The sequence below is a fragment of the Calliphora vicina genome, chromosome 3 (genome assembly GCF_958450345.1).
Source record: "Calliphora vicina chromosome 3, idCalVici1.1, whole genome shotgun sequence".
NCBI lineage: Eukaryota > Metazoa > Arthropoda > Insecta > Diptera > Calliphoridae > Calliphora > Calliphora vicina.
This window is the reverse complement of record NC_088782.1, coordinates 20,313,812-20,457,990: the sequence shown is the minus strand read 5'-3', so window position 1 is coordinate 20,457,990 and position 144,179 is coordinate 20,313,812. Positions and strand designations below refer to the sequence as shown.

At 30.4% G+C, this 144,179-nt stretch overlaps 9 protein-coding genes across 9 annotated transcripts in view; 7 read left to right on the top strand and 2 right to left on the bottom strand.

The window, feature by feature from the left end:
* Nucleotides 1-38,132, top strand: part of Cpr73D (Cuticular protein 73D) — a 40,666-nt gene extending 2,534 nt beyond the window's left edge. Inside the window, exons 2-4 of the mRNA XM_065504279.1 lie at nt 4,395-4,532; nt 36,569-36,750; nt 36,814-38,132. Coding sequence (XP_065360351.1) covers nt 4,395-4,532; nt 36,569-36,750; nt 36,814-38,132 — 1,639 coding nt within the window. The remainder of the gene's footprint in view (nt 1-4,394; nt 4,533-36,568; nt 36,751-36,813) is intronic.
* LOC135953705 (skin secretory protein xP2-like) lies at nt 16,070-23,178 on the bottom strand. The gene is made up of 4 exons (XM_065503683.1): nt 23,122-23,178; nt 21,821-22,325; nt 17,134-17,174; nt 16,070-16,872 (listed from the first exon to the last, which is right to left on the bottom strand). The coding sequence occupies exons 1-4, from the start codon at nt 23,176-23,178 to the stop codon at nt 16,174-16,176; spliced, it is 1,302 nt and encodes a 433-aa protein (XP_065359755.1). The 3' UTR covers nt 16,070-16,173.
* A 6,060-nt stretch (nt 38,133-44,192) lies between the features above and the next one.
* On the top strand, nt 44,193-45,471 carry LOC135954198 (uncharacterized). The gene has a single exon (XM_065504277.1). It carries the CDS (start codon nt 44,193-44,195, stop codon nt 45,267-45,269), a length of 1,077 nt encoding a protein of 358 aa, XP_065360349.1. The 3' UTR covers nt 45,270-45,471.
* A 20,712-nt stretch (nt 45,472-66,183) lies between these two features.
* On the top strand, nt 66,184-91,895 carry LOC135954195 (ras-interacting protein RIP3-like). Its single transcript, XM_065504273.1, has 3 exons — nt 66,184-66,234; nt 82,859-82,938; nt 89,790-91,895. The coding sequence occupies exons 1-3, from the start codon at nt 66,184-66,186 to the stop codon at nt 91,801-91,803; spliced, it is 2,145 nt and encodes a 714-aa protein (XP_065360345.1). The 3' UTR covers nt 91,804-91,895.
* Nucleotides 91,896-92,879: 984 nt separating this feature from the next.
* On the top strand, nt 92,880-94,445 carry LOC135954194 (uncharacterized). The gene is made up of 2 exons (XM_065504271.1): nt 92,880-92,887; nt 93,109-94,445. The coding sequence occupies exons 1-2, from the start codon at nt 92,880-92,882 to the stop codon at nt 94,283-94,285; spliced, it is 1,185 nt and encodes a 394-aa protein (XP_065360343.1). The 3' UTR covers nt 94,286-94,445.
* A 1,600-nt stretch (nt 94,446-96,045) lies between these two features.
* LOC135954192 (uncharacterized) lies at nt 96,046-97,506 on the top strand. The gene is made up of 2 exons (XM_065504269.1): nt 96,046-96,784; nt 96,818-97,506. Exons 1-2 carry the CDS (start codon nt 96,046-96,048, stop codon nt 97,303-97,305), a joined length of 1,227 nt encoding a protein of 408 aa, XP_065360341.1. The 3' UTR covers nt 97,306-97,506.
* A 13,725-nt stretch (nt 97,507-111,231) lies between these two features.
* On the top strand, nt 111,232-112,774 carry LOC135954190 (uncharacterized). Its single transcript, XM_065504268.1, has 2 exons — nt 111,232-112,339; nt 112,674-112,774. The coding sequence occupies exons 1-2, from the start codon at nt 111,232-111,234 to the stop codon at nt 112,772-112,774; spliced, it is 1,209 nt and encodes a 402-aa protein (XP_065360340.1).
* Nucleotides 112,775-116,638: 3,864 nt separating this feature from the next.
* On the bottom strand, nt 116,639-117,349 carry LOC135954185 (uncharacterized). Its single transcript, XM_065504259.1, has one exon. The coding sequence runs from the start codon at nt 117,347-117,349 to the stop codon at nt 116,639-116,641; it is 711 nt and encodes a 236-aa protein (XP_065360331.1).
* Nucleotides 117,350-134,562: 17,213 nt separating this feature from the next.
* On the top strand, nt 134,563-139,263 carry Cpr67B (Cuticular protein 67B). The gene is made up of 2 exons (XM_065503649.1): nt 134,563-134,682; nt 138,303-139,263. Exons 1-2 carry the CDS (start codon nt 134,650-134,652, stop codon nt 139,056-139,058), a joined length of 789 nt encoding a protein of 262 aa, XP_065359721.1. The 5' UTR covers nt 134,563-134,649; the 3' UTR covers nt 139,059-139,263.
* The last annotated feature ends 4,916 nt before the right edge of the window (nt 139,264-144,179 follow it).

Genomic DNA, 144,179 nt, shown 5'->3' with positions numbered 1-144,179 from the left:
CTGCTTCTTCTACTTCTTTTGACAAAACAACTTAATTCGCAAAAACTGATGAATTTATCGATAATTATTTCATTATTTATCCTTTGTATAATTCTTTGAGACAAATAATAAAGTTCTTCAAGGACAAATAATAAAATATTGATCAATAAATTCAACAGTTTTTGAGCTCTCCTGAAAAATTTCAAAATTCCACTTAAGTTATTTTGTTAAAAGTTCACAGATATATTCTGGAGCGTTATAGATAGTGGGGTCGCAAATGAAATATAGAAATTACAAATGGAATGACAAACTTATATATATCCTAGACACTCATGGTGAAGGCTAAAAAAATATAATTTTTAATTTATTTTTACAATTGTATGGTAATAACTGGAGTAAATTGTCATTCGTTTAAAAATTATACGAATAATCGTGGAAAAATTATATTTTTTATTCGAATAAATGTCTTTTTTAAATTTAGAGTAATAATGTATTTGATCGAATTTGAAAAAAACAAAATCCAATTTAAACAAAATAAAACACACACAAACCAGCTACCAAGTAGGGACTCGCCTATTAAAACTCATGTCTTGTATTAAGGATATGGTGAACGTTACGTTTGCTCTCCAGCCGTTACACAAAACATGATATTTGTAAGGTGAGTTTCCAATTGGAAGCAGGTTTCTGCGTGTCATACGATTCGTATTCGGCGTCTCCGAAAATACATTATTTTATAATTCTGAGAAATATAACTAACTGAAGAAAGAATTATTAAAAATGAATATAGATTTCAATTTAGTCAGCTCCATTTTGAACTTCAAATTTATGATCTTATATTCACTATAACGAATTTCTAGTTTTTTCGCAATGACTTTCGTTATCACTCAAAACTCAATATTTCAAATGAAAGTTAATTTAAAATAAAATCAATTAATATTAAAACATCTAAAAAAATTACGTCGCCATTTTGAACATATCATTTAAAATTTCATAAATTTTATCCCATGATAAAGAAAAAAATGTATTTAATGATGACTCCATATTAGTTCCTCGATCATATTTATTTCAATTTAAATTTTAGATTCGCAATCACCGACTTGTCGCTAAGTTTAGTTTTAAAAAATTTTTGGAAAATTACAATTTCTTCATCAAAAACTGCATGTTTAAATAACTGAACAGTATTCGGATTAACTTTTTCAGCCTCAATGATTCCAAGACGAAATTAAAGGAATTAGTGAAGTGGGTTCGAATTTAATTTTTATAAACTGTAGAAGATGGTAATTGTTTTATTCCGTATTTAATCAGAGTGCAAATTCTAATTTCAATGAATTTGTAAAAAAAATAATTCAAAAATTTGCTTATTCAGTGCATAAATAATTCGCGAATGAATTCAAAAATGAATAATTCATTACCAGCTGTAGTTTTGTTAAAATTTTTGTTTACATAAACTTTTTTTAATTTTAACTGATCGACTGAAAATGCAACACTACTGCTGTTAACAGCCATATGTCAGTTGACTCCTGTTAAAAATTTAACAGGCTGCGTCATTTAGTTTAGTTTAGCCATTGATAACAGACTACCTAGTGACTTGATTAGAAAATGGAAAAAAGTGAATTTCGTGTGATCATAAAGCATTATTAAGGCAAAGCTTGATAAACACTATGGGAACTCTGCACCATCAATTTCAATGGTAAAAAAAGGGGTTTACTGAATTTCGTTGTGGCCGTACAGGCACGAAAAAATGCCGAACGTTCTGGTCGCCAAGTTGAGGTTTCTACACCCGAAACTATTGAAAAAATTCACGATATGGTGTTGGCAGATCGGAGATTGAAAGGCATCTCACATGGCTCAGTGGTTTCAATTTTGAATGATCACATTGATATGAGAAAGCTTTCCGCAAAAAGTCCACCACAAACGCAATCGTGTTTTCATGGCAAAAATTCATGAATTGCTCCCTCATCCACAGTATTCTCCGGATTTAGGCCCGAGTGGATATTTCTTGTTTTCAAACCTGAATAAATGGCTCGGCGGAAAGAGATTTGACTAAAACGATGAAATCATATCACAAAAAAAACCTATTTTGATGATCTTATTTTTTGGAAGGGATACAAAATTGGAGAAACGTTGGACAAAGTGTATAGAGCTCAAAAGAGGCTATGTAGAAAAATAAAATGATTTTTTATCCAAAAACCTGTGTTTCATTCAAAAAGTCATGGATTTATTGCACCACCTTCATACATTTGGCCCGAAAATGTAAGGAATTGCAAAATGGTAAATTTTCAGTTTAATATCCGTAGTTGTTATCACATCTAATATTTTTAAGAAATTTTATGTACTAGAGAAACACTTTTACATACACGATTAATATTTTGTATTAAAGTTGGTAAAACATTAAAAACCTTATTCATAAACTATTTATAAATTAAATTATGAATCAAATTTTCTATGGAAATTTTGTTTTATTAACCCAGCAAAAACTTTACTTACTTAGTAAGCCAGCAAGTAATATTGGAGCCAAGGGATAACTACTTATTATTTGACTGAAACACTACTTACCTTTGTTCGGGATTATTAAAAAATTCATGGGTCAAGCTTACAAATGTACTTACAATCAGTTAAGATTGCCAACCTGTATAAAAATAAGTACTTATTCTAGTAAATAAAATAATGTGCTGGGTAACCACCACTCATTACAAAATAATGCATGAAATAACTAGTTGTCATTACAAAAATTCACTAAATTTTTGCTGGGTACCTTTGATAAATTTCCAAACTGTTTTGAATATGGAAGTAAATATTTCTTAAAATATTAAAAAAAAAACTTTAATTTTTAAAACAAATTTCAAAATTTGTTTAATATGAAAAAAAGTTTTAAAATACAGTTTCCTTTCCATGATTATTTTAGAATATGAGACATATTTTAGAAAGTTTTTTTGACAGATCTCTTTTTCACCATATGTATACTACCATTTATAGGTCGATTTTGCTAATTGCAATTATTTACATCACCTACTTAATAATTCAGTATTGAAGAAATTTCAAATGTTACACGCAGAGAAAGTTGTGTATGTTAACTAACCACTTCCAAATGTTTAAATGTTTTTTAACAATATTATAGTCACAGTAACTATACATATAATTGTGGTAACCATAATATAGTTAAATTAATATTCACATGATTGTTACAGTATATGTTTGTGTCAACCATTTTTGTGATGAAGGACTTACCATATTATGTTGCTCTCGGCCTATGGATATCATAATCTGAGAACAACATATTATGATATGATACTTCATCATAAATATGGTTGTCACAAACATATACTTGTTAACTGTAACCATATATATGATTGATACAATCATGTGAATAGTAATTTAACCATATTATGGTTAGCATATAATTCGTTACTGTGACTATAATATTGTTAAAAACTTGTAAAAATATTGAAATGGTGGGGAGGGTATAATGCGTTTGTGCAGATGTTTGTAACGCCCAAAAATATTAGTCTAACATCCACCCTAAAGTATACCGATCGACTTAGAATCACTTTCTGAGTCGATTAAACGATGTCCGTCCGTCCGTCTGGTCGGCTGGCTGGCTGTCCATGTAAACCTTGTGCGCAGAGTACAGGTCGCAATTTTGAAGATATTTCGATGAAATTTGGTACATATTATTTTTTCGGCTCAAGGACCAGCCTATTGAAACTGTGTGAAATCGGTCCATTATTTCACCTAGCCCCCATACAAATATCCTCCGAAATTGGACTTTATCGGTCATAAATGTTTAATTTATATATGTATCTCCACAAATTGCGCTCCAAATAAATTTTATATATACAAATTTCATGTCACCAAATTTTGTTACGATCGGTCCATAATTAGTCATAGCTCCCATATAGACCCGCTTCCGAAAATCACTTTAACGTGCATAAATCGCTTACAAATTTTGGTATACACACAAAATTCAACATAGTTAACTTTAATATAGACATAAATCACACGACCTAATTTCATGGTGATCGGTCCATAATTGGTCATAGCCCCCATATAAGGCCCACTTCCGAAAATCACTCAAAAATATAAATTATTGAAATTTTAAAAGAAAAATGTTTTTGCTCTTTTACTTAGTGTAGGGTATTATATGGTCGGGCTTGACCGACCATACTTCCTTACTTGTTTTTTTTATGCGTGTATGCCTACCAATTAAGAGTATAAATATTCTATTTGAAGATATTTTAATAAACTTTGAAGAGAAATATACCATTCACTAAATCCAAAACTCAAAGTTAATGTCCAGTTTTGTTCTAGTTTGCCCTTGTGTTTATAGTTTTTTTTTATATAAAATCTTAAACAATATGTAGTATATTTTATTAAAACAATAATTTAATTTTAAATTTTCATTATAAATTTTACAGACATCGAAATGATGACTTTGGTGGCTATTATCATAGTGCAAGTGGTACTCCAGACAACATAGTGCGAGGTCGTTATGGTTCGCGTAATCCAGCCACTGGCAAAGTGGAGGAAACAATCTATACAGCGGGACCACGTGGGTGAGTCAAATAAAAATACACAGAATACCAAGACTAAACAGACAGACTGTTGTATGTCTGTCGTACATACGCATCATAAGAAATTTAATGATTCAAACTAAATAAATTTTCAAGCACTTAAAAGAACAAACAGTAGCAAAACCATACAAAGTAACAAATCATTTTGTTTGTTTAAATTCCTACAGAAAATGCTCTCAGTCGACGTAGAAGTAGTAGTAAGATGCTTTATAAAGTTGTTATATTTATGTAGCCTATAGGATTTACTGAAGCATAAATAAAACAATTCTAACACTTTATCAAGATAACAGCTACTGTTTTTTCATTATTCTTATTTCATTATTATTATACCCTTCACCAACATAATGTGGAGGGTATTATGTATTAGAGCTTATGTTTGTAACGCCCAAAAATATTAGTTCAACATTCACCTTAAAGTATATCGATCGACTCAGAATACAAGGTCGAAGCCTATTGAAATTGGTTTAAATCGGTTCATTATTTCACCTAGCCCCCAGACAAATCGACACCCGAAATAGGAATTTTTTGTCATAAATGTCTGATTTATATAGATATCTACATAAATTTGTCCACAAATAAGCTTAATATAAAAATAAATCACGTTTAATTTGTTTTTGGTGGATCAATCCATAATTGACCATAGCTCCCACTTTAGCAAGCATAAATCTTTTAAAAAGATTGGTATTTAAATAATATTCAACACAATAAAGTTTCATATAAAAAGAAATCATGCCATCTAATTTCATGACGATCGGTCCATAATTGGCAATAGCTCCCATATAAGGCTCACTTCCAAAAATACTTAGGAAACAGATTATTGAAATTTTAAAAGAAATATACTCAATGTAGTGTATTATATGGTCGGGCTTGACCGTCTATACTTCCTTACTTGTTTTTTATTTGTTTGAGTTTCAATTGTTGTCTAGTTAAAAGGTTTATTGTTTGGTGCCTTAACTTTTTGTTCTGTTGTGTTAAAACGCTTGTTTCATTTTGTCTCTAATAAAGTTCAATTTCAAGCTAAATACTCTATAACAAATTGCTAAACACCTGATACTCGTTTAACAGATGCCGAGGAAAATTTGGAATGTTTGGTGAATTAGGTTTATTAAATATGGAATAAAATTTTATATTCGACTGTTTAACTGAAAAATAAAGTGCCGACTGATGATTTAAACACGTCAAAACACACACAATCCTGTTTCCAAGTGGGAGAATGTAAGAGCTAGAACAAATTTTGGCAGCTGCAGAGCAAATGTTAGGTTTTTTTTTTAACAGTTTTCAGATTTTCTTCAGAAGTCGGCTTAACATAAGTATATTTTTTCCATTATACATCGATAGAAAGACCTTTGGGATAAGTATATGTTAATATATTGTTTATATACAGAACTTAGTATCCGAGATATAGGCAAACATTTTTTAGACATTTAATGTAGGTACAGCCGATAAATAATTTGAATTTTTATAACATTCACCATGAGTTGTAAGGGTATATATTAGGGTGGGTAGATTTAGCAATCGATATTGTGCCATCGATTTTTCGATAGCTTTTGGCATGAGGAAAAAATTTTCCACTACGACATATCAAAAAAATCATTTTGGAGGCGCCCAAATTTGTTTACTCCTTCTCAACTTTTATTTTTAAGGTTATTTTAGTATTAAATTAGAGTTTGGGGTTTCCCGGATAATTTTATTTCCCGGGAAACGGGAATGAAAAATTTCATTTCCAGGGAATTTTTTTCAACTAGAAAAATAAGTAAAAAAGAAAAATTATTTCACAAAATTGTGTAATTTTATTTAAAAAAAATGAAAAACAGTACATTACAAATTCGCTGTCGATCAATATGTTAATTGCATTTGTAATGTAGTTTTTAGCTTCTTTCTTTTAATTTTTCTGTTATATTTTAAAATATATTTTAAAATAAAATTGAACCGCTCTTTTGCTACTTTGCTAGAGAATATACTCTACATTGTGAATAGAAATAATGTTATATGTTCGTCATAGAACTATTTTTTCTTAAAAAAATTGAGTTTTCAAAATGTATTCAGTAAGTCATTTGATGATTTTTTGTTTTAGTGGCAAAGTTTCCAGACACCAAGAAAACTCTTTCGCTTTAAACAGGTGGTGGCTTTATCGTTAATAAAGCATTATTAAGACAATCTAAATTTTTTCTCCGATTGCTGATTTTAAATGTTTAGGATTTTCTTTTTCAATATTGATTGAATAATCTAATTCGTTTTTAAAATTTTCCTCCATTTGTATTTCGGAAACATCATCATCATCGCTTTGAACTGATGAGGGAACATTGCGGTGAAATATGCGTATGTATGACCATTTTCTTTTTGTATTATAATTTAGCTTATTACACTGTGCAACAAGAAAATCTTTCCCGAATGAGACCAACGGGAAATGAAAGTAGATAATTAGTATACCAAAACCCCCAAAGGGTTTTTAAAAGTTAGCTCGTGTTTTAAAGTTATTCGCCTTTAAAGTTCAGCTTTTTTGAGTAAAAATTTTTCATATATATTTTATGAATAATCTATTGAAGTAAGTCAATATTTATATAAAGTAATTTTAGTTGAATGTTCTAGTCCTAATATACTTAAAATTCATTAATTTTAACACTTTTTGCAGATTTATTTTTTTATTTTTATAGTTTTTGGTACTTAGATACGCAATTTTTGGAGAATTGCTGAATATTGCTGTAAAAGTATTGAGTAGTGGGTATCGTATATCGAGTATTTGCCATATTGTTTGAGTACTCAATACTCAAAAGTAGTTACTCAATACTTTTAGACTTGTATTTTTACAATTTAATTTATTTAAATTTAACGGTTATGGTGCAAAAAATGCATCTCTACTATAAATACAACTCAAATCAATATTAGAAATGCAACTCTTAGCGTAAACAATTTTCAAATCAGAATAAAATATTATTAAAAAAAACTGGGATAATAGTTAAAAAGTTCAAAATATTTATTGATATAATCTTGTAAACATAAAATGTTTCTAAAAAGGAGTGATGTCTGCTAATACATTACCAAATTATGTTGTGAAGTTGATAGGAAATTTACATAAGTATATTAACTTTCGTAGAATTTTTAGATAACAGCTAAAGAGTATTCATGTCGGCTTAATACTTCTACTGTATCCTTAATGGGGTTTAAAACATCCACTAATATTTGGAACAAGCCATTCATCAAACAGAGATGTTATATTTAAATGTATTAAAGTAATTTTAATTAATTTCAAATTTCCCGCTTTTCCTAGGAAAAGTTTAAATTTCCCGGGAATTCCCGGCAATAATTTTAAGGGACCCCAAACACTATATGTAATAAAAAATCGGCTTATTTAATTTCTTTTTAAATATTACCTTTCCAAGGTGAAATTAGACGCTAAAAACGATAGCAGTTTTTTGTTTTTTCTTAATTTTTAAGGTTTTTTAGTAAATTTTTTAAATATATCCTATCCAAAGTAAAATTGTACGCTTAAAAAGAAGGAGTTGCAAATTAATTTTTGAGAAACTGATATCACCATCGCCTTTAATGTGACAATTTCTTTAGAAATGAGCTATTTGATACGGAATAAAATATATAAAAATTAGTTTGGTGCCTTAAAAATAACAAAAAAGAGTATAAAATCGAAAAAAAAAAAAATGTGTTTTTTGATGTTTTTCAAAAACTCGTCTTAAAATCCCAAAAAAATGATATCGCCGGGTTTTCACAGTAATATGTCTTAAGTTGCCCAAAAATGCATGTAACAAATTTTTGGAGCCATGTCTTTTTAAAAAATTTTACCTCTAGCAAAAAATGGGACAAGGATGGGCAGCTGGAAATGTTTGCATTAGGTAATGGAATAATCAGAGAACTTATTTTGAAAATATGGCAAATATAGAATTTGATAGTTTTTTTTTGTTTTCCATCAAAGTTGATAAATATGGAAAAATGGATAAGTGGTAAATATCGATTTACCTGGACAAATACAAAGCAAACATTACAATTTTCTTTATTTTTTTCTTAATAAATAGGTCGATCAATAGAATCAAAAATAATGATGATCCGTTACCTAGTTTTCGAGATACTGTATCTGAAAGCGGACCAAATTAGCTAAAAATGGTATTTTTGTTTTTTTTGAAAACTGAAAATCAGTCAATTTTTAAGGGCTATATCTGCTGAACCAATCTGATTGAAATATGAGTAGCATATTTGAAATCATTGGACATTTTCCTGTAAAATGGGTTTATTTAATATTTTTTAGGGGCATGTGATATTTTTGATTTTTGCAACCTGTCATTACTATAAATTTTAAAAGATTCCATCACATTAAAGTGTTTGATCGATCATCACAAAATTAAATTTTTTGAATATGATATCAATATCTCTAAGATATTTGTGCGTGTTATAAGATTTGGAGCTATAACCAATTCGGTAGTATGATTTCTGTATATCATCACCTAAAATGCAAAATAACGTAACATCATGTTTCATAAGTTTAAAGGAGAAGCAAAAAACGATATAAAATGAAAACTACTTGAGGTATTGAAACAAAATTTTCAAATCTGAATTACAAGGAAACTAGAAATACATTTATTTAATAAAAAACTAAATTTTTCAAAGCACACTTTATGCTATTTTTATGTTATTTTTAATTATTGTTTTCTAAATAACGTATCATCAATATAAATTTGTATGAAGGTAAAATAAGGTAAGGTAAAATACTATTTATAAATTAATTACTCAAAATGCAAACGTTATATTGTTTAAGAAAATCGTGGTTTAAAAACTTTTTTTTGGAAATAATTCGGTATCTTTGGAACTATTGGAGATATTGTTACGAAATTTCACATGGTTTGAGATAAGGTGTTTTCGATTTACGTTTGTTCAGCTTCCTAGCGCTAAAGGGGGCCAGTACGTAGCCCCTCAAATTTGGTCATCTCGACACGCATTACATGAAAAAACGTACAAACTGGTTTGTGGAACTTCTGAGGAGTAAATAAAGTCTTTTGATATAAGTATTTGATATTGTTGAAAACATTATGACTTGAGGATTGATATTTTAGTAAAATGAAATAATTTTATAAAATTTTGGGACTTCATTTACCTTAAAAACTAAAAAAAAAATCATATGGTGATTTTCCACGAATAAAAATATAAAATTTGAATTAATGTAAAATTTTACAAATTAAAAATATTATAACAAAATTTGGAACCAATATAGACACAAATGTCCTTAAATCAATGGAATTAGAAATTTTGAAATTTTTTATTTTCATATACCGAAATTCCTAAAACGAGGAAAATGTGTTCCAAAAAATAATTTTTTTTAAAAAAGTACCTACTGTGACGTTATTTACCGTGTGATCGTAAAAATACTTAGTAGGCGTTTAAGAAACATATGGGATGATACAAATATGGAGTTTTTTTGTGGATCGGTGCTTTGCCTTTTTGGAATTTTTTACTCAAACCGAATTTTTTTTTTAAATTGGCCAAGTTTGGATAGAACTAGGGAGTGGTATGTCCGCTTAAGAGAGCCAAATTTTTCTTTACACGCTTTTGCATTAAGTTATATTTCCGGATCATATAAAAATTCTATATAGTCCCGAAGAAATTTTTTTCTACAAAAGAAATAATATATGGTCTTTTTTGGGAAAAACGTAAAAAATACGGCCCTTTTTACAAGTTCCAACTTTGGATGGGTATAACATTTTATAGGGAAAGATAACTGTTAGCAAGGTTTTTTTATTTTATTTAGAATTTAATCGTCAATGTAGCTGATATTTTAAAAATAAATTTCTACCCTGCGTAGGCCCGCCATATCTAAAAAAACATAAAAAGATCGAGCAAAAGTAAAAAAATAAAAATAAATCAATAAACCTGAATATCTCTTCAACTAATAGAGATAACCTACACTTGTGAGGGTATTTTTGTAGACCTTCTCAAGGATTATTTATATTCAAAATTTCAGCTCATTCGGATCATAAATGGATTTTTGATTTTTGTAAAAAATTTGAGACCTGAGGTGACCAACTTTGAGGGGCTACGTCCTTGCCCCCATTACCACTAGGAAGCTAAACAAACATAAATCATCTCGAAAACACCTCAGCTCAAACCATATGAAATTTCGTAACAATATCTCCAATAGTTCCCAAGATACCGAATTATTTCCAAAAAAAAATGTTTCTAAACCACTGTGCACTGGATGATACGTTGTTTTCAATTTTGGTTATAACTTGGTTATTTTTTATAATAAAAGCTTAAAATGTTGTCCACATGTATGTAATATGATGTAGTGAATCGTAAACAATAATAACATAAATCTCGAATTTTTCATGATACGTTGTTTTGCATTTAAGGTGACTATATGAAAATTATCAGGGTTTAAGTTTGTTGTGATAAGAAAATTTATAAAATTTTTATGTTTATTAAACTAATTTTCCTATATAGAACTCATATGGATGCTAAAATCAATTATTGACCATTTCGCACAAAATTTTAAAATTTTATATCTTTTTATGAGTAATTCATTTGAGAATAATTTGAAGTGAAGTAATGTAAATAAAATTTTATTAAAATGTGTAATTTGCCTTTCCGCTTTCAACTTTAACCAAACAAGTTCCTCTCTGCAAATGTCCAATTAAGAATTATAGAAATATAACCCTGTTTTACTAGCTCTAGGTGTAAAGATATTCAAAAACAATAATTGCTTGTTAAATATCTTGTTTCCTTGTGCAATCTCCGGCTTTAATAAATACTTTTTCGGTTTAAATCAAACACAAATGTTTGCTTCTTTTTGTTATAAAGAAAAACAAAAAACCACTATAAAGTTTAAAAAAACTGATTATAAATGGATCTTAAGCGGCTGCTGATAGCGTAACAATTAAAAGGGGAAATTCTTGTAAAATATGAATTTGAAATTTAAGAATGATAAATAACGACTACTAAGATGATGATCAATGTGCTTTGAATTACAATAGATGAAATATTAGTAGCAACGAAGACAATAAAAAGCGCCACATTTGATTTGTATCTTAAAACACATACCGAATTAATTCAATGTTCTGTATATCCGTTGTTATCGTAATTTAAAGATAATCTTTTCATATTGCCATTGTATTCTAATCGTCTTGTCGAGTGTTGTATAGAAGTTGGTAGCAAATTTATTAAGTTTCTATTTTTTTTTTTGTAAGTAGTTATTATTGTTTTTTAATTTTTCAAAAGATTGTTAACACACTGATTAGGAAAAAAAAATAATTGTGTAAAATTGATAATTAATTAAATTAGGCGTAAAACTCACAAAACAATTTGTCTATTCTGTTTTTGTAAAGAATTTGATTTATAAACAAATGTTAATAAAATTATTCAAATTAAGAGAAAAAATTGGAAACATTGTAACAGAATTCTAATCTTAGAGTAAAAATGTTAAAAACTCAGTTTAAAGACATCTAAAAGCTATTTCGCTTTTAGCTTTAGCATTTGATATCAAACCTGATTCTCAAATCTAATTCATACCTAGATATAGGCATAATACAATAATTGTATAAGGTAGAATCACTAGGGAGAGTTTTCGTCAAACTTTGATTTTGAATTATTTTCATATTTTCTTTTATTTGACGTTACAAGAATTGTATAATTGAGAATTTATTTTCTACTAAGTGCACCTTATATTATTGTGTCATGGATATAGGTTTGAGTTTCAAATTATATTTGAGGTTTATTGAGACAAAATGTTTTACAATTATTTTAAAATTATTCTCAAACCTTAATATATGTTTAAATGCATAAGAAAATTTTTAAAAAATTATGTTTTCTTAATTACATTTATATTAACTGTTGTTCCCAAATCGTTTTCAAACTTGAAGACAAGTTTGAAGTCAAGCTCAATATGTATTTGAAAAAAAGGATGTCAAAATTTATTTTCAAATTAAACAGAGATTTGAGTTTCAAATTGAATTTGAGGTTTATTTGGGAAGACACATTTGACAAATGACATTTTCTCAACTCAAATCGTTTTCAAACCTGAAGAGAAGTTAGAATCAGGGATGGCAAATGGAATTTAAAAATTGTAGCAATCGGCATCAGAAATTGTACTTTTTCGACTGTAATTGTACCAAAACTAGGGTTCCTCCACGAAAATTTTTTTCCCGAAAATATTTTTTTTTTTAAATTCCAGTGAGAATTTTTTAAAGTTACAATGAACAAATAAACAGTTGTAATGAATAAATTTGTATCGATTCCATTACATCCATTCATTCTTTTGGTTCTAGCAACCGATATGCTGTTGATAATGAAGCATCGTGAAGCACCCATCTAACATTTTTTAGCCACAGTAGAAAAATTCTGTCATTAAGAACAACAGAAAATAATGGCAATAATAATGGCTTAAATTTGTTTATATAATTTTTGGTTTGAAAAGCGCTTAAAATTACGAGTGTGACAAGACTAGTCAAATGCCGCTATTTCTTCTTTATTTCAAAAACTCATAATAAGTATAATTTTATAAATTTTAGTGTTAATATATTGGTATAATTGATAGAGAACATAAATTCATAAACAGTTTTTAATATATTAACTGTGAAACAAATTTTCAAATTATACGAAATGAGTCATTGGTGTACCATTGTACTTTTTAAGATCAAATTGTACCAAAAAAAAGTACAATTGTACCAAAGCAGCTCATAATATATAGGAGCCTTTTGGTCCCACCAAATACAGAGAATTGCCTTAACGCCATTGATATTTGACTTTGATGTCGATTCTAGTTGGCCATGCTGCACATATGATCTCTTACGCTTCGGGTTATCTTAATGCGATTTACAATAGATGGCGTATCTTTTAAACGCGGTTTATGTTTTAAATAATTTATATGTAAATTTGAAGGGTACTTATTTGTCATTTATTCTCACTTAGTTATTGAACATTATAGTGAAAACAACTAAATTTGTTTTATTCTTTTTGTGCCAAAAGAGCGTCGTATGCGGGAAGTTTTGCATTACTTTGTTAATTTGAAAAAATTAAAATGTGCCGCTGAAGCACACCGATTTCTCACCAAAGCTTATGATGAATGTGCTCGATCGGTGTCAACGAACAAGAGAGTTTGGTTCAAGCGGCAATTTCAAAATGTTTGCGTGCTGCAGGATTCATCCAAAAGCAGAGAAATTAGGTGCCATACGAATTGTAGCCGAGAGACCTTGAAAGTCGATTTTGGATGTCCGAAATTATGTTTGAACGCTATAAAAGAATGTTTGCACTACGATATCATTTTCGATTACGATAAACCGAAGCATTAGAGATCGTACGTGAAGCTCGACCGGATCGACACTAAAGCAGGCGCGGATCCAGGTCAGCCATTCGGGAATTTGTGTTGGGGGGGGTTGTGTTGTGTTGGATGTGTTAAAATTAAAATTTGTTCTACATTTTTCTTTTTATTCCTTTTTTTATATGAAAACTTTTCGGTTTTGGGGAGGTAAATTTCCCTTTTCACCCCCTTTGGATCCGCGCCTGCACTAAAGCCATGGTGCTAAGCTTATTCTCTGTATTTTATGTGAGCAAAATTGTTCTATCTATTATGAGCTGCTGAAATCTGGCCAGACCATCACATGGAACTGATTCATTTGAAGCGAACATTGGCCGAAAATAAACAGAATATGCTGCCAGTCATGAAACCGTAATATTTCATTATGACAACAAATGGCCACATGTTGCAATATCTGTTAAAAACTATATATAATGAAGTGGTTGGGAAGTCTAGACCTTGCCCCGTCCGACTACTATCAATTTCGATCGTTGCAGAACGTTCTCTCTGGGATACACTTCACTTTGGAACAGAGTATCAGAAATTGGCTTGATTCATTCTTGGCCTGAAAAGCAGTTCTTTTGGGTCGAAATCCATATGATGCCAGAAAGATGACATTCAAAATAAAAGCAAAAATTTAAAAAAATCCCGCATTTTTAAGACATATAGACCGATTTTCCCGAATTGAAATAGTAACCGAAACGGGAAATGTCTTTCATATAAAAACTGTTTTTTTTGGCTCTCCTGAAAAGTTGTTAAAAATCATATTTGCCAGACTAAACATAATGCGAATGTTCTTTATAAATGTTTGCAAATCTGAATTAATAATAATTTATGGCAAAATGTTAATTCAATTATATTAAATTTTTTTTTTGAATAAATTTCCAAAGTTTAATAAAAGCTTGTTTAGAAACATTTCGCTATTTTAGTTTTATTTTTATTCAATTTAATTGAATACTAAACCCAGTAGAAAATTTTACGTTCTTGCTAAATCGTTTATATGCCTTGATGATCTATGTATGTCTGATTTTATTATATTAAAAACCAGATACAGTAGGTCAAATGTCAGCAGGTTGCCAATATGTAGTTATAAATTGTACAAATATCGAAATAGTTAGTATTTCAGCTCTTAAAAACTTACTGATTTTCATACTACTATATTTGACTAGTAACTTTATGACAATGACAAAATTATAACAAACTTTTTTTTGTATGAATTTGGTTTTTATACCCTTCACCTTCGTGAGAAGGGTATATATAAGTTTGTCATACCGTTTGTAATTTCTACATTTTTCATTTTTGACCCTATAAAGTATATATATTCTGGATCCTTATAGATAGCGGAGCCGATTAAGCCACGACCGTATGTTTGTTTGTTTGTTTGTTTGTTTGTTTGTTTGTTTGTTTGTTTGTTTGTTTGTTTGTTTGTTTGTTTGTTTGTTTGTTTGTTTGTTTGTTTGTTTGTTTGTTTGTTTGTTTGTTTGTTTGTTTGTTTGTTTGTTTGTTTGTTTGTTTGTTTGTTTGTTTGTTTGTTTGTTTGTCTATCTGTCCGTCTGTTGAAATCAATTTTCTGAAGACCCCAGATATCTTCGGGATCCAAATCTTCAATAATTCTGTCAGACATGCTTTCGAGAAGTTTGCTATTTAAAATCAGCTAAATCGGTCCATAAATATCGGAGATATGAGCAAAAAACCGGGACAACCTCGATTTTTGACCTATTTTTGACCTACATATATCTGGATTACTAAGTCATTAATATAGACAATATGGATATCTAATGATAGATATTTCAAAATCCATTGCAACGATGTAGATAAGGCTATAGTAAGTTGGACCTACAATGTGTCAATTTTTTTTTCATCAAAAATTTTTTTTGTTATACATTTTTTTTCCAAAAAAAAAAAATTTAAAAAAATTTGGAAAAAACTTTTTAAAAAAAATTAAAAAACAATTTAAAAAAAAAAAATTTAAAAACAATTCAAAAAAAAAATTAAATTTTGTTTACCTAAAAATATTTAAAAAAATTTATTTTAAAGTATAATTTGGTGAAGGGTATATAAGATTCGGCACAGCCGAATATAGCTCTCTTACTTGTTTTTTATAATTTTGTTACTGTTATTAAGGTCTGAATACGGGAATAAATATATGAGAAAGTCAGAGAGTGTCATCATGTTCTTCTATAGCGGCTCTATTGAAAAAGTCCTCTGGTTTCAAATAAAACATAATAAATTCGTTATTATTATTTTTTTTTTATTATTTAAATACTATATTTTGTTTTTTTTTTCTTGAATTTATAACAAATCAATGGTAACAGTTCTTTTCAAAAGAACAGTTTAGAAACGGTGACGGTAGACGACACGACGGACGGTCTTGTAACGGTAACCATCTTCAGCGAGTTCAGCAGAGGGTACAACTGGAGCTGGGGCTGCTGGGGGAATGTAAGTGTTTTGGGGAGCAACTGGGGCGGGGGCTTGTACATGGACGGGAGCTGGGGCGGCTTCATGGTGGTGAACTGGAGCGGGAGCTGGGGCATGTACTGCGGGAGGAATGTAAGTGTTTTGGGGAGCAACTGGTGCTGGAGCAGGTGCGTGGTATACTGGAGCAGGGGCGTGGTATACTGGAGCGGGAGCAGGGGCAGCATGGTGAACTGGAGCGGGAGCAGGGGCGGCATGGTGAACTGGGGCAGGTGCTGGGGCATGTACTACGGGAGGAATGTAAGTGTTTTGGGGAGCAACTGGTGCGGGAGCAGGTGCGTGGTATACTGGAGCAGGAGCGTGGTATACTGGAGCGGGAGCAGGGGCAGCATGGTGAACTGGAGCGGGAGCAGGGGCAGCATGGTGAACTGGGGCTGGAGCTGGAGCATGAACAGCTGGGGGAATGTAGGTGTTCTTGGGTGCTACAGGAACAGCAGCAACAGCTTCATGGTGTTCATGATGGTGTTCTACGGGAGCGGGAGCAGGATAGTTATAACCCAACTCAGAGACATCAGCCATAACGCAGGCTACCAAAGCCAAACTAAGAACGATGAATTTCTATAAAGCAAAATAAAGAACATTTGATTAGATTATTCCAGATCACTGATGTATATCACCATCAATTTGTATGGTTGAATACAAACACAAACTTACCATTTTGATTAGTTGTTGATTGTTTGATTGTTCAACAAAATGTGATATCGATTTGAGTTTTCAATATTGTTATTTATACTAAAATTCTTTGTATGGTTTAAAAAATTTGAAATCTTTATAACTAAATTAACGGAAGTTCTTTAGCATCTCTTGTCTCTCACTCACTCTCTTTATTTTCTTAATTTGTGTCTGGGTGCGTGTGTGTGCTAGTGAAGATTTTTGAAATCGTATATTTCAGAAAAACATATGTTTCTATTTTGCCACAATAATATTTATTATCCGGTTTCTTCAATAAATACAGAAAAGTTTTAAAATGAAGAAGAAAAAAACTAATCGCTGAGACTAAATTAAAAAACAATAAATTTTTTTACATAATCTTGTTTTTAAAAACATACTGATGATGCTGACTAAAACAACAGATTTCAATAATACATACACAAAATTTCAAATTTTATTTGCTTAATTTTAATTTGTATATTTTAACCATCATTAATTATCTGTAATCATTAATTCGTTAATGCGTTTAGTAGTTCTCTGGTTTAGATATTTTAGAACCAATTTTTAATGTGTGCCTACAATGCACACACCATTTCCATAATTTATAAGTGTTGATGAGATCAAGTTTTTTTTTTGTTTATTTTAATTTTAGAACTTTTGCATAATTTATCCAACTAATTAAAAGTTTCAACACAATAGATAGTCATTTTAAAACTTGTTATGTAAAAGAAACCAGAATCTCTGAAGTTCATTGATCAGGGGACGAATTTTGTGTACTCTTCTAAAATAATATTTATTAGATAAACATTTTAGTAGTAAATTCTTTAAAATGTTTAAAGTTACTTTTCAGGAACCGAAACCACCACTTTACTGACTTCTTTACAAGGATAACTACCGTCAACGATAGATATGTTTTCTAAACGCTTAATATCGCTTAAAAGGTCGCTATCGTAATATTCGAAAGCGTCCCCAAAATTTCGAATTATAGTTATAATATAAATGTATTTTTTGAAGCTTCGATCACTTAACAAATCCTAACGCAGTTATTTCCTAATAGATTTCAAATTCTTAAATATATATGAAGGGAAATATATAGAGCTTTCAATTAATATATCGCAATGGTTGCTCTAAACTGAGTCAACTCAAATTTTTTTAAATTTTCACTTTTTGCAAGAAATCGATGTACAGTTGTCATATCTACCCACTGTAAAAATCTTTTCTCTGCTCTTTCGTCAAAAAATATAGTCGTATCCGTCTCAAGCTTTCATTGTAATGTACTAAAAACAACTAAGAAAGTATGGTCGGTCAAGGCCGACCATATAATGTAAATGAGCAAAAACATTTTTTTCTTTTAAAATTTCAATAATTTATATTCGTGAGTGATTTTCGAAATGGGCCTTATATGGGAGCTATGACCAATTATGGACCGATCACCAAGAAATTAGGTCGTGTGATTTATATCTATATGAAAGTTATTTATGTTAAATTGTATGTGTATACCAACATTTTTAGGAGATTTCTGCACAATAAAGTGATTTTCGGAAGCGGGTTTTATATGAGAGCTATGACCAATTATATACCGATCATAATAATATTTGTTCATGAATTCCGTATATATAAAACTTATTTGGAGCAAAATCTGTGTAGATATCTATATAAATTAAACATTTATGATCGATAAAGTTCAATTTTGGGAGGAATATAAAAAACCGAGGTGGTGAAATAATAAACCGATTACAGTCATTTTCAATAGACTACATCCTTGGGTCGAAAAAATTATATGTACCAAATTTTATCGAAATATATTCAAAATTGCGACCTTTACTCATCGCAAAAGGTTTACATGGACAGCCAGACAGACGGGTATCTTTTAATCGACTCAGAAAGTGATTCCTAGTCGATCGGTATACTTTAAGGTGAGTGTATATACATTTGTAGACAAACTTGTAATAACCCAGCAGTTTCACAAGTAGTCAATGTATTCCTTAGAGACAGTAAATGTTACTAATGTCTGGTTACTAAGCTGACTTCAATTTGTATATTTTGGGTCAATTGACATGTAGTGCAGAGGAATATCAATTGGTTGCTTTATACTCTCCAGGTAATCTAGCCTGAAGTCAATGATCACTTAAATGTCACTAAGTAATCTAGATTGTAGTCACTTGAAACGATTATTTTGTATTGCACTTTAGAAAGTAGTTATTTTACCCACCAGATGTATTCTATTGGAGGAAGCAATTCCATATCATCGTACGTGACATTTGTACGCCTATAGAGTGGAATAGATTTTGTAAAAATAAGAGTATCTGAAAAATAATTTGGTCTTCATGTTCCATTCAGAGTACCCTCTATTTTATATTTTAAAATAATAAAAAGTTCTCTCCAAACATCATTGTCGAAAACATCGAGCGAAATAAGGGTATATCGTACGTGACATAAAACGGAAGTCATATTGTGGTACATGTAGAAATATGCGAAAATTTTCGAATTAATTTCTTACACTAAACGAAATATTTTTCCGTTACAATCATCCATCATATTTAAATAAAAACAATCTTTGGATGATTTTATAATAAATAAAATTTAATATCGTACGTGACTCCATTTTCAAATTTTTAAAAATTTTGTTAAACAAATTTCAGATTTTTTTGATCATCTCATTGGGATTTATTGAGATTATAATAGGGAATAAAAATGTGAAAAAATTATGAAAATATCTGTTATAGTTTTTCCGTACGTGCGATTTAAATTTTGAAATTTTCGAGAAAAACCAATTATTTGGCGAATGAGCTCTATTTCCTTACTCTTATGAATTTTAAGCAAAACTTATTCAGAATATTATAGTCCAGATAATTCTAAATATACTCATACTCAGTAAATACACTCAGTAAGTAAATAGAGCTCATTCGCCAAAAAATTGCCAAATAATTGATTTTTCTCGAAAATTTCAAAATTTAAACCGAACGTACGGAAAAACTATAACAGATATTTTCATAATTTTTTCACATTTTTATTCCCTATTATAATCTCAATAAATCCCAATGAGATGATCAAAAAAATCTGAAATTTGTTTAACAACATTTTTAAAAATTTGAAAATGGAGTTTTGAAACTGCCGTTAAAAAAATTTAATTTTTTTGGTCATACCTGCGAATAGGTTAACGGTATCCTACGAAGACAAAAACTCATATACAAGTAAATCTGGATACATTTTAAGTAAAAATGAGCTTTTATTTTAATATTTACCAAAATATGTTAATTTTGTTCGTACATTTCTTGTTCTAGTTACCTGAGACACGTTAATGGCCTGTCGAATTTTTAATAACTTTAACATTTTTTTACCAATTTCAGTTTTTTATGTCTCATTAGAACGACAATTACGTACACATTTCAATTCTTTTATATTAAATTGCAAAAGTAATTTTTTAATGGCAACATTTTTACAAAAACTGAAAAAAATGCATTTTTTCCCCTTGTAAACGCATCTGAAAACTTCAGAGGGCTTGCGGCACGTCTTAACCCCAACCGATTTACTTAAAATTTTTTCTGGATGATTTTTTTACTAATGTTCAGCAAACTGGGGGGTGAGAATGGCCATAATCCAACTTTCGTTTATTAAGGGCCACCCTAACATACATATTTACTTTTTTTCGTGAAATATTTAATTCAAATTATAATTTTTCCAAATAAATATGTATGTGTTTGTTTTAATATAACGTGCAAAACATCGCGAAAGCCAAATAAAAAGTGATGAGAGTAAATGCTTTATTTGACGTTGTAGGAGTAAATATTGACAACTCTCCCTAATAATTGTACCTGGTTGATTCTGCCATGCTAAATTCTAAAAGTCCTAATACACAAATTATGCAAAGAGAAAACAAACAAAGGAAAATGTGAAAAAGGGATAAATAAAAAAATTTAAAATTATATTTTTTCACTCGCTCTGAAACCACAACCATTGAAAAATTCTTCGTCAAAAATTAAACTCGAATCAGCAAGCCAGTTAGAAATGCTAGTGTTATTTCCAAAATATGTTGATTCTGCCCCACTGTGGAATGTCTTAGGGAATATTCTGAACAAAATATAACTTAAGAAAATATCTACATAAATAACTCAATTTGTAGCAAACAACCTGATAAAACTATTATAGCTCTTACATTAAGTTGAAGGGCATACAAAAGATTCCATATAAAAAACTTGTTCTAAATATTTGTTTGCATAAATTTATTACTGTTTAATTTTGTATAAAAAACATATTTAAAAAGAAACCCAATTAGTTCTTTAGATGAGGGTGTTATGAACCCATAAAAAAAGAAGATGGACATATTCTACTAATAATTTCATATATTACACACAATCTTGTTTATTTGTTTATTTTATTTGTTTTAAATAAATATGAAATTAATTTAAACATATTTTTAGCATAATCATTTAAGCTTTGAATACTAAAATGACGTACAATTTATGTAAATCTAATAAATAAAGGGAGAGACCTTTTTTATATGCTAAAACTTTCAATAACATTAAGTAAGGGGAATTACAAAAAAGTTGTTTTGAATTTGTTTTATGTATTCTTTTTCATTTAATGACCCGTCTAAAGGAGATATGCTTTATAACCTTGAATTTGTAAAGAATTTCTAGGGCAAAACATTTAGTCATAAAATATGTTTCAAAGGCAAAACTTCTAAATTGATTATTCGATTTTTAAAAGCCAAAAGTTTAAATAAAACATAAAAAATATTCATTATACTTAAGTACTTATATTTTATTTTGTATTTTGAATTTAAAAAATTAATTAGGAATTAATAACAAGTAAAATTTAACAGTCATTTTTTAAATCAACACAACTTAGTAACGGTAACGATAGACCACACGACGGACAGTCTTGTAACGGTAACCATCATCAGCGAGTTCAGCAGTTTGTTCAACTGGTGCTGGAGCTGCGGGGGGAATGTAAGTGTTTTGGGGAGCAACTGGTGCGGGAGCAGGTGCTGGGTGATATTCTGGAACAGGGGCTGGGGCAGCTGGGGGAATGTAAGTGTTTTGGGGAGCAACTGGAGCGGGGGCAGGGGCTGGGTGATATTCTGGTACAGGAGCTGGAGCAGCTGGGGGAATGTAAGAGTTTTGGGGAGCAACTGGAGCGGGATGGTATTCTGGAACGGGGGCGGGGGCAGGAGCAGGGTGATATTCGGGAGCTGGAACATGAGCAGCTGGTGGGATATAAGAGTTCTTGGGTGCCTCAGGAACAAAATTATGTTCATGATGGTGCTCTACGGGAGCAGGAGCATGATAATCATAACCCAACTCAGAGACATCAGCCATAACACAGGCTACCAAAGCCAAACCAAGAACGATGAATTTCTATAAATACAAACAAAAAGACGTTTGTTTAGATTATCATGATCAATTTGTATTGTTACATTGTGTTCATTGTGAGTTTCTTTAAGAATACCCAAAAACTTACCATTTTGACTAGTTGTTGATTGTTTGATTGTTAAACAAATTGTGATATTGTTTCGTGTTTGTCATATTGTTATTTATACTAAAATTCTTCGAATGATTTTAAACATCTTAATTAACATATTGCATAAAATGCATCATTTAAATTTTGTTTAAAACAAAACATTTTTTTTTCTTAATTTAAATATTTTTAAGCTGCTTTTTGAAGATGAAGATCAATTCATGGGCGTACATAATTTTCTAGATATCTGGGCATGATTTAAACTGTTTTTTTTTGTATTTGTATGTACTGTAACATGTGTGAAGATTAATTTGTTATTAATTACACTGTCCAACAAATTGGGACTTTTTGATTGAAACAGAATAGCGACCCTATAATTCTGAAAGGGCATGTTGAGTAGAACATTTTTGTAGAATAAATTTAGTCCAGCTTTAATTTTTTCGTCGAAGGGAGCATTATACTAAATGAAAAAATTTTGTAAATTAATGTCTGCAATAATTCTTATTGTCAGAGTTATATTATTGAATTTTAACCCTCTGCTCCTCTCTTTAGGGGTCAATTTGCGTGTTTTTGTAGATCTTCTCATGGAGTATTTATATTTATATTATAAATTTCAGCTCATTCGGATCTTAAATGGATTTTTTAAGAAAATGTGAGACCCATGGTATGTAATTAAACGTAAATAGCTTTATTTACATCTTTGGTATCAGCACGCAGAGAAAAAATATAGTTGGGCATGGTTACTGTAACCATTTCAATATTGTTACAAGTTTTTTAACTATATTATAGTCACAGTAACCATTTGCATGATTGTGGTAACCATAATATGGTTAATTTACGATTCACATGATTGTCTCAACCATATATATGGTTACAGTAAACATATATATGTTTATGATGAAGGACTTATCATATTATGGTGCTCTCGGCTTAAGGCTTATCATAATCTGAGAACAACATATTATGATAAAATTATTCATCATAAATATGGTTGCCACAAACATATATATGTTTACTGTAACCATATATATGGTTGAGACAATCATGTGAATCGTAAATTAACCATATTATGGTTACCACAATCATGTAAATGGTTACTGTGACTATAATATAGTTAAAAAACTAGTAACACTATATAAATGGTTACAGTAACCATGCCCAATTATATTTTTTCTCTGCGTGAGGTGACTTATTTTTAATTTATCGAAGAAGAGTCAAATTGACCTCTAAAGAGAGGATCTAGAGGATTAAGATCTTCCACAGAAATAATCCCCATAAAATTTCACATTATAAGTCTGACAATAAGAATTCTCTCAGACATTAATATTTTTTTCATTTAGTAAAAAAACTCAGACCAGCTGGACTATAAGTTTATTCTACAAAAATTATAATTCTGTTCCATAAATGCTATTGGACAGTGTTAATAGTGTAGCGTACAAATTTTTCGTTCAAACAGATCGTTCGTGTATTTCGCTTTTTTTAGAATTCGAACATGTCAACCATATAGAGCTTTTTAAGTGTTTTTAAAATTGAGCCAACACTAATGAGTTAATCTCGTAAACTTTAATCTCTTGACTTCTGGGATACATAATATTTTGTACCTATTGTAACTTTTTATAAAAAATTTAAAGATAATGGTTTATAAAGCCCGATGGAGCTTACGAAATGGTTAAAACAAAGAGTGTGTGGGATATCATCGACATTAAAATGTTCGATAAAAATGTCCAACTTTGCATGACTCTTTGCATAAGCAGCCCAAATCCACTTGGATCTCATGTGGAATGGTATCGTCTAGGGTATTCAATCGATTAACTGTTAATCGGTTAACGGATTAAATTTGGTTGGTTAACTGTTCGTATAATTTAAAATTGACGATTTTCAAATAACAAATAAACCGATTAATTTGTGTCGATTAACCGATTAAACGAAATTTCTTTTTTTTGCAGTTTATATAGAAATATAGTTTTAAACACACAAATTTTATTTCATAACTCGTAAACATTCCCTTCTAACAATAGTTTTTTGAAGTATAATACGATAACTGACACTAAGGAATTTGGAAATGACTTTTTTCTACAATGTTCTATGATGAACTTTGTTCTAATGAGTTGGAGGTCGATATGGTAATAGACGAAAATGAAGACATACTGAAACGAGTCTTTTATCACAACTTAACGAAACTATTAAAGTATTCAAAATCTAAAAAAATCCAAAAGGGACTCCTATATTTTATATGCTTAGAAAAAACTAAAAAAAGAACTGAGAAATTGGATATTTTTTATCATGCCTTACTTTCGATTTCTCCAACATCTATAATTAGTGAGAGAATTTTTTCAAGTCAAGATTTATTAAAACTAAAAAAAAATCGTTTAAAAAGAAAGCATTTAAATTATATTCCTTTTTTTTAAAGACTGTTTCAGAAGATCTCCCTAAAAAAATTCATATGTTTATTTATTGTTTTGTTGAAATTATATGTTTTGTTTGTTTTTTTATGTTTTTGTTCTTTTTATTAACAAAATGCTTATATAAGTACACAAAATTCTTTTTTTTCTTTTCAATTTAAAATTAAAATGGAAATTATTCGGTTAATCGAATAATTTAAAATTAAACGATTATTAACCGATTAAATCTAAACCTCGATTAATTATTTGCTCGATTAACCGATTAAATCTGAAACCCGATTAATTGAATACCCTAGTATAGTCCCAAATTCTACAATTTTGTTTATTGACGTACCCAGTCATCCAGAAATGGACCTCATCGCTGATAATGATTTTTTGAAGAAAAATGAGCAGAACAGTACATTTAAATAAATAAATTTTATCATTTGCTCGAATTGCTGAACGCTATATCCAATCCGACAGATGTACAGCTTCAACAATAAGGCCGCTATTAATTGAAGAAAACAATTTATTGTTACTTTATTATCCCTAAGTAATCCAGAGTGTAGTCAGTTAAGATTTGTTTTTATATTTGAGTTTAGGAAGTTATTATTTTACTAGGGTTTTCACTTAATCGGGTTTCTGGTTTAATCGGTTAATCGAGAAAATAATTAATCGGGGTTTAGATTTTATCAGTTAATTTTAAATTATTCGATTAACCGAATAATTTCTATTTTAATTTTAAATTGAAAATAAAACCACGAATTTTGTGTACTTTTTTTAATTATTTATTATTAATAAAAAGAACAAAAAGAGAAAAACAATATAATTTTAATGTTTTTCTATCAACGATTTTTTTCTAGGCATATAAAATTTTCTATTATACCATTGGAATCCTTTTTGGATTTTTTTAGATTTTGAATACTTGTAATATTGTAGTTTCGTTAAATTCTAATAAAAGACAGGTTTCAGTCTTCAGTTTCATTTATTATCATGTCATCTTCCGACAAATACATGTAAATTAAATATGTCAGTTGTTATACACACTTGGATGTTCGAAAAAATATATAATTTTATTTCGACATTTGTGTTTGAATTAAATCGGAAAAATACACACAAAAATATGTTAAGATGCAAAAAATTTCGGAAATTTCGGTTAATTGACTCAAATTATTCGGTTTATTTGTTATTTGAAAATCGGCAATTTTAAATTATTCGAACAGTTAACCGACCAAAATTAATCGGTTAACCGATTAACGGTTAATCGATTGAATACCTTATATTTTAACCACCATAAGCAATCTATTCCAGAGTTAATTTTCATTTACGGCAGTTAATTTTATTTCACTTTAGAGACATACAATTTTACTCAATACATCTATTAGAATTTTACTATCCCTTATTTTAGACCAACAATTAATCAATTTGAAAATTTAAATTAGTTAAATACTACGAACGAACTATTGGACTGATTGGGTTGAATAATATTAATATTCATTTAGGAAGCAAGTGAGTCAACTGACTTATTGTATATGCACTAGACTTTGTAGTTCAATTCAATGATTGCTCAATTAAGTTCATAGTTCAAAAATTTAACTAACTGAGCGAAAAGATTTCAACTAGTTCATTTAGCTCAATCAAGTTAATCGTTCAATTGAACTAGTTCATTCATGAACTACCCAACTCTAATATGCCCTGTCATACGTTGACTATTTTGCACCAATTACAAGACATTTTTAATTGAAATTTATGTTTTTATCTTTATAACCATTATCATTATTTTTACCTAAATTTGTATTAATCATTTGAATATTGACTTTTCTTAAAAGAAAACAAAAACAAACAATTAAAAATAAATAAATCTTGTACTGCAGATTGATACAAGAATTTCAAAGATTCATTTTACAATATATGAAATATATAAAATCAAACAAAATTAAACTTCCCAATTAGCAAATTAAATATTTTCAACTTCCGTTAATTTTATAAACGAGAGAGACTAAATCAATTAGTCGATCAATTAATTGATTTATTGATCTATGTTGAATATGAATTTATGTCAAACGAGTATAACATATATTTTTATATATTAGTAAGTATATACAGTGAATCCAAAAAGTTTTGGCACACCATGATGTTCAAGATAAATCTGTGAATAACTCTGTTTCTTTTCAATTTAATAAAATAATTATGATGAAGTTTCATGAGTTGGTCGCTTTATTGATCATTCAACACAAACATATTTTATATTTTATTATTTGTAACAAAATACGCTAAAAAAAAACTAAAAAATATCATAAATCCATGTAAAAAAAGTTTAGGCACAAAGGAGATAAGTTTGGATTTTTGTACATTTAATATTTGGTTGGGCCTCCATTGGCCTGGATTATTGCTTCTAAGCGGCGAGGCATACTTCTTACTAGGCTAGATGTCTCACCCGGTGTAATGTTTTCCCATTCTATACGAAGAGCAGTTTTAAGAGATTCTTTGGATGTGATATGATGTTTGCGTATTTTTTTCTCCAATAAGTACCAAACGTGCTCTATAGGATTAGTGTCTGGCGATTGGGGTGGGGTTTTTAGTTGTTTGCAATGGTAGATAAGCCATTCCTGCACAAGATATGAAGAATGTTTAGGGTCATTATCTTGTTGGAACAAGAACTTTCCTTCTAGCCCTAGTTTTGCAACACTTGGAGCTAAGTTTTGTTTCAAAATATTTAAATATGAATGCTTGTCCATTTTTTCGTCTATAAAAACGAGACTCCCCACCACAGATGCCGCCATACACCCCCACACCATAACATTTCCGCCCCCATGTTTTACTGTTTTTACAACATTATTCTCCTGAAGCTCTTTATTTGCTTTTCGCCAAATTTTTTGTGCGCCATCCGATCCAAATATATTAAACTTTGATTCATCGCTAAATATCACACTATTCCAGAATTCTTCCGACTTTTGGATACGGAGTTTTGCGAATTCTAGCCTCTTTTTTTTGTTTTTGTCAGAAAGAAATGGCTTACGACGAGGAACTCTACCGTGATAACCAGCTTTGTACAACGTATTTCGAACTGTTTGTGGACTGAAGTTTTCCTTAAAACTTTGTTTCATCTGTTCGCACAATTTCACAGCCGAAATCTTTGGGTTTTTAGCCACTTCTGCCACAATAAGCCGTTCCTGACGTGATGTAAATTTTTTTGGGCGACCACATCTGCTTTCGCGCTCTAAATGTTTAGTTTTTTGATAGTGCTTTATAATATTTCTTACGCTGGTATAAGGCCTCTGTGCAATGGCACCAATTTGGCGATAGGATTTTCCTTCCGCGTGAAGATGAATAATAATTTTACGCACGTCTAAGGAAATTTCAGAACGGTTGCTCATTTTGCTGTTTTCGGCAGAATTTAATATCGATAAATAAATGTTGACATTTGAAACTTGGCTAATATGCAATTCACATTTTTAGAAATCCAAAACAAGGTGGAAAAATTAGCGTTAAATTAGTAAAATAAAACGTATGTGCTTAAACTTTTTGTATGTGGGTTAACGTTGTTCTTTTAGTTTTTAATGCATTGTATCTTAGAAATAATAAAATTTTAAAGTGTTGTTGTACTGAATGGTCAGTAAAATAATCCAGATATTATTCGACATCAAAATTATTTCTTAAAATGAAGAAGAAAAAAAGTTATTGGCAGATCATTCTTGAAAATTATAGTGTGCCTAAACTTTTTGGATTCACTGTAAGTATACAGCTATTTTAAATTAAAATTATCATAACAATTGAAACAGCAAATGTCAAAAACTTAGTGCACGAGTATAAAAGCAAAGGCTTTTGAAAAGAATTGGTCCATTGACGAATTTTATTAGCTAAAACATTGTATAGTTTTAAAAACATTTCAAATTTTAAACACAAAAACAAATAAAAATAAAATTAATAAAACTTTAATTTGAATTTGTATACGCTGTTTAACATTTTTGCAACTTTAAATCAAAATCATTTTTGTTTTAGTAGTTATTGTTAAAACAAAAAATAATTAAGTGTATTTTTCATTTGTTTTCAACCTTTATTGAAAACAAAAGCGTTTGTTGTTTTAGTTTTCAAAAGAATTCGATTAAATGCAGTTTTATCAAAAAATGTTGCTGTGGTGATTTAAGTTTTTATGAATTCTTTAAAGTTCCTTAAAAATATTAAATAAAACTGCAAATACATAATTCGGTCTTAATTTAAGAATCGTACTGTGATAGATTTTTAAACAAATAGCCAAAAAGTTAAAAATTTTGGAAAAATAGACAACATTAAATAAATAATAAAAATAACAATAAGAACCGATTCCATTTGTTTATTCAATTCGACAAAATTATCAAAATTTTATACTTTTTGAACAAATGGTTTTTACGTAAATTTCAGGATTTAAAATATTGTACTTTTTATAGTTACTTTTGCTAAAATATTTTAGTACTTTTTTCAAAAATATTTTTATACCCTTCACCTTCGTGAGAAGGGTATATATAAGTTTGTCATTCCGTTTGTAATTTCTACATTTTTCATTTCCGACCCTATAAAGTATATATATTCTGGATCCTTATAGATAGCGGAGTCGATTAAGCCATGTCCGTCTGTCTGGCTGTCTGTCCGTCTGTTGAAATCAATTTTCTGAAGACCCCAGATATCTTCGGGATCCAAATCTTCAATAATTCTGTCAGACATGCTTTCGAGAAGTTTGCTATTTAAAATCAGCAATCGGTCCATAAATGACGGAGATATGAGCAAAAAACCGGGATAACCTCGATTTTTGACCTATTTTTGATCTATATCTGGATTACTAAGTCATTAATATAGACAATATGGATATCTAATGATAGATATTTTAAAGTCCATTGCAACGATGTAGATAAGGCTATAGTAAGTTGGACCTACAATGGGTCAAAATCGGGAAAAATATTTTTTAACCCGAATTTTTTTTGTCATCAAAAAATTTTTTTTGTCATACATTTTTTTTCCAAAAAAAAAATTTGGAAAAAAAATTAAAAATTAATTTCCAAAAAAAATTTTGAAAAACAATTTAAAAAAAAATTAATTTTGTTTACCTTAGTTACATATTTTTTGGTTTTTGTAGATTTAATGAAGAATTGAAAAGGTAGTTTTTTACTACTAATATTTTTTTTATAATTTACTAAATTTATATTTTTTTTAGCTAAAAATTTATTTTCTTTCAATTCAAAAAATTATAAGATTTTGAAATTGTATAATTTTGGTATAGTTTGGTACTTTTTTAGTACTAAATACCTTAAAATATTGATTTTAGTTAAATTTCACAATTTCTTTGTTTTTCTATTATTTTTTTGTAGTTATTTTAACAAAAATAATTGGTCAATTCACAAGGTCTCTTATCAGTCATAATGTCCTAATATATCATGACTCGGCGGCTCGGCTTAACTGACTCTTAGGCATTCGGCGCAGGTCTCAGCTGGTTACGATAACAGACCTTGTGAATCGACCAATTGTCTTTAATGGGGACAAATATGAACAAATTTTGTTTTTTATATATTTATTTTGATATATATCCCACTCGCATTCCACTATTTGAACAAATAGGTCTTAAAGGAAAAGAACTAAGCTTTATTTTGAGCAAAAAAAAATTCGATTTTGGAAAAAAATTTTAAAAATTTTATTTCTTGAGTTACAAAATATTTATTTTGATAGATATCCCACTCGCATTTCACTAAGGTACCAAAATTATCTTAAAGGAATGGACCTAAAATTTTGAAAAGTGCCCATATTTGAAAAAAAGTTCGATTTTGCAAAAAAAAAAGTCAAAAATTGTATGTCTTGAGTTACAAAATATTTATTTTGATAGATATCCCAATCGCATACCCCTAAGCGACCAAATAGGTCTTAAATGAATAGATCCAAGAATTTTTTGGGCTAAAAAAAATTAAAAATGGTCCATTTTGAAAAAAAAGTCAACAAAGTTTTTGATTTTGCAAAAAAATTTTAAAAATTGTATGTTTTGAGTTACAAAATATTTATTTTGATAGATATCCCACTCGCATCCCACTAAGCGACCATATAGGTCTTCAAGAAAAATATCTAAGCTTTATTTTAAGAAAAAAGGGCTCATTTTTAAAAAAAAAAGTCAAAAAAGTTTTTGATTTCAGAAAAAAAAATAAAAAAAATTTTTTATTTTTTTTTAAATATTTTTATTCGAAAGATTGAAGAAAGAGCTATCTAAACTATTTGGGACACATTTTGCTAAGAACAATAGGTAATAAGATACATGGATAAGAAAAAACACCTGCTTGCCAAAATGTCAAATTTTGACCCCCACTAACTCAGAAATTTCTCGACCGATCTTGTTGAAAAATTATGAGAACTAACCTTGGTGCAAATTTCATCCCGATCGAAAGACATCGATTTCAAAAGTTGGTTCACTTGACATGAAATGCCCCATATTTTTATAATTTTTTTAACAATTAATTATGTTTTTGTTGTTAAAGACTTAATAAAGCCAACTTTGAAAAAGTACACGCAGAGCAAAAATATAATTGGGCATGGTTACTGTAACCATTTAAATAGTGTTACAAGATTTTTAACAATATTATAGTCACAGTAACCATTTACATGATTGTGGTAACCATAATATGGTTAATTTATGATGCACATGATTGCTACTATTTGCTATTTAGAGCATGAGAAATAGGCAATTAGTTTGGTACTGTTTTACAACCTAAACTTAGGTTTGTACTTTAGCTTTCGCCAAGTTTCTAATGGTACCTTTTGAAATTTCAAAACTATTAAACATGACAAACAAAGGGGAAACAAATAGTATGTTTTCTTTTTTAAAAGGGGTAAAACCATCATAATAAATCTGTATGCCATCAAATTAAAATACATTAGATTCTCTAAGCGTTAGCTCCCATGAATGGATATTTATAGACTAAATAAATAAAATTGCACGTTTTTTTATTTTGCAAAAAAATCCAGTTTTCTTCCAATCTAGTTTATGAGTCTAACATTCTCTTTATACTCGTAGCAACCAAAACTGTCTTTCGCAAAATTAATATTTCTGGTAGTTTTATAACATAAACACAGCAATAAATAAAAATCTATACTTAACGCGCTTGAAATCACTGAAAAATTAATTAAATCAACCAACACACATGCGGCAAAATTTTAATATTAATTTAAAACTCACAAATAATTTTAACGAAAAGATATACATAAATGCATTGAGCATTTATCAAACAATTAACGATATTTTTTAAATTCTAAAATGTACAAACAAACTGGCATGTCGGAAGCACAATTAGCTGGTGATTCTATTAACTGGAATATTTGCTCAATCAATTTTAGCAATTATAAATTCTAGTTTTGGCGATATTTCATTTTTTGTTTTTTGGGGAATTTTTAGGTATTTTTCCTTAATGCTTGCATTTAGAAGTTTAGTAATAAACATTTCTTAAGCCGGGAAACAGTGTATTCGTATGCAAAGTTTTTCTCACTCAAATTTCGTTTAACCTCTGAACCAATGTTATCTATCATGTCAAACTATTAAAACTGAAATTAAAAATATATATTTAGTAATAAAATATAGTTAAACATTAAAAAAAATATTTGAAACAAGTTTTTTTGTGGTTAATGTGATTCTTCTCCTTAACAACGTTATCAAATTACCTTTATATAGTTTGGTTTTAATTGTTACTAAATGACTATGTTAAGCACAATGAAAGCGACCGACGACTGCAAAATTGTAAAGGTAAAAATGGTGTATGAAATGTAAATTCTTAAGATTTCACGTGGACTTTAAGCAAAATGTATTTACTAAAGTTGACATATCAGTGCGATTGTTTAAATAAAATAAATAACAATTCTCTGATTAAAATGTGAAAATAATCAAATTTAAAAAATTAGTATTTTAGTACTATTTTAAAAATAAATTTTTTAATCATTTTTTATAAATTCTTTACGAAAATAATTACTTTTTGTAAAAATAACCAGTTTTAAAAAGTAGTATTTTAATACTTTTTCAAAAATATTATTAATAAGTAAAGTTTAAATAAATTTGAATACTTTTTTAAAAATGTGGTTTTTAATTATTTTTAATAATTTCTTCTTAAAAATAACAATGTTTAGTTTTTAAAGGCAAATTTAAAAACTTATGTATATTAGTACTTTTTTAAAAACATTTGGGGGATTCAAACGGTCTCCTATTAGGTCGTATTGTCATAAAATATTTTTTTAGTTTAATAAATTTTTGTTGGGTTTCAAACAAAAAGTTATAAACTAATAAGACTTTTAGAACTATGTTTATTGGTTTGTCATAAAATAACACTTTGTTTGTTTGCAGCACAACAAGAATTTGTTTTAACTAAAAAAATATTTCACGACATTATGACAATACGACCTAATAGCACACCGTTTGAATCCCCCAATTGATTTTTAAGTAAATTTCACTACAGAAGCATTATGTTAAAAGGGGAAATTTTTTTATTTTATTCAGATGACATAACAATAACTATTTTCTGTTAAAAATAACCAAATTTAAAAAAGTAGTATTTTAGTACTATTTAAAAAAAAAAAAAATCCATTTCTTTATAATTTCTTTACAAAAATAATAGCTTTTTGTAAAAATAACCAATTTTAAAAACGTAGTATTTAAATACTTTTTCAAAAATATTTATTTTTAAACTAATTTCAAAATATTGTTACGAAATTGTACTTGAATTCAAATATAACGATTTTAAGGGCTGATTTAAAAGTAGCATAATGCTTTCAAATAACAGTGCTGTAATAGCAAACTGTAACATATCTGTGGGCATTATTAAATATAAGCTTTCAGTTGATTTGATCGTAAGTTGGCAACGCTGTATTCGAATTCGAATATTCAGTTAAAGAACATTGTAGAAAGTACACCACAGATGGCGTATGTATTAGTAAGATCTAGAATATTCGAATTTTGACAGTTAAAGAACAATCTAGAGTGCAGATGGCAGTGTTATAAATAGTGGCAGAGGTTGCAGTCGTGAGTAAGTTTATCTGAGACGCTTTTCGAATAAACATCAACTGAGTGCCATAAAGTGTGTTGTGTTTTTCAAGTAAATTCGTGTACATTATAAAGTGTCTGTATTTCTGAGAATTTATAAACGTGTAATTATGTGGTTGTTGTACATTTTAAATAAATAAAGAGTTGTTACAATTTTCAAACTACTAAACGGCTTTTATTTGCAATCAAAAGTATCCGGTTTATTTAACGGAAATAAACCAACCTTTTGAAAAGGTTAAAACGTAACAATATCATTAATTTTTTACACAAAAATTTATGTTTTGTTTTTAAATGGAAAAAATAAGTAAAATTTAAAAAGTAGTATTTTAATACTTTTTTAAAAATATAATTTTTATTTATTCTTAATAATTTCTTTTCAAAAATAACAATGTTTAGTTTTAAAATGCAAACAAATAGCCAATTTGAAAAACTTAATTTAGTAGTTTTTCAAAAACATTGATTTTTAAGTAAATTTCAGAACACAAACATTTAGGTTTTGTTATTAAAGGGAAAACTATTGTTTTATTTTATTCAGATGACATAAAAAACTATTTTCTACAAATATGTAAAAATAATCAAATTTAAAAAAGTAGTATTTTAGTACTATTTTAAATATATACCTTTTACTTATTTTTTATAATATTTTTACAAAAATAATTACTTTTTGTAAAAATAACTAATTTTAAAAACGTAGTATTTTAACTGTTTCAAAAATATTTATCTTTAAATTTCAATAATTTCAAAATATCATTAATTTTTTTTACACAAAAATATATGTTTTGTTTATAAATGGAAAAAAAATAAGTAAAATTTAAAAAGTAGTATTTTAATATCGTTTTTATTTCTTTTTTATAATTTATTTTCAAAATAACAATGATTGGATTTTAAAGGCAAACAAATAGCCAATTTAAAAAACATGTATTTTAGTACTTTTTCAAAAATATTGATTTTTAAGTAAATTTCACAATTCATGTTTTTTTGTTAAAAAGTAAAAAAAAAATATTTTATTCAAATGACATAAAAAAACTGTTTTCTTTTTTTTAATTTGGTTGTTTATAAATATAAATAACTAGAAATTTCAATTCTAGTTATTTATTAAAATCATTTTCAAAAAAAATTAGTTTTATTTATTATCACCTTCTTGAGAAGGGTATATATAAGTTTGTCATTCCGTTTGTAATTTCTACATTTTTCATTTCCGACCCTATAAAGTATATATATTCTGGATCCTTATAGATAGCGGAGTCGATTAAGCCATGCCCGTCTGTCTGTCTGTTGAAATCAATTTTCTGAAGACCCCAGATATCTTCGGGATCCAAATCTTCAATAATTCTGTCAGACATGCTTTCGAGAATGCTATTTAAAATCAGCTAAATCGGTCCACAAATGGCTGAGATATGAGGAAAAACCAAGACAACCTCGATTTTTGACCTATTTTTGACCTATATCTGGATTACTAAGACATTAATATAGACAATATGGATATCTAATGATAGATATTTCAAAGACATTTGCAAGGACGTATATAAGACCATAGTAAGTTGGACCTACAATGGGTCAAATTCAAAAAAAAAAATTGAAAAAACAAAAAAAAATTTAAATTTAAAAAAAAAAAAAATTTCCAAACAATGAAAAAAACAAATGGAAAAAAAATTAAATTTCGTTTTCCTAAAAATATTTAAAATTTTAAAGTATAATTTGGTAAAGGGTATATAAGATTCGGCACAGCCGAATATAGCACTCTTACTTGTTTTTTTATAATTTCTGTATGAGTATTTTAAAAATTATTATTTTTGGTTTTATAAACACAAAAATAAAAAAGTAGTATTTTAGTACTTTTTTAAAAAAATTTTGAAATATCCAAGTTAAAGTACATAATATTTGGCTAACTCAAAAATATTTATTTTTCAATATATTGAATTATTCAAATCAAATAACTTTTTTTCTGTTTAGAAATAATAAAATTTCAAATAGTAGTATTTTAAAACTTTAAAAAGAAATTAATTTTTTGTTTTCTACTATTTAAATATTAACAGTTCGTTTTGTTTTCAAAAATATTAATAATTAAAATAAGTAGTATTTTAGTACTATTTTAAAAATATAGATTTTTAGTTAATTTCAAAATTTGTATTATTGTTTTTATAGATTTTTTGCATAAATATTTATATATTGTCTTTTAGGGGTTATAATAAGAAGACATTTATAAAATTACTATTTTAGTACTTTTTAAAAATATTACATGTATTAAGTTTTGTGGTAATATGTTTGTTTTCCATCTAAAAAAAACATAAAAATTTTAAAGTTTGGAATAGTAGTATTTTACTACTCTTTTAAAATAGTAATTTCTTTAGTATTTTAGTACTTCTTTCCATAATATTTATTTTTGTAAAGTGTTAAAAACTTTGTTATTAATCTCCATTATTTACTCTTTATTTACTTTTTTGTCGTTTAACGTCTAAATTGTATCTATACTCCTCATTGTGATCATTTTAATACAACTAATTTTGCATCTATTATAATTAAAAAAGAACTTAATCAATTCAACAACTTATTAAAGAAATTAATCATATTTTTTTTGTTTGCCTTCTACATGAACAATATTTAAGATTTCGTAGCAAAAATTTACGTTTTGCATTATTTTAAACTTTATTTAATGTCAAAATAAATTAATATTAATTAAGACACATTTAACTCAAATCATAACTTTAACTGTTTTTAATTTTAGTTTTCGCGTAACGGGACCAAAAATACATCGCAAAACGAATTTAGATCAGTATCCGCCCAGACCCATAGGCAGTCCAGATGATCCATTGGCCGATCCCTATGATGATCCTTCATATAGTTTTAACTATAGAACAGCGGATCAATCACGGTCTGAAGAGAATGATGCCACAGGGAGAGTAAGAGGTATTTTGTTGTCATGATTAAAAAAAATAACATATTTTTAAACTATGAACTTCTTGTTTCTAGGTCTCTATTCATTTCTAGATGATGAGGGCGTACGTCATAGTGTACGCTATGCTGCTGGAGCTGGTACTGGTTTTGAGGTTACTAATTCGGTGCCTGATAATCCCATAGATGTAGGCTATACCGGGCCTTTATATAAGGCTCCTCCAGAGACACGTGGTAAAATGACAGTGCAGAGGGGTCCGGATGGTACTTACAAACTTTTGGCTGCCGGACCGGATCATAGAAGAGCCGAGAGTCGCTCGCCTGATGGCTTAGTTCGTGGTACTTATTCCTTTTTGGATGATAAGGGAGTACAACGTACAGTGGAGTATATAGCTGGAGCTGGTATAGGTTATAGGGTGGTCAAAAATAGAGTTGGTCCAGGAACGCATGTTAATAATCAGGTTTTGGATTTTCGCTTAAATGATGCCTCGTTTAAACTGGCTAATGACTTTGGTACGGGTGCAGGTCCAGGTGCTGAATTAGGCGGCAGTGGTGGGGGAAGTGGTAGTGGAGGAGGAGGAGGAGTAGCTGGTGCTGGAGGAAGAAGAGGAGGCAACAAGGGACGTGTAGGAGGTGCAGCTAGTGGCAATAGAGATTATGTTCAAACTTCTGCGGGGAGAGTAGACACTCTCGAGGAAAATGATAATCAAATAGAAACTGAGAATAACGATGATGCTGAGGGTGAAGTTGATAGTGAAAATACGGCCAGAAACTCTGGTTCAGTAACGAAAACTAAAGGTAAAGAAAATCGTATGGGTATACCAAAAAATGGACGTCGCGGTGGTGCTAACAAGGCTAATGGAGGCACAACAAATAGAGGCAGTTCAATGTCCTCCAAAGATCGTGACTTTATGTTGGAAAGAGGCTCAACCAGAAACGATGCCAAGAGTAGAAATCCAGCAACTAACAACAAACGTAAACCCAATCGCGGGCCATCATCCACAGCCGGTCGTAATAGACCCACTAGTCCGGTTAGTTCGGATACTGGTGGCTATCACTATGATCGACCTGCCTCCAACAGCAACAATTACGATGTCAGTGATGATGATTTTGCCAGTGCTCTGCCACCGCTTGTAACAGCCAACCATAAAATACTTGAAATTGATCGCGATCGTGATTGGGTAGAACGTCATCGTGATTCAACAATCATTAAGAACGTGGGCAAATGGTATGTGGGTCTGCCGCCGGGTCAAAGTGTAAGGGCACATGTACAAAATATTGACATTTTACCATTGAATGGTCGTAGGGTGCCATCGCCGTCCGAAGCGTTGCGCCAGGATGAGCTGGCTGATATACATGCTTCGCTGGAGAGTGAAAGTGATCCGTATAGAAGTTAGTTTCTCGTTTAACTTTTAAGACATTTTTAACTTAATATTAGCTTAAGTTATATTAATGAGATGATCGCATTTCAAGATAAATAAAAAAAACATGCAATTCTCAAAGTATATATTTAGTTTGATAAGTTTTGGCATAATTTGTACTAGCTAAATAGTTGAATGTAATAATAAACCCATGTTTCTTTAATTATAAATTGGTTCTCATGATAAAACAATAAGGAAATTTTTATATTTTGTATTAATACAGTTTGCCTTTTAATAAAACGACTTCAAAAAAAATTTCAGATATACTGTAATACTGTTAAACGATAATACACCAAAATATATATATATTAGGGTATTCGAATTATTCGATTTTGCTCTTGTTCGAATAAAACGAATAATTCGAATAAGAGATTTTAACTTGTTCGAATAATTCGATCACACGTTTAAAATTAATCGAATTATTCGAATAATTTAATTTTTTTTAAAAAAAGTAAAGAATGAAGTTTTGATGTCGGTTTTTTAATATTTTATTGTTAAAGAAAAACAAAAAATAACGTTAAAGTTAACAATTAATGTATTGATAATGTTAAACAAACATTCAAAAACAAAGTCCATCATTAAATTTTCAACAGAAATATTCTGATCAGATTAACTCCCGAACAATCTACAAGTTTCCGTTTTGGAGCTATGCTTTAAAAAGTTTGAGCTATTTGGACATGATCCTGAATTCAAATACAATATCAACGTATTAAGAATTTTTTTATGTCGTTCATTAATTCGGGGTTTAAAATCGAGTAACTAATTTTTTAGTAAATTAATTATTCACTATTTCTAAATTATTTATAACAAGCTCTATCAACGTTGCCGAATCTTTGCTTAATGAAGTGGTCTTGGGGAATTACACAATAAAGGGAATCTGTCCAAAGTTTGATATCATTGTCAGTGAACGTGGCTAATTTGAAGTCAGGCAGTGCATGATTGACGCATTTATAAATACGCAAAGAGTTTATTACAATGTTAGACAAAGATGTTCAACGATGTTCAAAATCATGTATAAGACGAACTCCATGCTTTTCTTGCAACAAAACGTTAGTTTGCAATATTTGTGTTTATCATTCGATTTATTGAATATTTTGCAACACTTACGTACACTTATATACATATATTTTTAGATCACGACCTTCATCTGTTTCAATATAATCGTTATAAATGTCATCCTCAATATCACTTTCGACGACCGTTTAAAATCACATTCTCCATCACATTCAACTCCACTTTAATCTAAGTTAAAATTTTGATTATTAATTGCGATTCTTCTAATATTACGCCAGCTAAATAACAAATATTTTATTCCGTACCTTTCATTTTTATTGGTTCAAGTCCTAAATTAAAAATTTTGAAATATTTGTTTTTAGAATTGTAACTTCTTGCAGTAATATTTATATATTTATAGAAGGAGCTATCGGAACACTCATCTACAGTGATCGAAAGTCCCTTGGTCTTTAGTTATTTGTCGAATTACAGAAGCAATACAATTTTTGTGAGTCATTATTACTTATTTGAATTTGAAATTATGAACAATTTTAAGCAATTTAATAAATTTAAATATATATGAACATTTATTCGTTTTATTCGATTATTCTACATAAAATTGTTCGAATTATTCGTTATTCGAAAATGGCCATTTTTAAATTGTTCGAATAATTATTCGTAAGAAATTATTCGATTAATCGACCGATCATTAGTCGAATGAATACCCTAATATTTATATTTTATGCATGATGACCACAGACAAATACATATAGATAGAAAACTATCCTGTCAAAGACCTAACTCAGTTGTCAAAAACACAAGTAGTGATAAAATATACAAAAATATCACTCGTATGTGTGATTATTTTGAGTATTTTTATACCCTTCACCTTCGGGAGAAGGGTATATATAAGTTAGTCATTCCGTTTGTAATTTCCACAATATAATTTTCCGACCCTATAAAGTATATATATTCTGGATCCTTATAGATAGCGATTAAGCCAAGTCCGTCTGTCTGTTGAAATCAATTTTCTGAAGACCCCAGATATCTTCGGGATCCAAATCTTCAATAATTCTGTCATACATGCTTTCGAGAAGTTTCCTATTCAAAATCAGCAAAATCGGTCCACAAATGGCTAGGTATGAGGAAAAATCCAGGACAACCTCGATTTTTTACCTCTTTTTGACCTATATCTGGATTACTAAATAAATAAAATAAAATTTTGGCAAATATTTGCTCAACAAAGCGTAACCAATTTTTTTATCACAAATTTGTTTGACATGTTTACTTTTACAAGTATTTTGTAAGATCAAACAGCATCAAATAAAATAAAACTACATTTTTTGTTTTGAATCATCCTAAGTAAAATAAGTTTTTGACATAAATAAAAAAATTCAAATGTATTTTATTTAGTGGTTACGTCTTTTTCGTCAAATATTTGTCATGTGTGATCCTACCTTAAGTCATTAATAAAAACAATATGGATATCTAATGATAGATATTTCAAAGACCTTTGCAACGACGTATATAAGACCATAGTAAGTTGGACCTACAATTGGTCATAATCGGAACTAAACATTTTTAACCCGAATTTTTTTTCACCAAAAAAAAATTTTTAAATTAAAAAAAAAATTTAAGATAACAATTCGAAAAAAATTAAAAAAAAACTTTGGAAAAAAACATTTTTTTTACCTAAAAATATTTAAAATTTGTATTTTGAAGTATAATTTGGTGACGGGTATATAAGATTCGGCACATCCGAATATAGCTCTCTTACTTGTTTTCTTTGAGTTTTTTCTACTTTCCGCTCAATGTGTATTTCTCTCTGATGATGACTGCATAGTATTCAAAATATAAGTACTTGTTAGTCAAATTCTCTAGCTGATAAAATTACCAAAATTAAATACCATAGGTGAAAATTGCCGAATAGCTCGAAATATTTGGATTGTAATAAATTTATTCATTCCGAATCACATATTGTATGCCATGTGTGTTTTATTTTTTTGAACACAGGATAAGGATTCCAACATAAAGATTCCATTAGATATGGGATTGATCGCGCAACAATAATATCTTAGCAAATGTTTTCTTAAACATTTGTTCAAAAAAAAAACGTGTTGAATAGTTTTATTAAAACTATCAATTTATAGCATTTAAATTTTAATTAATTTGTGGTATTTTTTATAACAGTATTATTATCAAATAAAAATATTTGAATTTTATATTGATGCAAATTTTTTTGAACAATTAATACAGATGTTAATTATAAGGCAATAAAATACACATATGATTGCTTTATTCAGTTTTGCCGAATCGTATGCTATCTAATATTTAAAAGCAAATAACACATGCTAAAAATATTTTGCAAAATTATTTGAGAATTTTCTTTAGAAAATCGTTCGACAAGTAATTTACAGAAAATTCTTTAGTTTGCTTTCCACGCATTGAATCTCTGCGAGATGAATTTTCTAAAGAAAACTGTTTTATCAATATTCTTTATAAAGCTACATTTATATAGAGAATATATCGTTTCGACTATTTTTCTATAAATAACTTAAACTTTGATCAGCTTCCTAAAGAAAACATATCGCTTCGACTCACCATTTCAAGTTAAAATTGAGAAAATCCAAATTTATATTTAGAAATCATAGAAAAAAATATTCTTATAAGCTTTACTGAGGTATGTCTGCTGTCAAAATCGAATATTTTACTGTTGTGTCAGCATTAACATATGGGCAATTCCATATCATTGTACGTGACATTTGTATGCATATAGAGTGGAAGAGATTTTGCAAAAATAAGAGTATCTGAAAAATAATTTGGTACTATATTTTAAAATAATAAAAAGTTCTTTCGAAATATTGTTGTCCAAAATATCGAGCGAAATAAGTGTATATCGTACGTGACATAAAACGGAAGTCATTTTGAGATACATGTAGAAATATGGGAAAATATTGGAATCGTAGGAGGCGTTATGTTTTCTTTTAATTTCTTACACTAAACAAAATATTTTTCATTTACAATCCGTTATATTTAAATAAAAACAATATTTGGCTGATTTTATAATAAATAAAATTTAATATCGTACGTGACAGATTTTTCTCTTATAATAAAACAATATACATATATTCTGTAAATATCGAGCCCTTAGCGCCAAATTATCGTAAGCGACAAAACACAAATTTTACAGGAGAAGGTTTTTTTGATTATTTTTAAATTTATACATAGAATTAAAAATGTTATGATGCGACATAATATAATTTCGTTCAAGCTATTTGTCTATTTTTCAAAAATTTTTTATAACTTTTGACAATTCAAAATTCTTGGAAAACTTTATTGAAAAATATGACAAAAAATATGTTTTATTGAATTTTTGCATACATACAAATATTTCGGATTGAAATTAAATTTTTGTTTATGAATAGTTTTTAATGACAGTTATGTAGATTTTTCTATTTATAATGGAAAAATAAAAACAAATTTTTCAATTTATTGTCATCAATCCCGCAATTCCCAAAAAAGTGTTGAAAAATTGCATAAATGTGAATTTTTAGTTTTTTGGCTATAATATCCATACCAGGCTCTGGTTTATCGAAACCCTTTACAAAATAATTAGAAACATATTGGGCCACCTAAAGTCGGTTACTATATTTTAATATCGAATATGCGATTTGAGAATTTTTGATTTTATGTAGGATCGTTTTAAAAATGTAACATACCCGAGGTGTACTATTTTGAGGACCCTTGGTCGCACTAATGGTGGGCCCATGAGGTCCATGTTCAAAGCTTAAACTCGACAACACTTCTTCTTTGCGCATGTGAAATTTCATTGAAACCAATCTAACCATTTAGAAGTTACAGATTTATTTACCTCTTTTTTTTTCGTTTACTGTAAAATGTAAACATTGACTTACGATAAAATCTTACCCCCTATAAGTTTGAAGTTATTAACAATTTTAATATTCTGAGAACGCTAAAACATCAGTCGGTCCATAAAATTTTAATTTTTGTAATAAAAAAAATTAGAAAATGTCGCTTACGATAATTTTTCGCTAAGGGCTCGATATATATATACAAAAACTAAAAAAATAATGGAAAATATACATTCGGTTTCAATAAACAATTTTATAAAAGCAAATATACAATCAAAGTCAAATTCATTTCATTAGTGCCAAAAATTAAAATTACATTGCCATCCCTGCTATTAATACTTCTTGAATCTATGCTTTTTTGGAAGTTGATAAAATAACTACCAAAGATCAAAAATATAAGCATTTGATTCCCATTTGGAAATAATGAAAATGTGATTCGGTATTTCGATAAAGAAAACACTATAACTGACAAGTACTATTTACACATTGAAAGTAAACTGACTTTAAAATACAATTTCATTAATCCAAAAACAAGTAAAACAGATTTATTAACAAATAAATTTAAACACTACTCCTACTTAGCATCTTCAGAATCTTCATAATACATAACTATTGCAATAGCATTATAGCTTTACACTTAAATATAAAAATTTAATCATATAAATGACAAAACAATCAACCACAAATTAAGTAAAAAAAATCAAGAATTTCTCAACATGATGGGTTTTAATTGCGCATTTAACCAACATTATGTTGCCAAATAGATCAGAGTACACCAAACACTAAACACTTGCTGGTAACCTTATTTTATTAAAAAAGTAGTTCAACACTTTACCAAAAGTGTCATCTAATCCACCCCAAATGAATTGCAAAAAGATTCAAAATTCGTATAACAAAAAAATCTCACACGCAGATTGTATTCAAAATACTCAAATACACAAATGTAAACGTGATCATTGTTGCATTGATTTACCTCCAATATATGTATGCCTAGTAAAATATCTATGTGGCAGAAGCAATTACATCAATATTGCGGTTGACATCCAATCAATTTGAAAATATAATAAAAATCATATAAAAACAAAGCCCACAATTATTAATGGAAATAGTCTAGAGAGAAGCTAACAAGTGTTACGAGTTCTGCAGCATTAACTTTATTGGAAAAATGAAAATGTCTTACATGAAGATATTTTGGTGCTTAATTGTAAGTGTTTTGCAACAAGGATATGGCCAGGAACTGGGCAAATCACAGGCCAATTCGTATTTTTATCTTAAACAAAATGGTGGCTATGAATATGCCTTCAATACGGATACGGGTATGCAAAGTGCTCAGACGGCAGATCAATCCAATGAAGTGACTGGTCACTATATGTACTATGAGAAAGGGGTACCATTTATGGTTAAATATAGAGCTGGCGTTAATGGTTATCAACCGGAAATTATACCAGCAGAGAAACTAATGAATGGTAATTTCAATGAACGCAAAATACAAAGTTATACTGCTCCGGATAATTCATTGATAACACGTGACTTAAGGACACCAGTTCATCAGGAATCAAATACAAATGGATATCGTTTGACTTCGTCAAATCTGCAATCTCCCAAAGTGTCTGCATATAGCATAGGAACAGATTCAACATTGAATTTTGTACAAAGTGCCTTGAAAACCATGCAGACGCAACCTATGCATATGTCATTTACCTCCGAATTAGGACAAATACAACATCCTACTGTTCACTATAGTACCACTTCTAGACCACCTGCCTCAACCATCCTGCAACCAGTTACACGCAATGATGTACAGGATATTAACAGTTTAGCTTTGCTACCCTCCTCCTCAATAGCAGAGTCAAAACATCCCTACAGTTTCAACTACAATGCCGATCAGTCGGCCCGTTCGGAAACTTCTGATCCTGCTGGCAATGTTGTTGGCAGCTATTCATATTACGATGAGGCCGGCTATCATGACATCTCCTACAAGGCCAATGATGATACTGGTTTTGTGGTATTGGGTGGCAATTTAGCTCATAATCAATTGTCTGCCCCCTCACATCAACCCCAACGTAGACAATTGTTTCGCAATAATAATTTCAATTTCAATAACTATAGAATTGCACAAGATCCACGCCTAAACACCAATGCTTTAGATGAACGTAATTTGGGTAAACGTTCCCTGCGCAATGCGGTAGATGAACGTGATACGGGTAAACGTTCGTTGCGTAAATTCAGACGTTATGCCAAGTGGTAAAGCAATTTCTCTATTCTTTATACCTTTATTAAGTGGTTTGCAAGTGTATTTTCTTCGTTTATTCTCTACCTTCTCATGAAAACTGTGTGTGTAATTTATTGTGAAAACGTTATGAATTTAATAGAATTGATTTAAGTATTATTTAAAATATTGAAAATAAAGCAAAGAATCATAATACAAAGAAGATGTGATTCCAAAAATATGTTACTAATATTTTTTAATGAATTATAATAGGCGCCTTAAGTTAGGCAATGCATTTTGTGTTAGTGTATTGATTTTATCAAATAATACAGTACTTTAATATGATAGTGTTGCCATAGCTTGAAATAAATGATCACAAACAATTTAAATCGCTTAATATTTAAACTATAAATAGTAATAGGGTTTTTACACTAGCGCACATCTAACATCTACCATCAATTTGCAAAGATGTTAACATCTTCCCATAAGAATTGCACAGCGCTGAGTGCCAACATCTTTCTACATCTTTAAAAAATGTTCCTATCTCATTTCGTTCCCCCTAACATCTTTCGATTATTTTAGTGTCACCACTAATAAAATGACATTTATATTAAGAAAAAAATGTAAACAAATATAATATAATAATGAGGGGACATTTTATTTGTTTGAAATTTGCTTGTGAAATTATTTTCTTATTTAATTTGATAGTATAAAAAAGAAAACCAGTCTCAATTCATTTTGTTTTCATAAAAACAATATGATTTTTAATATTTTTGCAATTTTACTGATGGTAGATGTTAGATGTTGCAAGTGTGAACAAATCTTTCAAGTTTTCAACATCTTCCATACGTTTCACCAAAATGTACGTAAGTGTAAAAACCCTATAAGAATTCAAAAAATTAAGAATCAATTAAAATAAAACAAATAAGAAAGTACACCAAGCATATGATTATAAACCGTTTTATTTTAAAATTTATATGGGAGCTAGGAATAATTATGGACAGATCGACATAAAATAAAAATCATTCTTAAAAAACCGGTTAACCAGTTTCATATTAAATTTGTATTAAATATAAAAAAGGTCTAATTATATATAAAAATCGATATTTGGTGGGAAATATAAGTGATCACAGATTGTTGTCCTTTTTACTCTAGAACCTCTTGTTAACGATCTATGAGTGATTTTAAATTTTTCATATAAAAATCGATATTTGGTGGGAAATATGAGTGACCACAGATTATTGTCCTTTTTACTCTAGGACCTCTTGTTAATAACATATGAGTGATTTTTGAATCGATATTTGGTGGGAAATATGAGTGATCACAGATTATTGTCCTTTTTCCTTTAGGACCTCTTGTTAACGATATATGAGTGATTTTAGATTTTTCATATAAAAATCGATATTTGGTGAAAAATACGAGTGATAACAGATTATTGTCCTTTTTGCTCTAGGACCTCTTGTTAACGATATATGAGTGATTTTAGATTTTTCATATAAAAATCGATATTTGGTGGGAAATATGAGTGATCACAGATTATTGTCGTTTTTTCCTCTAGGACCTCTTGTTAACGATCTATGAGTGATTTTAGATTTTTCATATAAAAATCGATTTAGATTTTTCATATAAAAATCGATTTTTGGTGGGAAATATGAGTGATCACAGATTGTTGTCGTTTTTTCCTCTAGGACCTCTTGTTAACGATCTATGCGCGATTTTAAATTTTTCATATAAAAATCGACTTTTGGTGGGAAATATGAGTGATCACAGATTATTGTCCTTTTTACTCTAAGACCTCTTGTTAATAATATATGAGTGATTTTTGATTTTTCATATAAAAATCGATATTTGGTGGGAAATATGAGTGATCACAGATTATTGTCGTTTTTTCCTCTAGGACCTCTTGTTAACGATCTATGAGTGATTTTTGATTTTTCATATAAAAATCGATATTTGGTGGGAAATATGAGTGATCACAGATTATTGTCGTTTTTTCCTCTAGGACCTCTTGTTAACGATCTATGAGTGATTTTAGATTTTTCATATAAAAATCGATATTTGGTGAAAAATACGAGTGATAACAGATTATTGTCCTTTTTGCTCTAGGACCTCTTGTTAACGATATATGAGTGATTTTAGATTTTTCATATAAAAATCGATTTAGATTTTTCATATAAAAATCGATTTTTGGTGGGAAATATGAGTGATCACAGATTATTGTCCTTTTTACTCTAGGACCTCTTGTTAACGATCTATGAGTGATTTTAAATTTTTCATATAAAAATCGATATTTGGTGGGAAATATGAGTGACCACAGATTATTGTCCTTTTTACTCTAGGACCTCTTGTTAATAATACATGAGTGATTTTTCATATAAAAATCGATATTTGGTGGGAAATATGAGTGATCACAGATTATTGTCCTTTTTCCTTTAGGACCTCTTGTTAACGATCTATGAGTGATTTTAGATTTTTCATATAAAAATCGATATTTGGTGGGAAATTTGAGTGATCACAGATTATTGTCCTTTTTACTCTAGGACCTCTTGTTAATGATATATCAGTGATTTTAGTTTTTTCATATAAAAATCGATATTTGGTGGGAAATTTGAGAAAATTTGGTGGGAAAATCTATATTTGGAGGAAAAATTAGTGATCACAGATTATTGCCCTTTTTTCCTCTAGGACCTCTTGTTAACGATATATGAGTGATTTTAGATTTTTCATATAAAAATCGATATTTGGTGGGAAATATGAGTGACCACAGATTATTGTCCTTTTTACTCTAGGACCTCTTGTTAACGATCTATGAGTGATTTAAAATTTTTCATATAAAAATCGACATTTGGTGGGAATTAAGAGTGATCACAGATTATTGTCATTTTTGCTCTAGGACCTCTTGTTAACCATGTGATATTAGATTTGTCATATAAAAATCGATATTTGGTTGGAAATTTGAGTGATCACAGATTGTTGTCCTTTTTACTCTACAACCTCTTGTTAACGATCTATGAGTGATTTTAAATTTTTCATATAAAAATCGATATTTGGTGGGAAATATGAGTGATCACAGATTATTGTCGTTTTTGCTCTAGGACCTCTTATTAACGATATATGAGTAATTTTTGATTTTTCATATAAAAATCGATATTTGGTGGGAAATATGAGTGATCACAGATTATTGTCGTTTTTGCTCTAGGACCTCTTGTTAACGATATATGAGTGATTTTAGATTTTTTATATAAAAATCGATATTTGGTGGGAAATATGAGGGACCACAGATTATTGTCCTTCTCCATCTAGGACCTCTTGTTAACGATATATGAGTGATTTTATATTTTTAATATAAAAATCAATATTTGGCAGAAAATATGAATGATCACAGATTGTTGTCCTTTTTCCTCTAGGACCTCTTTTTAACGATCTATGAGTGATTTTAGATTTTTCAAATAAAAATCGATATTTGGATAAAAATCTATCTTGTTAACGATCTATTATTTGTTTATAATTTTATTTGGGTATCAAATATTTTTAAGAGATTTATGCTGTTTAAATTGATTTTCGGAAGTGACCATCATAGGGGAGTAATGATTTGGTGGAATGATTTGCGTTTATATGAAACCTACATCTCAGTGGCTAACTATTTCGAAGAGGCGGAACTAGTTCAAGGAACTACAGGGTATATATAACATATATAATATATATAACATATGCAGCATAAGTAACACTCACAAATTTATTACCCATTTGTCTGCTCTATTTTAAGCTTAAAATTATGGCACCGAAAATCTAATTGTAACAAAAGAAGTGCTAACTTAAATATAAAAATTGTCATATTAGGTGGGTAATGAGTGCTGAACCATAAATCTGATTTCGCTGTTTTTAACAGATTTTATTGTTGTAACGTGATTTCCGAAACATATGTACAAAGTTTAAATACAATTTAATAGTTAATAAAATTATTTAAAAAAATGTGTCTGGAGATTAACAACAATTGATAAGAAGCAATGGAAATAAAATAAACAAATTACTGAAGGGTTACCCATTTAACCATTAAACTGTTTAATATTCACACAACATTTTTTTGAACCTGTGAACATTTATGCATAAATAAACATTTTATTTACGAGTATTTGTTTGTTTTAATGTAAGTTTATTTATTATTTGGGGGACTTCTTTCAGCCACTGTAAATATAGTTTACACAAAGTTTTGTCCAGCTTTGTAATGTTTAATCAGAGGTCGTTTAGACATGTTCAGTTAAAGTCTGTATGAATTGGTTTGTTTTGATTTTTTTTTTTTGATTTCTAAATTGTAGCTGGCTAAAAATCACCAAATGTGCGATCAATGTTAAAAATAATAATGCAATAGTTTGCAAAATCATCATTTTAATTTTGTTGTTTTTATATGAATTTTAATACAATAGAAGCCTTGGATGTAGTTAATAAGCCACCCTGCATTCATATGGATTAAATGTTCAACGTATTTGAAATTTTTACACGTCTTTTAAATGGACACAAATGTTTCACAATTTATCTTCAAACACATTAAGTAGTTGATTAATAGCCCTTTTGTATAGATTTTATACATCATGAAGTCAATGAACTGTTGGGTGTCTGTTTTATTTTATTAAAAACAAACTGAAGATATATACTAAAGTCTCACAATTCTAACTCAATAAGAATATGTACTTAAGGGCATAAACACAAAAGATCGTTTAGTAGTAGCTAACTAAAATATGTATTAAAGATCTTTAATTTATTCCCATTTGATGAAACTTCAATTTGTAATTGTTCGATAAGTTGCAAAATATTTCATTTATTTAAGCTTTAAGTGTCTCTAGATCAGCGTTTCGAATTAATTTAATTTGAGCTTAATTCTTTAAATTCTTAATTCGGAATCTTAATGGCTGAAGTCATTGATTGATAAATAAATTCTCAACATCTAATTATTTAGCTTCATTCAAAGGGTTTTATTTAAATAGAATTCATTCACCGTTGAATTAATTCAAAATGGATTTAATTCATAACATAATTCGTTGAATTAATACAAAATGAATTTAAAAATACTGACTTAAGCCTTTTTGTGATAGATTTGAATTGAAAACAAATTTAATCATTCAGGTTTTGAATTCAAGAAAATGTGAATTATTAATTCAACAAAGAATGAATTCTCAAAAGAATTAATTCAATACAATTAAAGAACAAAGGAATTAAGCAAATGAATTATTTAACGCTATGGTTAAGAGATAAAATTTATTTTGATTTCGAAAAAGGAATTAATTCTTTATAAGCTTTACTCTAGATCAGTGCCAGCCAAGCCCTATGCTCATTGGGTTTCATCCACTTGCTCTCATAGCAACGCACAGTGGGGGAACTGAAAAAAAGTGGAAATAAATCTGTAACTTCTAAATGGATAGCCCGATTTTAATAACATTTCCATTGGCTATAGAGAAGGTGTTGATAAGTTAAAGTTTAAGCTTGAAACACCAATGCCCCAAATTGGGACTCCAAATTTTTGAAGGATTTTTATATATACAGAATCAACTAGAGGAGATCTACAAAAAATATTGCTGAAGCTATAAAACCTACCTTAGTCTGCTTTTATGCTAATAACGGATCCAAATCTTTCCCGATTTTCTTGAAATGTCTGTATTTGATTTAACAACAAGTTTATTAATATTCTTTAGAAAGAATTGTTTCAAAACCTCTACTGAGTCAAAAGTTATGTTCATTAAAACATAAAAAAAATTAAAAAAGTAGTTTTTACGCGAATTTTTTTTTTCGTTTCATTTTAACTGTTTCATTTTAAATTAAACAGTAAATAAAAAAAATAAATAATGTATTTATATTTTTCTGAAAGACAACATTTTGGAAAATTTTAAAAAGCAAAATAATATTAGAATTAGTATTATTTTGTGGTCCAGAGCCTTCCGAAGTAGACCTATTTTTTTAAGAAAATTTGAATTTTAGACAATATTTTCTCTAATCGCATAGCTGCCTTCAAAAAATAAAGACCAATTTTATATTTCATAGCCCCGAACTTGGTGCTTTCAACAGAGTCAAAAATCTAATATATACCATTTTAGGGGTTTTTTAAAAGTTTTTTGGGAATTGTGGGATTGTTATTAACAATTCACAAATATCTTTTTATACCCTACACCACCATAGTGGGGAGGGTATTATGCGTTTGTGCAGATGTTTGTAACGCCCAAAAATATTAGTCTAACACCCACCTTAAAGTATACCGATCGACTTAGAATCACTTTCTGAGTCGATTAAACGATGTCCGTCCGTCCTTCTGGTTGGCTGGAAGGCTGGCTGGCTGGCTGGCTGGCTGGCTGTCCATGTAAACCTTGTGCGCAGAGTACAGGTCGCAATTTTGAAGATATTTCAATCAAATTTGGTACATATTACTTTTTCGGCCCAAGGGCCAAGCCTATTGAAACTGGCTGAAATCGGTCCATTATTTCACCTAGCCCCCATACAAATGACCCCTCGAAATTGGACTTTATCGGTCATAAATGTTTAATTTATCTATGTATCTACACAAATTTCGGTCCAAATAAGTTTTATATACACAAAATTCATGTCAAATTTTGTTACGATCGGTCCATAATTAGTCATAGCTCCCATATAGGCCCGCTTCCGAAAATCACTTTAACGTGCATAAATCGCTTAATGTTGGTATACTCATAAAATTCAACATAGTAATCTTTCATATAGACATAAATCACAAGACCTAATTTCATCGTGATCGGTCCATAATTGGCCATAGCTCCCATATAAGGCCCACTTCCGAAAATGACTTAAAAATATAAATTATTGAAATTTTAAAAGAAAAATGTTCTTGCTCTATTACTTAGTGTAGGGTATTATATGGTCGGGCTTGACCGACCATACTTTCTTACTTGTTCACCTTTTAATTTGAATCAAAAATCTCTATATAAGTGTAAAATTTCATTAAAAACGATTCATAAACAAAACTTTTATTGCATTTTAAAAATTTAAATTTTCAAAAAAAAAATAAGCTAAGATCTTTTATTCCCATATTTTTGAAACAAGTATTCTATCAATATTTAAATTCTTAAAAATTTCAAAAAACATTTTTGAAAAGAAAACATAATTTCGTTTCGCGTCGGTTATGCAGTGCAAAAAAAATATATTACAAAACGGCAAGATTCTGCAAATTTAACTAGTGGAATTATAATTTTCAAATGTGAATATCTGTTAATATACTTGACTATTCAGTTCTCTTATTGGATATAACTTTCTGGAATAATCAAACGATATGTGGCTTCTTTCGATTATTCCAGAAAATGGTGTAGTAGATTATAAGGTCTTGTATTTTTTTTAGTAGAAAAATGGGTTTTGAAACCGTACATCCATTCATTATACAATAACTGGATGTGACAGCCATAATTAGAATTTGTGTGGTTGAGACCAAAACACTCTTCTCAACACTATACAAAGTGTAAAGACTAGCCTCAATTGGGATTACGGGATCCAATCTGTAGGCAATGCTGGAATCTTCATCAGAAACACTTCTACACCATTTTTCATTGAAATTGAGAACATTTATACATGATATTGAGAAAATTCCAAATAAAATTGAGAATTTCAAAGCGCTTCTGCTCTCCTACATTAGGACGATTTACGGTTGGTATATTCATCATTGACTTCAATAGGGTTAAGCATTGGTGAATAGGTACTCATTGATAAAAGTGTTGCTGGAGAGTTGTTGAAAATTTCACGTAAACGACTGTGGCAAGGCGCATTGTCACATACCAGAACAATTCTTGCTATCAACGACTATCCATTTGAATAATGCCTGCGGTACCAATTGCACCTATCAGGTGGACGTCTTGGTCACTGGGTTTTCTACCACAAAATAAATTGAAATTGGTCTCTTTATCCAGACCACCACATCTTCCCACATCAGATATAATCGTTAAAATTGTTTTTTTAGTTTAAAATAATTTATATAAGTTTCTCAATTATAGAATTTTCCCAATTTCATTTGAAATTTTCTAAATTTCAAATGGATATTCTTAATTTCAATTGGAATTTTCTCAATTAAAAATGGAAATTCCCAATTTCATTTGGAATTTTCTCAATTTAAATTTGAAATTCTCAATTTCATTTGGAATTTTCTCAATTTCAATGAAAAATGGTGTAGTAAGCACCTCAATCCGGACTATTTGCTACCCACACAATTTTGAAAGAACTTTTTTTCTCTGGGTGTATAAGAGTCTTAAGTAAATGTATATTATTTTCGGATTTTAGAATTTTGAAATCTGATTCTCTTTGATTTATTTGTTTAGAAGATATCTCCACAAATATTGATTAAATTAAAAATAAATCTTAGTTTAGCTTGAATTATAATTTCTCTCTTCTTTAGCAATTATAATAAAAACTAAAGTATTTTCACTTTTATTTAATTTAGTTCACATTTAAAGGTCATTCTTGTAAATAAGATAAATAACAAGACTGTTAATTTTCTTTGATGTTAAATAAAGAAAGTAATGTTTTCTTTTTATCTAAACACATTTTAAATGTTTTAAATAAACATTAAATTAAAAATTCTTATAATCTGCCAAAATACAATTAAATTGTTTACATCTAGTTTAAAGATAGAAACTATTTTAATGATTTTTATTTGTAGTGAATGTATTTTTTGTTTAAAAATTCCCAACACGTAATTTGTATTTTATTTTTTTGGTTGCTTTACATTTTGATGGCCATATAAAGATCAACAGTTGTAGCTGCCTACCGTTAAAAGTGAGACCAAATTTATTGAAATTTGTATGTTGTGTGGCAGGTCTGGTTTGTGGCCGTATGTATAACAAGTGAAATGTGTTTATGGTGTGTAATTTGCTATAGTGCCAAGTTCATTGTCAGATGGAATGAAGTAAAGGGTAAAATAAAGGCATGTAAAGAAAATTTAAATTTTGTTTAATTAAATCAATTAGAAAATTATTAATGTTTCAAGAAGGGAAATTTAAATTTTGGTTAGTTAGAAGTGGTATTGATAGGGAAATAATAGGAAATTTTCAGAATTTTATCTATAACTAGTTGACCGTTCTTCAAATTTAGTTCTTCAAATTTCTCCAACCCACATACACCTGCCTGTTCTTATTTATTTGCAAATAAAATATATAAATTTGTACTGAAAACTTTAGGGGGCTTTCTTTATTACAGTTGACTGGACTCAAAAAAAATGTCCGAGTACAAACCATCTTCGAATCGAATAAAAAAAAACAGCCAAATTGCTCCAGCCGTTCTCACGTGATGCCATTACATACATGGACCATTTAATTTGTATATATATAAATTACCGATCAAATAGTAGTTATAATGTCCGTAATTTTAATATTGGGTGTATGACTTAATGGCGTATTTTTTGAACGCGGTTTTTGTTTTTAATAACTGAACATTATAGTGTAAACAACAAAGTTTTTTTAAATCGAAAAATTCGAATTCGAAGGCAAAGATCGCCCAGACCAGCCAAAATAGTTTAAAGACCAAGAATAGGAGGCATTACTCCATGAAGATTGTTGTCAAACTCAACAAGAGCTTTCAAAATCACTGGGAGCTACTTAAGCAGCAATTTCAAAACGTTTATGAGCAGCAGAAGATGTCTAAACTGCTGCTTCAACGCTATAACAGAAAATGATTTTTCACCGAATCATTATTTGCGATTAAAAAAGGATCCATTGCGATAACAAGAAGCCCGGGCATCCAGCCGAATCGACACCAAAGCCACATATCCGTGGCGCTAAGGCAGGCGCGGATCCAGGGGGTGAAAAAAGTTACTTTCCTCCCCCAAAACCAAAAAGTTTAAAAACACATTTTTGATATATTTTTTAAAATTTTAAATTAAAAAAAAATTTTGTTTCAACATTTTTAGATTTTTTTTTTATTTCCTTAATTTAAAATATTAAAATTTTTTTATTAAAAAAATTTTATATAATTTTTTGGTTAAAAAAATATTCTGGTTAAATTTTTTTTTCCCGATTATAACACTTTACTACAGTGTTATATACGTCGTTGCAAAGGTCTTTGAAATATCTACCATAAGATATCCATATTGTTGATATTAATGACTTAGCAATCCAGATATATGTAAATCATAAATAGGTCAAAAATCGAGGTTGTTCTGATTTTTTTCTTATAACTCAGCCATTTGTGGGCCGATTTTCTCGAACCGGGTCTATGTATGAAACATGTATGTAAGTTATTTGGGGGCTACGGAAAGTTGATTTCAACATACAGTTCCTACCTATTATGAGGTGCTGAAATCTGGCCAGACCATCGCAGGGAAACCATTTTAACGGTACTTTTTTAATTTATTAAATTAGTAAGTAAAAAACAAGTAAGAAAGTATGGTCGGTCAAGCCCGACACTAAGTAAAAGAGCAAAAACATATTTCTTTTAAAATTTCAATAATTTATATTTTTGAGTGATTTTCGGAAGTGGCCCTTATATGGGAGCTATGACCAATTATGGACCGATCACCATGAAATTAGGTCGTGTGATTTGTGTCTATAGGAAAGCTTACTATGTTGAATTTTGTGAGTATACCAACATTTTTAAGCGATTTATGCACGTTAAATTGATTTTCGGAAGCGGGTCTATATGGGAGCTATGACTAATTATGGACCGATCGTAACAAAATTTGACGACATGAATTTTGTGTATATAAAACTTATTTGGAGCGGAACTTGTGGAGATACATATATAAATTAAACATTTATGACCGATAAATAAATTTCGTAAGGACATTTGTATGGGGGCTAGATTAAATAATAGACGGCGTAAGGACCAGCCAGTTTCAATAGACTTGGTCCTTACGCCGAAAAAATAATATGTACCAAATTTGATCGAAATATCTTCAAAATTGCGACCTTTACTCTTTAATCGACTTTAATCGACTCAGAAAGTGATTCTAAGTATACTTTAAGGTGGGTGTTAGACTAATATTTTTGGGCGTTACAAACATCTGCACAAACGCATAATACCCTCCCCACTATGGTGGTGTAGGGTATAATCAGTAAAGAAATAATCAAGAATAGGGGGATCAATGATATTATGATACAAAAAAAAGAAAAACTAAACCAAATTAAGGACTAATTTTTCCTTCTTCAAAATGGTATTTTTTGAATTTTCTATAGTATTGATTCTATAATCAGGAAATTACTTTGATTTCAAACTTGACGGGGATTCAGTTGTGGAAAATTGGTACTTTATCTTCTTTTTATTATATTAAATTATTTTACTTATGTGCATTTTCAATAATAATGGGCCCAGAAATATGAAATTAGGCATTACAAAATGTGGGTCTTTATGGTACTTTTTTAATTCTAATAATACGTTTCGAATGAGCTAGATTCCACATTACAATGAACCAATAAACTTGAAACTAGTGAATTATTATTAATTCACAAAGAGAGACTTAATAGTACTATTTATTTCATCTAATTGCAGTGGTGAAGCGCACCGGGTCAGCCAGTACTTCATACTTTTATTGGATATTTGAAAATAACCAATAACACACTTTGCATTTTTTTTTTAAATTAAATACATAAACAGTCATTTGAATTTTAATTGTTAGGAAATATTTGGATGAATCTTTCGATGAAAAAGTTTGTTTTTCATTTTTAAATTTTTAATTTTTTATACTGAAAATAGATTAAAAGTAAAAACCGAAGAATAATTGTTTCGGTTTTAGGTCCTTGAAAAACCGCGGTTTCGGTTTCGATTAAAACGGAACACGAAACTCTAGTATAATATGACTATGTAAGTAATATTTTGATTTTCGAAATATTATATCACTGCTTCATTTCTTTACTTTGAAGCCTAACCACCTGTCTATACCTGATAAATTTTTATCATGATAAACGTCAAAATTGTTGTCACGATAAAAAATTATCCAGTATAGTCTCCATTTATTAGTATTATTGCTTCGTTATGACAAAATTGTTAGTGCTTTTGCACAGACAACTTTGTCTTGACAACAAACGTCATTAATTGTTATAATAAATATTTGTCAAGTATAGACAGGGGGTAAGGATTTTTAATAAATAAAATTCAAAAACATAACAATCTTTATAAATTTTAAAAAATTAATACAATTTCTTGAACGGTTATTATTTTATGAGCATTCAAAACCAACATAAATTTCCTATCATTCCCTGGTATTAAATTTTCATTTAATATTGTAACAGATTCTAAATTATTTAAAGCTATCTATTTCAAAGAATATGGTTTATTCTTCTCAGATATTAAATTCTTCACATCAATATTCCAAATAATCAAAGAAGTGATAAATTTAAGTTTGAATAAAAACTCAAGTAAATACATACTACTACTACTACTACTTTTAACATGTTCGTGTTAAACAAAACTTTATTTTTAATTTGAAAAGTTATAAAAAAAACTTTAAACGATAAAACCCAAAAAAGTGGGTCAATAGCCCCAAAGGTAAATTCTAACAAAGTAAATAATACAATCAAGTTTAAAGGTGCTATTAAAACAAAAGAGCTACGAAACGAACCTGCAATTGATAAACAATTTAACAACTAGACCTAAATATTGAAAAGTAAAACATACAACGTATTTAATTTCATATCAACAAAATAAAACAAAACAAAATTCTCAAAATTTTATTTTTATAACTAATCCCCTGTACATGGATATTTATGTATTCCTGGGGCATACAAAACTACTAAAAAGAACACACAGACTCAACAAATATTGAAAAAGCTAAATATTTAACAATAAAAAGACGGAAACATACAAAACGGTTATTCACTGATACACATTTCTAGACAACAAAAACGAAACACACATTTAAACAAATTGAAATGAGAAAAACATACTTAATCACAACCAAATTCAGGGGGGTATTCAACACATAAAACCTTGCCTGCATACAGCCTATTGGTGGACTGACTTCAACATAAAATTGTTTCGTTTAATAGGTGAACTAGTGAGCTTGTGTATGAGTGAGTAAGTTACCAATAAATACAAATATCAGTTAAATAACTGAAACACTACTGCACCACTACATGACACAAAGACAGACAAATGGACGGACAGCCATTGGCCATACGAGTCGTTATAGACATTCATTTAGTACGAGCAACTAAAACCACCAAAGACACACACGGACCGACCATAAACATGACCTTCATGTGCGAGTATTGAAAAATCCAAACATTTTTTTTATAAACGATGCATGTCTCTTGATAATGAATTAAAAAAAATTATAGCCAGAGAATCTCCTGTAATATTAATCAAGTAGACAATTTATAGAGTGGTGAAACAATGTGCTAACTATACGACAACAGCTAAAATGTGTTGTGTTCTAGCTGATGGCAACAGAACAATTAAATTCTTGTAAAGAATTTTTCAGTTTTTGCCCCTTTAATAATAAGCAAGTCATCAATATATGGGGGCTAGTTAACGAATTGCGATATATACTACGATTTGTATGGTTACTTGATGCTTTCCAGGAGCTCAAACCTAATTATATTTAGAATACACTTGAAAGATTTGAATTTTGAAGTTCGTACGAAAATGGTAATTGGTTAAGTGCAAATGAAATATGGAAAATTGGCATAAATTCAACTCACTAACTCAGTACAGATTTTTTCTAATTTGTTCACCATTATACTGTGTTTCAAATTAAAATTATTTTTTCACAAGGATTTGGAGTCTCTGAATTTAAAAATTTTATTTAAAAACTCTATATTCGAGTAGGGTCTCGATAGAAACACTTCCATATTAAACAAGGAAGATTTCTATATTCGGCTGTGACGAATCTTATATATCTTATAAAATTATATTGTGGAAATTACAAACGGAATGACAGACTTATATATACCCTTCTCACGAAAGTGAAGGGTATACAAATATATTTTTATTGCAAAAATTTGCAACACAAGATTAAAATTAATAGTTTCTATTGAAATTTAAGTATGTTCGAGGACGTACAGGAAAAACATTTCGGTTTCTCTGGTGATGAGATTATAGAGTTATAATGAAGACGGGTCATGGACATCGAAAATACATAAAAACAGAGTAACAAGCATTTTAACGTATGTCAAACTTGTGGAAATCTCGAGAACTCTCTAAAAAGCTAATATTCGCATATTTAACTCCAATGACTAATCAGTAGACTGTATGACTTTGAGAACAGATGCTAGCGAATCATTCTGAAAATGTTCTGGCCTAATACATTCCCAAATAATACACTGAAAAACAGATTCGTGATAGCAACCGAATTTTTTGCCAATCGAATGACTGTACCTTAGTGACCGAATTTTACAGTAACAAAAGTTTGGTTGCTTCAACCGAAATTCTTCTTTATCAACTGATTTTCTGTTGATAGAACCGATAAATTCTATGTGTGCAACCGAATCATTCGATTGGCAACAAATTCGGTTGCTATCACGAATCTGTTTTCTCTGTGAAATGAAACCACATACCCATCGAGTGTGAAATCAGAATACGAAATAGAAGGTCATACTAGAAATCATTTGCCCTATGGGAGTGAAAGGAACATAGGGACATCCTAAAATTGAACCAAGATTTGAATTTGCCACCATTTGTGCAGTAAAGTGTTGCCAAAAAAAAAAAAGAGTTTGACAGCTGACAAATTTTTAAAAACTAAGTATATTTAAAAGGTACATTATTTAAAGTTAATTCAGAGGAGAGCATACAATATTGCTTCCGCATTATCTACAGATATCTCTCAAACATTTGATAAAGTCTAACAGGATGGACTAATATTATAAAATTAATGAGAACATACATAAGTGGTTTCAAAGTTATAATAATAGACGGATCTTTAAAAATAAAAAACGATGTGTACCCTTCTCGACTGAAGCAAACATACCTTTGTTGCCCCTTGTTCAGAATCATTCGATTGGCAACAACTTCGCTTGCTACTATGAATCTGTTTTATCTGGGTAAGAAGAATAACAGGTGCTCCTTGGTACATTAGTAATCGTAACATAGGCAATTTAGTTGCGCAATTCTGTGTATTTGTCAGAGGTAAGGTCGGGTTAAGGACTAGAAAATTTAGCATGTTGTTTTATTGTTGGGTAAAAGACTTGCGCAATTAAATTGCCTAATGAGAGAGGAGAGTAGATGTGTTCTCCCCGTGCTATCGAGTAGCTATCCTCTGAGGGTCACAGACGCCTTTTCCCATATTTCAGTGCAACATATCGCACTAGTTTCTCTAAAGAGCGTCAACTCAAAATTTTTCAAATTTCACTTTTTGCAAGAAATCGATGTGCAGTGGTCATATCTACCCACTGTAAAAATCTGCTATCATTTTCTCTACTGCTTCGCCAAAAAACACAGTTGTATCCGTACAGTTGTTTCATTGAAAAAAAATAGTTTTTTGCTTCTACGATATGGTTGCGATAAAGAACTGCTCACTTTTTGAGGCCAAGAACAATTCAAGCCAATTTCGGATACTCTGTTACAAAGTGAATCGTATCCCAGATAGAGCGTTCTACATCGATCTAAACAAATAGTAGTCGGATGGGGCCAGGTCTGGACTATAAGGCGGGTGGGGCTAAAAGTATTTAGAGCGTTGTCATGATGGAATATTAAGGCTTTATGTCTGGCATATTCTGTTTGTTTTTCGGTCAATGCACTTTTCACACAAATCAGTTGAGTCAAATAAAGGTTCCCAGTGATGGTCTGAACGGCTTACAGCAGCTCATAATAGATAGTACCCATTTACTCCCACCAAATACAGAGAATTAAGTTAGCTCCATGGATATTTGGCTTTGTTATCGATTTGGCTGGTTCGACGGGCTTCACATATGATCTCTTACGCTTCGGGTTATCGTATGCATCCATTTTTCATCGCAAGTAATGAGTCGGTGCAGAAATGTTTTTCTTTTATAGCGTTCAAACATCATTTCAAATATACAAAATCGTTTTTCAAGGTATCTCAGCTTCAATTAGAATGGTACCCAATTTTCCTGCTTTTGGACGAATCCTGTTGCTCGAAAACGTTTTGAAATTGCTGCTTGTTTAGCTCCCAATAATTTTCAAGCTCTTGTTGAGATTGACAATAATCTTCATGTTGAAATGCCTCGAATTCTTGACTTTCAAACTTTTTTTGGCTGACCTGGTCGATCTTTGTATTCCGTATCAAAATCACCACTACTGAACCGAATAAACCATCTCTCGCACTTTGAAATCGATGGAACACATTCACCGTAAGCTTCGGTGTGATTCAGCGGCACTTTTTTTCAAATTAAAGAGGTAAGGCAAAACTTTGCGCATATGACGATTCATTGGTACAAAATTCGACACTGTGAAGTTCAATAACGAAGTGAAAATAAATGACACATATGTACACTTCAAAATAACATAGAAGTTATTAAAAACAAAACCGAGTTCAACAGATATGCCATCTATTGTAAATCCCGATATTTTGATTGAATTGATATTTTTGCAATTTTAACTGGAAAAACATTTAAATTCCAATGTCTTGATCTCATTCATACAATATCAGCCTACATTTTGATTTAACGAAGGAAACATTTCAATATATATGGGGGATTTCACGTCAAGTGAACCAACTTTTAAAATCGATGTCTTCCGATCGGGATGAAATTTACACCAAGGTTAGACCTATTTTTTTTTTTGCTGAAAAGAAAGCTTAGGTCTAATCCTTTAAGAGCTTTTCGGTCTCGTAGTGGGATGCGAGTGGGATAGTATCCACTAAGCGACCAAATAGATCTTAAAGGATTAGACCCAAGCTTTCTTTTGAGCAAAAAAAAAAATTCAAAAAGGGTCCATTTTGCAAAAGAAAGTCAACAAAGTTTTTGATTTTGCAAAAAAAGTCAAAAATTGCATGTTTTGAGTTACAAAACATTTCTTTTGATAGATATCAAACTCACATCCTACTAAACGACCAAATAGGTCTTCAAGGAAAATATCTAAGCTTTATTTTAAAAAAAAGTGCCCATTTTGAAAAAAAGTTAAAAAAGTTTTTGATTTCGGAAAAAAAATATTAAACATTTTTTATTTTTTTTTTAAATATTTTTTTCGAAAGATTGAAGAAATAGCTATCTAAACTATTTGGAACACATTTAGCTAAGAACAATAGGTAATAAGTTACATGGATGAGAAAAATCACATGTTTGGCCAAAATGTCAAATTTTGACCTCCTCTAACTCAGAGAGTTCTGGACCGATCCAATAGGTCTAAATTTCATCCCGATCGGAAGACGTCGATTTTAAAAGTTGGTTCACTTGACGTGAAATCCTTCATATATAAAAATCAAAATGAATGCAAAGAAGAGTTTTTTATGAGATTTAGTAATAAAAACCTGTAAGAGAACAAAGAAATACGAGTGTAAATATTTATATTGTGATCCTTGGCAAATTCGTATACACTTAGGTCTCGTTTTATGCGATAGATGCGTTCCAAAAAAAATAGCATAAATTGAATTCGCATAAAACGATACTCTATCTTCATATAAAAACTAATAATTCGTTCCAAAATTCTGAAAAACCGCATAAATTCAAATTTTAATTACAAATCGCATAAAAAAATCAACAAAAATATATTTATTTCATTTACTTAAACAGTAAAAACAAAAACCCTTTAATAAAAATAAACAAAAATATAATATTAATTTATTAATAACAGAAAATGATCAAAAAAATATGCTAAAACATTTTTTAAGGAAATTCTTTAAATATGTATGATCAATCTGAATGACTGAATAATTGTCGGCATAGTTTAGGAATTGGTTCTACGTCACTTTCATCACTAGATGATATAATCATATCATCATATTGTAAAATATCATTTTCATCACTAGAATTTAAAAAAAACATCTAAAATTTTAAAATCAGTTAAAATTCAAAAAAAATCGTTAATTTAAAAACCGCATAAATTTGAATCCGCATAAAAAAATCCGCATAAAACGAGACCTGAGTGTATATAAGTTCTTATAAAAATTAGCTGACGGTATTGTTGTTTCAATCTCAAGATTACAATGCGATGAAAATGTGTTGACCAATTAAGTCTTAGGTGTAGCTTTTTTAATATTGATCTTAACCTTCTTCAGAACTTTTTGTTATTTGAACGAAATTTGTGTTGTATACAGTTATGACAAATGGTAAAGAGTCACAGCAAAAAAATATAATTAAGATTTTCGATGAAAAAAATTAAGAGAAGGCTGCATGACACACTTACTTTTAGCATTTAAACTAACCACAGAACACTGGTTATTGAGAATATTGAAGTATTACGTGACAACACTTTTTATCGAAATTTTTAACTATATAAATAGTTACCCTCGTATGTAAGTATCTGCTTTATTTCCATTCAATCTAAAAATAACTTTATTAAGAGTTTAAACTTTTACTTGCTGATGTTTATTTCTGTGACTAAATTAAATGTTATGGCCACAGTTGAGGCAACAAAAGACAACAGAACAAAATAAAAATCCAACAGGACTGATTATACAGTTGCCACTGAAGTGTGGAGTGTTGTCAGGTCTGATTAACACAAACTTGATTGATCTATTTTGTTTGGTGTTTTGTTTTTACAATTTCATGAATTGAGAAAATTAGTAGTTACGGACAATAATCATTCTAGTCGATATAAATATTGGCATTTAAATACCCGAGGATATTTATACCTTTAAAGGTAGTAAATATTGAGCGTATGTCTTAAAAATGTGAGATTTACAATAGTTGGCATATCTTTTGAAAGTGGTTTTTGTTTTAAAAATTTATATGACATTTTGAAGGGTACATATCTGTCATTTATTCCCACTTAGTTTTTGATCATTATAGTGTAAACAACAACATTTTATTTGGCTTCGGAAATGGTGAATTATGTGCCAGATAATTGTCATATGCGGGAAGTTTTGCTTTACTTCTTTAATTATAAAATAAGTGCCGCTGAAGCACACCGATTGCTCACCGAAGCTTATGGTGAATGTGTTTCATCGGTTTCAATGTGCGAGAGATGATTTGTACAGTTTACAAGTGGTGATTTTAACACGGAAGGCAAGATCGACCAGGCCAGATAAAAAAGTTTGAAGACCAAGAAATGGAAGCATTACTCCATGCAAATTGTTATGAAACTCAACAAGAGCTTGCGAAATCTTTATTATCTACTCAAGCAGCAATTTCCAAATGTTTGCTAGCAGCTGAATTCGTCCAAAAGCAAGGAAATTGAGTATCATACACAGAGAAAACAGATTCGTAATAGCAACCGAATTTGTTGCCAATCGAATGATTCGGTTGCACACATAGAATTTGTTGGTTCTATTAACAGAAAGTCAGTTGACAAAAAAGTATTTCGTTTAACGCAACCAAACTTTTGTTACCCCTTTTAAAATTTCGTAGCCACAACTGTAAAATTCTGTCACTAAGGTAGAATCATTCAAGTGGCAACAAATTCGGTTGCTATCACGAATCTGTTTTTTCTGTGTGCGAATTGAAGCCGAGAGACCTTGAAAGATGATGTCTGGAACGCTATAAAATAATTTTGGCACCGAATCATTACTTGGGATGAGAAATGGATTCATTACAATAACCCGAAGCGTAAGAAATCGTTTGTGAAATTCAAAGCCGTTTGTGGCTCTGATTACCTCTATATTTGGTGAGACCAAAAGTGTCTTATTAAATATGAGCTGCTGAAATCAAACCATCACAGTGAACTTGTACCGAGCGCAACTGATTTGGAACGAGCATTTGCCGAAAAACGACCAGAATATGCGCGCAGACATGAAACCGTAACAAATATTCCATCATGATAACGCTCGGCCACATGTTGATATACCTGCTCATATTTAACCATAACCCCTATATAAAGTCCACATCCGAAAATCAATTAAATACGCATCCCGAAAAAGCCAGAAAAACTTGTTAGGTGAATTTATAGTGGCACGTAGCGCCATCCTATTTAAACCACATGTCATTCAATTCAGATCAAAAGAAGTTGGGAAACCGTTGACGGTGATGGATTGGCCAACGTCGTTCTCAAAGATATATGGAAAAGTGAGTTTTTCGGGATGCATTGGACGCTTTTGGATCTCATGTGGATTGGTATCGTCCTAAATAGTAAAATGGGCGAAGTTTGATAAAACAATTTTATCATTTGCAGGTGCTGTTGTACGCTATATCCATCCATCGTGACTTGACAAAACCAACTGAATAAATGACAAGTTCCCATTGCAAGACTTTTTACTATCTTTAATTTATTTAGCCATTTCCATTTCATAGCAACTAATGATGAATTATGTAAAAAATTATGGATACATATGAATTGTTAAATTGTAAGTTAAAATGTATTTCTTTGTAAATGTTCCTCTCTTGCTTAAATCATATAAGTTTATCATTCTAAATGCCACTAACTCCTAACAGTGTTTATGGTGTAGTTTTATCTCCAAGAAATAATCGATTATAAACTAATTGTTTTAGTGAATACAAAAGTTGTACAGCAATACAAAACATGAACTACTAAAACTAGTAGCAAAAACAAAATGTTTAACACAATAAAAAACATCTATAAAAACATGATGATTATAAACACAGATATTTATACTTGCGTCTATCTGAAATGTTTTTAAGACAAGTGATCTGAAAGTGAAAAAAAATCTTTAGTATTAGTTTCTTTTGTTTTGTACATTTACGTTTCTTGTATACTTTTCTTGTTCAATAAGTTATTGACCTCTCTCTATGTTTATTCTATTTGTTTCTTTATTAGTTAATATAAGAATTGATTACAATTACATTTCCGGTTGCATGTTTGAAATGTTTTTTTTTTTTTTGTTTTTTTAATTTAGTATAAGATATTTTCTTTATTGATTAGTTTTGTGAAAATTCCCAAGAAATTTCTTTCTGTTCTAATTAGATTTTAATAGACAACATTTGGTATTCCAGTGAGGTGTTGTACAATCATGGGATTTCGTTTGAGGATGGAATTTGGTTTGAAATATGGCAAGAAGTCAGTAAGTTAAATTAAATTATGAGAAACTTGTTGCTAATGTTGTTTATGAATAAATAGGAAGTTTTGTTAAATAATAATGCAAGAAAATATTAAATGTTTGAATAAGGATAAGGAAATGTAAGACTTTTCTGTAAGATTGTTCAAAGGAAATGTCATACATTCATATTTAAATATTGGGTGAATGACTTAAAACTGAGGGATTTTTTTTAAATTTTTAGCTTTTATTTTGAAACATTTGTACAATATAAATTTATTCAAAGTATTGTCCATTGTTAGCTATGACCTTTTCTCATCTTTCTTGCAACATATGGATTCCGAGCCAAAAAACTGCTCATCTTTTGAAGCCAAGAACGAATCAAGCCAATATCGGATACTTTGTGCCAAAGTGAAGCGTATCCCAGAGAGAGAGCGTTCTGCATCGATCGATGCAAATAGTAGTCGGACGGGGCCCGGCCTGAACTATAAAGCGGGCATGGCAAAACTACCCAATCACTTCATTCTAAATAGTTTTCAACAGGTTTAGCTACATACATGTGGCCGAGCGTTGTTACGGTGGAATCTTGCGGTTTCATGTCTGGGCGTTTTTAATCCAAACGTATCATTTGCATTCGGTACAGGTTCCCTGTGATGGTCTGATCAGATTTCAGCACCTCATAATAGACAGGACTCCTTTGCTCCCACCAAATACAGAGCAGTACCTTAGCATCATTTCGGACATGCAAAATCGTATTTCAAAGTCTCTCGGCTTCAATTATAGTACCCGATTTCCCAACTTTTGGATGAATCCTGCTGCTCGCAAACATTTTCAAATTGTTGCTTGAATAGCACCCAATAGCACCCAATGATTTTGCAAGCTCTTGTTGAGGTCGACAACAATCTTCATGTAGCAATGCCTCCAATATTTAGTCTATAAACTTTTTTTGCTGACCTGGTCTTCAAACTTTTTTGTCTTCCGTCTCAAAATCACCACTTCTGAACCGCACAATCCATCTCTCGTACGTTGAAAACGTAGGAACATATTCTCCATAAGCTTTGGTGAGGAATTGGCGTGCTTCAGCGGCACTTTTTCTCAAATTAAGGAAGTAAAGCAAAACTTGCCGCATATGACGCTTTGTTGGCACAAAGTTCGACATTTTTGAAGCAAAAAACTTTGTTGTTTACACTGTAATGTTCAATAACTACGTGAGAATAAAAAATAAAAGATTTGTAAATCCCGCATTCTTAAGTCATACATCCAATACAATAGAGCCATATTCAAGCAACACATTTGTATGGGTAAAGGGAAAAATCATGAAAGGACAGAGCTTGTCCTTTTATCATGGGAATAACGTGTGCACAATGTCAATGTATTATCTGCAATATACAATATTTAATGAAAATTGCAAAAATTTTTTGGAAAATATAAACTTTTTTGGAGGTTGTCTTACATAACTCTGGTTCTACTTGACCGATTTTGTTTTAAAATATCATTCCTCTAAGTCTTTCTCTTTATGTGCTATTGTGCCTTCAGCAGACAGGTAGACGGATCATCTTAGAATTTTACAAGGACCCAGAATGTGTGTATACTATGAATATTTCAATGTATTATAAATGGAATAACAAAACCAATATATTTCTCTTATTTTTGGTGGTGGGTATTAAAAATTACAAATATGTTAAAGGTGCGCTTCGCCACCCCAATTAGAAGAAGAAAATAGTACTATTAAGTCTCCCTTTGTGAATCTAAATGTAAATGTCTAATTTCATATTTATGGGTCCATTATTATAGAAAATGCTAAAGAAAGTTACCATTCAGAATTAATTTTTTACCATGTGTGCTTAATTTTAATTTTGTATAGCATTTTCTATATTATTAACTAATTCTGTTTCTAAAACACTTAATGTTTAATAAATTATCACAAAACCGAAACCGATCGGTTTTCAATCTTTTAAAACCGAAACCGCGGTTTTGAAATTCTTCGGTTTTTTGGAAACTCTACTTCCATTATTATAGAAAATTTAATTTTCACTCACTTAGGACCATTTCATATTTCTATGTCCATTATTACAGAAAATTCAAAAAGTACTATTAGAATATATAAAAGTACCAAAAAGCCCCACTTGTGGTTTCCCACTCACTCGGGTCCATATAAGCTTAATTTTATGCCTTTAGCTTCATTGGTGAAGAAATTACAAAAAGTACCATTCGAATAAAGAAAAAGTACCAAAAAGTCTAATCCTAGAATTCTCACTCACTTAGGAACATATACGCTTAATTTCATGATTCTAAATCCATTGTTACAGAAAATTAAAAAAAGTACCATTATAATAAAGAAAAAGTACCATGAAGTATCCGCTTGAATTTTCACTCACTTAGGACCATATATGCTTAATTTCATATCTCTAGGTCCAATAATACAGAAAATTCAAAAAGTACCATTAGAATTTATAAAAAGTACCAAAAAGCAGCCACCTGTGGATTCCCACACACTCGGGCCCATGTAAGCTTTATTTCATGTTTCTAGGTTCATTGGTGAAGAAATTACAAAAAGTACCATTCGAATAAAGAAAAAGTAACAAAAAATCTCCCCCTAGAATTCTCACTCACTTAGGACCATATATGCTTAATTTCATGTTTGTTATAGAAAATTCAAAAAGTACCATTAGAAGAATAAAAAAGTACCTATAGTTCAGTTCTCAGATTTTGGTACCTAAATATTATCCCCTATTTTTAATACTAACTTCACTCAGATACATATCAGCTAACTTTAATGACGATAAGTGAAATAATTTAAAATATTAAAAAAGTACCATTAGGAGAAAAGTACCAATTTTCCTTTTCCTCCTTGAACACCTCTCAAGTTTGAAATTTAAAAATAAACCATTTTGCCTAAATTGTTTATGCTACAGGCATGTCTCAAAAGAATAAAATCTGTGTTAATGTGCCCAAGAAAAATATGTTTTAAAAAAAGTACCAAACTGTTTACCCGGATTTCGCCCAATATCCTTGGCACTCGAGCTCCTAATAACACCCTGTTAGTTAATTTTTGTATGAATCCAGGAACCAATGTTAAAAAAAAAATTATCAAAATTGGCTTAATAATTTCAAATAAAATTTATTTTCCCGATGTTATCTCCTTTTTGGTACCTTTTTCATCCCCATTGCGGTGGTAAAATTTTATTCTGTGTCTGTGTCGTTGTGGGAGCTCATAATAAAATATTCGTATTTCTATATCAAATTATAGAAAAACATATTTTATGAAAAAGTACTAAAAATAAACTCAATTTTTATCCCTTAAGGATTCGAATTTCTAAAAAGTACCAAACTTATATTTTTTATTTTTTGATGAGTAAAGAATACGATTTAAAATTTGTTTCTATGTTTATTAGTTTAAAAGATACATAGGGTGCCAAAAAAGTACCAAAATACAGTTTTTACCCGTTTTATCCCTTAAAAGGTTTGAATTTCGAAAAAGTACGAAACACCTATCAGCTTATTTTTTAAATGGAGTAACATGCCATTTTAATTTTTTTTGTATCTTTATTAGATTTGAAGATATAAGGTTACCGAATTTACCCTTTTTTACCCCCAAACGTTCGAATTCCCAAAAATCCCTTCTTAGTGGATCGTTTTGGGGAGGGAGGAACCCACAGTTAAAATTTCATGATTCTAGCTTCAGTCGTCTGGGCTGTGGGATGATGAATCAGTCAGTCAGTCAGTAACGTTACTCTTTTATATATATAGATTAATTCAACAATGAATGATTATATTCAAAGAAAAGCCTTTGAATGAAGCTAAGCAATATGTTTTGTTGGAAATAAGGAATTAATTCTATAAGGAATGAATTTTCTTAGGAATTAAGGCTATGAATTAATGTGTAATGAATTATTTAATGGAATAGTTAAGAGATGATAGTATGAGGACACCTAAACTCTCTACTATATTCGAGCAAAAAAATGTCGATGGAGACTCGATTAGTTTAGGAGTTATAAAGAAAAACTTTATTAAAAAGAATTTAAACAAATAGAAATATAATCAATTTTAATTTATATTGTAAAAAAAAACTCAGGTGCTTGAATTTTTATATGAATTTATATGAAAAAACGTACTTTTAATAACGTTTTTCTTTATAACACCTGAACTAATTGAGTCTCCATAGAAATTTTTTGATTCTGAAATTTTAATTAAGAATAAAAGAGATTTGCTAAATAGGCCACTATTTGGCTTAAGGATAACTGATTTTAACTTTTTTTTTATTAAACATACTTATAACATATTTAGATATATTTTAGAGAAAAACTGAAAGTTACAAATAAAATGGTAAGTAGTTTTTTTTTCGAATAAAAAACAATTTGTTTTCTTTATTTTCTCATACAACAGATTAATTAACTCTTCTACAGAAACTCATAGCATAGCATAACATAACTTAATAAATTCTCACTCTTATACATTCTCAACTTAAATATTCTGTTTAAAAATTTTATTCAGTATTTTTATTTTAGCTTCATGATAAGTTTTTCTTATATCTCTGTCTATATGTTTATTTTGGAGACACATACACTGCGTATAAGTTCAATAATCGTACTTTAAAACACACACACATGATGATGATACGCAGAGACCACGGCATACATGTTAACATTTCTACATAGATGTGGCTACTTTTGCTATTTTAGCCATGTTAATGAAATACTTCAGCAGCAAAAATATGTTATAAACCTCAGTTAACGGCGCCACTTCAAGCAGTTTGTCTTAGTACGTTGTCAAGTAAAGTTCTGCTCTTTCATTGCCAAAGAAAGGGGTTTGTCTTCAAACAAAAAAATAAAATAAATAAATTGAGAAAGAAATTAACAAGTGCAGAAAGTTATTAAGAATAGCAGCAGTTAAACAATAATTTATTTACTTGTATGAAAAAAGGACTTATTGTGACATTAACTAAAAAATACTTGAATAAAATACAAGAAAAATGAAAATAATTATAGTAAGTGTTAATAAAAAATAACAACCAATAATTTAATATAATTTCTAAAGAAATTAATAAACAATTTCTAAACACTTAACCAAAAAAAAGAAAAGAAAAAAACTCACATGGATTTAATGTAATAAACCATAAAATATTAATAATGGCTAAAAAAACTGTCCATAAAAGACAATAATTAATTATAGTTTAATGTCGTGTTTTACAGCATGTTTGTGTCTAAGCTCTTTTGTTTTAACACTTTGAAACCCTTAACAAAATTAAAAAAAAAAACATGCTAACAGCCAGAGTTCGAATTGTTTAAACCTAAAAGTGAAAAATATAAATTGTGTTTATTATTCCCAATTATTTATGCAAATATTTCTATTATCTATTTTTACCTTAAACCCAAAAAAAAAGAAGAAAAAAACGTTGAAAATGTTGAAGAAGTCAATATTGAAATATTAATTATGGAAATAGATATTAATATCTAAATATCTCTAATAGAGACTGTAAAGTTTAAAAGATGAATTTAGTATTAATAGTGTAAATTAAATAAAACTGAAACGCTTTCACATTCCGAGCATAGTTTGTCTTGTTAAATCATTGTTTTTGTTAGTATTTAGTGAGAGCCTATTATTGGGATATTTTTTGAAAAAAAAAAATAATCATTAAATCATTAAATCATTAAATTAAACCTTTTCAATCGTTTCAATACAGATAATAAAAAATAACCATATATTCTGGGAAAAAGTGTATTTTTAACACAAAAGGCCTTAATATGAAATATTCATGCTTTTTAAACTCAAACAAGTAAGAATGTTATATTAGGCCGTGCCAAATCTTGAATACCCACCATAAGTATGGGACAATAACATATTTTTCTGAGGGTTATATGAGAGGTAGGCTCAATTATTGATCGATCCTCAATTATGAATCGATCCTCACAAAAATTGCTAGAAAGATTTAGGTTCTTATAAAACTTGTATATCAAAGTTTATCACGATAATAATTATTATAAGACAATTATATATGGGGACTAAGGACAAATTTTGCCCGATTTTCAGATTACCATACTTTTTTTAAAGTACTTAACTAATTTGTACAACATATTATCAGAATTGTCTCATAAACTATGAGTCATAATCAACAAATTTATGATTGCTCAAACTGTATTCGAGGAAACATTTGTATTGGGGATAGGTGATATCAGCAGGTGGTATCACCAACTAACCTTGTCAACAGAGAGTATTTGTGGAAAATTCGTTTGGGCCCTATCGTGTTTTCAAAAGATTGTCTTAGAATCTTATGAGGACCCAGAATATAAACTCATAATAGTTACGGTCGCTTTTTAAAAATATTCAGGTTTTCTTAAAAATGCGGGATTTTTTAAAATTTTTAGCTTTTATTTTGAAAGATTTGTGCAATATAAATTTATTCAAAGTATTGGCCATTGCTAGCTTAGACCTTTTCCTATCTTTCTGGCAACATATGGATTCCGAGCCAAAATAACTTCTTATCTCTTGAGTCCAAGAACGAATCAAGCCAATATCGGATACTCGGTTCCAAAGTGATGAGTATCCCAGAGAGAGCATTCTGCATCGATCGACACAAATAGTCGGACGGGGCACGGTCTGGACTATAAAGCTGGTGTGGCATTTCTATTTCTCTCAACTACAATACAGAAATAGTGTTGCTAATATAATAAAAAAAAGCAAATCAAATTAGTTTTAATTAATTTTTTTACTTAATTAAGAGAAGTTTCTGATAACCATATTGAAATAAATTAATAACAAGTACATAATTAATTATAACCATATATATATATTTACTCAATATAATTGTTTCAATCTTAATTACTTTGAAATTTTGTACGGTTATTTTTTATTAAAGTGGCACCACTGAATTATAAATCAGCTGTTTACTTTGTAGCTGTCGCCTTTAAAATGATTCAGTAGCTGCCACACGACTACAACTGTAACCAGCAGAATTTGTGTTCGTGTAGTCGTGTAGCCTGTTGTCTTGAATGTGTTTAATGCATAATGACTACAATTCTGGGTATTCAATCTTTTTTGGCTGGCCTAGGCAATCTATGTCTTCCGTGTCAAAATCATCATAGACATACAAATATCTAACAATTACCATTAGTGCTCAACATCAGTACCACCAATATTTGTACTTATTTCTTCCTGGTTTTCATAAATGGCTAGAAACGGACTTTAGCTTGAATAGAAAAAACTATTTTACCTGAGTTGATTTGAGGATAGTTGATAGTTTGGAAGTCTGGAGCTTGTAAATTTGATTTCTGCCTCTATCTGTTGGATTACAACGGCATGTGATATTCTACAATTCCCTAAGAAAATAATGTTTGAATCAAATTTTCGTTTGTATTGTAAATAAAATTTGTTTTTGCTTTTTAAAATGTTTTCAAAAGTTTTGCATTTTTATTAATGCAAGTATACATTTCCAGAAACTTTATCACTTGTGAAATAATTGAATTTAACATCATGTAGTCTAACATGTCTTCTTTTATCTTCATAGACATTGTTTTCTATACCACCAGATATTTTAATCGTCCCCACAGTGCGGTGGTCAATAATATAATTAGTTACAACTAAATACTGTTTCCTTAAATAAATACATTATAATTAAACCGCACATTTTCCATTCAAATATAAAAAAATCAACAGCATCTTATAAAAACAAGTATTTACACATCAACCAATGATTCCACCGAACTTCAACTAATGGCATTTGGTAGAAGTTGGGGTTTAACAATAATAGGATGTAATTTATGATCACTTTAAATGGTACATTTTTGTGCAAACAAACGACATTAGTTTAACCTAAACTAGCTATGAGATGAAAATGAACACAGATCCCGGTATGAGAGCATAATGTATTAGTTACATAACTAACTAGTTCTAAAGAAACACTGCTGAGCTAGCACACTTTATTTTGAACCATAATTGAATATAAATTCGAATGCTTCTCATCGTTAGTAATCCAATGCAATATCATCATCATCATCATAATATTAATAGGCAAGTCGATTTCTTTAGAACCCTTTTACGCTCACATTATACATTAAATTTGGGCAAGAAATATATAATTTTAAAGGGATTTATTCACAGAAGTGCAGAATATATATTTTATTGAAATCGGTTCAGTTTTTTAGGAGTTATAAGCGTTTAAAGATGTTACTAACACATATGCAAAAACGTGTACATGTGAACCTTAAGCTAAAAAGTAAACAAAGCAATGCGTGTTTGTCCAATTTGTTGTTGTAAATAAATAAGAGAAACAATTAAACAGTTGATTGATTTCGCTCTGTTTTAAATGAGAGTTGTTATAGAAAACAAAGAAGAAGACTTTAGTAATTTAAATTCGCTTTAATAAATATATTTTGAAGGTGTTTTTTTATTTTCTAACTCCCATATGCATAAACAACTTTTAAATTTATCAAAGGTTTATAAAACAAAATTTCCATTCCAAATTTGTTTTATAAACATTTGACAAATTTAAAAAACTGTTTATGCATATGGGGGTAAATATGTAATTGTACATAAGTAAATAGTTATTTTATAATATGTGCAGAACTATAATTGTGACGATTTTCAACGGTTTATCACTGCATAAAGTTTAATGAAAAATGGGACGGGTCGCCTCCCATACAAAGTAAATAGTTATTTCTAAATATTTTGTGAACTATAATTGCAAAATTCTTCAAACTTAGTCTAAATATCTCTTTTATAATTTTGCATAGTTTCGCTGAAATTGTTCGGAATTGGCATAGTGGGCGTGGCACACCCTATACAAAGTATATAATTAATTTCGAATATCTGTAGAACTATAATTGTAAAAATGTTTAAACTTTTAGCGAATTAATTTCTTGCGGAGTGTAGCTTAATATAGACAGAATTAGATTAGAGGGCATAGCACCTCCCATACAGAGTAAATACTGATTTCGAATATCTGGGGAACCAAAATGGGAGGAAAAGGAGGTGAGTCACCTCCCATACAAAGTAATAATTGCAAGGTTCTTCAAACTTCGACCGCATAGCTCTCTTACCATTTTACACAGATTGGCTGAAAATGGTCGGGATTGCATTACTGGTTGTGGCACAAAGTAAATAATTAATTTTTAATATCTGGAGAACTATAATTCTAAAAGAATTTTAACTCTGTATCAATCAATTATTTTACACAGATTCTACGGAGGTTAGCTAAAAACTCATTTATTCCTGTTCCCTGTTCGAAGTTTAGTTAATCACCATCAGCTTAGTAGGAATGACCCCTCCCTTATAAAAGAAAGTTAAAGTAAAGCTTGATATTTACATAAAAGGTTTAAAAATGGGTGGAATCAGAGCAGTGGAGGTATCTCCCATATAAAATTTGTTAGTTATTTTCGAATATCAAGTGAACTGTAATTGAGAGATTCTCAAATTTTGTATGTGTTATTTTCGTATTTGCATAGAGAGAAATACGTACGAAACAAATAGAGAGAGAGCATTCGAAACAAATAGTAGTCAGACGGGCATGGTCTGGACTATCAAGCGGGTAAGGCAGAACCTCCCAAGCACTTCATTCTAAATAGTTTTTAACACGTAATCACTGTGATGGTCGGGCCAGATTTCAGCAGCTCATAATAGAAAAAATCCTGCAAATATAGAGCATTACTTTAGCGCAATGGATATTTGGCTTTGGTGTCGATTCGGCTGGTTGGCCGGGCTTCACGTATGATTTCTTATGCTTCGGGTTATCGTAATGGATCCATTTTTCATCACAAGTAATGATTCGCTTCAAAATCGATTTTCTTTTATGGCGTTCAAGCAGCATTTCAGACAAAATCGTTTTTCAAGGTATCTCTGCTTCAATTCGTATGGTACCCAATTTCCCTGCTTTTGGATGATTCTCGCAGCTTGCAAATGTTTTGAAACCGATGGAACATATTCACCATAAGCTTTGGTGAGCAATCGGTTTGCTTCAGTGGCACTTTTTTTCAAATTAAAGAAGTAAAGCAAAACTTCCCGCATATGTCGCTTTGTTGATGCAAAATTCAACAATTTTCGAAGCAAAAGAAAAGCTACAATCATGTGAATGATAACATAAACATATTATGGTTACTGCAATCATGTACATAATTGAATTTATTCCAAACCAAAACATTACGAATCGATGTATGAGAAATAATCTGTTTACTTAACGGCGGAATGCAATATAGTGAAATAAAAATCACGAAATATATTGGCAGGCGAAGATGTTAACAGTTCCACTGTTCACAATAGTTCCTTTCTGGGGAAAAACATTCTTTTGCTGTCACTGTGTTCCTAATCTTTGGCCGAGTGCAACACAATTAATTAACAATACCAATTGTCGTGGGAAAATACAAAGGTGACAATTTTTATTACACAATTCTTCTATTCTACAACTTTTCCATTAATCATAAACTTTATATTTAAAATAAACAATTATAAAAAGCATTTCTTATACATATAATTATTACCACTGTTTTTTTTTCAAATTTCTATCACTTGTTAAGAAATTATGCAAAAAATGCGGAAATTGCTTGATAAGAAAATTTTAAATTCCAAAGCATAATACAAATTATGAAATGAAAAGTTCTTGCTGTAGTGTAGAATGATTATGAAAATGACTATTAAGTATTTAAATAAAATAAAAGCCCAACTAATTAGCAATTCCATAAGGGTTACACACAAAAAGCAAATAAAGCATGGGCAAAGACGCAGTAAAAAACCCATTTAGGGAGTTATAAAAATGTGCGAAAAAACAACATGAACAATTAATCATAAGTGTATGAAATTATTTTAATAAAATTTAAATTTTTAGCACGTTCTTTAAGCTATTAAATTATTTAATAACTCATAAATTCCTAAAGCTATGAAAACCATGAGGGAGTGCTGAAAAAATGGGACAGTGGCATGATTAAAGGTAGAAGATTTCAAACATCTCAAATTTCAAATAGTTTCTAAACACTAATCGTATGACAGTATTTATTTAATCATAGTAAAAGTTTAGATTTTAAACAAGATTTATAACAAGATTTATTATATTAATTTCAAGCTTTAAAAGTAACGTTATAGAATAAATACATAGAAGGGAAGCAGAGAGAAATATCAATGAAAAATATTGATAAAAATTACTCTATTCACAGATATAAATGATACAATAGCAAATTACATGGCAATACATTCTCATGAATTAGGTTTTTGACAACTGACTTAGAATTTTGTTTCTGAGTTTTCTATCTAGTTGTCATCTATGAATAACGGTATAATTTCAAAAATGTCAACAAAAATTTATGAGTTTTTAAGACAATATAAAATGTGTTTTTTAATTTTAATTTCATTCATAAGCTTTTATTGTTGCTCAAAATAATTTAAGATCAATTTACACTTTTATCATATTCTATTCATATATTCATATGATTTGCTTTGTTTTTTTTTCGGCTGTGAACTTTTGATTTGTCATAACGATTTGGTTCGCAGCCACACTTATGCCATACAGTACCACAGGGTCAATGATCTGAAATTTTTTTTATTTTTTTTTTCTCATTTCATACTAAAAAATCAATTTATTTAACTTGGGTCTCTTTTAATTTGTTTCTTCATTTATGAAACGTCATTTATATTTATTTAAGTTTTTTATTTATGGTAAGATTGTTTGTTTTGTCTGTGAAAATAAATATGTACACAGTTTTTATTTAAACGTTTTTTTTTGGTGTTTGTGGGTTGAGATAAATAAACAATTTGTTTTTTAAATAACAATTATTATTATTGGCTTATTAACTACATATGGTTAGAACTAATAACTCTAACATTACTCAAAAGGGAAGGTTCAGTATTGAACAGAAGTGATAATTTGTAAGATAAAATTAAGAGAAATTGTCACCATTTCTTAACTATGACTTAATCATAATATTTTAAAACATTTCATTCATACCATTTCTTGTCTAAACAAAAATTTCTCTCGACTAAAATTTAAGTCGACAAATATCCACCATAATTCATCGTTATGTTAATTGTGTCAATTTCACTTTATATAAATATTTATTATTGAGTTTTTTGCTATTTCAGAATGCAGAAAAAAAAACTAAAGTTAAACAATAAATTATACACTCTATTTGTTTTAAATTAAAACAAAGCTTTATATATTTTTGATAAAACAAATTTAAAAAAAATATATATTTTTATTCCCTACACCACCAGGGAGGGTATATTGGGTATTAGAGTAAACCAAACTGCTCATAATCAATTTCTGAATCGATTAAGCGATATCCTTCCTTCCGTCTGTCCGTCCATATAAACTTTGTAATCAAACTTTGTAAAAATAATTCGACAAAATTTGGCCCAAACTTTTATATTGCCCAAAGAACTAAGACTATTGAATTTGGTTGGAATCGGTTCATTATTTCTCCTAGCCCCCATACAACTGCCCTATCAGAAAATAGTTAAGCTCTCATAAATATCTTAATTATAAACATATCCAAACCAAATTCAGTAGAAATAAGTTTTATATAGGCTGAATTCGTACAATATTCCATAGCACCATTCTCAAAAAATTAATTAATGTGCATAAATCTGTGAAATATGTTAGCATCCAAATAAAATTCAACACAAATATGTTTCATATATACGAAAATCATCTCACACAATTTTGTGACGATCGGTCCATAATTAGTCATAGCTCCCATATAAGGCCCACTTTCGAAATTCAATTTATCGAGCATAAATATCTAAAAAATGTTGGTATTCAAATAAGATTCAATACAAATAAGTTTCATATCAAAATAAAACTGTAATAATTACTTATTTTGGTTATTAGTAGGGATCGAATAATTAAACATTCTGATTAATCAATATACTGATTAATCAATATTTCTTATTAACCGAAACTATGATTAATCAATTAATTTGAATTTTTTATATTTCAAATTTGAATATTTTTGTTTAAAAAAATTATAAAAAAAAAAAAAAATTAAAAAAATTTTACACAAAATTTAAATTATTCTTTGCTATGAAAAATCAAAACCAAAATGATTGAATTAATTCTGGGTATGAATAATCAAAATGTTTGATTTGATGGAATAATTGTTTAATCAGGATGTTAGATTAATCGATTAATCTTAGAAGTGGTGAGTTTGACACGGAAGACAAAAATCGCCCAGGCCAGCCAAAAAAGGTTAAAGACCAAGAATTGGTTTCATTACTCCATGAAGATTGTTGTCAAACTCAACAAGAGCTTGCAAAATCATTGGGAACTACTCATGCAGCGATTTCAAAACATTTTCTAACAGCAGGATTCATCCTAAAGCAGGGAAATTGGGTGCCATACGAATTGAAACTGAACGACCTAGAAATACGATTTTGCATGTCCGAAATGAATACTGTAAAAGAAAATCATTTTTGCACCAAATCATTACTTGCGATGAAAAATTAATTCATTACGATAACCCGAAGCGTAAGAGATCGTATGTGAAGCCCGGCCAATCATCTGAATCGATACCAAAGCCAAATATCCATGGCGCTAAGGTAATGCTCTGTATTTGGTGGGAGCAAATTGGTCTTATCTCTTATGAGCAGCTGCAATTACATGGAACATGTATCTAACGCAACTGATTCGTTTGAAGCGAGTATGCGGCCAGACTTGAAACCGTAATGTACCATCATGACAACGCTCAGCCACCTGTTGCAATAGCTGTTAAAAAGTATTTAGAATGAAGTGGTTGGGAAGTTTTACCTCACCCACTTTATAGTCCGGACCATGTCCCGTAAAGCAACTATTTGTTTTGATTGGTGCAGAACGCTCTCTCTCTATCTCTGGAATACGCTTCACTTTGAAACATAGTATCCGATATTGGCTTGATTAATTCTTGACCTCAAAAGATGAGCAGTTTTTCTGGATCGGAATCCATAGATATGTTGCTAGAAAGATGGGAAAAGGTCATAGCTAACAATGGACAATACTTTGAATACATTTATATTGTACAAATGTTTAAAAATTAAAGCTAAAAATTTTAAATAAATCTTAAACCATTTAATAAAAAATTCTCCAATAAATTCATTAAACATTCAAATATTTGCATATCACTCGGTATTTATCCACTTTTTCGGGAAATCCTCAGATTAAAGATTTTATAGTTGCTTCCATTACCTTTTTGGACGAGGTGGTCCACTATCGCTTAAAATCCGACATGTCCTGGGATAGCCTTCCTGTGTTTATTAACTATTTTTTAAACCAAAGCCCAAAACATTTCCACATGCCGAAGTACTAGACCGTTGGTACCCAAACACTACCGCGGGGTAGTTATGTTATTCTCACTAATACATACACAATACGAATGCTCTCAGTAAAAACACAAAGTGAACTCAAAACAAAAACAATTTCATAAAATTTTTTCAGTGCAAAGCACACGCATTCCATTTGTGTACTCTTTTATTTTTTCACTACTACATATGCATTTTAAGCACTCTCTCGTTGGCCACCACTGTTCTAGACAGTTTGCCGGAAGTTGTGACAAGTCTGCCAGTACATAAGTTCCATCATCCATCACACAATTGTTTTTATAAAATTTTACCTCAATTTGTTCGCTCGTTCTTTTGCTTCGAAGTTCTTCACCGCATTGCGATCTGGAACCTTCTGAACCTTACACGACTTCAACACAGCATTAGCTTTGGCTCCCGAAGGAGTTGTTCGACTTATTTTACCTTACCAATATCTGTTAGACCTTTTTCTTCCTGATCAAGGTTTCCTTTAAATTTTTAAGGCTTCATTATACTACTTAATGGCTTTAGAAACCGCGCGACGATGAACCTTTAGATCTTTTGCTATTTTTTTGAAAGTCTATATTGAATTTTTTGGAAAATTTTTAAATATATTTTTTTTTTAATTTTAAAAATTTGTAACGAGAAAGCAAGAGAGTGTTAAAAGTGACAGTTCGTAGATAGAGAACATAATAAAAAATATCAATATAAAAAATATGTTTAAAACATATTGTTCCAAATGTAAACTAAACTAAAATGTTCAAAAATTAATATAATTTACAAGTTTTACAAAGAAAAGAAGTAAAATAACACAAAACAAACATATAAAATTGATTTATAATAAAATACAACTTTTTTTTACAAATTGTTGTTCGCGTACTTTTTTTTGGTTATTTTTCAGATTGAGAGTAATTTATTTTTAGGAGTGTATAAGTTTTTTTTGACTCACTTTAGCAATACTAATGAATGATTTCCGAAATACAAATAGAAAATTCTGAAATACAAACTTTTGAAATTCAATTAGAGGCCGCTTTTTTATTTTTCCTAAAAATACAAAATCACCCAACTTAAGTGTTTTTGTACTCTCTTGTTTACTTCGGGCCAAATATCGCATTTCGTAGAGTCTGGGGAAAGTGTTTAGTAGGCATTTTCTGGCATCAGAGTGAGTGTGGAATACTGAAAACGAAGCAATAAATTAAAAGCGTCACACTTATGAGTCATGAAAGAGCTTTGTAAAGATTAAAGATATATTTTCTCCAAAAGAAACTCAATAATTATGATTTCAAAGTGACTAACAAAATTTCTAACAGAGCACCAGCAAACGTTATAGATACTAATCCAGCTGATTGTTTGACAGCCAAATATTAATGTGTTTATAAAAAATAATCCCCTAGTCCGGGGTAAATCTTTGATTTCTGCAAAAATACCACCACAGTGCAGCTTATTATTATTTTTTATCTAAAAAAAACAACTAAAATTTCTTCCGCTTAAATTCAAAGTTAAAAAATAATCAATCACGGATTAGTTTTGTTAACATTTCTATCAACAGAAATGTCACTAGCAAAACAAAAAAAAAGCGAAATCTATTATTAAAATTCTATGCAAAAAAAAAAACAAAAATCTACTCACACTTTTTCCTCGTAATAAAATAATGAAATAAAAAAAATAAAAAAAAAATACTTGACCGCATTTCTAGAAAGCTGTGCCAGAATCATGTACAAACCAACAGACAGAGACGCACATGCAAATGATCCAACATAGGGAGGAGAGAGGAGGGCCAGGAGAGGACGGATCTTATTTTACATGCAAAAGAAGAAAAAAAACATGTTGTCACTTCAATTCTAAATGCTGAAATCTTTCTTCTTTCAATTATACATTCATACCATTTCATTTAACTATTAACGAGATCTTTTGTATTGATGGCAAGTAAACGAGTGAGTGAGCCAGATTGTTGCTGTTGGGGATTTATTTTATTTTTTTTTTACAAAATTTTAAAGCGTCAAGTGAGTTACGGAATATTAATGAAGTCGAAATACAAGAACTTGAACTTTCATTTTGGTTTTGTTTTTTTTTTTTTTGTTCAAAGTTGGTTCGTAAACTTTTACTTAAACGTTTTATACATATGTATAAACATATGTAAAAAAACAAATAACAAGTTCTGTTGTCTGCTTAATTTATTTGTTTCATTTCATTTCTTTCTTTTGTAAAATTGTTTAAACTCTCATAACAATTTAAAGAAGTTTTAAAGCAACCGAATAGCTTTAGGTCTTTATAATACTTATGCAATGTCCAACTATTAATGAGTGTGGTTTTACTTTCATATGCTGAACAAAATAAAGATTAGTTTAGAAAACAAAAAAAGAAAAAGTTATTAATTTTGTTACTTAATTTTCTTTTATTATAGTTAACCTTACTATTTGGCCTGCTGGGTTATACAATCTCTAAGCCCTTGGATTCTAAAGATGCCACTGAAACTTTGGTAGAGTAAGTATCTAAAACAAACAAATAAATTGGTATTATTTAACAAAAACCAAACTAAACTAAGCTTTTAACTAATTTTCTTTAAACTAAGCTTTTTAATTCTTTAAACAATTTTCATCTGTTTCCGTTACATGTTTAAAATATTTAAATAATATAATAAGTGCATGTATGTGTGTGTGTTATATTATAATAATAAAACTAATAATTTAAATTAGTTTTAATAATTGATTTATGTTTATTTAAAAGTAACAATAAGTGCTTTTAATTATTTAACTGCTTCCCAAAAGCTCATTTATGAGACATGTTGTTTGTTGCAGATCAGCTGCTTAAAAGCTTAATTATTTGTTTGCTCTATTTATGTAGCTTTCACTGCGACTAGTATTTTATTATAGAATCAGGGCAGCTTTATTTATGGCTGAATAAAAGCTTTGTTGTTATTTACATAGGCCCATAATCATAGTCAAACACTAAAGTCGGTTCTTTTTAAAAACAACTTTAAATTAAAAACCCGCTTTATATTATTTCCCAACTATAGTCAAAATTAAAGTATGTTTTAAATTGAACCGACTTTAACTGGGTGCCACCTCAAATGTAGAAAATGTTTTCATACAATATACAACAAAATACAGACAAGTGGCACCGCTGAACAGCTGACATTAGAAAATTAAAACAAAAAGGTAAACAATAAAAGTCACCGGGACAACTAAAGAAAAAAGTTTTTTGTGGTTGACAAATGGAAAAGATAAGATTAGTATCATATTTAGAATATTTTGGTACTAATTTTATTGATAACTGTTCAATAATTGCAAAATCTCTGCCAAATTCTTGTAATTTAATTTTGTTTACTTTTTGCCGAACTTTTTTACATGGCGAAGAACAGCTGATGCTGTTGTTAAATGAGTTAATAACAGCTTCAGCTAGTTTTATATTTACAGTCGACTTTAACGTCAAAAATATACTTTAACTTGTCTATGGTAGACCTAAAGTCCACTCTTAAGTAAAGACGACTTTATTTCTATTAAAATATACTTTATTTCTGACTATGATTATGGGCCATACTGTTCAAATATTTGACAAAATAAGCTTAATAAGCTTTTAGAAAAAATATTTATTAAATTGAATTAAAATTAAAAAAAACTATCTACTAAAAATAAAAAAGAACTTGCAAAGCATTAGCTTTTAGTGGTTTATTACAAAAGTTTAGAAAAAAAGTAATGTTGCTGAATGTCTGACTGACTAATTTATTATCAACCAGACAAACCGGCCAAAGTTGTAGATCCCAGTAAATAATTTCATTAAAAACACATGGATATAAAATTTGAAGTACATATATTTTTCGTAAATGAAATAATTATCAAACACATAGTTGGTACTTTTTGAAAATTCGTAAACAACTGCAAATGGCTTGCCACACAAGAAACTTCTTGGGGAATTTTGTTAGTTTTTTATCCGGTATTGCTCTCGAACATTATCTTGACCATCAGCCACATAAAAATCTTAATCCGGAAGTTGTGAAAAGTCTGCCAGTACGTAAGTTTCATCATCCATCACACAACAGGTGTATTTTTATACCCTTCACCATGAGTGGCAAGGGTATAAATAAGTTTGTCATTCCGTTTGTAATTTCCACATTTTTCATTTGCGACCTCATAAAGTATATATATTCTGGATCGTTATAGATAGCGGAATCGATATAGCCATGTCCGTCTGTCCGTATGTGTGTTGAAATCACCTTTCCGAAGCCCCCAAATAACTTACATACACGATTCATACATCAATATCTCCGAAATTCTTCCGGCTCGGTCGCTATTTAAAATCGAGAAAATCGGTCCACAAATGGCTGAGATATAAGGAAAAAACTAGGACAACCTCGATTTTTGACCTATTTTTGACCTATATCTGGATTACTAAGTCATTAATATAGACAATATGGATATCTAATGATAGATATTTCAAAGACCTTTGCAACGACGTATATAAGACCATAGTAAGTTGGACATACAATGGGTCAAAATCGAAAAAAAATATTTTTTAACCCGAATTTTTTTTTGCATCAAAAAAAATTTTTTTTTTTCATAAATTCTTTTTCCAAAAAAATTAATTAAAGAAATTTAAAAAAAAAAAATTTTAAAAATTTTAAAACATTAAAAAAAATTTTGATTTTGTTTAAATAAAAATATTTAAAAAAAAATATTTTTAAGTATAATTTGGTGAAGGGTATATAAGATTCGTCACAGGCGAATATAGCTCTCTTACTTGTTTTTTATAAAATTTGAACTTGCTCGTTCTTTTGCTTCTCAGTTCTTTACCGCATCGCGATCTGGAGCTTTATACGACTTCAACCCAGCATTAGCTTTGGCTCTGCACACTGCTTTTTTTCTAATATAAGTGTTTTGTGCTCTTCGAAAAAGTGGTTCGTCTTCTTTTGCCTTACCAATATCTGTTACGTCTTTCTTTCTTTCTTACTGATCCAGGTCTTTTTTCAATGTTCAAGACGTATAATGGTTTTTGAAACAGGACGTCGATGAACCTTCAAAACTTTTGCTATTTTTTGGAGAGCCCAAATTGGATTTTTTTGAAAAGTTTTAATTATTTTTTCACCTACATTTTATTCGGCGATTGATTTAGAAAAGATAATATCTCACATATTTATACTCTACACCACCATAGCGGGGAGGGTATTATGCGTTTGTGCACATGTTTGTAACGCCCAAAAATATTAGTCTAACACCCACCTTAACCTTCGCTTTACCAAAGGTTTTTTATGTACATGGTTTACCAATACCCACCCGGGTGACACTACTATAACACTACACTTTTATAAATATATGCGACGAATGAAATTTTAAAAAATTTAAAAAACCTTATAAAAAGTTTAAAATGTTTCTATTAAATTCTATAGAACCTTAAAATTTGTTCAGTGAGTATAAATTTCATTTAAATCGAAACAAAATTAAAAAAAATATTAAACCAATAAAAACGATGTGGTCACCCGGGTGGGTATTGGTAAAGCGAAGGTTAAAGTATACCGATCGACTTAGAATCACTTTCTGAGTCGATTAAACGATGTCCGTCTGGTCGGCTTGCTGGCTGGCTGTCCATGTAAACCTTGTGCGCAGAGTACAGGTCGCAATTTTGAAGATATTTCGATCAAATTTGGTACATATTATTGGATATACTGGCTGAAATCGGTCCATTATTTCACCTATCCCCCATACAAATGTCCTTCCGAAATTGGACTTTATCGGTCATAAATGTTTAATTTATAAATGTATCTCCACAAATTGCGCTTTAAATTAGTTTTATATACACAAAATTCATGTCACCAAATTTTGTTACGATCGGTCCATAATTAGTAATAGCCGCCATATAGACCCGCTTCCGAAAATCACTTTAACGTGCATAAATCGCTTAAAAATGTTGGTATACTAACAAAATTCATGGTCATAGCCCCCATATAAGGGCCACTTCCGAAAATCACTCAAAAATATAAATTATTGAAATTTTAAAAGAAAAATGTTTTTGCGCTTTTACTTAGTGTAGGGTATTATATGGTCGGGCTTGACCGACCATACTTTCCTACTTGTTTTAAAAGCCTAAAGTAATTAAAAAAATAATAATTTGTTGGACCAATGATACGTTAAGACGTTAATATCAGAGTTAAATAAGACATTACCACGTATAGTGGAGGAATATATAATAAATATATAGGAAATTAATTTCTAAACCGATAGTCCGATCTTAACTCTTCGTTAGTCGCAACTAATCTGGTTGTTAGATGCAAAAATTTTTGTTTAAACACCCTAAATTTTAAGCTATTTTTGAAAAAAATATATTTTTACTGCAATTTTGTTACTCTTTTAAAAAGTTAAAAGATTATTTTCAAACGCCACGTTTTTTTTATTGATATCAATTTGATACATTGCTACTAGTCTTGATTGAAAATTATTGCGACTAACGGAGGGTTAAAAATATTGCTCAAGGCTATAGAAGAGGTGTAGCTGAATTAAAGTTTTGAATTTTCACATTAAATAGCAAGGGAAGGCGGAGTGTCAAGGCCCACGTTTAAAAATCTTCGATCCGATTTGAATGATGGCTTAAAAATGCGGGATTTTTTCAAATGTTTACTTTTATTTTGAAACAGTTGTACAATATAAATTTATTCAAAGTATTGCCTATTATTAGCTATGACCTTTTCCCATCTTTTTGGCAACATAATGATTCCGAGACAAGAGAACTGCTCATATATTACGGGCAATATCGTATATTCTGTTCCAAAGTGAAGCGTATCCCAGAGAGAGCATTTTGCATTGGCAAAGTCTGGCCTATAAGGCGGGTGGGGCAAAACTTCCCCTACTTCATTATAAATAGTTTTTAACAGGTGTTGCAATATGTTGCCGAGTGTTGTCATGATGGTTCATGTCCGGCCTCATATTCTGTGCATTTTTCTGTCAATGTTCAGGTTTGGTCAGATTTCGGCAGCTCCTAATAGATAGGACCCTTTTGCTCCCACCAAATACAGAGCGCCGTGGATATTTGGCGTAGCTGTAGATTCAGCTGGTTGACCAGGCTTAACATACGATATCTTACACTTCTAGTTATCATAATGGACCCATTTTTAATCGCAAGTAATGATTCGGTGCAAATTTTCTTTTATAGCGATCAAACATCATTTCGGATATGCAAAGTCGTATTTCGTCTGCTTTCGGATGAATCCTGATGCTTGCAAACGTTTTGAAATTGCTGCTTGAGTAGCTCCCAATGATTTTTCAAACTCTCGTTGAGTTTTACAACAATCTTCATGGAGTAATGCCTCCATTTCTTGGTCTTAAAACGTTTTTGGCTGGCCTGGGCGATGTATGACTTCCGTGTCAAACTCACCACTTCTGAACCGAACAAGCCATCTCTCGCACATTGAAGCCGGTGGAACGCATTCACATTCACCATAAGCTTTGGTGAGCAATCAGTGTGCTTCAGCGGTAATTATTCTAAATTAAAGAAGAAAATTTAAACTTCCCTCATATGATGCTTTGTTTGAGTAAAAATAAAAGATGAGTACCCTTCAAAACGCATTTTAAAGACAAAAACCGCATTCAAAAGATCGCCATCTGTTCTGAATACCGCGTTAACACCCAATAATATATTTTTTATCACTGCATTGCCGACTACGCCATTACCAAACATCAATATGAAGCTAATTACTGCGAGTTATGTATTTTTAAGACATTAATGAGACTAGTGGATAATATAAGCAATTCAAATCGAACAAAGACTGTCTAATTCTGAAAACTTTATAGAATATTGCAGTAGTTTTCTTAATTTACTCACCCCTATCGCGAATCAAAATTTCATATGAAATATTGTTACGTTTTAACCTTTTCTAAACGTTTGGTTTATTTCCTTTAAATAAACCGGATACTTTTGATTGCAAATAAAAGCCGTTTAGTAGTTTGAAAATGGTAACAACTCTTTATTTATTCAAATGTACAACAACAGAATTAAATAGTCATTCAATGTTTTTTATACACGTTTGTAAATTCGCAGAAATACAGACACAATTTATAATGTACACGAATTTACTTGAAAAACACAACACACTTTAAGGCACTCAGTTGATGTTTATTCGAAAGGCGTCTCTGATAAACTGACTCACGACTGCAACCTCTGCCAATATTTATAACACTGCCATCTGCACTCTAGATTGCTCTTTAACTGTCAAAGTTCGAATATTCTAGATCTTACTAATACATACGCCATCTGTGGTGTACTTTCTACAATGTTCTTTAACTGAATATTCGAATTCAAACAGCGTTGCCAACTTACGATCAAATCAACTGAAAGCTTTTATTTAATAATGCCCACAGATATGTTACAGTTTGCTATTACAGCACTGTTATTTGAAAGCATTATGCTACTTTTAAATCAGCCCTTAAAATCGTTATATTTGAATTCAAGTACAATTTCGTAACAATATGTTCCCTTTTCCTTTATTCGTTCATCAACTTTGTTCACGTGAAAAAATTCCCCATGTTGAGGAATTTTTAGATGGAATTTTGTAAACAATAAACAGCTGTTTCGAACAAAATCAACTATTGTGAATGAAAAGTTCATGGAGAATTTCACGATAGCAATTACCCTTCGAGTGAAATGGATATTTCATGGGAACAAAATTTCACATGTTATTGCCGATAGGGGTGATTATTTTAATGTCTATTAATGTTATAACGCTTTTACTCCTTTGGGAGTGTTATAATGACATGCCATAGATCTAAAAATATAACTACATATATCTATAACCTAAACTATATATTTTTGCAGCTCTAACTATCATGTTCTGGTTTTGGTACAAGAAAGATTTTAGAATTGAAATTATGTGTTTACCAAGGTAACCAATCTAAGTAGTTGAAAACTTTTTATTGTATTCTAGGTATGAGTTTAAAAAAATTATGAATATTTTTTGAAATTTTTGCCAAATATGGAAGGATAGCATACAATTTGAAGTAAATATATTAAGGCAATACATTTTTTAATATTTAACTTTATATTATAAAGCATAAATATCTTTTAATTATAATTGTATACACAGGCTTTTATTTCAGCATAAAGCTAAAGCTTTAGAGCTTTTAAAAAGCTTTTAATATATGTAATTATCTAAAAAAACTTTGTCAAATTAAAATCATTATTAAAATGGCATGCTTTCATTTCACATTAACTTTTTTAAAAGTTTTAAAAATTTACTATAAAAACTTTTAGAAAGCTGAGCTTTAATCATTTGAATTATATAAATGTAACTACATACCTTAGACTATTACCTAAACCTAAAACAAAACATTACTTCACCATCTCGTTTGCAGAATTGAAAAACAAAGACTTATTAAATTTCCCGAAGATCTCGAACAGCCGAGCATGGTGGAGGGCAATGAAAAACGCGATGAGGCCAAACGTATTTTGCAAGAAATTGAAAAAATTAATCAAGCTTTAGGCTATGTTAAAAAGCAATCCGATCAATCACGCTCTCCCGCAATCTTGGACTCATCACAGTATCTCTTTCCCAATACGGGGGGCTATCAACCGTTTCATGTACAAAGTCCTCAAGTAATGGGTGTTAATGGTGAAACTTTATTATTGCCCTCCATAAGATCAGTGAAATTGGAATCGGCTTACTATAACAAAGCCAGTGAATACAATGCACCACCCACAAAAAAATCACAAAAACAAAAGGTATCAAAACCTCAAAATCCCTTATATTTCAAGCCACAGCGGGTAGAGTTGGCGGCACCACAAACAAAGGCCGAACAGAAACTATTGCCCACCCATTTCGTAATACCCGTCAGATTATACAAACAAAATAAACAGCAATATTTGGAAAAACATAATCCTCAAGAGTACAAAATTAAAGGTTATAAAATTGTGGGCGATATTGATCATTTCTATGGTAAAACTAAATTGAATAAGACCTCTGCCGCAGCTGGCAGTAAGGTGAAATCTTCATCTACACCAAAATATCATTTGTTCTTTTTGCCCGAAGAAATTACAGCTAAAAGCTCGTCAAAGAACATAAAGGCTGCTGATGTTAGCTCTAAGGAGAATACCTCGCGGGAAGAAAAGGTGACCCACAACAATAGACCATACAAAGTGCAAACGAATACTCAAGCTATAACCACAGGTAATACAATAAATGCCACCAGTTCAGCACAAGTCGTTAGGAAACGTTTGGGTGCAAAACCTCAAAAGGGCAATAGCAATTCTGTAGTTTCGGCCAGTACAGTGGTTAAAGTACAGCCCACAGCTAATGGCAATGGACTGCAACTGCAACAGCAACCACAGCAACAACAAGGGCAACAACAACAGCAGCAACAACAGCAGCTGCAACAACAACAGCAACAACAGCAACAACAACAGCAACAACAACAGCAGCAACAACAACATTATGAAAAACCTACTGGTGCCCAACAAATCACACAACTCATCCAACCACCCGAAGCAACCCCAGCTTATCAGAAACCCAACATCAATCAAAATAATAAAAACCCCACTAGACCCTTGTTGAATATCCAAAACAATAATAATAACAATAACATCAAACGTCCTCTCTTGGAGTTGCAACAAAATATCAACAACATCAATAACGCCACCACAAATGCCATTAAGACGGCTTTTCAAAATATTTTCCGACTACCCTTTCGCCCACAAGACCCAACTAAACCGGTAACTGCTACCGAATATACACCCATTGAAACACTGCCTCTGCAAAGTCCACAACTACTACCACCACCACAACAGCAACAACAACAGCAATATTATACAGGCCCCAATTCACAATCACCACCACAAGGACCACCCCATTACTTTTACGGCAACGATAATTTCCAAAATGATCACTTAGACTCCGATTACAAATGGGACGATGAAAATGTCAGTATCGATTCATCGAATCCTGATGACCAAGACAGTTACGGTAATAGCCAAGAATCGGGCGAACCAGAGGAAAAGAAAATTTTCAGCAATTTATTGAAACACAAACAGGAGTCACAAAGAGAGGCTCTCAAACAGGGCGGCATTATTATACAAAGACTTAAGGTACGCAAGGGAGGTATTGCCATAGCCGGACCGGGTGGTGTAGCTACAGCTGGTAGTGGTGGCACTGCCATCGTAGGTCCTGGTGGTTATGCTCTTACCCATCCCAGAAGTTTGACAATAGCCGGTCCAGGCGCCAAAGTTATTGCTATACCTTCCAATGTTGATCTGAAAGATGCTTTGCAGCGAACTAATTTAGACACACAAATGTTTCCGCGTGAGGGACGTATAGTGGCTACGGGACCTACGGTCTACTATGCTCCACCTACTGGGGATTATGTAGAGATTTAAGTAGCCGTATTAGTTTTTAAAAAGGGGGGCTTCGAAGAAGAATTTGTATTTTTTCTATTTCTTAAATTCGAAGTATTATTTAAGTTTTTTTCTTTTTTGACTTTTTAATTTGTATTTTTAATTAAATTTAAGTAGTGGGTATTTATCGTAGAGTATTTAGGAGTAAGTTAAGTGGTTTGTTGAAAAATCAGAGAATGAGTCTTATATATGAGCAAACTTTGTTAAACTTTTTATAAGCTTTAAGAGAAATTGTGAAATAATCCCAACAAACAAAAGCTTTAAATGTAATTCCGATAATATTTATATTAAGCTTTAATAGACAGTTATGTCTATATAAATTTAATACAATTTAAAACAAAATTCATAAAAATTTAAATAAAAATTTAATATTTTGAAAGCTTTCATGCTGTTTTAAAAACTTTAAAAACAATGTAAAATAAAAGCATTGAAATTTTAATATTTGAAATAAAAGTCTCACGCCCAAGTCTGGTTATGTGTTAACTAATAGTTATACTGTCGGTTAAAACAACAGACTTCGTTTTAGTTGGAGTTAAACTTTAAATTTTGAAAATATTAAATTTTAAATAAAAGCTTTAACATTTCAAAAGCTTTGCTGCAGTTTTGAAAACATTAAGCGAGACAATTTAAAATAGAAGCTTTCAAAATTTTAAATAAAAACCATAGAGATATTAAAACATTAGGCGACTTTTTAACATATCAAACTACTAAATTTTGAAATAAAAACTTTTGTGTTTTTTAAGCTATTAAGAAAAGCTATTACTTTGGCTTTGAACAAGTAAAATTTCCATAAAAATATTAAAATTTAAAATAAAAGCTTTAATATTCAAAAAGCTATTTGCAAATGACTCTCACTAATTTTTCTGCATACTTCATAAACCCAAATAACAACAGACTGTTTCAAAGCTTTTTATTTAAAGCTTGTTATGACTTAAAGCTCTCTGAAAGTGTTATAATTTATTTTTAAAATTTTTTATTTAAATAAAAAAAAAACATTTGTAATTTAATAACAAACCTAAGACTTTCATTCAAAAAAAACCAACATAAATTGTGTAAATATGTATTTGTGTATGTTTTAAAAAAGTAACTAACAAAAGCTTTGTTTTAAAAAAGCTCATTAATATTACGTTACTAATACCCTCATTAAGCTTAGAAAACCCACAACTAATAACACTGCTGTACATATATTTTTCAAAACTAATAACAAATTGCTTTAAATCCCATTTTCCTCCACCCGAAACAACCAAAAAATTCATAACCTCAAATTAACTCCAATCGAATAAAAAGTAATTGGCAAACGTCTGCACTGCACACCTGGCCATTGCAACCAGCTCCTCTAACGGCCTACACAACTTATGGTTTGAATTTATTAACCCCTGCTCAATTGCAAAATACTGAAGTTAAACAAAATGTACAAGTGGCCACAGTACAACCACCAGCATTACAAACCAGCCCAAACTTTGGTCACTTCCTTACGCCTCAATATTTAACCGCTCAACAGCAATATTTTGCCTTTAATAGTGCCTTTTTTAATGCACCCTTTGGTCAATATGCCTATACCACTGGACAACAATATTTGCCACAACTTTTTGCAACACTACCCAGCATAACCCAAAAATTACCCATGGCAACACCAAAGGTAACTACAACTACCACCACAGAGGCTCCTACCCACAGACCGAATATCAGAAATAGAGAACCCACTACCAGGAAACCTCAAGGTTCCCTGCAAGTAAAACCCCCAAAGCTACAACTTCAGCCAGAAGATGTTAAGGAAAACTCTCAAGATTCCCAGCAAGTACAAGTAGTACAACCATATGAAACTACTGAAATAGTGGGCGGTTTTAAAAGCGATACCGCTCTTTTGAAGGCAGTGGAAAAGATAAATCCCGAATATGTTATAGAAGAAATCATAAAAGTACCAGGCAAACATGTCTTCTCCACTGAGACCACCGAACAAATTAAAACCCTAGCAAAACAAACAAAACCTCAAAAGCAAACTGTATTGGCAACTGAACAGAAGCCAGCACACATTCAAAAGCAAAATGTATTAGCAAAACAGCAGAAACAAAAACAAATTAAGAAATCTGCAGCTAGCTCTAGGACGGCAGCCAACCCCACTGATACTTCAGATACAGGAGTCAAAGTAGAGGCTATTGGCAAAACCTCCACAAAAGGCAACATACCAGAAATACCATTTGGCACTTACTTTTTGCCCTATTTTTCACAGGATCAGCAGCAGCAGCAACAATCTGGTAAGAAAACCGCAAGCTTAATTTTAGAACCCCACTCCAAAGCTATTGTGGGCAATGGTGGCACCGCCATTTCAACGCCCTTCTCCAGAGCTTATCTGAAACGAGGCGTTACTACGAATGTATACTTTAATCCCGAATCGGTGGCCATTGCCGGAGTGGGAGGCAAAGCTCATGCTCAGGCAGATCTTGAGTTGGATTTAATAGATTAAATTTTGTGGCAGAATATGACAAAAGACTGAGCTGATATTATTTTAGAAATAATATATAAATAATTAAACGATAATGTACAAATGTGTAAAAAAAAAAGTAAATATTATATAGATGAATTAATAAACAAATTAATAATGTAATGTAAATATATAAAACAAATTTATTTAATTTCTGGTGAAAAGTTTAGAAAATTTGGTGTATTAAGGTAAAAAAAAATATGAAATAAGAAAACAGCTTTGGTTATGTTAAAGCTTTAAAGTTTGTATATTATATGAGAAGCATTCAGCTGACATTATCAGCAAATTATTATGCAAACTTTAAAGCTTTGAAAAAATAAAAGCTTAACGATAAAAGTTAATTTAATTCCTGTTGAAAACTTATGTCAATTTAGTTTATTAAGGTAAAAAACTAAATGAAATGCACAAAAAGCTTTAGCTTTGTCAAAGCTTTACATTTTGCATATTTAGTATTCAGCATACATTATGAATAATAGTTTAAGTAGTTAGAATTTTAAAGATTTGGTGCGTCAAGAATAAATTTCTAAGTGAAATAGTAAACAAATCTTAGTTGTTTAAATATCTAATTCGTGAATGAATTTTACTTCCTAGTAGCAGTAAGATTTATGGGAAAAGCTATAGTAAAAACCTTTAAAGTTTGTATATTAATTGGAAAGCATTCAGCTTGTAATATCAATAAAAGTTTAAGTACTTAGTATTTCAAATATTTATAAAAAAGCTATAAAGTTTAACAACAATATGATTGAAAAGCTTATTTAATTTCTGCTCAAAAGTATAGTCAATTTGGATGAAAAGACTAAATAAAATACTTGTAGTTTAAAAAGCTTTAGTTTTTTTTAATATTAAATATCGTTTAGAAAAGCTTAAAGCTTACATTATTGAGAGATCGTTACTTCCTAGTATTTTTAAAATTGACTGGAATAGCTTTAAAGTTGAATCACTAAATAATTAAATCCTGGTAAAATGTTTAGTCAAAAAGCTTTAATTAATTTAAGTAAAGCTTACTACTTAAACCTTGTACTTAAAATCTTAAGAGCTTAATTCCTAAAAGAAGCCAAAGCTTTTACATGTAAATAATTAAATTTAATTCAACTTAATGAAGCATTTCAATAAGATTAATAAGCTATTTAAAACTCAATTAATTTCATAAGTATACAATTAAGAAATTAGAACTAAATATAATTTTCAAAGCTTTAAGTTACAGGTTTGCTCAAAGTATAGAGTTGCCTAATGTAAAATAAAACACCAAAGCCCGAAAGCCCCAACAATTCAAGTACTTGAACATTTTGTTGGAATTTGATTTGAATACAAATGTAATTACGTTTTAAACTTGAAAAATTAATTATTTTTCAAACAAAAAGCATATGGCTGTAATTTATGTTTCCAGTTCAATAAAGTGTAATACAACAGTAATTCAATTGCTTGACTATAATTCAAGACTTGAATTACACTTGCTTTCAATTTGAATTCCAGTAAAAATTCTTATTTTGTAAATACATTTATCCAATAAATTTATTTCATTAACTTAAAACTTTGTATATAAAAGCTTTTAAAAAAGCACACATGTAGTATTTCTAAAAGCTCTTTGTTCACTTTACCTCTTTCTCCTCCCTTGTCTCTTAGCAATCTTTCCCTAAAATATTTCCTTAACTCCTTAAATAGTAGTTAATACTTACCGTAGTTAAATATTTTGCTTTATTTTTATTACCAAATCACATAACCACCACTTACGTTAACATCCAATGTATTATACAATACCCCCTCATTTCCCCTCTTGCACAATTAGACATAGATCTTCTGACATAGACCTTAATGAAGATGCACAAACACTTTCCTATTATGGTGGTCTTAAGGGACAATTTGTACACCTTAAAGATGGCAAAGTACAGAAAATTTCGACCAATAAAAAGGAGACAAAAGCGGCACCTCGTCAAGGACCCGTAGCGGCGGCTTCCAGCGAAATAGCTTATGATCGTCTTAACGATTATGATCACAAGTCCACGTTTGAGGAAGATTTCAATAAAATCCAATTGGCCGCTGCTCGTCTGGTGGCCATACAAGAGCTGGCCAAACGTAAGGGTAACTTTAGTCCGGAAGATAATCGGGTGTATGCCGCTAGTCTATTGGAATTGGGACAAGCTGCTCAAAATTTAGCCATGTTGCAACAAACGGGACAAATACAGGATTTCAGTGTTCTGCTGAAGCCCATGCATACAACCGTGATGCCACAAAAAACTCCTCTTAAGGATGACAAAAATACTGAAGATGCTGTTGCCATTGAAGCAGCTGTACAAGGAGAAAAGGTAGATGTGGTAACAGAGCAGCAATTAAGTGAATCTGATCTTTTGCCAGGCAATCATGAAGATCCCTATGAAGATGTGCATGATAGTGTAGCCATAACACCGCCCAAGAAAGATGCTTCTGTAGCTGAGGCTAAACCAGTGGGTGAGTTTTTTTTGCAAAACATTTATATAACTAAGAGTTTTTTCTAATTATGTACTGTCTAATTTCCAGGTATCTCTATTGCTGGTGAAGGTGGTGTAGCCTCTGCTAAACCCAATGCCGTGGCTTTATCCGGCCGCAATGGTTTGGCCGTTTCCGCTCCCAAAGCTACAGCCATAGCTGGTGTAACAGCTGAGGAAGCTGCAGCTTTTAGTATCTCCCTGCCCACTCGCAATAATTTAGTTATTAAATCAGCATCCACCCGTTTATCATCCCCCTCTTATGATGATTATGAAGATATCGATTCTTCCCCTCTCCAGGCCTACACACGCAATGTCCCTCTTCTTAGATCTGCCGGCACCGAGAAAAGTAAGGTCTCTAGCAAGCCCAAACCTATGCTGGCCACAATTAATGCTGCCGATGCTATTGTAAAAATGTGGCGCACTGCCATTGCCGAAGATCAGGCTGACGTTTATGGGGCACCCGAGCGCAATAATGATTTTGATATTGAACAATTTTTTAAGATCTCCAAGCAAATGAATCAACGTCGTAGAATTTAAGATCAAAATAATTATTTATTTTATTCATATATTTAAAAAAAAAAACAAAAACAATTGAGCATCTTTTGAGAGATAAGTAAATTATTTATGCTAAAAAGATTTTATTTTCTATATAAAATATGACAGTATTTAAGAACAAATAGAAATACTAATTTAATAAAACACACATTAAACAAAGCATTTAATATACATTTTAAATAACTTGTCACTCGTATTTTCCTTTAACAGTTTGATTTATTCGATATATGAACATCTAAAATTGCATTTATCCTGTAAAATAAAGGATCGGATTACGATTCATGCGATAAATTTGTATGAGAATTTAAAATTGCATTTTTCTCGGAAACTAGCGTTGCTACGTCGAAAATAGCGATAATCTGTGATATTTCACACCAAAAATTTTTATTTTTGATAATTTTGTTCAAGAAACTAAAATTGCATTTTGTTTCTGTATAACTATTGCATAATTTAAGATTTTGAGTTTTTTCATATGAAAAATCAATTTTTGGTCAGAAATATAAGTGATAACAGATCGCACTCCTTTTATCGATTAAACGCTTATTTACAAAGTTATTAAGGATTTAAGATTTTTGAGTATTTTCATATGAAAAATCAATTTTTGGTCAGAAATTTGAGTGATTACAGATCGAGTTCCTTTTCTCGATTAAAGGCTTATTTACAAAGTTATTAAGGATTTAAGATTTTTGAGTATTTTCATATGAAATATCGATTTTTGGTCAGAAATATGAGTGATCACAGATCGCGGTCCTTTTATCGATTAAACGCTTATTTACAAAGTTATTAAGGATTTAAGATTTTTGAGTATTTTCATATGAAAAATCAATTTTTGGTCAGAAATATGAGTGATTACAGATCGAGTTCATTATCTCGATTAAACGCTTATTTACAAAGTTATTAAGGATTTAAGATTTTTGAGTATTTTCATATGAAAAATCGATTTTTGATCAGAAATATGAGTGATCACAGATCGAGCTTCTTTTCTCGATTAAACGCTTATTTACAAAGTTATTAAGGATTTAAGATTTTTGAGTATTTTCATATGAAAAGTAATTTCTGGTCAGAAATATGAGTGATCACAGATCGAGTTCCTTTTCTCGATTAAACGCTTATTTACAAAGTTATTAAGGATTTAAGATTTTTGAGTATTTTCATATGAAAAATCAATTTTTGGCCAGAAATATGAGTGATCACAGATCGAGTTCCTTTTCTCGATTAAAGGCTTATTTACAAAGTTATTAAGGATTTTAGATTTTTGAGTATTTTCATATGAAAAAATATAGATTTTTGGTCAGAAATATGAGTGATCACAGATCGAGCTCCTTTTATCGATTAAACGCTTATTTACAAAGTTATTAAGGATTTTAGATTGTTTATGTTTTGCATACAAAAAATAGATTTTTGGTCAGAAATATTAGTGATCACAGATCGAGCTCCTTTTATCGATTAAACGCTTATTTACAAAGATATTAAGAATTTAAGATTTTTGAGTATTTTCATATGAAAAATCAATTTTTGGTCAGAAATATGAGTAATCACAGATCCTGTTCCTTTTCTCGATTAAACGCTTATTTACAAAGTTATTAAGGATTTTAGATTTTTGATGTTTTGCATATAAAAAATAGATTTTTGGTCAGAAATATGAGTGATCACAGATCCAGTTCCTTTTCTCGATTAAACGTTTATTTACAAATTTATAGATTTTTGGTAATTATTCGAACTTTTTTATATATATAATTTGAAAGTAAATTTTTAATTAGGCTTAAGTTCATTTATATTATAATTTATTTGTAATAATTCAAAGAATATCACTGAATACTAAAATTTTAGACAATTGGCAAATTGGAATGCATTTTCTACCCTGCCAAGGGCGTCATCAACAATCTTCATTGTCAAGGTCTATTTGTAAATATCATCTATTTAACTTACTATTATTAGGAATTAGAATATGGGAAGCCTAATTCATATTTGAAATTTCGTCTAATTTACAAATAATATAAAAATATGAATTAGGCTTCCCATATTATAATTCCTAATAATAGTAAGTTAAATAGATGATATTTACAAATAGACCTTGACAATGAAGATTGTTGATTATTAAGGTTATTAAGGATTTAAGATTTTTGATTATTTTCATATGAAAAATCGATTTTTGGTCAGAAATATGAGTGATCACAGATCGAGGTCCTTTTCTCTAATAAACGCTTATTTACAAAGTTATTAAGGATTTAAGATTTTTGAGTATTTTCATATGTAAAATCGATTTTTGGTCAGAAATATGAGTGATCACAAATCGAGTTCCTTTTATCGATTAAACGCTTATTTACAAAATTATTAAGGATTTAAGATTTTTGAGAATTTTCATATGAAATATCGATTTTTGGTCAGAAATATGAGTGATCACAGATCGAGTTCCTTTTCTCGATTAAACGCTTATTTACAAAGTTATTAAGGATTTTTGATGTTTTGCATATAAAAAATAGATTTTTGGTCAGAAATATGAGTGATCACAGATCGAGTTCCTTTTATCGATTAAACGCTTATTTACAAAATTATTAAGGATTTAAGATTTTTGAGAATTTTCATATGAAATATCGATTTTTGGTCAGAAATATGAGTGATCACAGATCGGGTTCCTTTTCTCGATTAAACGCTTATTTACAAAGTTATTTTATTTTTTAGAATTTTAAGTTTTGCATATAAAAAATTGATTTTTGGTCAGAAATATGAGTGATCACAGATCGAGTTCCTTTTATCGATTAAACGCTTATTTACAAAGTTATTAAGGATTTAAGATTTTTGAGTATTTTCATATGAAAAATCAATTTTTGGTCAGAAATATGAGTGATCACAGATCGAGCTTCTTTTCTCGATTAAACGCTTATTTACAAAGATATTAAGGATTTAAGATTTTTGAGTATTTTCATATGTAAAATCGATTTTTGGTCAGAAATATGAGTGATCACAGATCGAGCTTCTTTTCTCGATTAAACGCTTATTTACAAAATTATTAATGATTTTAGATTTTTGATGTTTTGCATATAAAAAACTGATTTTTGGTCAGAAATATGAGTGATCACAGATCCAGTTCCTTTTCTCAATTAAACGCTTATTTACAAAGTTATTAAGGATTTAAGATTTTTGAGTATTTTCATATGAAAAATCAATTTTTGGTCAGAAATATGAGTGATCACAGATCGAATTCCTTTTCTCGATTAAACGCTTATTTACAAAGTTATTAAGAATTTAAGATTTTTGAGTATTTTCATATGAAAAATCAATTTTTGGTCAGAAATATGAGTGATCACAGATCGAGCTTCTTTTCTCGATCAAACGCTTATTTACAAAGATATTAAGGATTTAAGATTTTTGAGTATTTTCATATGAAAAATCAATTTTTGGTCAGAAATATGAGTGATCACAGATCGAGATCCTTTTATCGATTAAACGCTTATTTACAAAGTTATTAAGGATTTAAGATTTTTGAGTATTTTCATATGAAAAATCAATTTTTGGTCAGAAATATGAGTGATCACATATCGAGCTTCTTTTCTCGATTAAACGCTTATTTACAAAGATATTAAGGATTTAAGATTTTTGAGTATTTTCATATGAAAAATCATTTTTGGTCAGAAATATTAGTGATCACAGATCGAGGTCCTTTTATCGATTAAGAGCTTATTTAAAAAATTAAATTTCAATTACCTCTAAAAATAGAAAATAGTTATATAAATCGATCGAAAGATGATGTAATTGATCACTCATATTTCCCACCAAAAATCGATAAATTTAGCATGATGAAGTAAATTTACATTTTTTCAAAAATTGATTTTAGATAAAGTGAAATTGTATTTTACTCAGCATCTAGAGGTGATTATTCACATTTCCCCTCAGAAATTGAATCGGTATATTTGTTTAAAAATAAGGTACATATAAGGTAAACGTATTCTAATATTATAACCTCTCAATTCAAATGATCGTTTATACGTTAGTTAGTAGCTCCCGTCTTTGATTTGCATGTAAAATTGTTAGCATATATTAAGGCGTGCAGTAATAATTAGCTTTGTTTTGGAATTTGAAGAGGAAAAGAAAAAAAACTAAAATGTTAGTTTTCTGGTTTAAAAATAACAAAGAAACAATAGGCGTCGTTACCAAACAAAAAAGTTTAATGTTTTTATTGAATAAATGTATAAAGATTAAATTTCTGTGTTATATAACTTTATTATTGATTATGATCTTCTGTTTTCAATAATTTGCTTCTGTATGAAATTTTTAAGAATTTTATTTTAGTTTGTTAAATAGATAGAGTTTGTGTCTTAAGTGTTTTGTTTTAACAGCAAGTTTGTAGACAGGACTGTAAAGTAGTTATAATTTAACTGCATTTGTGGGCTTAAATTAAAAGCAATAAAAGTAAGCACACTTGGCACACACTTTGTTCGTTTTATTGCATTTTTATGGACGGACTGGAAAATCTGATGAATATTTTATGCAAATGTGATTCAATGGTAGCTGACATTAGGTAGGTTAATTGTTTTAACCATAGAGAATTTTACATACAGAAGAGACACTCCAATTTAAACAAAAATATAACAAATCATATGTCTGATAAAACAACAAAATACATTGACTAACATGTATTTTGTTGTTGCAAGAGTTAGGGTTTTGGCAACAGAGTTAGGTTTTTGACTATCACGTCTTGTCTAAATGTATAATTGCTGTACTTTCATTAACAAATCTACAACTTTAACAATTTCATTTCTCGAAAAACAAATCTTAAGCTAATAAAGTGATAAAGCAAAGATGAAAGTCATTAATATTAATAATGACTTTAGAAACTAGATACAATTAAAATTAAAATAGAAAAAAAAAACATCAGAGCAAAAAAAAATATGGCATAAAGAAAATAAGAAACCATAAATAGAAATTGCTGTAATAACTAACAGACAGCATTACAGCCACAAAAACAACATACATATTTTTTCTTTTGGTTTGTGTACCTACCTTCCTTTACAAGTTTTTCTTCTTTTCTAAACACTGTTTTTTTGAAGAAGTAGTTGTTGGTGAGTCTAAGTTGGCATGTTGAGGCTTTGGAAACCATAACAAACTTATACATATGTACATATATATAAGTTTGTTATTCCGTTTGTAATTTCTACATTTTTCATTTCCGACCCTATAAAGTATATATATTCTGGATCTTTAAAGATAGCGGTGCACGGCCAAAAGTCCAACTTTTTGTTGACTCCGATTTCAAAAATTTTAATGCCATTCAATAGTAAACACATTGAAACTAAGGTAGCCAAAAAATTACATAAAAATATTGTCAATTGTGTGCGTGGCATGCTGTTAAAGTCAAATATTTTATGTCATTTTATAAAAATGTGATTTTTGTAAATTTGATCAGAAGTAAATTATCATTACTCGCAAACTATTATAGATAATTGGATGATTTTTCTTTTGTTATGTTGGTAGGATAATAGTATTTAAGAGCTGATATGATTTGTCATTGTACCGTTTATACCTGATGTGTTATTAATTTTTTTCTCAGGGACTATATTTTAGCCAAATTTGAATTTCAGTGGAGTAAAAGTGCATAGGGTCAAAAGGGGTTAAACAAATTTTACAACCAGGAGAAAGTCCAAAGTGTCCTCTTTAAGCCTATATATACTTGTTGACCTGTTTTGACCTGTTTGTTGAACACTTTTTTCATTTGAATGAAATTACTCCCAAATTTTTGTTCTATTTTTTATTTTATTTGTTCATATGACTGGCGCAAAGTACCAGTCGCAATTTTGAAGATATTGCGATAAAATTTGGTACATAAATTTTTTTCGGCCCGAGGACGAAGTCTATTGAAAATTACTGAAATCGGTCCACTATTTCACCTAGCCCCCATACAAATGTTCTCCCGAAGTTATACTTTATCGGTCGTAAATGCTTAATTTATATATGTATCTAGACAAATTTTGCTCCAAATATGTTTTATACAAACTGAATTAATGTCACCTAATTTTATGATGATCGGTCCATTATTAGTCATAGCTCCCATATAAAACCCGCTTCCGAAAATCACTTTAACGAGCATAAATCTCTTAAAAATGTTGGTATAAACACAAAATTCAATAGAAATAACATTCATATAGACATAAATCACACGACCTAATTTCATGGCGATAGGTCCATAATTAGTCATAGCTCCCATATAAGACCCGCTTCCTAAAATCATTCACGAAAATAAATTATAGTGTAGGGCATTATATAGTCGAGCTTGGCCGAACACACTTCCTTACTTGTTTTTATCTGCTGATAACTTTTTTAATAAGTATAGCTGATTCAAAAAACAAAAAATTTGCATTTTCATACTAAATGCTATAAAAAATTAAAAGTTCAACTTTAACCTTAAATTGCGCAACAACTGCTGAACCCATTTTAATGAAATTAAAACTGGAGAAAAATTCAAGAAGTTATCTGTCCACCAAAAAGAGTTTTGGCCGATGAAAAACGAAAATGAGCCACTGTGCGGTGTCTATTAAGCCTTGTCCATCTGTCTGTCTGTTCAAATCAATTTTCTGAAGACCCCAGATATCTTTGGAATCCAAATCTTCAATAATTCTGTCAGACATGCTTTCGAGAAGTTTGCTATTTAAAATCAGCAACATCGGTCCACAAACATACCCACCAGAAATTATCTAGTGGAGAGTTGTAGGAGGATGGTTGGTTGGCATTCGGTTATTGGATTGGGAAAATGAGTACAAAAACTGATTGTTGATTTGTACGATTGATTTAAAATGTTGCCTGTTAGCCGTTGATTCAAATGTCATTTCAATGTTATTAAACCTCCGTTAGTCGCAATCATTTTCAATCGAGACTAGTCGCAATGTATCAAATTGATATCAATAAAAGGAGCGTTTGAAAATAATATTTTCACTTTTTATTTCGAAAACATAAAAACAATATTAAATCCAATGTATTTAAAGGAGTAATAAAAATAAAATTGCAGTAAAAATATATTTTTATCAAAAAATAGCTTAAAATTTAGGGTGTTTAAAAAAATTTACTATAAAAAATCTAACAAATGTTTGCCTGTATCAACCAGATCAGGCGACTTTTTTTTAAAGAAACACAAACTGCAAAGCGATTTGCTTATCTGCAGTTACACACAGTCTCTGGCGGGAATCGAACCCGCAAACCTCAGATTAATAGTTCAGCACACTATCGACTGGTCTATCGGGGCACCCTAAATGTAGGTTAAATATAGACACACACTATTGAACACTTGTCTGCTCATGTTTTAAGACCAATAACGAATCAAGCCAATATCAAACAAAACATACTCTGTTCCAAAGTGAAGTGTATCACAGAGAGAACGTTCTGCATCGATCGTAACAAATAGTAGTCGAACGAGACAATGTCTGGACTACAAAGCGGGTGAGACAAGACTTCCCAACCACTTCATTCTAAACACTTTTGGTCGCACCAAATACAGAGAATTACCTTAGCGCCATGGATATTTGGCTTTTACATACGATCTTTTACGCTTCGGGTTATCATAATGATTCGGTGCAAAAATTATTTTCTTTTATAGCGTTCAAGCCTCATTTCGAACATGCAAAATCGTCTTTCAAGGTCTCTCAATTTTACCCAATTTTCATGCTTTTGGACGAATCCTGCTGCTCGCAAACGTTTTGAAATTGCTGCTTAAGTAGCTCCCAATGACTTTGCAAGCTCTTGTTGAGTTTGACAACAATCTTCATTGAGTAGTGTCTCCAATTCTTGACCTTCAAACTTTTTTCGCTGGCCTGGGCGAACCGCATAAACCATCTCTCGCACGTTGAAACCTGTGGAACACATTCACCATAATCTTTGGTGCAAAAATCATTTTCTTTTATAGCGGTCAAGCCTCATATCGGACATGCAAAATTGTCTTTCAAGGTCTCTCGATATGGTCCCCTGCATTTTGTTAAAACCTACTGCTTGAAAACTTTTTGAAATATATGGTTAAGTAGCGCTCAATGATTTTGCCAGCTCATTTTGAGTGTTACAACAATCTTCATGGAGTAATGTCTCCAATTCATGGTCTTCAAACTTATTTGTTCAGATCAGTTCAGATCTAAATTTTCTCCTCCACTGATAAAATCTTAATAAAATGTCAGGTTGTTTTTCTATATAGTCCATCCTAAGTAACCAATCAAGTAAGTAGTTCTAATCCTTTGCTTTCCTTTTTGTGGATGTAGTTCAAACTTATTTTTCTTAATAAATTTCAATCGTGGAACTTTTTTAATTGATTTTTTTCTATTTCCTGGTAGGGTACTACTGATTTTATATACCATACATATAGTTTTCCATTTTTTATACCCTTCACCTTCGTGAGAAGGGTATATATAAGTTTCTCATTACGTTTGTAATTTCTACATTTTTCATTTCCGACCCTATAAAGTATATATATTCTGGATCCTTATAGATAGCGGAGTCGATTAAGCCATATCCGTCTGTCTGTCCGTCTGTCTGTTGAAATCAATTTTCTGAAGACCCCAGATATCTTAGGGATCCAAATCTTCCATAATTCTGTCAGACATGCTTTCGAGAAGTTTGCTATTTAAAATCAGCAAAATCAGTCCATAAATAACGGAGATATGAGCAAAAAACCGGGACAACTTCGATTTTTGACCTATTTTTGATCTATATCTGGATTACTAAGTCATTAATATAGACAATATGGATATCTAATGATAGATATTTCAAAGTCCATTGCAACGATGTAGATAAGGCTATAGTAAGTTGGACCTACAATGGGTCAAAATCGGGAAAAATATTTTTTAACCCGTATTTTTTAAAATATTTCAAAAAATTTATTTTAAAATATACTTTGGTGAAGGGTATATAAGATTTGGCACAGCCGAATATAACTCTGTTACTTGTTTTTTATTTAATTTAAATCTTAAAAGAAATTCCCAACCAGTTTCTAAATTTAAACTCTTAAACAAGTACAAGAAGTATGAACTTTATTTATTCTACACTGTGTTGGGAATAAGTTTGGCTTTGACTAAAATTCTTTACAGATGTCATTTGATATCAAACCACGGGCCAATAATTTTAAATAATCTCTGCTAGAAGAGTGACTATTAAACTGGCAACTTAGGCTGAAGTTAGAGTACGAGCACATAACATCCATTCTAAAATAACTGGCAGCCAGCTAGAAAAGATGTAAAGAAAAGAAAGATATTGGATACATAGTAGTGGTTAATACTCTGGCCGATTTGTGGAAAAACAGCTATTGTAACTATTGGATAATAAAGGGTTGTTAACCAACCAACCAACCAAGATGTGGCATGATGTTGTGGTGCCACAACATAAGTCTACTTATGTGTGTGTTTGGTATAAAAAATTCTAGTTTATTCCTTAATCATTGTCTGTTGCAAGCTTAGAGGTTATTGCTTTTAGATGCATTCTACTGCAATTTTAGAACTTTAGTTGTGCTTTACATTGCCTTTTTTTTCTTTCTACAACATCTACAAAGATGCAGCAGCATTGTTGTGGCAGGTTAGTTTAGAGTTGTTCTTTGGAGTTTTAAGCTTAAGTTTCATGTTTGGTGGCTTTTTGTCTTTCTTTTTACTTCTTGTTTTTCTGTTTTGATTTTGTTCTTTTATTTTTCTATTTTATTTATTTGTTGTGTTAAATATATAATGTTTTTTTTACTTGCTGCTGCTGTCAATTTACACTAATGTTGCAGCGTGTTTTCAATGTTATAAAAAGGTCGGTGCGCCATCATTTGGTCAGCAGTTTCCTTTAACTGTCCCATAAGGAACGTTCTACAATACTACGATTGTAATAAAAAGATACTACAACTTGTGAAAAGTTTTGTGATAAAGTGTAATTGTGGTTTTTATTGTGGCTGTTTTGATTGAGTAGAGTTTTGTGCAGACGATTCACTCCGAATTTAAAAGACTGATAGCAGTACAATTTATTTTAAGAGTTGATGGTAAGTTTGTGTTTTAAGTTAAATATTTGGTTTTGGCATTAAATTTAAATTGTATGATTAACTGGCTTCAAGTAATCAGTAATAAAATTTGCTCAAAAAGGTTTAACTCATAAGGTTTAAATAAAAATGGTTGTTTTAAAAATGTTTACAATAAATGCCACCAAAAAATATTTCGAATTTGAAAGCACTTGCATTTATTTTCCTTTCTCACAATATCATCTTCCGAAAATTGTGAAAAATGCAGTAAAGTTAGGCGAAGACCTGCCTACTGCTTCCTGAAAGCACAAAATCAAACTAAGGCAGATCCTCTAGGCGAGGAATCACAAACAAATCGGAAGCACAAAAACTCAAGAACCTCTTCCTATTGCACTGAAATATTATATGATTTTCGTTCATGATTGTTCGCATAGTGGTTCTGTCTTAGACATTCCAGGTAGCAGTAGACAGTTCTTCGCCTTGCTTTACTGCATTTTATCACCACTTTTCGAAGCTAAAAGCAACACAGATGCTATACCAATTCCAACTGCTTCCAAATCAATTACGTTTTTTGCAGGAATCCTAGTCAATTAAAATTAAATGAAATTACTAAATCCACCTCATTCGACCCAAAGTATTCGATATAGAGGAATGAAATTTAAATCGACATCGTGTGAAATCGAACTCGCTTTATTTCTCGTTAGAAACCCAGAAACATACCTTACAAATGTATACACAGAGAAAACAGATTCGTGATAGCAACCGAATTTGTTGCCAATCGAATGATTCGGTTGCACACAGAGAATTTTTCGGTTCTATCAACAGAACGTCAATTGATAAAGAAGAATTTCGGTTGAAGCAACCAAAGTTTTGTTATCCCCTCTAAAATTCGGTTACTAAGGTAGAATCATTCGATTGGCCACAAATTCGGTTGCTAACACGAATCTGTTTTCTCTGTGTATTAATAGTTGAAAATTTTGAATTTTTAAAAGAAAATCACGATTAATTTCTTCAATTTCGATATGTGTAGAGGGAAAGGATTCGACACATAATTGTTCCCATGATATGAAATTGCATTTTGAGCAAATGGCCTTCACGGCTGGCACATATTCACTCTTTTGACAAAATATTCCATGACCATTTTGCATAAATTTCACTGAATTTCGTTGATGCTGAGTCAAATTTCCTACTTAATGCATAAGTAATTGTGGGCTTGTTGGCATAGAATTCAAATAATCCCATAAACGGAATTACAATGGTGATCTAGGGGTCACATGATCAATGGTGTTAAGTCACACAATCTAACCCTAACGACCAGAAAATGGCCCATCATGCAATTGACTATTTCACCTCATGTTGAAACTTGTTGAAACCACCATTTCGATATCATACAATTTAGACAGAAAGAACTTTGTTATCATGTCGCGATATCGACAGGGCTCTCTCGGCATCGGCGATTGATTCTGATAGCAGTTCTGACTGTGTGCTGAAGTTATCATGGTGAAGAAGAGGAGGAGACTGTATTTCGTCTGCTCTGTCTCCGTATTTGCTCTACTTTATCATCTACTTGAGGGTGGATATTCGTGCAACAGAATGGTTCAGCACCGAATCACAAACCGCTATGTGAAAATACTAATTTGATGGACCAGAAAATTACCTATAAGGGTATCACACAGATGGACTTAACGAAGCTGGTGTAACTGGCTTTAAAAATGCAGGATTTTTTTCAAATTTTGTTGAATTTTATTTTGAAACATTTGTACAATATGAATTAATTCAATTTATTTGCCATTGTTAATGACCATCTTCCCATCTTTTGACAACATATGGATTCTGAGCCAAAAGAACTGCTCATTTTTGAAGCCAAGAATCAATCAAGCACATATCGGATACTCTGATCCAAAGTGAAGCGTATCCTAGAGAGAGCGTTCTGCATCGATCGAAACAAGTAGTAGTCAGACGGGGCAAGGTCTGATCTATAAAGCTGGTGAGGTAAAACTTTCCAACCACTTCATTCTAAATACTTTTTAATAGGTATTGCAAAATGTGGCCGAGAGCTTTCCTGATGGAATATTGCGGTTTCATGTCTGGCTGCATATTCTGTTCATTTGTCGTCCAATGCTCGGTTCAAACGAATGAGTTTTATTCGTTACATATACCTTGTGATGGTCTGGTCAGATTCCAGCAGCTCATAACCCTTTTTCTTCCACCAAATACAGAGCATTACTTTAGCGTCATAGGTATTTTGCTTTGCTGCCAATTGGATACGATCTCTTACGCTTCGGGTTATCGTAATGGATCAATTATTCATCGCAAGTGATGATTCGGTGCAAAATTGATTTTCTTTTATAGCGTTCAAACATCATTTCGGACATGCAAAATCGTCTTCCAAGGTCTCTCGGCTTCAATTCCTATGGTACCGAATTTGCCTGCTTTTGGATGAATCCTGCTGCTCGCAAACGTTTTGAAATTGCTGCAAGCTCTTGTTGAGTTTTACAACAATTTTCATGGAGTAATGCCTCCAAAAAAAATTCAACATTTTCGAAGCAAAGAAAAACTTAGCTGTTTACACTGTAATAATCAATAACTAATTAATAATAAATGTCAGATATGTACCTTTCAAAATTACATATAAGTTATTTATAACAAAAACCGCGTTCAAAAGTTACGCCATTTAAATATAACCTAATAGGCCAAAGTGGGGCAGAATCAAAATTTTTTGGAAATCAATCTGGAATTTCTAAACGGCTCATCCGATCGGGATAAAATTTGACATGGGCGTAGCCAAGTATTCGAGTTATTATTAAAATGGGCCCTAAAAATGATACAGGGGCGGCGCTATGGGGGCTCAAAGTAGGATACCTTCGACATGTAAAATTTTTAAACACGTGCAATATTTTTGTTTCCCATCCGATTTTCAAGATTTTTATTATTTATTTATCTCTTATAATTTCCGAGTTATAAGCATTACAAAATTGAAATTTTAAAATTTTGCAATACTTTTGGACCGAATGGACTCGAATTTTTTGTTAGTTAGACAACTAAATTACGAAAAACATACAAACGATTTCAGGACAATATCAATTATGGATCCAAAAATTGTTTATTTCAATTTAAATATTCCAAAAATAGTTGCTTTTTGCTGTTTTTTTGGGCAAAAAGGTGACTTAACTCTTTTTTTATTAAAAATAAACTTTCTTTAAGAACATATAACAATTTTATATTTTTTTGTAAGGTATCTTTACGAAGAACATTTTGTTATAAAAAACATGTCCTATTTTTCGAGTATGTCGCCCCTACGCCCTTCGGAATGTGACCTATTTTTTATCAAAATTTCAAATGTGGGCGACATGTTCTAAAATCCCAAAGCTGGGATTTTAGAAAATGGGAAGGAGTTTTAGAAACCATGATGTGTTCGCTATTTATCCCCAATGTGTTTAGCATCACCAATTGATTCAATCTCAAAACGTTCAAAAGAAGCCGAAGGTGCTTGTTGGTCACAAAATATAGGATATTCAAGTTTATTACTTATTTGGAGCATCGTCGCAATTTGGATTGATCTTCACTGTTCTGTCCATTTTAGCTTTGAATGTGTTCGTCAAAAATTAGGGAACTTTTTCCCGAAAACCAACGTCTTCCATGACCCTCAACTAAAGTTATTTTACCTTCTCGTTAGAAAAATCAAACCAAATGTGCACATAAACTACACCCTCCGATGACCAAGTTACCTAGTTCCAATACTATGTACGGTATGAGATGAAGTGATCAACTGAGTGCTAGTCCCAGAAAAAAAAAAAACAAATATTCACAAAATCTGCTAAACTTTTTAGACATACGGAACTTAACTTATTCGTTTGCTGGACAATTGTTATAAAAATATCCATCCATAATTTAATGATTAAATCACAAAAGTTATTTAAATTTGTTGTAATTATTTATCTTCTATTTTGCAGATGTTTAAGTATATTTTATTATGCTCCCTTTTAGCCCATACCATATGGGCTAAGCCAGTGCATCAGCATCACGGTGAGCTGGCACCACATGTCTTGATTGTTACTCCACAAGCCCAACTGCGCTTAGAGTCATTAGTGCCAGGTACACCGTTCATACAACACTTATCGCCCTTTACACGCTTTATAGCTCCACACGAAGAAACTATTGTTTATGTACCAGCAAGTGCGGCCGCTGCCATACAAAATGCCGAAATCGTGGCTAGATCTTTGGAAGGCAACAAGGGTAAACAACTTAATCCACAAGACTTTGGCAATGCTCTCGGCGCGCTAGCCAGTAGTGGTGCTCAGTCCCTACAAAATGCAGCCACAACGGCTGCTGAAGCAGCAAACACTTACATAACTAGCTCATCGTCGTATGTGCCTACGTTGGGTAATCCCGCCAGCAGTTTCCAAAGTGCTGCTGAGGCTATTTATCAGGGCGCTCAAAATACTATTAGCAGCTATGTACAGTCGCAAGCGCAGGCACTGCAGCCACAAACCAGTCAGTTGTTAGCAGCTGAAACGCCCTTAGCTTCAGCTGAATTATCCCTGCCAGCAATTACATCCGAACAAAAGTTACCCATACTTTCGACTGCTGTTTCATTGCCACCCCTTTTATCATCAGATCAAAAAATTCCTCTAATTTCTATAGGCACCAAAATTCCATCCTTATCATCATTACTATCACCTGGCCTGCCAGCAATTTCGATTTATACCAATGAGCCTCGGCATCATTACTTTGTGGCACCATCTGCTCCTCATGTTGTCGATTATCTACCAGGTTCAATATTTTTATCGCCGGCCACAGCAACCACCATTAAAGCCCGTCGCAGCATTATAGCCGATGACAAAGATGCTAAACCTATATTGCCCTTGATATTGCCGGAGCCCACAAAACCCATAGATTTGCCATTGAATAATGATCTGGAGAAAGAGGAATTGTTGCTTAAGGAAAAGAAAGAGGAATTTAAGCGTTTCTTAGAGGCAAATGCCTTAAAAGAGGAGTTAAAAGAGGGACAATTAGAGCTTAAGGCCAAGGAAGAAATTAAGCTGCCAGAAAATGAAAAAAGTAAGTAGGAAATCTTAGTATGAGTCATGTTTTCTTTTTTTTTAATAAAATAATGAAAAATATTGAACTACACCATTTCAAGTTGAATTTGAGGAAATTCAAATTGATATTGAATTTCCAAATTAAGAAATCCAAATGAAATTCAAATTAATATTCAGAAAATGAAAATTTAATTGAGAAAATACAAGTCTGAATTAAAATTTTAATTTTCACAATTGAAAACTATTGAATTTCACTTTTCTAAATATAAATTTGTTGTTTTTTATAAAATGGTGGTCTATATTATTTTATTTACTTAATTCAAATACATATTTTTTAAATTTTTTTTTAATAGTCGAAAAAATTAATTTGGAGCAAAGCCCAATCGAATTGAAATTATCACCAATAGCACCAGCTCAGAAAGAAGATGACACGCCCCAAACCAAGGAGGCTTAAACATTGAGAGAGTAAAAAAAAACAGAATAGACTGCATGGAATACATCACATCACAATACAAAAAATACACAAACATGATCATCTTAAAAATTCAAACATCAACATCACACCGATTTTTATTTTATTATTATTTTTTTTTTATATCTAACATAAGACTTAGTTCTTAGTTTTTTTTAAAGAAAGAAAAAATTTGATTTATTTTCTTAATAAAATCAATAAATATATTTAATAATTTAGTTCATACATTTCATACATACATATTCATCAAAACATCACAAATGCATAAATACATCACATCACACATAACAAGCGAAATAATAACAAAAAAATAAAAAAAATTAAATCTAAATTTACAACAAAAACTCTACAAAAACAAAAATAAATAAATAAAAGTAAAATGTAAAAGATAAACTTAATGTTACATATTTATTTCATTGTCATCACGAAAAAGTTTTAAATCAATTGCTTTAATTTAAATTTTAGCAACAAATGTTTATGTCATATAAGAGATTCACAGATAATTTAAGGGAAAATAACCTCATGATTTGGATTAGTTTCAATTTAGGTGCCATCTATGACATGTCTACAGGTGCTACCATTATTGAAAACGACACTTGCATATTAATGATCACTTCAAATACTATTTGTCTATTGTGCCGCCAGTGTTGGCCAACAACTGCTGAAATAACAAAATATACATATTTATATTGTGCAAATGTGCTAAGTCCACTTTTTATAAAAATTGAGATTTTAATGTTTTTACCGGCAGAAATTAGGGAACTTTTTCCTCAACTAGAGTTATTTTATTCGTTCTTTAGTCTTTAAATATAAATATTGTTACGTTTTTACTAGTGTTTATAAAAAAACGACATTTTAAAAAAACGGTTTGTCGCTTAACCAAAAATTGGCCTTTTTAAAAAACCGGTTTTTCGGTTAACTGACATCGAAAAAACCGGCTAAACCGGTTAACCGTTATATATGAGTAGAAAACATAAAATGTCCTATAAAGTATAAACAGCTTTAAAATTTTTAATTTTTAGTAGTCAGGAATGGTTAATATTAAATAACTATAAATATACAAAAGTGCTAAGTCCTTTTATTTAGTAAAAATTTCAAAATTATTCACCCCTATCGGCAATAACATGTGTAATTTTGTTCCCATGAAATATTCATTTCCCTCGAAGGGAAAATTGCTATCGGGAATATCACGATGAACTTTACATTCACAATAGTTGATTTTGTTCGTAACAGCTGTTTATTGTTTACAAAATTCCATTTAAAAATTTCACAACAAGGGGAATTTTTTCACGTGAACAAAGTTGATGAACGAAAAAAGGAAAAGGGAAAATATTTCATGTGAAATTTTGATTCGCGATAGGGGTGATATCTCAGTCAAATGGAATTGAGCATAAATATGTTAATAAATATATAATACTCGTTTTAATTATTGATTAATTCATTAAATTTCAACCAAAATATGTAAATCACTTTTTTAATTAAAGATTTGATAATTTTGAAAATTATTATTATCTCGACTTTCTGATGTGAAACAGAAAATGTTACAATTCCCAAAAAAGGACCTATAAGATGTAAACGCACTTCCTCTTAGCTGTGATTATTTGTCATTATAAAAAAACTCCATTATCAAATTTCATAAATATTTCAAATAATGGATTTTAGAACGTTTTTTGTCTCTCCTGTAATATTTCTGAAAAGCTAACGAAATGATTAATAAATTAAAATTTTAAGAACAAAACATACTAATGAATTCAAATTTATTGAAAGAAGGTATGTACATCGAATTCAATTTAACGTTTGGTAAAATCATCACTAAGTTTTTAATGAATCATTAGTTTTTAAGTAAACTCATCGTCCTCTACTATTTAGAATCATAGTAATTCTTAAAAATATTAATCTAAAGAGGTTTGTATTGTAAATCAGCAGTATAATTTCAAATCAGACCAATAATGTGTATACAATCTATCTATCTATCTATATATATAAAAATGAAATGGTCCATATATGTAATGTCATCACGTGAGAACGGCTGGAGCGATTTGGCTGATTTTTTTTTATTCGATTCGAAATTTTCAGGAGATGGTTTGTAAAAAAAAAATTAAAAAATTTCGGGTAAAACTCGGAAATTCTTTTTTTTTTGTGAGTCCAGTCAACTGTAATAAAGAAGCTCCCTAAAGTATGCTTTACAAATTTAGATATTTTATTTGCAAATAAATAAGAACAGGCTGGTGTGTGTGGGTTGGAGAAACTTGAAGAACTAACATTAAATGCGACCGGGCGAAGCCGGGGCGATCAACTAGTGAATAATAAAAATGCACAAAAACGTGAAATTTATTAATTTTAGACCCAAATTTTAGAAACCGGTTAACCGAGTTATAAAAACCGGATAAACCGGTTAACCGAAAATCAACATATTAAATTAACCGGTTCGCTAAAAACCGAGATTTCGAAGAAAAACGGGTTTTTCGGTTAACCGGTTTATAAACACTAGTTTTTACCTTTTAAAAATGGTGGTTTATTTTCTTTAAGTAAACCTAATTCTTTTAATTAGTTTATTTAAACTTACACAACCACTTACTTTTAATACACACACTTTAAAACAAGTAAGAGAGCAATATTCGGCTGTGCCGAATCTTATATACCCTTCACCAAATTATACTTAAAAATAATTTTTTTAAATTATTTTTAAGTAAACAAAATTAAATTTTTTTTTAAATAGTTTTTAAAATTTGTTTTTTGTTTTTTAATTTTTTTATAAAAAGTTTTGTTTTAAATTTTTTTTAATTTTTAAATTTTTTTTTTTTTGGGAAAAAGAATTTAAGACAAATTAAAATTTTTTGATGAAAAAAAAATTTGGTTTTAAAAATATTTTTCCCGATTTTTACCCATTGTAGGTCCAACTATAGCCTTATATACATCGTTGCAATGGACTTTGAAATATCTATCATTAGATATCCATATTGTCTATATTAATGACTTAGTAATCCAGATATAGGTCAAAAATCGAGGTTGTCTTGGTTTTTTCCTCATATCTCAGCCATCTGTGGACCGAATTGGCTGATTTTAAATAGCAAAATTCTCGAAAGCATGTCTGACAGAATTATTGAAGATTTGGATCCCGAAGATATCTGGGGTATTCAGAAAATTGATTTCAACAGACAGACGGACAGACAGACAGACGGACATGGCTTAATCGACTCCGCTATCTATAAGGATCCAGAATATATATACTTTATAGGGTCGAAAATGAAAAATGTAGAAATTACAAACGGAATGACAAACTTATATATACCCTTCTCACGAAGGTGAAGGGTATAAAAAAAATGGGAATACCAGGTAAGTACCCTGCATAAATAGTGTGTTTTAAAGAGGAATTATGTATTAAAAGAAAAGAAAAATTATACATTTTGTCACAGAACAACTAACTGCCATAAGTAAAAACCAGATCGGAACAGAACGCAACAGCAACGGAAAGTATAGTTTAATAAGGCCACATGTTTCAATACCTGTTAAAAAGTATTTAGAATGAAGTGATTGGGAAGTTGTATTTGTTTCGATCGAGGCAGAATCTGGGATACGTTTCACTTTGGCTTGATTCGTTCTTAACTTGAAAAAATTTCCCCATTTTTAAGTCATACACCCAATAAAATTATTAAAAACCTTGGAGCTTTTGCATCTTAAGCCCAGGTATCTTTAATTCGTTTTCAACAAAACCATAATTTTTACAAATTTTAAATACACAAACATATTTATTAACATACAAATTTAACTTAGAAATAAAAGATTAATAAATAAATAAATAAACAAAATAAATAAATAACTAAAATATTAACGCTTAAATTTTCCTTATGATTTCTTAGTATTCAACGATTTGTTTTGTTTCTTTTTTATTTCAATAAATTCATTCTCTTCGTCTGCGTCTGCGTCATAAGTCAAAGCTGTTGTGGTGGGGATAGGGGTTGTGGTTGTCTTTAATGGTCTTTTGAATTTATCCACACTGATCGATGAAGTCTTGTTATTTCGATTAAAACTATTATTATTGCCGCTAGTTAAATTGACATCGATTTCATTTTGTTGGCCCAAAGTCAATGTCTCATTAGGTATTCCACTTGTTGTTGTGGATGATGTTGATGTTGTTGCTGTGGTTGGCTTATAATCCTCCCGCACCGGTTTACTGGTATCGGTGTATTTGTAAATAGAAAAATATGTCTGTATACGTTGGATAACACGTTCCATAAATGGTGGAAATTTATGTTCGACACCATCACCATAAATTTTCTGATTCAAATCATTCAATGTGTTTTTCGTCTGCAGCGGCATTAAACGTATGGCATTCAGAATGGTCTTAAAGATGATGGCCTCTTGCCAGACATTGGAGGAATTGTTGAGGGTGCTGCGCAATATCAATGAACCATTAGGTTTTAGTTCTAGAAAACCATCTTCGGTATTGCTGAGTTTTGGATTTTGTATAATGGCCGCTTGAAGTGGTTTAACGATCAAGAAAATTACGAAAATCAAGGTTAAATATTTGATAACAAATAATTTAGGTTTAATCATTATGATTTTAAATAATTTAGCAAAGCACTTTTTTTTTGTTAATTATTATTATGGTAAATTTAAACGAGTTGTTATTTTAATGGTTTAAACAAAACTGAAAATCCACTACTAGCTCTTATTGCTGCCAATGTTGTATTGACAATAATTGTAGTGGTTTTCAGTGTGACTTGCATTGGTGATCATGATGATATTTGGCCACGCATATTTTTGTTAACAGGTGAGTGAGTGTATGTGAGTGGATTTATTTATTTGATTTGTAATTTGAAATCAACTCTCCGATTGCATTGTACATACCTTTGTATGTCTGTACTGTTTTTGCTCAATTTTAACTCTCATTGATCATGTTGTGTTCCCTGCGAAATGGCTTTAAAAAAGTGTATTTCATAAATACATATCTATATTTATAGCAGATTTAGAGAAAATTTCTGTTTGTTGGTGGTGAGTTTGTGCATTAAATTACAGCGTGTATTGTTTACATTTCTTATTTGCATCGACTTTTTAAAAGTTTCATAACAGTTAACATTGAAAGTGAGTTTATACCCTACATCAAGGTTGTAAAATGTAGTTCATTTTTGTTTATGATCTTGCGTTATATATTTTCAAATAATTAAAGTTTTTTCGTTGCATACTCTTAATTCCTAGCTAAAATAACTGCTCATCTTTTGAGGCGAAGGTGGCATAGTCGATGCCTAGACATGATCGGTTATGCGATTTTCTTTTTAATTCACCATTGTAAACCCACTATTTACCAAATCTTATCGAAATATTTTCAAAATTGTGTCCTACACTTTGCGTACAAGATTTATATGGACAGCCAGACGGACATCGTTTAATAGACTCAAAAGTGATTCAGTACAAACGCATTATATCCTCCCCACTATGGTGGTGTAGGGTATAAAAAGTGCTGCTGAAGCACACCTATTACTCAACAAGGGTGAATGAATCTCATCAGTGTCAACGTGCGAGAGATGGTTTGTGCGGTTCAGAAGTGGTGATTTTGATACGGAAGACAAAGATCGCCCAAGCCAACTATAGAAGTTTGTAGACCAATAATTGAAGGCATTACCACAAGAAGATTGTTATCAAACTCATCAACAACTTGCAAAATCATTGGAAGCTACTCAAGCTGCAATTTCAAAACGGTTGCGAGCAGCAGTATTCATCCAAAAGCAAGGAAATTGGGCAACATACGAATTGAAGCCGAGAGACCTTGAAAGACGATTTTGCTCGGCCACATGTTGCAATACCTGTTAAAAAGTATTTAGAATGAAGTGGTTGCGAAATTTCGCCTCAGCCCGTCCGAATACTATTTGTTTCGAGCGATGCAGAACGCTTTCTGTGAGATACGCTTCACTTTGGAACGGAGTATCGTTCTTGGCACGGAATCCATATGTTGCCAGAAATATGGGAAACAATGCACAGCAGGGGAACGGAAAAAGAAGTGGAAGTAAATCTGTAACTTCTAAACGAATAGCCAGATTTTACCTATGGCTATAGATGAGGTGTTGTTGATAAGTCTAAGTTTTGTTTTGATATACCCGAGGTGCCCTTTTGGGCTTAAAACTTAAACTTAAAGTTTCTATAAAAACAGGAATAATAGTATGAAAATACTAAAACTTTAAATGAAGTAAGGGCTGAAACTTTAAGTTGGAGACCTCATGTTCTGAAGATCTAAATCAAACGGATTCTTCTTTATCTGTTACTTCCTACAAACGCTAATACCGATGCCAGAAAGCTACAGATAGTAGACCAAAATTAAGAAGGCCAGCATGAAAACTTTCCAAGCTTTTTTTTAAGAAAGGAAGGAGGCACACACAATATGCCTTAAACCGATCAAGGAATTTCGTAACGAAGTGATTGACCAGTGATGATTTGTCATCTATAAAGTGTTTGAAGGTCTTGAATAAGATTAGCAAAGACAACATAGTTGAAATTATGTTTGTAGTTTATGAATCATGATAATCCTACACTAAAGCTGTGGGAAGAAGTCAAATTAAAAATTGTATCGTGTACAGTTCCTATAGTCTAAAACGTTTATTTTGAATTTCCCTGAAATGCCTGCAGCCTTTCACAGTTTTCGTTCATCAACTTTGTTCACGGGAATATTACGATACCAATTTTCCCTTCGAGGGAAATATATACAGTGCACTCGCGGTAACGTGAACTAATTAAAACCAAGGCAGTTCATGTTAGTGAAATTGTTCACGTTAGCAATTGCCGAATTTCATGGAAAAATATAAAATTTACACGCTTGAACGTGAAATTCTTTTATTATTATTATTTTCATTATTAAAATATAAAACAAAAATTATTGATTAAAATGCATTACAAAACAAAGCGAGATCACGAGAAAATATACATTGAAATAAAATTACATAGCAAATAAAATTACTCATTCGCTGCCATACAAAAAAAAATTCATTTGGAGGATACAAACACATTTTTTAAAAATAAGGGGATTCCCAAAACTTTAAAAATAGAATTTAATGTATGTATTTCAGTGTTTCAGTCATACATATATATTCTGGATCCTTATAGATAACGGAGTCGATTAAGCCATGTCAGTCTGTCTTATTATTTACCTAAAAATATTTAAAATTTGTATTTTGAAGTATAATTTGGTGAAGGGTATATAAAATTCGGCACAGCCGAATATAACCCTCTTACTTGTTTAATATCAATTCGATTCACAAGGTATCCTATCATGTCATAATGTCCTAATATTTCACGACTCGGCGGCTCGGCTTAACCGACTCTTAGGCGTTCGGCGCAAGTCTCTGCTGGTTGGTTACGATAACACAATAAACATATCATACAGAGTAGTATTATTTCAGGCAATTTTTTGCTTTAAAGTCAATAACAACATTTTCAAACCATTGTGAAATATTAGAACATTATAACAATATGACATAATATCGAGCCCTTAGCGCCAAATTATCTTAAGCGACATTTTCTAAATTTTTTTTTTATTGCAAAAATTAAAATTTTATGGACCGACTGATGTTTTAGCGTTCTCAGAATATAAAAATTGTTAATAACTTAAAAATTATAGCGGGTAAGATTTTATCGTAAGTCAATGTTTATATTTTACAGAAAACGAATTTTATCGTAAGCGACACACAGTGGTATCGAAATAAATCTGTAACTTCCAAATGGTTAGATTGGTTTGAATGAAATTTCACATGCTCAAAGAAAAAGTGTTGTAGAGTTTAAGTTTTGAACCTTGAGCTCATGGGCCCACCGGGGGCGCCACCAAGGGTCCTCAAAGTAGGACAGCTCGTTCGTGTTATATTTTTAAAATGATCCAATTTATTCGTTTGTGTCCCGATTTCAAAAAAATTACACACATATAATCTTCTCATCGAGCACTATTAAAAACCTTGTCCTAGCTAGATATCTCTTATAGCTCAGGAGGTATTCGCATTTGAAAATTAAATTTTAAAAATTTTTACCCACCGCACTCCAGTTTTTTGATAACAGCGGGTCCAAATATTTTCCGATTTTCTCTAATTTTCGTTTGTTGGAGTAATAACACATTTATGTGTCAAACAAAAAAAATAATTGTTTAAAAATAATGATTAAGTACAAAGTTATAAGCATTCGAATTTAAAAAATTTTAAAAAGACGATTTTTCGCTAATTTTCTGGGAAAAAAGTACTTTTTTCTTTTTAAGTTTTCGCAAAAACTTGCTAAGAGGGTGTATAAGGAATATATACTTTCTAAAAGCTAAGTTTTCATAAAATAATTTAAATTAAAAAAAAATAAAAAAATGTTGTCACCGCGGAGACCAGGTCAATTCAAAAAACCCCTATTTTTTATGTAAAATTAAATTTTAGGGCAAAAATTCTAAAATCGCATGTTCGATATCAAAATATAATAACCAATTTTAGGTGTCCCAATATGTTTATAATTATTTTGTAAAGGGTTCCGATATCCCCGACCCTGGTATGGATATTATAGCCAAAAAACTAAAAATTCCCATTTTTGGATTTTTTCAACACTTTTTTGGGAATAGCGGGATTGCTGATAATAAATTTCAAAATTTGTTTTTATTTTTCCATTTTAAATAAAACTATTCATAAATAAAAATTCAATTTCAATTCGAAAAATTTGTATCTATGCAAAAATTCAATAGAAAACATTTTTTGTCATATTTTTCAATAAAGTATTCCATGAATTTTTAATTGTCAAAAGTTATAAATATTTTTGAAAAATAAGCAAATAGCTTGAACGAAATTATATTATATCGCATCATAACATTTTTAATTCAATGTATAAATTTCAAAATAATCAAAAAAACCTTCTCCTGTAAAATTTGTGTTTTGTCGCTTACGATAATTTGGCGCTAAGGGCTCGATCAAAAGCAAAGTTTAATTCTTTCCTGTTAGACTTAGCACATTTGTACGAGAAATATTCAATATGTTTTTAAATACTTACTTTTATTTAATGTTTGTCTGATAAACTTATGTTTTGTTTCTTTCTAATTAACTAAGAATTTATGTATGGGAAAACCAATTATGTGTTAGGTCCGTTTTATTATAGTTAAATTTGCTGTTTGGCATTTGAATCCATTGAGTTGGCTGTTTTTTTTTAATAAACTTTAAAACATTTTCAAGTGATTGAAATGCAAACTACTTCAATAAACTTCAAAATACACTTACTTAATATAAAAACAAGCAAACTAGCAAAAATAAAATAATTAAGATTCTCATAATTAATAGTAAAACTTTAAGATAAAAATAAAAAAAAATTCTTTCTAATTTTACGAATCATTAAATATTTGTTTTATTATGTATGGAAATTCCATTGAGAAAAATATTGCGCAATTTGTTTAAATTGAAATAGAGATTCAATTACAATTCTATAGCTGATTATAATTTGTAAAAGGTGCAACACTGATTATAATCATTAATGGGCATTTAAATTTCAAAATTGAATAATGAAAATAATTAAATCAATGACACGAATTATCAGGAACTCAAAAACAAACTAAAATTCTGTGGCGCAAAAAAAAACTACATATAAAATGATCTTTTGATCCCTGACTAAATAAACGAAAATAAAATTGTGAACAGTTTTTGTTTCTTTTTTGCCATTTTTAAGCTGACATAACAAAAGATCTTTTGAAAACAATTGAGTTACGTTTGTGTACAACTAATGATTGGTTTAAAATCATTAATTTATGTCAAAATTCATTTTTTAAACTGAATGAAATGCTTAAATTAAAACATGTTAATTATATAATTTATAATTTCATACTGTTAAATAATATCTATCTAAATTTTAGAACCTATTATAGATGTTATCATCTCGGGTCAGACTTTAAAGCGTCATGGAAGTAATTTGTTTTTAGTTTATAGTTTTATTTTTGTCTGTCGTAAAAAAACATGTTTCAAATTTTGTTTGTTTTAAATACTACATATTTATTTAATCAAAATAATCAAATTTCATCTATGATTCATGATTAGTTCTTAGGAAAAGATTGTGCTTAATTTATAATCACGCAAGTGAGATGGCAACAGCAACAAAATTTACAAACAGTACAAACTCGATTAGCTTGAAACCGTAAGGAATTCATTGTCGTTTGCTACAAATTATGCAAATCAATTTTACCAAAAACAAGCAAGAGAGCTAATATTAGGCTGTGCCGAATCTTATATACCCTTCGCCAAATTATACTTCAAAATACAAATTTTAAATATTTTAAGGTAAACAAAAATTTTTTTTCCAAAGTTGTTTTTTTTTCAGTTTTTGTTAAATTTGTTTTTTTAAATTTAAAATTAAAATTTTTTTTCGGGATAAAAAATATTTTTTCCGATTTTGACCCATTGTAGGTCCAACTTACAATGGTCTTATATACGTCGTTGCAAAGGTCTTTGAAATATCTATCATTAGATATCCATATTGTCTATATTAATGACATAAGCTGGGTTTCCGCATACACCGTAATCGGCTCCGATAACGAAAACTGAAACTGAAAAACGTTGGTGTTCGTCACCGTCTCGTTTCTGAATTGTTTTCATTTCAGTTGGGTGCGTTGCGGCATAAAACAGAAACGAAATTATTTTTTAATGTTGGATGTCGCACATCTATAAAAGAGTAACGTTACTGACTGACTGATTCATCATCGCACAGCCCAAACTGCTGAAGCTAGAATCATTTTAATTTTAACGATCCACTAAGAAGGGATTTTTGGAAATTCAAACGTTTAGGCGGTAAAAAAGGGTAAAAACGGGTAAATCCGGTAATCTTATATCTTCAAAACTAATAAAGATACAAAAAACCTTGAAATTGCATGTTACTCCATTTAAAAAATAAGCTGACAGGTGTTTCGTACTTTTTCGAAATTCGAACCTTTTAGGGGAGAAAACGGGTAAAAACTGTATTTTGGTACTTTTTTGGCACCCTATGTATCTTTTAAACCAATAAACATAGAAACAAAATTTAAATCGTATTCTTTACTTATCAAAAAATAAAAAATATTAGTTTAGTACTTTTTGGAAATTCGAACTCTTAAGGGATAAAAATTGTGTTTATTTTTGGTACTTTTTCATAAAATATGTTTTTCTATAATTTCACATAGACATTCGAATATTTTACTATGAGCGCCCACCACGATACCGAAAATTATTTTAATAATATTTTACCACCGCAATGGGGATAAAAAAGGTACCAAAAAGGGGATAAAATCGGGAAAATACATTTTATTGCAAATTATTAAGCCGTTTTTGATAATTTTTTTAACATTGGTTCCTGGATTCATACAAAAATTAACTAACAGGTTGTTATTTGGAACTTGAGTGCCATGGTGTATTTTAGGCCAAATCCGGGTAAGCAGTTTGGTACTTTTTTTAAAACATATTTATTATTGGGCACATTAACACAGATTTTAATCGATTGAGACATGTCTGTAGCATAAACAACTTTTGCAAAATGGAATATTTTTAAATTTCAAACTTGAGGGGTGTTCAAGGAGGAAAAGGGAAATTGGTACTTTTCTCCTAATGGTACCTTTTTAATATTTTAAATCATTTCACTTATCGACATTAAAGTTAGATGATATGTATCTGAGTGAAGTTAGTATTAGAAATAAGGGATTATATTTATGTACCAAAATGTGAGAACTGAACTTTTGAATTTTCTATTACAATGGACTTAGAAACATGAAATTACTAAGTGAGTAAGAATTCTAGGGGGAGACTTTTTGGTACTTTTTCTTTATTCGAATGGTACTTTTTGTAATTTCTTCACCAATGAACCTAGAAACATGAAATAAAGCCCAAGTGAGTGGGAAACTACAAGTATATATGGTCCTAAGTGAGTGAAAATTCAAAGGGATACTTCATGTACTTTTTCATTAATCTAATGGTACTTTTTTGAAATTTCTATAACAATGGACTTAGAAACATGAAATTGAACATATATGGTCCTAACTGAGTTAGGATTCTAGGGGTAGACTTTTTGGTACTATTTCTTTATTCGAATGGTACTTTTAGTAATTTCTTCACCAATGAATTTAGGCACATGAAATAAAGATTATATGGACCCGAGTGAGCGGGAGACTTAATAGTACTATTTCTTTCTTCTAATTGGGGTGGCGAAGCGCACCGGGTCAGCTAGTTGTCTATATTAATGACTTAAGCTGGGTTTCCGCATGAACCGTAATCGGCGCCGATAACGAAAACTGAAACTGAAAGACGTTGGTGTTCGTCACCGTCTCGTTTCTGAATTGTTTTCATTTCAGTTGGGTGCGTTGCGGCATAAAACAGAAACGAAATTATTTTTTAATTTTGGATGTCGCACATTAAATAGAATTTCATTATTTTTGACAAAATCTATTTTTCCTCTTTCATAAAGAAATTTTTTTTTTATTCATTTTTTTAATTTTCTTTAAATTTGAAATAAAACAATAATTAAAATAATTTCATTCCTACTGCACCGAAAACAACCTACTAGAAGTTGTTTTCGTTCCGGCCGCAAATGTCAGGTTTTTCGTTACTGATCGGTGTCGTTTCGTTTCCAATTTACGTTGCCTATTTCTGAAACGAACTTTTCTTCGGTGCAAATGTAGCTACGGAAACGTAGCTTTAGTAATCCAGATATAGGTCAAAAATAAGTAAAAAATCGAGGTTGTCCTGGTTTTTTCCTCATATCTCAGCCATTTGTTGACCGATTATGCTGATTTTAAATAGGCAACTTCTCGAAAGCATGTCTGACAGAATTATTGAAGATCTGGATCCCGAAGATATCTGGGACATGGCTTAATCGACTCCGCTATCTATAAGAATCCAGAATATATATACTTTATAGGTTCGGAAAATTATATTGTGGAAATTACAAATGGAATGACAAACTTATATATACCCTTCTCTCGAAGGTGAAGGGTATAACAAGTAAGAGAGCTATATTCGGCTGTGCCGAATTTTATACACCCTTCACCAAATTATTATTTAATATAAAAATTAAAATTGTTGATGAGTCCAGCGACCAATATGGAAACTGTTCCAAAGACCATATACTCTAAATCAGGGAAGCGCAAAAAGAGAAATTGTAGTTTGTGTGCATGTATGGGTTAAAAATAAAAAAATCCGCAACAACATCAAGCAACAGAATGAAATATTTGTATTTTTAAGATCTATTGTTTGCAACTAAAGGAGTTATTTTTATTTTTTACACTCTTGTTGTGTGTTTTGTTTACTTTCGGGTTGTGTACGTGTAAATTCACGGAAATGTTCGTAATCTCAACAATATGAACGCCTACCAATGCTCTAAATTGAGAGGAAAACATTTTGGATCAGATAAGAGGTAAGGATACTGCTGTTTCGGACGTGACATCAAGTGTGTGATCGGGAACTGAACTGATGTTGATAAGCTTAAGGGGCTTCAAAGGACTTCTTTGCAGAAATCATTGCCACAGAAAATCTGAAAGAAATTTTTATATTTTCTGGTGAGGTGCAGGATCTGAAATTAATATCGGCTCATAGTTAGATCATGATCGATACTTATTGAAAAAAAAAACGTCGGCTTTGAACCAGAAGTCTCTCACCAGATTAGGAAATGTTGTAGGAATTGTAAACTTTCGGTTCCCGAAGGCTGATAAGACCAAATAAGCTGCATGTGAAGCAATAAAGCAGATTCAGCCGAAACATTCCCTAACTTCTCTCAATTAGGCGTAGACTTAATCCGGCAATGATCCTGAGAATACAAACTCAGGCCACAATGAGTTCTTAATGAGTTTTAATCCTACAATACACTACTTTCATTAAAAGTCTAAAAAGTTTCTTGTTGCTCAGTGTCATTGACGTGTAAAGACCATGATTCGCTAAAGTCTTTCTATATGGAAACAAGTTAAATTATTTTCTAAATCATCTTTCACAATGTTATAAATTCACACTTTATTTGTCATATTTATTTCGTGTTTTTTTTTTTTTTTTTCTTAAATAAATATCAAAAACGACATCGTGTATTTTGGCAACAAAAAACAATTTAATATTAATTTGCATATAAATAATATGAGCGGTTTTTTGGTTAAATCAAGTTTTCTTAAAAGATGATGTAAATTCTAAATACAAATTTAAAGAACAGACCTAATTTCTATTTCAGTTTTAAACAAATTTCATACAGTTTCATTCATGTTTTTTTTGTTATAAATTAATTCCCCCCAAAATAAATAATAGAGATTAATTTTGTCTTCTACAGGGGATCAGTTGTAAAACATTAATGTAGCATAATTAACATAACGAAAGTTCTATTGTAAGAATCTATAAAAAATGGCAATTTAGTTGAGGTTTTTTTGAATGTGGGGGTTTGTTTTTTGGGATAAATTTGTAGAAATGTTTGATTGACAAGGGTCCCTCCAAAATGATATTAGAGAGTGTAATTTATTCCGGCTTATCAACTGATACTATCTACATATATATACGGATTTCAGTGAGGAATTCGATAAGGTGAATCATGACCTTCTACTGTATAAAAACAATGTGTTTTGTTCCAAGACTATAAATCTGGAGTCCCTTAATGTAGCCAGTATTATTTCTAATATTCATTAATGTTCTAGCTTCTTGCATTAAGAATTCCAAAATATTAATATATGCCCATGACGTAAAGCTATTCCTTAGCATAAGCCACTCCAACCTCCAATGTTCCCTACTTCAAGCAGATCTGGATAATTTTAGTCTACAGTGTTTATAAATTTAATGGATCGGAATTTTAAGTTCCGATTTCAAAAACATTATACATGTAGAATCTTCTCGTCGTGCACTACTAAAAACTTCGTCGCAGCTATCAATTATCTATTATAGCTTAGGAGATATTCGCATTTGAAATTTTTTGATAACAGCGTATCCAAATATTTCCCGATTCTCTCCAGTTTTCCTTTATTGGACTAACAACGCATGTATGTGTCAAATGGAAAAAGAACTGTTTAAAAATAATGACTAAGTCCAAAGTTATATGCATTTGAATTTAAAAAAATTTTAAAAAGCAATTTTTCGCTATTTTTTTGGGAAAAAATAACTTTTATTCTTTTTAAGTTATCGCAAAAAATTTATAAGAGGATGTATAAGGAATTTCTACTTTCTCAAAACTTAGTCTTCAAAAAATATTTTAAAGGAAAACCAATTTCAAAATTGTTATTAACGAGGGGACCAGGTCCTTTCAAAAACCACATATTTTTTATGTAAAATAAAACTTTAGGCCAAAAATTCTCAAATCGCGTATCCGATATCAAAATATAGTAACCGATTATAGGTGGCCCAATATGTTTCTAATTATTTTGTAGAGGGTCCCGATAACCCCGAGCCTGGAATGGATATTATAACCAAAAAACTAAAAATTACCATTTTTGGAATTTTTCAACACTTTTTTGGGAATTGCTGATAATAAATTTCAAAATTCGTTTTTATTTTTCTATTTTAAATAGAAAAATCTACATAACTGTCAAATTTCATTAAAAACTGTTCATAAATATAAATTTAATTTCAATTCGAAAAATTTGTATTGTTTGCAAAAATTCAATATAAAACATTTTTTGTCATATTTTTCAAGGACCATATATACTTGTAGTTTCCCACTCACTTGGGTCCATTTAAGCTTTATTTCATGTTTCTAGGTTCATTGGTGAAGAAATTACAAAAAGTACCATTAGAATAAATAAAAAGTTCCAAAAAGTATCCCCCTAGAATTCTCACTAACTTAGGACTATGTATGCTTAATTTCATGTTTCTAAGTCCATTATTATAGAAAATTAAAAAAGTACCATGAAGTATCCGCTTGAATTTTTACTCAATTAGGACAATATACGCTTAATTTCATATCCATTATTATAGAAAATTCAAAAAGTACCATTAGAATATTGAAAAAGTACCAAAAAACAGCCACTTGTGGATTCCCACCCACTCGGGCCCATGTAAGCTTTATTTCATGTTTCTAGGTTCATTGGTTATGAAATTACAAAAAGTATCATTCGAACAAAGAAAAAGTACCAAAAAGTCTCCCCCTAGAATTCTTACTCACTTAGTAATTTCATGTTTCTAAGTCCATTGTAATAGAAAATTCAAAAAGTACCATTAGAAGAATGAAAAAGTACATATAGTTCAGTTCTCACATTTTGGTACCTAAATATAATCCCTTATTTCTAACACTAACTTCACTCAGATACATATCATCTAACTTTAATGTCGATAAGTGAAATGATTTAAAATATTAAAAAGGTACCATTAGGAGAAAAGTACCAATTTCCCTTTTCCTCCTTGAACACCCCTCAAGTTTGAAATTTAAAAATATTCCATTTTGCAAAAGTTGTTTATGCTACAGACATGTCTCAATCGATTAAAATCTTTGTTAATGTGCCCAATAATAAATATGTTTTAAAAAAAGTACCAAACTGTTTACCCGGATTTGGCCTAAAATACACCATGGCACTCAAGTTCCAAATAACAACCTGTTAGTTAATTTTTGTATGAATCCAGGAACCAATGTTAAAAAAATTATCAAAATCGGCTTAATAATTTGCAATAAAATGTATTTTCCCGATTTTATCCCCTTTTTGGTACCTTTTTTATCCCCATAGCGGTGGTAAAATATTATTAAAATAATTTTCTGTATCGTGGTGGGAGCTCATAGTAAAATATTCGAATGTCTATGTGAAATTATAGAAAAACATATTTTATGAAAAAGTACCAAAAATAAACACAATTTTTATCCCTTAAGAGTTCGAATTTCCAAAAAGTACCAAACTAATATTTTTTATTTTTTGATAAGTAAAGAATACGATTTTAATTTTGTTTCTATGTTTATTGGTTTAAAAGATACATAGGATGCCAAAAAAAAAGTACCAAAATACAGTTTTTACCCGTTTTCTCCCCTAAAAGGTTCGAATTTCGAAAAAGTACGAAATACCTGTCAGCTTATTTTTTAAATGGAGTAACATGAAATTTCAAGCTTTTTTGTATCATTATTAGTTTTGAAGATATAAGATTATCGGATTTACCGGTTTTTACCCTTTTTTACCCCCTAAACGTTTGAATTTCCAAAAATCCCTTCTTAGTGGATCGTTTTGGGGAGGGAGGAACCCACAGTTAAAATTTCATGATTCTAGCTTCAGTCGTTTGGGCTGTGGTATGATGAATCAGTCAGTAACGTTACTCTTTTATATATATATATTATACCGATGTTGTTGAAAAATTGTGTCTGAGTTACTATCCAATAGAGCTAACCTTGGTGCAAATTTCATCCCGATCGGAAGACATCGATTTCAAAAGTTGGTTCACTTGACATGAAATGCCCCATATATAGATTGCATCATAACATTTTTAATTCTATGTAGAAATTTCAAAATAATCCAAAAAAAACTTCTCCTGTATAATTTGTGTTTTGTCGCTTACGATAATTTGGCGCTAAGGGCTCGATATGTATGTAACATCAGAACAACAACCAACAAAATTTGTGTGTTACACCACTTTTGCGCTGATGGCATCATATATGAACATCTTATTCATAATTAGTTCGAAATTCCTACTTCACAAAATCGAATTCATAGTTCTAAATCGTCCAGCAAGAAATTATATTCCTCTTAAGCTCCAATATATCCATTCAAATTATGCAAACTTTGATCCAATGCGTAGAATTTGTGTTCAATTCAATAATTTATATAATTTTACTAACTTTTCAACTGATCCTGGTATAGTTAAAAGCTGTATTCTGCATTTATTAAATCAATTGCTTTAACATTGTTATTGTAGTTTTAAAATTACGATTTAAAACTAAACTAGCCGGTATTTGTGCGATTTATTTTTCTTTTAAAAATTATTAAATGATTAAATTATTTCGCAGAAACCGAACATGCGTTGTTCTTGACTCTTAACTATTTATTATCAAAAACAAAGAATAAAAAATTCTTATATTCTTAGAACTCAAAAGAAATTTAAATTTTAATTTTGTGGTAAACAAATTTATTATTAAGTATTTAAAGTGAAATTATGAATTTATTTTTTGTGAAAAAATTCCTAGAAAATATTTTCTTATTTATTTATTAATTAAGCATAAGTTTAGTAAGTTTTTGAATTAGTTGAAGTCTATTAGAAAATTGTAAGGAAACATGTTTTAAAAACAATTCCGACTTGAGAAGGAAATGAACAACAACCACAACAACAAAATAAATTAATAGTTAAATCTAAAATAATTGATGTTTATTTATTTCTGAACTATTGTTTTTTGTTGTTTTGCTGCTGCTGTCTAACAGTGATTACAGGAGACATCAAATTAATGATGAGGGTGCTAAATAATGAATAAAAATTTTAATAATTATTATAATTGTTTACATTATTGATTTTTTTTTTTTTTTGTGAGACCAATAGTTTTGGTCAACGGCTTATGAAAACCACAACAATCTTATAATTTATGTTTAAATCTAAATATAAATTTTGAAAAAAAAAAAAAAAATTAACTTTAGAAACACATTTTTTTACACCTTATGCACAGTACTGTATATGAGTTTAAGAGCACTGATATTGCTGACCACTAAGGTTTTTAATTTGCCCCACCTTTTTTGATTCCCGGGAATCGAGTGCTACAATATAAATTTTGGTAAAAAAAATGTTGAAAGTTTTGCATAAATTGCAGTTTCTTAGGGGTTATGTATAGTTTTCTGTGCGACTGTATGTAATAAAATCTTTATTTTTTAACAAAACTCAATGAAATTTTCAACTTTTTTAAACTTGTTATTCTAAACAACAAAGTGTAAAAAAAACTTGTCAAAAGGTCAAAGGGAATTCTGCAATTCCTAAAAATTTGAGCGAAAATTCCAAAAATGCTATTACTTACCATTTTGCTCACATTTCACATTTCCCATGGGGCTGAGAAAGTACTTTAGGGTTAAATAGGCAATATATCAAGGTTTCAAAAACTGCTTTGCGTTTTCTGATCTCTGTTTTGGGATTTTAGAACATGTGGCCCAAAGTTGAATTTTTGATAAAAAAAAAAAAAGTAAGAGAGCTATATTCGGCTGTGGCGAATCTTAGATACCCTTCACCTAATTACACTTAACCCTTTAATGCATATTGTTGCCAATTGTCTACATTCCAGTTCCACTTAATTTTAGATGATACTAATTCAGATTCTAATTCAGAAAAATCAAATGGAGTACGAAAAGATTCAGCTAACGAAATTCTAAATCAAACTAAAGCTAAATGAAATATAATAAATAAAAATCAACTAAATATTTGATACTTTATAGAAAAATAAAAGTAAAAATCATGCATTTAAGGGTTAAAAATAATTTTTTTTTTATACATTTTTAAGTAAACAATTTTTATTTTTTTTTCGAAATTTTTTCTTTTGGAAATGGTTTTTTAAAATATTTTTTTTTATACATTTTTAAGTAAACAAATTTTTTTTTTTTTTAAATTTTTTTAAAATTTTTTCTTTTCGATTTTTTTTTTTTTTTTTGGAAAAATAATTTTTGACAAAAAAAAATTTTGATGAAAAAAAATTCGGGTTAAAAAATATTTTTCTCGATTTTGACCCATTGTAGATCCAACTTACTATAACTTTATATACATCGTTGCAATGGTCTTTAAATTATCTATTATTAGATATCTATATTGTCTATATTAATGACTTAGTAATCCAGATATAGATTAAAAATAGGCCGGTTTTTTTCCTTATATCTCAGCCATTTGTGGGCCGATTTTAAATAGCAACCGAGCCCGAAGAATTCCCGACATATTGATGTATGAATCATGTACATATGTAAGTTATTTAGGGTTTACGGTAAGTTGATTTCAACATACAGACGGACATAGCTATATCAACTTCGCTATCTATAACGATCCAGAATATACTTTGTGGGATCCCAAATAAAAAATGTAGAAATTACTTGCCACTCATGGCGAATGGTATAAAAATTGGTCAAATTCAGAAGGGCGTAGGTGCGATATATTCCAAAAATAGGACATGTTTTTTATATCAAAATGTTCTCCGTAAATATAGCTTACCGAAAAACATAAAATTGTTATATGTTCATAAAGAAAGTTTGTTTTTAATAAAAAAAGAAGTTGGTGACTTAACTCCGCCCGAAAAACAGCAAAAGTCTACAATTTTTTAAATTGAAAATCGTTTTTGGATCCATAATTGATATTGCTCTGAAATCTTTTGTATATTATTCATAATTTTGTTGTCTAACTAACAAAAAAAAATCGAAACCATTCAGTCCAAAAGTACGATCTATATTTTTAAAAATGCTGACGAAGTTTTCGCAAAATTTTAAAATTGTAATTTTGAAATACCTTTCCAAAACTATAAAAATCTTTGAAATCGGTGAAACAAAAAAATTACAAGTGTTTAAAAATTGTACATGTCAAAGGTACCCTATTTTGAGCCCCCATAGTGCGCCCCGTGGTCCATTTGTGGACCAATTTTAATAACTTAAACTCGAATACTCCTTGGTCCCGATCAGACCAGCCGTTTATTTCCAAAAAAAATTTTAAAATGGCCCTATGGAGATTGGTGTACTTAAAGGTGTGTGTTGGGACAATATTTTTGCGCATTACAAAAATCAAAAACCCACTATAGTTGTGTAGAGTATAAAAATTCACGATATGTTGTCGTCCGATCGGAGATTTAAATTGCTAGAGATTGTTGAAGCCATAGGCATCTATCTCACATGGCTCAAAGGTTTAAATTTTGAATGCTCACTTGGGTATGAGAAAGCTTTCCGCAAGATGGCTACTCACAATCGTGTGAAGCAAAAATCCATTAATTAGGCTACCATCCGCCCTATTTGTCCGGATTTAGCACCAAGTGACTATTTCCTGTACTATTTCAAAGAAACTGAATTGCGTTGTGGCCGTACAGTTGGAATGAGTTCTCTACACCCGAAACTATTGAACAAATTTATGATATCGGTGTTGGCCGATCGGAGACATTGCTCAGTGGTTACAATTTTGAATGATCACTTTGCTCATATTCGATTTCGTTTGTGACAACTTTGCAGGTGTGTTTGGCGTTGATCAATCGCAATATACACGAGTTTCTGCGCCTTTTCGTAACTGTGGACCCACCACAATACGGCGCGGACTTTTTAACCCATCCTCATATTTAAAGTAAAATTATATATATTTTTTTTTAGGAATATTTCTTAAAATATTTTTTAATTTTTTTCCTAATATTTGCATGTATTTTACCCAGAAACGCATGTCAATCACTGTGTATAATCGTACATACATACGTTTTATAGCTTTGGGAGCTGAACAAAATGTTAGATGTTCTAAACTTATTTAGATGTTCTAACTTATTCTTATCAAAACTATAATGTTAATGTTTTGTTTTTCTGTTTTTATTTTTCTGTTTTTATTCCTCATGTTTAGAAATGAGTAATAAACCGGCTAAATCGTCAGCCAGAGAACTAATCAACAATGATCATTCATTCAAAAGATGCTGATTTAATTCAAGCTGCTACGAGCAAAAATGATAATTAACTTTAGCTTTGAGAGCGAACGAACATCTTCTTTATAGCATTGTTGTTTTTTTTTTTTTTTGTTATTTTTTTACTAATTTTGTTTTAATTTTATACAGCTGAATTTAATTTATTATAGGTTTTTTGTTTGTGTATATTACGTTTGTCTAATATTCAGCAAATATTGCTGTTTTTTTTGCGTTTGTTTAGTTAAAATATCTATATAAATAGAAAGATCTTTGGCTATTTCAAGTTATTAACATTTTAACAGTTGAAGTTGACAAAACAAACGATAAGATAATCAAATTTAATTAAAAGTATAGAACGTGTTATTAAATTAAAAACAATGAAGTGCATTTTGTTCAGTGTATTTTTGGTGGTTAGTATTGCAATTTTTGTTTTAATAAAAATTAATTGAAATTAAAGAAGAAAACAAAAAAGACAGTGTGAAAATGATTAATTAAGTGCACAACAAATGCTTAAATAAGCTAATTAATAATAAACAAATCTCAAAATCTATAAATTTAAATAATTTGTGTGAAATATTTTATTTATACAATAGAAATTTAAAATGTTTGTGAAATTTTAGTAAAAATGGTAGAGTGCAGTAAAACAATTTCGTTAAATTTTTGGTTAAAATTGAACTTTTTCAAAATCGCGTTATTTTCCAAAAATATTTTATAAAATTTTTAAATGTTTGAGAAATTTTGTCAAAATTTGAGCAATTTTCAAAATCTATTTTTAGTTTTTTACAAACCAAATAATGTATAAGCAGGCGTTTTGAAATTAATGTGCTGTTTTTCTATAGCGAACGAGTACTTTGAGTGGAAATTTAACATGTGTTTTATTATTGTAACAAAAACAAAATACATGTAAAACGTCCACTCAAAGCACTCGTTCGCTATCGAAAAACAGCACATAAGTCTTCAGGCCGAACAGCAACATTTCAAAGACTGACATTAATCTTGAAAGCTTCTTCAGCTCGTTATTTAAGAGTTTTATAATTCGGGCCTAATTTTTCTGGCAACTTTACTCGTGTATAGTTCACGCTATCTATTGTCAGTGCTCTGAAGATTCCATTTTTAATAGTTTCAAGAAAAATATTCGAAAATTATGTTCTTTTTTGACAAAACACTTAAGAAATTTGTAAGAATCCTGAAAAATTCCTGTCTTATCTGCTGATAGCCTCTAAATTTCTAAAGCTTTTTGTCAAATGTCAACAGGACAGATCCACCAAATGTTCAACAGTACAGAATAGATTTGGACATAGAATAAGAATTCTGAACTCCTGATGTATCTAATTAGATTTATCAGCGACACTTCCCTGAGACTGTCCAGATCATGATATTTGCTCTTATAGAGCGGCACAGCTAGAAGGTCTTGTACCGATTTATCGTCCAACTCCATTTGTAAGTAGTTTCGAAATACGTCCAATTATATTTTAAGAAGTTCAATCTGATACCTATCAAGAGCCAAAAAAAAAGTCATGGTCCTTTCCCTTGTCAAAGAAGCCCAGAGCATACAGCAGGTGCAAAAGCAAAGATCTAAAGTTTCTCTTCAAAGTTATGTACAACAAATACTGACAATATAATAAATAGTATTCATAGTATATTTACAAGAGTAGCAAATATTCTATAATATTTTGCTAAAAAGCGTGAAAGCCTTTTCTCATACTCCATTTTTTATCTTTCTAAACGACCTTTTACACCAAACATCCAAACCAGAGGTTCGCAAAAATAAATCCTCTCACCAATACACTTACTCTCACCAACACATTCAATTCTTTATTTTATTCAGGGCACCTACAAACACACAAATACAAAAACAGAAAAAATAATGAAAAAGTGCTCATGCGTATGAATTCCTAGTTGTCTCGTTGAGTGGACAACGACTACTAAAATGTAAGAGGATAAGAATACGTGTGATTTTATTTTCCACAATTGTGGTATGGGCTGCGCATTACTGATCCAAACCCATCTATTATTTTGCAGATGACAGCAACATTTACCATTAAAATTCATTCAATTATAAACCAAGCCTGTCGAGATTGAGACAATGAGGCAAACATGAATGTTACGCTTAACCAAGATCTTCTGACAATGAGGTTGTGCGAATAGAGTCGACTTTAATGCAGGCACACACGAAATTTTAGAAATGGTAACAATAGTTTGGTTGCTTCAACCGAAATTCTTATTTATCAACTGACTTTCTGTTGATAGACCGAATCACTCGATTGGAAACACATTCGGAAGAAGGTTCTTATCCAGCTCTCACTGCAACATCGTCACAATGTGGGTTGTGTTTCACTGTTCTACCGATACTACAAGGGAATGTGCTCTGCAGAAATTAGGCAACTTATTCCCGAAACCCATAATTTTTAACTCAATACACGTTCTTTGGCATATTCGTATTGGAATATTCGTTATTTAGCCGTACAAGTCCGTATGTGGAATAAGCTTCCAGCTGAAGTCTTTCCTGTCACTTTTAATCACCCCTATTATGTATGTCGTTGTCGACATTAAGTCACGTCGACGGCACTAAAATGGTATTTGCGAAGTCAATATCGATAACAATTGTTAACTATTGACAGCAATTTGCAATTTTCTAAGGCGCGTTAAAGTCGACATTGACTGAAAACGAGTATTTTCTGTCGACACGAAATTTGACAACGACTGATACAAAAATTAAAAATACTAGTTGCGATTAGAGAAATTAAAAAATATAAAATCAACAATGGGAAGCAATTTGAAACCGTAATGGCTGAACTTAGAGCTGCAACGAAATGCATAGGGATGATACTTATTTCTTTTAGATTATCGATAACGAGTCGACATCAACACAACATTGATGTCGACTCGAAGTGACAACGACTACAAAGTGATAAGAAAATTCAAATCAAATGTTCACAAACACTACTCCCTCCCTCCCATAACATATTTTCCTAGTTTCAACACAATGCATTGCATTAGTAGGGCTCATAACCTAAGTGATGGTCCCAGAGAAAGAAAAAAAAACAGTAACATTGTGTCTGATCTTGCATTTATGCTAGATCTGTTTGCAATTTTTTAAAGTCTTGCTTAAGCTACTTATACACGGTTGTCATATTCTTACAATATTGTCAGAAAATGTTCAATAAATGGTTAATACCCATATGTTTCAACATAAGTTCTCATGGTTGTGTTAACCATTTTCTGAGCATGTTCCTGACAATCTGACAACCGTGTGTACGTAGTTTTAGTTATTCTTGAGTGATAATTTTTATGAAACAAGTCGTGTCATAAGGTCTTGTTGCTTTGTTATTCTTGAGTCTTACGCTAATATGCCATTATTTATTTTCAATAAAACTGAACTGACATTTTCAATAAACTTAAAAGAAGAGTCATCCTGTTTGCTAGATCATTCTAGCCGTTATATTCTGTGAGTGAAATCATTTCGTTGCAGACAATAAACATTTTTATTTATCGATACTTAAAAATTATTATTTCTGTTTTATCTAAAATAATTTTGAAACAATAATAATCCGGGTTCTCTGTTGTCTAGTTGTTTTTTTTTTGTCATTCTTTTGTATATATTTCTTTTAATTCAATGTCTTTATAATGCAAATTATTTTATTGTTGTACACGTACTAAACCAGTTAGTAACTAGCTAAGATGTATCTAGCTAGTAACTTCTTGAAATGATGATGAAGCGTGGCATATAAAAATATTGTTAAAATTGTAGCTATATGAAACAAGTCGTATATTCTTATAATTGTATAATATTAATAATAATATTAGCTAATAAATTTGTTAGTTGTTAAATATTTTAACATATTCATTACTGAGCAAAGTAAATATTTGATTTTTGTGTTAGACAAAATGCTGTAAATGATGAATGTTGTAAATTAAAGTAAATAGTTGTTAATAAAAATCAAAATGCAATTTAAATTTAAGTAAACTTCAGATTGTTTAAATATATTACATAATAACTAATTATTTCTTATTTATTGTATATTTACAGGTTTTACCCACTGCTCTATTGGCTGAGAATATTTTCAAAATCAATATTTCTCCCGAAGAAGCCCAACAGTTTCTTAATCAAGCCGGTCTTCGTGGCTTAAACAACATTGAGTACGCACCCAAGACTGGTGAGAATCCCCTGCCCGAGGCACGCAATGAAAAGGGAGAATTTGTCTATATGGGACGCGTTATTGAACATCCAGAAGAGTATGTAGAAGAACATTATGATGCCCATCAGTATCATGGTCAAGATGGTTTGGGTCAGTACGTATACGGTTACAAGGACTGGAATCAGGGTAAAAACGAAAAGAAAGACGCTGATGGTACCGTCAGTGGCACCTACAAATACGTCCAACCCCATGGTCGTGACTTTGTGGCCAACTACTATGCCGACAAGACCGGTTTCCATGTGGAAGACAATCGTCCAGCTTACTTGAAAACACCAGCCACCAAGACCCCAGCTGTTCTCAAGGCCGAAGAGGAACATTTCAAGTTGTGGGGTGAATTAGCTGCCGCCAATGGTCACAGTCCCGATCCTTATGCTGCCGAATATCAAACACAAGAAGGTCGCTATGAACCCTCTGCCGCCGAACAACAAGAATATGTCCATCAAGAACCACCCTATGTGCCTGGACCCGAAGAGAAGGGTGACCCCAAGGGCTTCTTCTATGCCTTCGATTATAATGTACCATTGTTGCGCAACAAGCAGGAACGTGCTGAATTAGAACAATTGCGTTCTGTTAACAATAAGGATTAGAGCGTTCACAGATTGAGGTTGAATTATAAACGAAACAAACCAGAAAACTTTCATTAGTAAAATCATAACAAATATATGTATATTTATTTAATTTTTGTAATAATTTTATTTATTTATTTTTTATAAAACCCATATACAAATGTACCTCATAGTGTTGTAAATAAAAACTATACGAATTACATTCGACATAAAAAAAAAACAAAAACTTAAATATGATGCTAGAATTTTAATTTGAAATGACACAGGTTCAATTCTGAAATATCTCAAATATCTGGATCATTTACGATCGTATCATGTTGAACTATTGGGACGTCTTCTTTTGACCACCTAATGGAAACGCCGGTATCTTTTGCTCTCATATTTTTGGTTTAAAATTTGTATAAAATATATGCTCAATTAAATAACCTATGGTCCAAGTGTTGAAGAACATAGAAGTCCAATTCGGCTTTGCAGTCTCTTTATTCTTTATTGAATCTTTCATTAAGAAACTTAAAACCCCTATTGTGAATCAATATTTCGCATTAAATATGTTCCCTTTTCCCATTTCTCGTTCATCAACTTTGTTCACGTGAAAAAATTCCCCATGTTGTGAAATTTTTAGATGGAATTTTGTAAACAATAACGAACATAATCATCTATTGTGAATGAAAAGTTCATGCGAATATTACAATAGAATTTTCTCTTCTAGGGAAATGGATATTTCATGGGAACAAAATTCCAAATGTTATTGCCGATAGGGGTATAATAAGTATTAAAATCATAACCAGCCCAATTATGAATAAAAATTCCCCGGGAGTTTTTTCGCTTTTCCCATTTTTCCTATTCAAATTCAATGGGAAAAATTCCCGGGGAACAAATTCCCGCGGAATTTTTTATTCATAATTGGGCTGAACGTCTCCTAAAACTAAAGTTGTTATTACCGCTGCAATGACCAACATAAGTGCGCGTTAAAATGATTATCTGGCCAGATTCAGTGACTAAAATGAATGCAACTCCCTGACAAGGGGATCAGCTGTATTTACATGGGTAAATGGTGAAATGGGAGTTGGAATCGCGAATCAATATTTCACATCAAAATGTCCCGTTTTCCCATTTCTCGTTCAACAACGTGAACAAATTCCCCATGTTGTGAAATTTTTAGATGGAATTTTGTTTTTTTTTTTTTGGAATTCTCCGATTAATGCCAAGGTACGTAACCAAAAAGCCAGGGTATCCCACACAGCATACAGCAGCAAAAAAAGACGTCCCAGTTAAATTAAACCAGGAGAAATAACAAAATCAAAGGAATGTGAGAAGTTATCCAGATATTTATGCAGGAGGATTAGGTTTCTCCAGTTCGCGTCAAATCACAATTTTAACACATTGACTGCCAAGGCACTTTCAGCAAATAAGATGCTGGGGGCCACAGCATTTTCTTTGCGTAATCTCTTCGAAAACGTCAATATTGGAATTTAGGCTACTGTGAAAAGGATTTTTTTATGGGATACTGAGTTAGAAAAAATACTCAGTACAAGTTCAGAAAGTGATGAAGAATGTGAAGATTACAGTTTTGATGAGGAACTTCCAGACAACATCGAAAAAATTCTTAAAATCCAGCACTATTGTCTGACATGGCTAGAGAGAATAAAAGTCGTGTCGGACATATGTGTCCGACGTGGCGTAAACCGCATAGTGCAGTGTCACACATATGTGTCCGACGTGGCAGTCAATGTGTTAAGTAGTTCATTATCAACTTTGAATGGAATTTTGTAAACCATAAACAGTTGTTACGAACAAAATCAACTATTGTGAATGCAATTTTCATGGGAATATCACGATAGCAATTTTCCCTTCGATGGTAATGGATATTTCATGGGAACAATATTGCACTTGTTATTGCTGATAGGGGTGATTATTTCTGTTATATTGGGTGTATGACTTAAAAATGGGAGATTTTTTTTTTTAAAATTTTAAGATTTTATTTTGAAATATTTGAACAATATAAATTTATTCTGGCAACATATGGTTTCGGAGCCAAAAGAACTGCTCATCTTTTGAGGCCAAGAACGAATCAAACCAATACTATGTTCCAAATTGAAGCATTCTGCATGAATCGAAACAAATATTAGTCGGACGGGACACAGTTCGGGTGATACAACATGTGGCTTTCGGTACAGGGTCCCTATGATCATATTTCAACATATTTCAACATTTCAACACCCTTTTGCTCCACAAATACAGATAATTATCTTAGCGCCATGGATATTTGGCTTTGGTGTCGATTCGGCAGGTTGGCCGGGTTCACATACGATCTCTTAAGCTTCGGTTTATTGTAATAATGATGCGATGCAAGAATGTTTTCCTTTTATACCGTTTATGCATCATTTCGGATATGCAAAATCGTCTTTCAAGGTCTCTCGGCTTCAATTCGTATGGTACTCAACTTACATGTTTTGGATGAATAGATTCATAGATCCATCCATAGATTCCATTTCCGAAAATCAGTTGAAAGGCAATATTATCTTAAATAAGTTGATATAGAGAAGAAATTTGCGCCAAGTAAATCTAAATTACTATTTCATATTTTTGGGTTAAAAGTTCTATAACTTTCAATAGCTTTCACATACGGTATAATCCGCGAAATCACTCTAACCTGCATAAATTTGTTAAATAAGTTTGAGTGCAAATGTTTCCCTCCCTACAAATAATATTGGACTACGTGATCCATCTTAGATGAAATGGACTAATGGCAAAACTAATCCACTGTGGTGGTCCATGGATTAGTTTTAAAAGTACTCCACTGGATTTTATGTTTTTTCAATACATTTGGGTGATTTTTGGACCTAATCCTAGTCCCTTATAGGGTATATTTTACACGCGTGTATGGACTGGTTGTATTATTTGCAGGGTTACTATTATTCACCCCTATTGGCAATAACATGTGAAATTCATTTTCCCATGAAATATTGCTATTCCCATGAAATATTGCTATTCCCATGAACTTTTCATTCACAATAGTTGATGTTGTTCGCAACAGCTGTTTATTGTTTACAAAATTCCATCTAATAATTTCACATTCCATCTAATTTTTTCACGTGAACAAAGTTGATGAACGAAAAATGCGAAAAGGGAACAAACATACTTCATGTGAAATATTGATTCGCGATAGGGGTGATTATCTCAAGCTAGTTGTCGGGAAATGCCTACTATGCTCTCTTACCTGTTTTATCATATCGCAACTATATTTCGTCTCTTAATTGGCAAATTTTTCTTATTGGAAAAATTTGGAAATGACTTTTTCAGATTTTGGTTGTGGTTTTGATTGATTTGTGTTTAAGTAATTCTGGTTGTGATGTTTACTATTATTTTTTCTTAATATAGAGCCACGGTTATCTCTAAAGGAATTATAAGTTTTTATTCACCTTTTAGAGGACTTAACATATACTTAAATCGAAGCTTACCTGGTGGACGGACGTGGTTCTTTCTAGAGTCCGACAGAAACCGGTTTTTTTGTATCATCCAATACTGGCCGAAACCCGATTTGTGGCCTTATACGAAACGGAATATTAGTTCAAACAGTGGTAATTTAAAAAAGAAAAAACAAGTAAGAGAGCTATATCTTAGATATACAGTATTGGCCATAACTAAAGCACCCCCTCAATGAATTTTTTTCATATGGTATTTTTTTGTATAAAATCAAAGTTTTAAATATCTATTATGTATTATTTTCATTTGTTAATATGTTTAGTATTGATAAACAAATACTTTCAAAGTTAACCTTTCTATAAGAGGTAACTTAAAATCAAAAAATATTTTAAGGTAGAAAATGAAACGGATAAAACTAAAGCACCCCTTCAAGGATATAATATAAAAAAAAAATGTTAGTTAATTTTTTGTTGCATATCCTTTGTTTTGGATGGCACAAGAACATCTCTTGGCATAAAAGATAATCACCCCTATCGGCAATAACATGTGAAATTTTGTTCCCATGAAATATTCATTTCCCTCGAAGGGAAAATTGCTATCGGCAATATCACGATGAACTTTACATTCACAATAGTTGATTTTGTTCGTAACAGCTGTTTATTGTTTACAAAATTCCATCTAAAAATTTCAAAACAAGGGGAATTTTTTCACGTGAACAAAGTTGATGAACGAAAAAAGGAAAAGGGAAAATATTTCATGTGAAATATGGATTCGCGATAGGGGTGAATATGTTTTTATGGTGTTTTTCGATATTCCTTCCCAGACTATTTTAACGGCATGAAATAAATCGTGAAAATTTCCGATCCTTATTTCAACAATTTTCACGATTTATTTTCATATTAACAATGTGCCACAAGTTCTCAATAGGATTGAGATCGGGAGATTGACCAGGCCAATGAAGAACTTGAATCTTATTGCTGTGTAGCCAAGTCTTACAAACTTTGGAGGGGTGCTTAGGATCGTTATCCTGTTGGAAGCTCCCTATAACTGGCATCTCTTCACTGGCATAAGGCAACATTACAGCTTTCAATACATCACGGTACATGAACCGATCCATAATCCCATAAATTTTATGATTTGGCCCAAATCCTTGACCAGAAAAGCAACCCCAGACCATTACATTGCCTCCTCCATGTTTAATTGTTCCTTTGCAATACTTAGGATTCAGTCTTCCTCCTTTTGGTCTGCGTACACGCCTTATTCCAGCGGAACTTTTTAAATTTGGATTCGGCAGGGAACAGTACTGTCTTTAATTTTTGGACACTCCAGTCGATGTGGGCTTTGTCAAATTTCTGTCTAGCTTTCTTGTTCTTAGCTGATAGAAATGTTTTTTTGCTGGTTGTCAGCTGAATAATCGGGCTTCTACTACTCTTCTACGGATTGTTCTTTCGCTAACGCATAATCTTAAACTTGTTCCTACTTGAATAGCTGATGCTGTAGGATCTTTTTGTATTGCTCTTCTGATCAAGGAATCATAATATCGTGTTTTTTTTCGCGAACGACCTCCAGAATGCACCAGAGATTTTCGACCAGTCTTAAAAAATTTTGAAATGAGCCTGGAAATAACTGATCTGTTAATTGAATATTTTTTACTAAATTCATGTAGTGATAACCCCGTCTTCCAGTCTTCAATAACTATAATTTTAAATTTACTGG

Coding starts and splice junctions, on each gene's coding strand:
- LOC135953705 (XM_065503683.1), bottom strand. CDS start 23,178: ATGGTTACAGTAACCATGCCCAACTATATTTTTTCTCTGCGTGCTGAT. Junction 17,175..21,820: donor TCGTGTGGTCTATCGTTACC/GTTACTAAGTTG, acceptor AATCTTCACTAG/CACACACACGCACCCAGACA. Junction 16,873..17,133: donor AAATTAAGAAAATAAAGAGA/GTGAGTGAGAGA, acceptor TTTGCTTTATAG/AAATTCATCGTTCTTAGTTT.
- LOC135954198 (XM_065504277.1), top strand. CDS start 44,193: ATGTCTTACATGAAGATATTTTGGTGCTTAATTGTAAGTGTTTTGCAA.
- LOC135954195 (XM_065504273.1), top strand. CDS start 66,184: ATGGGATTTCGTTTGAGGATGGAATTTGGTTTGAAATATGGCAAGAAG. Junction 66,235..82,858: donor TGAAATATGGCAAGAAGTCA/GTAAGTTAAATT, acceptor CTTTTATTATAG/TTAACCTTACTATTTGGCCT. Junction 82,939..89,789: donor GCCACTGAAACTTTGGTAGA/GTAAGTATCTAA, acceptor TCTCGTTTGCAG/AATTGAAAAACAAAGACTTA.
- LOC135954192 (XM_065504269.1), top strand. CDS start 96,046: ATGTATTATACAATACCCCCTCATTTCCCCTCTTGCACAATTAGACAT. Junction 96,785..96,817: donor AAACATTTATATAACTAAGA/GTTTTTTCTAAT, acceptor TCTAATTTCCAG/GTATCTCTATTGCTGGTGAA.
- LOC135954190 (XM_065504268.1), top strand. CDS start 111,232: ATGTTTAAGTATATTTTATTATGCTCCCTTTTAGCCCATACCATATGG. Junction 112,340..112,673: donor GCTGCCAGAAAATGAAAAAA/GTAAGTAGGAAA, acceptor TTTTTTTAATAG/TCGAAAAAATTAATTTGGAG.
- LOC135954185 (XM_065504259.1), bottom strand. CDS start 117,349: ATGATTAAACCTAAATTATTTGTTATCAAATATTTAACCTTGATTTTC.
- Cpr67B (XM_065503649.1), top strand. CDS start 134,650: ATGAAGTGCATTTTGTTCAGTGTATTTTTGGTG. Junction 134,683..138,302: donor TGTTCAGTGTATTTTTGGTG/GTTAGTATTGCA, acceptor GTATATTTACAG/GTTTTACCCACTGCTCTATT.